Source organism: Bos javanicus, chromosome 29 (genome assembly GCF_032452875.1).
Source record: "Bos javanicus breed banteng chromosome 29, ARS-OSU_banteng_1.0, whole genome shotgun sequence".
NCBI classification, from domain to species: Eukaryota; Metazoa; Chordata; class Mammalia; order Artiodactyla; family Bovidae; genus Bos; species Bos javanicus.
Window position 1 is genome coordinate 46,045,888 of NC_083896.1, and position 126,429 is coordinate 46,172,316.

General features: G+C 48.1%; 2 protein-coding genes across 10 annotated transcripts; both read right to left on the bottom strand.

The window, feature by feature from the left end:
- Positions 1-9,773: 9,773 nt before the first annotated feature.
- Positions 9,774-63,687, bottom strand: KMT5B (lysine methyltransferase 5B). Of its 8 annotated transcripts, none has more exons than XM_061407224.1 (12): positions 63,371-63,685; positions 43,279-43,514; positions 36,948-37,095; positions 33,560-33,628; positions 33,288-33,371; positions 29,090-29,255; positions 28,605-28,714; positions 26,989-27,155; positions 26,694-26,713; positions 26,476-26,612; positions 21,574-21,770; positions 9,774-14,098 (listed from the first exon to the last, which is right to left on the bottom strand). In XM_061407224.1, exons 2-12 carry the CDS (start codon positions 43,436-43,438, stop codon positions 12,621-12,623), a joined length of 2,736 nt encoding a protein of 911 aa, XP_061263208.1. In that variant the 5' UTR covers positions 43,439-43,514; positions 63,371-63,685; the 3' UTR covers positions 9,774-12,620. The 8 variants fall into 8 exon arrangements, with proteins under 8 accessions (XP_061263208.1, XP_061263206.1, XP_061263207.1 ...); XM_061407222.1 differs by having other exon boundaries at positions 63,260-63,685; XM_061407223.1 differs by lacking the exon at positions 63,371-63,685 and adding an exon at positions 62,980-63,184.
- A 40,248-nt stretch (positions 63,688-103,935) lies between these two features.
- On the bottom strand, positions 103,936-113,668 carry C29H11orf24 (chromosome 29 C11orf24 homolog). Of its 2 annotated transcripts, none has more exons than XM_061407232.1 (4): positions 113,526-113,668; positions 109,922-110,103; positions 106,008-106,181; positions 103,936-105,343 (listed from the first exon to the last, which is right to left on the bottom strand). In XM_061407232.1, exons 3-4 carry the CDS (start codon positions 106,081-106,083, stop codon positions 104,253-104,255), a joined length of 1,167 nt encoding a protein of 388 aa, XP_061263216.1. In that variant the 5' UTR covers positions 106,084-106,181; positions 109,922-110,103; positions 113,526-113,668; the 3' UTR covers positions 103,936-104,252. The 2 variants fall into 2 exon arrangements, with proteins under 2 accessions (XP_061263216.1, XP_061263215.1); XM_061407231.1 differs by having other exon boundaries at positions 109,922-110,119.
- Positions 113,669-126,429: the final 12,761 nt, after the last annotated feature.

Consider the following 126,429-nt stretch of genomic DNA (forward strand, 5'->3'; position numbering starts at 1 on the left):
TAAGGAAGGTGTTAAAGGAAATAGTTGGGTGAAACGAACACAATCTACTTCAATTAAAAAGAAGGAAGTAGTTGGCGACACACTTGCTTTAGAACAAAAAAATCAGGGTTCAAAAACCAGCTCTGTCAGTTCTGTGGGTCGGTGGTATTTTGTGCATATGTGTAATTTGACCCAATCACTAAAGGCATCTTCCTCATTCAGAACATACCAGTGGGGAGGTCCACTGTACAGGGGTGTGGGAGAAACCAAGATAAGATAACAAATGGAAAATGCAAGCCCAGCGCCAACATTTAAGTGACAGCAGACAATTAACTGTGATGATGATGATGATGATTGCCATTTGGCAGATGAAACAAGTGAGGCTCAGAGAAGTGACATCATGTATCCCAAACCACACAACCAGGAGATGGCAGGGTGTGGATTCAAACCCAGGAGTGGCAAAAGCCCTTCCTGCCGCTGTGCGTGCCCAGGCCTGCTGGGGGCAGCGTCCCATGGGAGGTGCAGCAGCTGCCAGCTGTCCTCTGTTCTACCCTGGGGCCACCGAGTGGAGCCGGGCAGCCCTGGCCCAGGCCTGTGAGCTTCACAAGGCAGGGGAGGGAGTTGGCCATTGGCAGAAGCTTGGAGCGGTCACTGAAGGAAGTAGTTGGGGACACTGGCTTCAGAATGGAAAAGCCAGGGTTCAAACCCCGGCTCTGTTTGTCTTGTGGGTCTGTGGGTTTGGGGCCCAGTGCTTGGCCCTGGGTCACTCAGCAGTTCAGTGACCTGACCTCCAACCCCATCACCAAGCCTGGCTTGCCCAGCACGGTAGTGAGGTGTTGAAGGGCTGGAGGACCTGGGCCCAGGTCCCTGGGGTTGCAAAGCCGGCTGAATCCAACCTCCCCCCCACCCCCCACCATGGTGACAAGAACGTGGGCGGCAGCTCCCGCTCCCCTCCTGCTGATGAAGCAACCCCAGTGGAGAGAGAGTGCCCCTTGCCTCAGGGTCCCGGCCAAAGTCCTACAGTTGTGTCTCCTTGCCCTAACTTGGTCATAGTTCCCGGGGACAGGTGCTCTGATTGGCCAGCCCCGGAGTCAGACGGGGATGTGTGGTCCACCCCGAGTCACATGAACTCAGAATGTTCCAAAGAAGGGGAATGGCCTCACAAAGGGGCAGGTAGCAAGTGACCCTGACAAGGGAACCAGGGCCCCTGCCGGTCCTGTCCCAGCCCTGCTGACAGTGGCTTCTTTACCCCCTGGGCAGCAGGGGCTGGTGGACTTTGGAGGAGGCGGCCGAGACGTGCCGGAGCAGCTGACTGTCAGCTCAGGTCCAGGAAGCCGTGAGCAAAGGCACGTCCTCTCGGGGGAGGGGAGCGTTTGGTCCTCTCCCTGCACACAAGCACTGAGTGCCCCGGCCAGCCTTCATTGCAGGGCCCTCCATCTCGGGGGAGGGGGACCTCTTCTAGCAGCCAAGATCTGGGGCTTATCAAGAGCTGAGCAAATGCCAGGCACCAGGCTAAGTGCGAGTCCCTCGTGGCTCTGACGGTAAAGAAACTGCCTGCAATGCAGGAGATGCAAGTTCAATCCCTTAGTCGGGAAGATCCCCTGGAGAAGGGAATGGCAACCCACTCCAGTATTCTAGAGGAGCCTGGCCGGCTACAGTCATGGGGTCGCATAGAGTCAGACACGACTGAGCGACTAACACTTTCACCTTCATGCCAAGTGCATGAAGCCAGTCCTCTTATTTAACCCTCCCCCAAGCTCCGCAAGCATCCGTTTTACAGATAAGGAAACTGAGGCTCAGAAAGATGAAGGTTGCAGCTGGCACGTGACTGAGCCCAGGCTCAGAGCCAGGTCTCTCTGACCCCAGAGCCTGGCTCTATGACCCCCTCCCTCAGGGCCTCCCCTCTTAATATTTTTGAACATATCATCCATATGTCATAAAAGCAGAGGTCGGGGGCCGTGCCTGAGGCCTCCGCTCTTCGCCCCGGGAGGGGGCTGCTGTGGGGGTGCTGTGAGACAGTGGGAGGGGTCTTTCCTCCTGGGACAGCTGAGAACCTTCCCAGCGCCTCCCCTAAAGGACACTTCCTCTGAGAAGCCTTCCCTGCTGCATTCTCCACTGTCCCGTGTGTATCTTGGCCCCTGGGCTGCCCTCATCAGAGCCCTAACCACAGAGTGTCCGTGTGTGTGTGTCTGTCTGTCTCTCTGTCTGTCTGTCTGTGGACGAGGACTTCTCTGGGAAAGGGTGGGGACCAGTGATTCCCAGGTGCCCAGGGTGGCTCAGCAAACACCCCACGAATGTAGGAATGTCGGTGGGAGGAGGCATCGCATCACGGAGTGAGGGCCTGGCTGGTGGTCCAGGGGTGGCCAGGGCTGGTCCTCCGCCGCTTCCCTTGGCCAGAGTCCAAGATGAGGCCCTTCTCAACCCAGCTGACGCCAAGGCCTTTGGAAGCCACGTGGCCCATAGCTCACTGCCTCCCAGGCTGCAGTTTGACCCAGGGCCTGACCTGGAGCTGCCCACACTCCCGCTCAGCGCAGGGCAGCCCGGCCTTCCTCTTCTCGGGCTGAGGGCCAGATGCCAGCCCCGCCGCCCCCCTGTCCTCAGTCCGCCCACTGTCCGGGGGCCAGGCAGCTGGCAGGTGGGGCGGGACTACCCCAAGGGCCTCTGGGCAACCCGCCACCTCGGCCCCTCGTATTCCTTATCTCTGGGTTGGGCAGCCGAGGTGGCCCGTCCTCTCGAGCCTCCAGCTTGGCTCCGTGGTCAGGATGCACTTTCTGCCCCGTGGGGAGGGCGCTTGGCCCGAAGAGAGAGAGTCAGGCCCTCCTGCCTGCCCCGCCCCTGCCCCGGGCAGACCCTGGCCCACAGGAGGCCCGTTTCCCTCCCTGAGCTTCCTGGCTGCCCCTAGGCCAATCTGGAAGGTTCCCTGAAGCTGGGTGAGGCTGGGTTTGTGCGCTCAGGGCTCGCAGGGCCGCGTGGGAAGCCCTGGGAAGCAGGCGTTTCTGTCCCCAGAGCTGGGGGTGGGTGCGGCTGGAGGATGGCTTGTGCCCTGCTCTCCCACTGGCCCCATCTGGCGGTGCCGGCTGCAGCATGTGGAAGCGGAGAGGCTGCAGCCCCCGCCCATGTCCCCCTTGGCCAGCAGCCCCCCACCCCAGACCTGGGGGGGTGCCCAGGCTCTGCTCCCCACCTCCTTCCCCCCAGGAGCTCCTGTGTGGAGTCAAGTGTCCTGGGGTCACGTCTGCTTCGGCCCCTCCTCGCCAGCGGCCCCTGTGTGTCCAGCTTCGCCTGGGGGAGAGGCTGGCCCAGGGGTCTCATGGCTGGAGGCAGCCTGAGGCTTTGGCTTTTTGTGTGTGTGTGTAGGGGTAACCTGACCCCTGCCAGCCCTCCTATGAGGACAGGAAGTGGGAGTAGGTGGGGGGTGGTGGAAGCCCCTCCCATCACCTGTGACCCCTTGCCCAGGCCTTCTTGGGGTTGATACGTGTCCAGCCACAGGGACCCCTTAGGGTACCAGGGCTCGGGCTGAGCAGAGAGGAAATCGGGATGGGGTGGAGAGCAGAGAGGGGTCCAGGCCAAGGGAAAAGCAAGCAAAGACCACCAAGGGAGCCCCAGGTGGGACTGATGGAGCCCCACCCCGTCCCCATACTTCAGGCCACCAGGGCCTGCTAGGAGCCCCCAGGGCCCCCAACATCAGCCCCATCCAGACTCCTGTGGGCTTTTGTGAAGCTGATCCACTCAGCAACCCAGGCTCCTCCTCCTCCAGGAGGGCAAGAGGGTCCCACCTGCTGCTTTTGTGTGTCTCTCCCAGAGATCCAGGAGACCCTGGGAGGCCTCACCTCCCCAAGGCCAAGGCCCACTCCTGCCTGGGGAAAGGGCAGAAGGCTGTGGGCCCAGCACTGGCCTGGGGTCTCACTACCCAGCGCCCCCTCCTGCAGCTCCAGGGTTGGAGGGAGTTGAACATTAACCCCCTTGGCAAGTGGCCCCGGCTAAACAAACACCTGTTATCACATGTCAACAGGAGCCGACTCGATGGCTGGGCTGGCCGCTGACTGAGGCCGCAGGGCAGACCTGCCTGGGCACTGCCTACCGCGGCCAGCGTCAGGGGCTGAGCTGCCTGTACCACTGCAAGTCCAGGTCCCGCCTCTGCCTCCTGCTTGCTGTGTGACCCCCGGCAAGGCATGGTCCCTCCCAGGGGGCAGTGTTCCTCTCTATATTGATGGCCTCCTGGGATGCGGGGCCACAGGTGGGGCTGGGGTCTGGAGGAAGACTGAGGAGGTCTGGACTGGACCTGGGTCTGACCAGCTCCCTTATTCAGAGTAACTGTATCTTGTTTGGCGGACGTACAGGTATCCACTCTACTAGTCTCGCGACTTTCTGTTTGAAGTTTTTCAAAACAGACATTTGGAACCACAGGGTCCTGGCTCTGCTCCTGCATGACCTTGATCAAAATGCAGCTTCTATTGTATCCCCTCAATTATAAAACAGGGAGAATTGGACTCCAAGGAACCAAAGCATCTGTTACTTACCGATCACCATGTGTCTTTCTGATCCATGAGTTGGACACAACTCCCGTCTCCATTTTACAGAACAGGAGACAAAGGCTGGGAAATTAGGAGGCAATAGAGACAGAATTCGGCCCAAGGATGCCTGACCAGAACACTGCCCACTCACCCCACAGGTGGCCTGTCTCCCTCCCACCCCCACGCAGGCTCCTCGGGGCTGAGGGCTGGGCCCACCTCTAGTATTTCCTTGAAAGCTTCTACATTTGGCCACACTGAACTGCTCATCTTCCTTCCCGGAGGACACCCTGTCCCCTCCCATCTCCAGGACTTTGCACGCGTTGGCTGCCTCTCTGCTCTTTGAGTTTACGAACTCCTATTCGCCCCTCAGAGTCCTTCTTAATCTTGAGTTCTCCTTGAAGCCTGCCTTGATTCCCCAGTAGAAGTGGGGGTCCCCTCCTCTGTACTCCATCAGACAGCTCACACAGCAGTCAGGCACTTCTCATGCTGAGTTGCTGTTTGTGAGGGGAGGGCTGGGGCCCCATCACTCCTGTGCCTTTGGAGTTGGTGGGGGGTCGGTTTTCATGTCTTTGGTGCTCAAGAAGGGAAGGGCGTCAAGGGAGCAGGTGGACCTGAGATCCCTGCGGAAGCAGGAGAGGAAGGGGGATGGAACAGCATCCTTTGATGAGTGGAGGGAGAAAGGACTGAAATCACCTGGTGCCACGGTAACAGCGGAGACCAGTGGAGACCAGCTCCGGCCGCTGGTGTTCTGAGGTTGGGATGGAGGGGGTTGTGATTTAGGCCCTTTGAGCAGGGGTCAGCTGGCGAGATGGCTTCTCCCGTGGCTCAGCGGTAAAGCATCTGTCTGCAATGCAGGAGATGTGGCAAGAGCTGCGGGTTCCATCTCTTGGTCGAGAAGATTCCCCTGGAGAAGGAATTGGCAACCCACTCCAGTATTCCTGCCTGGGAAATCCCGTGGATAGAGGAGCCTGGCGGCCTATGGTCCATGGGGTCACAAAGAATCGGACACGGCTGAGAGAGTAAATAACCACCACAGCTGGCGAGGGCAGAGGTCAGAGGACATTGAGGACAGGGAGTGCCATGCAGGCTGTTGAGCTGGCACTGCTGGCCAGGCGCCACATGAAGGCCCAAGCGGTGTTCTCACTTAACCCTCAAGCCAAGTGGCAGTGTTACCCCCTGGTACAGGGAGGACAGAGAGAGCAGAGGGCTCACGTAGCCAGGAAACGTGCTGCCTCGGAGTCATGTGGGCAGCCTGGGCAGTGGGCAGGGAGTGGGAGGTCAGCTGCGAACCCAGCTGTGACCCCAGACCGGGTCATTTCTAGGGCCAGCTTTAGTCCACCTGGAGGCTAGCAAGTCATCCGTCCCTCACCCTTGTACCCCAAGAGGAAAAATGTGGTTTAACTGGCGAGAGCAGGAAATCATCTTCTGTTTGATTTTCTAGGAGAGCGACTGCGAAGGGCCTCCTCCACCTGCCAGAAGAGGGGAGGGAAGGTAACAGCCTTGGGCTCGAGCCCGGGGACCTCTGCCAGCGGCCACGTCCAGCCCACAGCCCCAGGGAGGGCCAGGAGGAACCACAGAGCCCGATCTCCCCAGGCTGGGGGCCGAGCCCAGGCGAACCCGCCTCCCCAGGGGGCTTCAGATGCAGAAATCAGCTTTCTGTCCTAGAATGGAGCCCAGCCGCCCGGGCCTGTCGTCACAGCGTCCGAAGTCTGTCCCATCAGAGGCCAGCTGCCCGGAGGGTAACGCAGGTGTGTTTCAGGGAATAACACAGAAACCACCTGGTCGGCTCTGGTCCCTCCTCCCCACCTGGACATTTGTGTGAGGTCACTGTCACCACTGCAATCACAGGCTCACCAGGCTGTAGGAAACCCTGGACTTTTTCTTCCGCTGTCTAGAGGCGTGTTTGATTCACTTTTTCACATACAGACAAACCTGCACCCCTTGGGGCCCAGCAAACACGGGTGGGGGCCTCACCCACTCTGGGCAAAGTGGGCGGTCACCCCACATATCTGCACGATAACCTTTGGACAAAGTGCTCCCGGCCCCATGGAACCGCATGGAAATGAGGGTAAAAAGCAGTGATCGCTATTTGTCAGCAGACAGGGGAATTCTTAGGAGACGGACGCTTGCAGAATTAACCCGGGGAAGGTGGGGCCTCCAGACTCAGGCTGGAGTGACCCTTGGCTCTGTGAGCCTCACCGGCCAGCGCGGTCCTGGCTGGACTCCACCTGGAGTGGTGTTCTGGGGCCACAGCGGCCACTTGCCACCAGCCACGTGGCCTTGGGCAGACTGATTCAGCCTTTCTCTGAACTGTAGTTACTGAGCATGTACTATCCCAGCTCTGGAGGTGGGCAGGGAGAGTCCATGAGACGCCCCTACCTGAACACAGTGCCCCCTACCCGAGTTTGTCCCCCCCCAGGCTCAGCTCTCTCTGGCTTTGGGAGTGCTTGCTTGCTTCCCAGGGCTCACAGACGAGGCCATCTGCTGCCATCCTGGCTCCCTTGGTTCTGTTCAATGTCCTGGCGACTCAGGACCATGACAGTCTTCCCCAAACCCCATTGAAAATGCAACTCTTCTAGCCTTGAGAGCCTGCCTTCCAACCTCAGGTGCTTGTCCAGCTACTGCTGAGCTATTGACTGCAGGAGTACCTCCAGGCCTTGGGCAACTCTACTTTCCCTGGCCAGGGGCCCACTCTTGCTGCAGACTCTTCTTCCCTAACCCGAGTGCATGCCAGCCATCTTCATTCAAGCCCTTTCCCGCCCCCCTAAAGCCTCCAGCCCTGCTGCCTTCTGAGGTCCCCCACCTGGCTGAGAGCCTCCTCCCTGTGCTGAGAAGTGCCGCCACCAGTCTTCGCTCCCATGCGTTCCTACAACCCTGACTGGTACCTAGACTTCTGTGATGCTTCACAGTGGGTTTCTGCAGTCAGCTCCCTTCCCCTTTCTTGATTTCAAATCTTCTCCATGCTCCTGAAGCTTTGGGCCCCTCATCTCCTCCCAATCAGATGACCTCACCTCCTGTGCTGTGCTGTGCTTAATACTCAGTCGGATCTGACTCTTGGAGTCCCCGTGAACTGTAGCCTGCCAGGATCCTCTGTCCATGGGGATTCTCCAAGCAGGAATACTGGAGTGGGTAGCTATGTCCTCCTCCAGGGTGATCTTCCCAACCCAGGTCTTCTGCATTGCAGGCAAATTCTTTACCAGCTGAGTTACCAGGAGGTCCGACCTCACCTCCTCAGTTCAGTTCAGTAGCTCAGTTGTCTCCAACTCTTTGTGACCCCATGGACTACAGCACACCAGGCTTCTCTGTCCATCACCAAGTGCTGGAGCTTGCTCAAACTCATGTCCATAGAGTCACTGATGCCATCCGACCATCTCATTCTCTCTTGTCCCATTCTCCTCCTGCCTTGAATCTTTCCCAGCATCAGGGTCTTTTCAAATGAGTCAGCTCTTCGCCTCAGGTGGCCAAAGTATTGGAGTTTCAGCTTCAGCATCAGTCCTTCCAATGAATCAGACCTCACCTCCGACTTTAGACCGAATAGAAACCTAGTGCTGGAACTGGCTCCCCGTTACATGTACCATCTCTTTTCCTCTTGTTGCCAAGACAGACCTGTAATCCTAAGACGACCCCTCCTCACTGGCTCTGAGGAAATCACGCCCCACCGCCAGCCCCACCCTGTGGAAGTTTTGTCTCCATGGTCAGACCTGCTTGTTTGCACCGCCTTCCTATCTTCATCATTTCTACCTTCAAACGTCCTCTTCGCCTGCTCTCTCCTCAACCTGCCTGGCTCCTCCTGCAAGGGCCTCCCCAGACAGGGCTCCTGCAGGTCATGAGAACCACAGAGAGACTGCACCTGCCATTCTGGTCGGAGCCTGCTCAGGGGCTCAGACCAGGGCAGCCCTCCTGCACGCCTGAGCAGACCCAGCAGTACTCTGCTTCCCCTTAGCAGGACAGGGTAGGTGACCCCCAAAAGACAGAAGCCACTGTCCACTGCAACTGAGCAGGAAAACTCACAAATATGACAAGGAGAAAACAGGGTCTGGTAAAATAAAAACTTTACTGTCCACTGCAACTGAGCAGGAAAACTCACAAATATGACAAGGAGAAAACAGGGTCTGGTAAAATAAAAACTTTACCAAAGTTATTTTGATGAGGCTGTAGGCTTTTTACTGTCTTCCAGGATAACAGCTTTCCAACTGCTTCCAAGAACAAAAGCTTAACACCCTGGGAGAGTGCAAGGGGCAACATGCAAGAAGGCAGGTGGAGGGAGCTCGAGCAGGAGACTGCGCCCCCTTCCCAATTCTGCCCATGTAGCCTGCCCCTTCTGGAAGAGTCAAAACCCACTCTCCCTCTGGGCCCGTCACTAGCAAACACAAGCGATGCCCAAGCTCTGACATCGGGGGAGGAGGCTGGAGACCTTTTCGTCCTCCCTTGCAAGAGGGGACACACTTCCCAGTTCTGGGGTTTAGCTGGGGTCAGAGGCAGGCTTGCACCTCGCTCCAAACACCATGGGTGCACATTCACAGTCGGCACTGGAGAAACAACTCACGTGAGGACTCTGGGCGGCAGGCCCACTGGTTATGGAGAAGGAGCAACTTGCTTCAGGGCAGACAGCAGACTCGAGCTTCTGAGAGTGGCTGTGGATTTACCAGGCCACCTCTTAGCTTTTTTTTGCACTGGGAACCCAAGTTCATGTGGGTATTTCAATTATTCAGGAAGTCTTTCCAGCCTGGTTGCGCCTCTCACGCTGACTGCCCTGAGAGTGGACGCGGCTCACCCTGCAGCTTAACTGGCAACAGGACCAGGTGTCCACACTGACCTACAGGTGCTGCGAAGAGGCGGTCTGGGGGTGAACAGCTTGCTCAGGGTCACCCACATGTTGCAGAGTTGGGCAAACTCAGGTTTCCTGATTCCTAAGTCAGTCTTTTCTCAACTAGGTTTTGCTACAGTAACTGGGAGAGAAAGAGGGACCCACACCAGTCCTGGATGCACCAGTTCTGTCCAGTTCAATGTGGGAAGAAGTCAGGAACCATTAGTTAACTTTCTTAGGTTCAGGAATGGGAAGGTATGCAATTTACAAGTGGTCTCCCTACTGGGAGGAACGTATGCTCACCCTGATCTGAACCAAATGGCCCCAGAGCAGGAGACCAGGGCTCGGAAAACTCAACATGCAGAGACATTGAAAAGTTTCAGAAAGTGTGATTTTTACAAATTCTACTGCAAATGAAAACCTTGTGGACAAAGTCACCACTTTGATCTTCTCAGATACAGTGAACACCGGCCAAACTGTTTTAATTTCCGAATTTATTAAAATGATTAACCTCAATACTGCAAGTGCATGTACAAAATATTTGTAAAAAATGTTTTTTTAATGAAACGTTAAAGAACTTACCTCAAATGCTGAAAAAGTCCTTTTTTTTTTTTCATTCTTTCAGTACAAGGAATACATTTTATCTCAAAAGTATTACAACTCAGCAAAACAATTTAAAACAGTAATTTGAAAAATGATTGAAAATTGAATACTTTACATATATTTCTACGATCGTTTCCTAATTCTTACAATGCCACAATCTTTACCAATCATTGCATAAGCTCAGGCTAGAAGTTTTATTGATTGCAACCTCTTCCAAGTGGTCGGCATTGTGTGGACCTGGCCGTTCCACACAGAGTCCTACAGCACAGGCAGGCCAACTCTGAGGCCCCTCACTGTAAAAACGGAAGTCAGGTTTCCCTGGAAGGCGTCGGCCATGGCTGCCGAGCGCTTGTGCACACCACCTCCCGAGGCAGTGACCGCCGGGCATCACTGCTCCGGACCCACGGGAAGGTCGGCCCCCAAAGACGGGGCCTCAGTAAAGTTAAATGTCATAAATAAGTTACTAAAGTTAAGCTTAAAAAATGGAGAAAAGTGGGAAATGTAGTATTGTTACTTTTTCCTTTAAGACTGAAAATTCCTGAAGTGGCTATCGTTGGTATTCCAAAAGAATGGTTCAAGATGTGGTCTCTGAACCTCTTCCAGACTGCAAACTAGGTGGGGTTCCCACCAATCAAGGTGACCCACTGTGCTCCGGTGCTTCCCGGACGCAGGGTCTAAGCGTGACCTTGGCGCGTGAGCCCCCCTGCCACCCCCCACGGCCACCCAGAGACTCGGGAGTGCTGGGTGAGTCTGTAAAGTGCTCTGAGTGCTCGGGGACAGACCTGCAGGGCCGCCCGACTTCGAGAGGTGAAGATTCTAGATGGAGTGAGCCAAGGGGGTGTGAGTGGGCGAGGAGGTGGGCCACCTGACCCCACGTTAATACCTGAGGGGTGTAACTGCACCGTACAAACAGGGACGAGACGAGAGGAGACCACGGAAGTAATTCCTTCAAGGACGGAAGGAGGGGAACATTTTAAATTCAGAGAACCTTTACGAATATTACCAGTTTCTATTTGGAATCTACCAGCAATAGTTTTAAGGAACTTAACTTAAATTATGTCCCCAAGAACCCAGAAGCTGGCAGGAATCATGAAGTCCTAACAGTAAGCATTGAGGTTTTCCCATTGGACTGCTCATTACCTGCAGAGGCCTTTCAGTATCTCAAGATATGGGCTACTCTTCTAGACACTACACGAATTCCCTAAATTGATTTTACTCAGGAACACTGTATATCCGAAAGCACATGTACACATTTCCCAGAAATAGAGACCCACTGGTATCAAACACCTGCTACAGATTTATATTCTCAAATTCTTTGTCCAATGATTTGTAAAATAATTCAGAGAAATGGAAGGTTGGTATTGAACATAAAGTAGTAATCAAAAATTTGCTCATTAAGTTACTTAAAAATTAATTTCTCTTTTCAAAGTGCTTCAAAAACAAATTAAATCTGACTCCTCTTTTTTGTTTAACTGATAATATAGTAAAAAAAAAAAATCTTTGATATTTTCAAACATAAACTAACATAAGCCAAGAACTCCCACTGATGCAGTGCTTAAAACTATATATTTATAATTTCCTATTTTATTGGCATGAATATTTCTAAACTTAAAAACCTTCCTGGTAAGTTCTTTTAATTTCTTATGACAAAAATTTCTCACAACACAAATATTTACAACATATACACTGTTTTCAGTTCTTTACACTGAATTTCAAAGACGAACATTTTTATAGGTTACCACAGAACAAAAGCTGTGACTCATGTTTTTATTTCATAAACTATTATAAGTTAAAGTGAATAGTTTTTTTTTTAATATTCCTTGTAGCATTTTACAAGTGCAACAGAAAACTCGAAGACCCAAATTAAGAGAGCTGTAGTTCATTAGATAAATGTTGCTTGTTGTAGTCACATTGTTCACAGCAAATTTTTTGAAAAAATAAGCACCAATCATTCTTGCAAAGAACAATTTTATCTAAAAGGATTGAAAAGTGTTAAATACAAGGTCTTAATTTACATGACAAGCAATAAATACGCTGCATCGAAACTCACCCTGCGCACTGCTATCCTTGTACATGTAATGCACTGAAAATTAGCTGTCACGCATGTAACTGTACTTTTTTTTTTAAAGAAACCAATTTGACTCCCACCCAATGGTCTGCTATTTAACCAAGGTCACAAACAGTACACCTGGGCCAGCAAACAGTGTGAAACTGACAAAACTCCAAGGGGGAAACACCTAGCAAATAAATCAAAAAGCCAAAGATCATTGCTGGTGATATTAGCATATACTAGAAAACCTTAATATGCTGCCGCTATGATTTGTTTTAAATTATTGTTTAGTCATATATTAAAGAGCCAGTTGATGCTTTTAAAGTTAAAAAAAAAGAAACTGTGTAGCCACATTATTGGTTTCAATGTCCTGTGTGGAAAGTTGCTACCACTGTACAATTTTGCTTGAGCCTTTATTTTACAACAGGGCTTTACCTCTAACTTAGAATTGCACATAAGAAGGCTATTTAAAAAGTACAATAAAAATTTGCACAAATCAGACTTTTTTAAGAAGAGTCAGTACGCTGTACACTTTCTACAGTATTATGCTGATAAGTGAAGAGACGATAGAAGTGCTGCCACTAAAACGTTTTCAGTTGAGGAATAATTGACTGGAATTTTTTATTTCTTTAAAGTAGTTATCCCGGGTCAAGTTAAGACCAAGAGCTTATTACGCGTTAAGCCTCAAAGACTGATCTTCTCTCCTCCTGGAAGAAATGTCAATATCTATAGAGTCTTTCCCAACTATGAGCCTCAACCGCTTGGCCGGAGGCAGAGGGATAAAATCGTCTTCAAAGTCATCGTCATACTCCTCGTCCTCGTCCTCTCCCTCCGAGGAGGAGGAGTCGTCTGTGCTCTCCTCCTCGTACTGACTGTAGTCATCCACTTCCATACGCGACTCCAGGAGGGACAGGGGGTCACTACAGCACACGCCGTTTTCGTGAAGCCCCTCTGCGTACGGCCCCCTACTTTCCTCGTCCCGCTTTAGCTGGATTTTTAATTTTGTTGAACTACTGCCTGATCCTGAGTTAAATCCATTGTTAAGCTTTGCTACATAGAGGTTATTATCATTTTCATGGTCTTTACTCAACTTGATGCTGATTTTTGAAGAATTCATCCCATCACTCTCTTGGTCATTTGCCTTGCTGCTGCTGTCATGACGTCTGCGAAGAGTCAACTTGGGAATCCCGGAGTTATTTTCCAGGATTAACTGTGCGTCATACCTCGTGATCCGCCTCTTTTTTTTACTTTTCGCAGTTCGGAAGCCGTCTTTTGTTTTGAAGCTCTCTGACGTCACCATGGAAGCACTGACGGGCGAAGGGGCCCAGTCCGCGTAGCCCCCGGGCACGCCCTCCACGCCGCTGTGCTCGCCCGAGTCGGGGTGGGCCCCAGCCGCCTCTGGCCCCGCGCCGGCCCTGCCCGGGGACTCGTGTACGGGACTGGCTTCCTCTGCCTTTGCCAGCTGCCGCACCAGCTTCCCCGGCTGTGACTTCTTTTTGGACGTGCTGCTGTCGCTCTTAGGACACCTGGCTTCCCCCTTCTGTGCAGCTTCGTGGGCCAGCTCTTCGTCCGGCGCCCCGGGAGCGGGCTGCTCGCCGCCATCTGGGCAAGGTTCTGTCAAGTCACTTCTGTAGCCCTCCAGCGTATTTGGTTCAAGCTTGATGTCGGAGGTCTCCTTCAAGGTCATCCTCGTCCTCATGGACCGCCTGGTTGTGTAGGCGCAGGGGGCGCCCTCCGCGTGCGAAGGGGCGCCTCGCTCCGAGTTCTGTCTGTGCTCTCTCGCAGCGTGTCTGGTTAAGCACCCACTGGCCACCGTGGCCTCCACTGGTCCCTCTGGCTCCTTCTCTTTTTTAATGGGCAGATTTTTGTACAGAACGACTTTAGGCTCTTTCAGTACCAAGTTTCCCATTTCGAGTTTTCTAGAAGCACTCTTCGGCTCCAGCCGTTTGCAATGATTTCTTAATTTTATCTTTGATAGTAAAGGCTTTGCAGGTTTTTTCAGTTTCTTTGGTACCCTGGAATTATTTATAGGAGTTAGCTTAGATGAGGTAGAGTTGGGAGGAGCTGGAATTCTTGACATAGACTGCCTTGTTAATGTTCTGCTCTTGCTGTTCTTTTTTACACCAACTGAAGATTTTCGGTTAGAAGCTGTAAAGTTAAAAGAAAAAATAAGGGTGAAAACCAGTCTGGGTAACCCAGTAACGTTCAACAAAACAATGCCAACACCCAGACACTTAGTTGTGAAGTGTTTCAATTCCACACACAGGTGGTACACAGGCCCCAAGTAAGCTTCTGTCTGCACACAAGAGATTCCTGTAGTTTTTCTTTACATTATCCCTCTAATTTCTGCCTCTAACTTAAGAAACATCGATTCACGTTCCAGGTAAGTAAACTCAGGGTTAAAGAGTTCTTAGCACAGCAAGGACCTAGATTTCACTCTAAGCTTGTCAGGACACTAGTCCAAACTGAGGATTTCTTTTCCTGGTTTAATATTTTACTGCAGAAAATACTTGAAGTAAAGCTAAGCAAAACTAGTATTTTTTTCGTTCATAAATTCTTCTTAAACTCATCATTTAAAATGTTTCCAGAATCCATTATTCATTAACTCAAAGCATAGTACTGGACCAGTAATCCAGAACAGCAACACTAACTAAAGGGCTCCAGGAGACAAATTCCATCACGATGTCTTCAACTGAGAAAGAGATCCTAAGAACCATATACAGAATGCCAGGCTGGATGAATCCCAGGCTGGAATCAAAAGACTGCCAGGAGAAATACCAACAACCGCAGATACACAGATGACACCCCTCTAATAGCAGAAAGAGGAACTATAGCGCCTCTTGTGAGGGTGAACAGGAGCGTGTAAACACTGGCTTAAGACTCAACATTCAAAAAACTAAGAACATGGCATTCGGTCCCATCACTTCACGGCAAACAGAAAGGAAAAAAGTGGACACGGTGCCAGATTTTCTTTTCTTGGGCTCCGAAAGCACTGTGGACAGCAGCTGCAGCCATGAAATTAAAAGACTCTTGCTCCTTGGAAGGAAAGCTATGACAAACCTAGACAGCATATTAAAAAGCAGAGACATCACTTTGCTGACAAGCTATGGTTTTTCCAGTAGTCATGTACCGATGTGAGAGTTGGGACTATAAAGAGTGAATGCTGAAGGATTGATGCTTTCGAATTGTGGTGTTGGAGAAGACTCTTGAGAGTCCCTTGGACAGCAAGGAAATCAACCTGGAACATTCACTGGAAGGACTGGTGCTGAAGCTGAAGCTCTAATACTTTGGCCACCTGATGCAGAGAGCTGACTCTGGAAAAGACCCTGATGCTGGGAAAGATTGAAAGCAAAAGGAGAAGGGGATGACAGAGGATGATGGTTAGATAGTATCATCGACTCAATGGACATGAAGATGAGCAAATCATGGAGGACAGAGGAGCCTGGTGTGCTGTAGCCCATGGGGTCTCAAAGAGTTGGACACAACTTAGCAACTGAACAAGAACCACATACTGTCACTCCCAGTAGCTATTTACCCCAAATATCGCACTGTTGAAACTGTTCTCTTCAGGGCTGTGAGCACCTGCAGACTCTGAGGCTGCAGGGTTTAGTTCACCCCATCCCTCCAGTGACTGCCCGCTGCCGACTAGACTGAGAGAAGGAAGAGTGCACAGCTGGAGTCACATTCTGGGGATGGGGGGGGGGAACCCAAATTCCTTCTTCTGGACAAGGATCCCAAAAGGCTATAACAATCCCTGTGGGGACAAAACCTGGGAACTAATATGACAGCTGAAGGGCTTCTCAAAAGGCTTACATGTGACTCAAGGCTAAGTTCCCTCCATGGTGAACCTCTTACCCTGCCTTCTGTTTTTCTACTTACACATTGGATCTGTTATAGTGTTTTACAGGAGCCCTTTTCTCCATGACTTCGTCTGCTTCCCATCCCCCACCTGAAGACCTCTTCCCATCAAAATACCTCTTTAAATCATTCACTAGGGATGTTGAGGTGACCAAACTAATACTCACCACCTCTTAGGAGAAAACAGAGAATGAAAACTAGTTTACTATGGCTAAGCCCAGTACACTTCCCAACAAAACTATCATTCATTCCATGCTGGGGGTCACCCAGGGCAACTGCTGTTCCTTCTGCATGGCTGAGCAAGTTAGGTTACCATTAGGTCATTTTTATTGAGAGAGGAGCAAGAATGTCTAACAGAATTCCAAAAGTATCAGGCCACCAAGAACAGAAGTCTCTGTACTAAGGAACTGGTTCATAAGTGGCTTTGGGATCTCCAAACCAGCAGAATCCCAGGAACAATATCCCCTGACTGAACTAAGAACACACTTCTCCCTGCAGGCTGCCACCAGTGAGGCAACTTATTCTTGGAATAGTAGTAGCAGTAAAGTTTGGCGCCACTCAACTTGAGAACCATCATATCATGAATTGGAATTACCCAGAACTTGCCAGAAATTATTTTTAAAGTATAAGGATATCCAGGGAATCCTTTTGCTAAAGGATTTCTTTATGCTTACAAGGCTTCCTACAAGGTGAGTGGAGGTGTGTTTATTGATGGAAATGCACCAGTGTTCTGGTGTTGGTCCTTTTCAATGTGGTTGCTGGGTGACCTCTCCATGGCTCTTCCAGCACCATTCTATGACCAAGCTTCACAGTTCTTGTTTCAGACCTGCAATCACCCCTCTGCAATGATTACATACTTCTTGTATCCTTGACAGCAATCCCCCTGAAGTTTGGATCCAGTTTATTGCCCTCAAGAGCGAGCTCTGGCCATCTCTCTCACAGCCTCCTTGCCATGAAAACCCATGAAGACTTTTCAGTTGGGACCTTTGCTGTTTCTCTGCAGGAGACACTGCTAGCCACTCTTCTTCCTGAGCGGCCCCTCTCCTTGGCTGTTCACGATAGCCGTCCCCTGGCTGTCTCTCTGTCCCTGGCAGTCTTCCTCCATCTGCCCTGTGGCCTGCACTCCGCAGGCCTCTGTGTCCTAAGCCCCTTCAAAACTCAGTCTCCCAGGGATAAGCGGCCCCTCTGTCCAGGCTGTCCACACTGACATGCTGGCAGTCCCCATACAGCGTTCTCTAGCCCAAATCCCTCCTTAATTAGAGATTCACCTCACCAGATGGCCCCGGGACCTTGGTCTCCCTCTAAGGTGGTCTCCCAAGCCCCTCGAAAGCCAACATGCCCAAAGGGGGCTCGCCACCAAGCCTCACGCTCCTCCTCCTGTTCTCCATCTGGTTCACCGCCGGCACCAGGCAGTCAGCTGCCTGAGCAGCAACGGGGAGATCACCCCTGATGCCGGCCGCCACATCTCCAAGAGTCCACTTCTGCACTGCTGCCGGACCCACCTCCCCCTCCATTCCCAATGCCACCGTCTCCTGCCGTGACTCTGGCGCCGGCTCCCACCTGTCCCTGCCCCTACTGCTTCCCCAGCATTCCACTCCCCACCACATAGCCCAGGGTGATTTTCCTAGGACTTTCAGTCACTTCTGGGCTTGAAACCTTCCCATAACCTAAGACCTAAGAATAAAGTCCAAAATTTTCAATTCCGGTCACATCCCTTCTATTCCAGCTTTGATGACTATTGACTCAAATCCTACACTGCTCTTCACGTCCTCATCTGGGATGTTCCCTCTGCTCTGAGTACGGTCCACTTGGCCAACTTCTCATCCCATTTCAAGACTCAGCTCAGCAAACACCTCTCTCAGGAAGCCTTTCATGACTTTCTTGACAGGTTACCCTCCTATGACTCCTCATGGCAGCTGAGGTTCTCCACACTCGGCACTTCCTTATAAGCCCTGGATGAACCTCACTTGTGTGGTGATTCTGAATCTGGGCTCTTCCCGTTGCACTCCTCCTTCCAGGAGGCTGTTAGCTGACTGCAGTGAACCACTTACAAAGCCCTTTAGTACGTTTGTGTTCTAAAGAGCACAACAGAGACTGTAGGCGATGCTATATCTTACTGCAGTAGAGTTCACTTACCTATTTATGTATTTATCGGTGTATTCTCATTTTGCTTGAAAAGCATTATCTTATCAAAAGCCCAGCTCAAAGGTGTGCTCAAGTCAAAGGACAGAAATAGCACAGCTGGTGAGACAACTGTGAGCAACGGGACTAAGTGCCCAGGGCTCTTCACCGTCCCACAGAGGTGCTGCTACCCTCTCTTGCACAGGGAGTGCCAGCAACAGCAGGCTGAAGGCGAGGCGCTGAACTAAGAAAAGTCTATCAAGAGACTGAAGATCCCGATATAGCGGAGGCGGGCAGGGTGGCGCTCCCCTGGCTTCAGCACTCACACACTGGGTGGTACCCTTCCCTTGTGGGGGCAAACCCCAACCGCATTAACCTGGACAGTGATTTGAGGTGGAGACACACACCCTTAGCTGTTAGTATATACTAGGTACAGTGCAAGATGGCCAAATTAGTATGACCTGAATCCTAATAAGCATTCTTTGAAGAGCTATTACCCCAAATGAAAACCAGGTGCACGTGGACTCACGTGCCTGTCAGGAGTGTCCATTTGGTAAGCGGCAGAGATGGGATTTGAACTGAGGTTTGTGGCTCGATGTTGACCACAGTCACGTGGCCTCTAAGGCACACCACAGAGCCATTATGGGGCCAGTGCCAGCTCCTGGTAAAGGACCCACGGTATGGCTATCGTGGTGACTTCAGGATGTCCTCAAAATCATCAGGCAGCTCTGCGTGGGGTTCAAGAATGACAGCCAGAAACAAGCGCAGTGAAAAAATGCCAAAGCACCCCAAAGGTTTGGGCTGGATCCATGCTCTGCCCTGGAAGAGCCTCAAACACACACACAGTGGGACCAAAGGAACATGAGGCCACACACAGCTCGAGATGTTCACAACATGGGTCTAAGGACTTGAGTTCCAGGAATTTGTCAGGCACCACAAGCAGGCTCCACTTCATGGGACCACCACGGGCATGTCTGCCTGAACAGGGTACTGGAAGCATTAGGAAGCAGCCTGTAGGCTCAGCAGAACGGAGCATTCAGACTCACTAGAGATGTCTGTGGCGGGAGAGAGAGACAAGTGGTGGCCCAGTCCATCTCCAGGATGGGTGCTCCTTAGTCAAGCTGAATGAGATGATTCCGCTGGGGGGAGTCCTCTGGGACTTGCACTCACACCCTGAGGCAGCACTGTGGGGAGTGGCCCAGCCACTGAGGCACAAGAACCAAAAAACCCTGAATCGTCTATTAAGAGTGTATAGTTCAGGTCTGTGGACTCATTCTGTGAACATGGCTCTCTTGTCTCCTCTCTGGATGCGAAAGCAAACAGTCAACTTGTGGTTCTTGAGAAGATTCCACAACAGGAGCTGCATGGAAGGAAGAATTTTTCTTCCAACTAGGCAAAAATGTTTCTTTAAGAAGAACATGTATGTTGTTCAAAGAAAGCAGTTCCTCTCCAGCTGTGAGCTGCTGAATTCTAAGCAAACCGCAGGATAAGATGGGTACCTCCTATTTGTACACTTGAGGTTCACCCATGCTGCCCAGGAGAAAGGCTGGACAGCTCTGGCCTTGCACCCACTGCAGACTCAAAAGGTCATCCTTTCAACAGGTAGAGGAGCATGGTCAAGACACAAACACCAAAAGAAATACAGCCTAAAAGAACACTTGGAAGAGCCTTAGAAATATTGCTACAAATATACTTAGTGAACAAGGTTCTCAGAGACGGCTGGAGTGAGCCTCGAGCTCCTTCAGAGCCCCTGGCCACATCCAGTAACTGTCTCATGGCCCTCACAGTTACTTACGCCAACCCTTGATTAACTCAAGACAGCCATTCTGTAGAAAGGTAATCTGAATACAGGAAGCGCCCTAATATGAGCAGCCACAGTAAAGTGCTAGTTCTAGTCTGTAATGCTGAGACCACTGCTCAAAGGATCACCTGCCCCCTCCAGCCTTTAGGAAGTGGCAGTCAGCTCCTCAGTTACTGTGCGCTGGCTGGGTTCTGGAGCTGAGGCCTGAAGTCCCTGACAGAAGGGCCTGAGCTCTCTCTTTAACAACAGCAGACTTTGAACACATACTTGCTTTATTAACAAATATTCCTGAGATGGTCACATAATAGAACACTCAGCACCTTCCAAAATTTTTTTTTTCCATTTTGATCTTTTAAACTAAGTGGTGTACTGAGTTCAGCATCTGTACATCAGTAATAGAGTTAATGCATCAGAACACAAAACACCCCCACCAACGTCACGAGCCATGTGGACAGTGTCGGGGCCATCTCTACTTGCGGATGGCGGCTCACTCCTAAGTGTTATCATGTAGACACTTATTAAAAGGGGCTTCAGAAGTCTCCAGTTTCACCAAGGAACCAGACTCAGAAAACAAAATGTTGATTATGCTGCATTTATTATTAAAACCAACAGTCAACAGTGAATGACAAACTAACTGCTCTTTTTGTTTCACTTTGGACGTTAAAGACTGAAGAGGAACAGCACTGCCTTCCACTCTACAGAGGTCAGCCCTGGCCTCCGACTCCAGCAGCAGGCTGATTCGGAAACTCATGGCAGTGACGTTCACCATCATGGGAGACACCATCCCTTCTCTCTGGGACTTTCTGTAGTGGAGAGCACCCAGAGGTGGGCTGAAAACATCAGAAGACAGGAAAGAGAGTCTAAAATAGTCAGACCTCAGAGGGTACTTACTGCTCAGAAGTATGTACAGACATTTATAGTGCTAAAATAGGCATATTCTGGGGACTATCAAGTTAAAACTTTGAAATTTTATTCCTATCAGAGACAAGAAAGACTGAAGAGCCTACTGCTTTAGTGGCCACTAGAGCAAACTGGTGTCACCCAGATGAAGATCAGCAGCGATCAGAATGGTTCCAGGATGTCAAAGCTCCACAAACATGACGTGTTTTCTTATGCTCACTGGGGATTTCTTCTTTCTTTTCTCTTTATTCTTCATTCTCTTTTTCCAGTTTCCATTAGGTCTTGCCCCCACAAGCCACTGGGATCTTAAAGCTTGTCCCTTTCTCCTTTCCATCTCTCTTCCCACTTTCGGCAGTGGCTAGGACAACTCATCACAGTACAGTGACATTCAAACTGCTGCTCTACCACAACTCTGAGTCTGGGGACTGGTGGCTTGGCGAACTGGGTCAGTTCATTCTGAAAACGGCAAGTGGGCAGTAAAAAGGTGGAAGCCTTGAGGCCAGAAGCTACGAGCCCCCAAGTCCACCATCCCTGCTAGCAGACTGGCCAGCGCAGAACACGCAAGCGCCTGTGTGCTGCTGCCCCGTCCTCTGGCTTCTCGCAGACCTAACAACACCGTTACAGAGAAACTCACACCGTGAAAGCTTTCTGTCAAACATATGATGACCCTGGAACACATGACGAAGAAATTTAATGTCCTGTTACCAAGTATATTCAAGAAAAGTAGACAATTGAGTACCATCTGGAATCTGGAGGCATGATACAGACTGCTTTGTGCTTGAATCACTTCTAGAACCTTGCAGTGCTGGTGAAGTGCATGAATCCCAGGGCTGCTCTCAATGTTCAAAAGATCAAAACTACTAAAGCATGCTTTAGAAAGCAAACTCTGTGAAAATACTTAAAAAATAAAAAAAGACACGCTTATGGAACCTCCCCTACTTACTTGCGTCGTTTCTTCCCTGAGTGGTGTCTGCGTCAGTGTTGGAGCTGACAGACTGACTGTCTGAGTTTTTGCTGCTGTCACCTAACTTTTTAAGCCTATTTAAACGTTTATCTGTTTCTCTGAGTCCGTATTTGCTATTGATAACAGGAGCAGGCGCAGGCAGTCCCACTCTGGATTTAAAAGCACCAGTTCCCCGTCTGAAAAAGAAACAGCACAGGTTACACAAACAGCATACTCACTGCCGTCAGCCTGGTTGCTGAGAGCACCTGTCCACATCACATCAGCAGGTGAGATGAACGGATGAGGTTTAATTACTGCAAGCTGCCAAGTCTAGGACTCTCGAAATAAATATGGAGATAAAATTAATGCCCCAAAGACTTAAAACACTTTGTTATGACTATTGTCAATCACTTGAGAAGGTATTGGACCTGCAGAATTTCAAGTGTAGGTAAAAATAACCCACCCGTTAATTATATCCTAGCTTTGTTCTACATAATTGAACGCTCCATTGCTGAATATTGAGAATGAAGAAATTAAAAGAGAAACTAGAGAATTTCCATAAACTAAGTCATTACTTAGAAGATAACGTTAGATACAAATAAATTCTAACTGAAATTGTGTATTAGGAAGGCTAGGCTATCTTAGTGAAAATCTCATTTCTGGAGTAATGAAAACTGTAAAATTCCTCCTTTAAAGTTACTGGATGAACATCATTAACAAAATGTTACTAAATAACAGACATTAGAAGACCTGTTTTTACCACTAGCTAAGATGATGTGTAACCTGCTTTGATTATTCCTATTGTTGTTTAGTCGCTAAGCCACGTCCGACACTTTTGTGACCCCATGGACTGTAGCCCTCCAGGCTCCTGTCCATGTGATTTCTCAGGCAAGAATACTGGAGTGGGTTGTCATTTCCTTCTCCAGGGGATCTGCCTGGCCCAGGGATCAAACCTACCATCTCCTGCATAGGCAGGTGGGTTCTTAACTGCTGAGCTGAAGAGAAGCCCAAGATGGGCCATACTTACTTACAAAACAAATGATCATGGGTGGAATTATCTGGAAATTGATTTTTTTTTTTTTGATTTTTTAAAGTAAAATGACTATTCATCTGCTTCTCTGCTTCCTTGATTTCTTCTTTTTAACTTATGACAGTGATATGTGCTTGCTGCAACAGGTGAGACCATCCCTGGCTCTGCCTCCCCAAAGCGGAAGTTCCCCGAGCTTCCCAGCTGTCTCCATGTGCATAGCTCCGGCACCTGTGTTAACCACCTGCCAGCACCTCATCTGCTGCTCTGCCGCGAGCTGCACACCTAGACCCACTGCTGTTTCTCCTTAAGCAAAAAGAAACCCCAAATCGGTAACACCGCACACTCCACTCAGCAGGCAGCTCTCCTCCTTTCCTCCCACCCCAGCTCTCTTATCGCTTTATTGTGCACAAGCACTTCTGAACGCAACATGTTTTGAAAGCTGTACCTTTTACACAGACTAAACATATCACCATCTACTCAAGCACTAGATGTGATGACTGAAACCTGTAGTGTTTTGGTGTCTGCCTGCCACCATGAACACTGCTGCTACACTGCTCTTGAAACCAAATCCATACTAGCCAGTGTGCTATTTCCACAGGACAGATTCTTCCATATGGAACTGACTGCCAGATAAGAGGGTGCTATTATTTTGAACAAATATTGCCAGAATAAGTTCCCAAAAGGCTAAAGCACTTTACAGCCCTACTGACATTGTGTGAGGGCCGGTCTCTCCATATCCTCACCCGCAGCACGGGGTGTACTTGTCAATGTTACCGATTTGACGGTGAAAACGAGTATCTCGCTATTGTTTTACTTACCTCGTTCACAGCTATCATTTTCTGTGTGGCATCCTCCATACCCCTCTTTTCTCCAGTGGAGTCTATCTTTTCTTTATGAGCTCTAGGAGCTTTGTGTCCCTGGGTTATTAACGTGGCCGTATGTGTGCTTTTTCCTCCCTTCCAGTTTATCATTTATCTAACTTTTGCTTTTGGCTATTCAAAAATGTTCATACTCACCATTTCTTATACTAACTTCTTTCAGAAAATTCCACTACTAAGTTTAGACATATAAGTCTAAAATTTTTCTAATCATTTTACCTGATTTTTAAATTTAAGATTTTAATCTATTTGGAATTTATCTTGTATATGATATGAGATGGGAGGTACGCTTGGTTTTCTTCCAGACCCATGATGAATTATACCACCACCTTTTGTTAAAGAAATCGTCATTTCCCTACACATGGTATTAAGATCTCATACACACCGAGCTCTGCTTCATGTCCTCTTATCTATTTGTTCATATCTGAGCCAGTATCATTAGGTTTTGAACACAATTATTTCACAGAAATTTTTAATACCTATTAAAGCAAAGTGGCCCTAGTATACTGCAAAATGTGGTCACCATCAGACATACTCTCATACACTTTAAAATACTTCAGTCCTTCATATCCTTATCATACTTTAAAATACTTTGGTACTTCATATTCTTCAATCCCTCACTAGATTTTATTCTTCAAATTCTCGAGAGTTACATTTGCACTATTTACTGATGAAAAGTATTACTACTGTGTCAGGATGGTTACTGCCCAGAAGCATGCATCAAATATCTTTTGGACACTGCACCCATGATGTCAGGGCCTTGTAAACACTGCACTCTCCCATCTTCACCGGGCCCCTGTCTTTACCCTTCAGCAGCCAGCACACCACGTGTCCCTTCACAGCACTGCTCTCACAGCTGGCACTGTGCTAGCCTCGTTTACCCTGCCTGGACGAGGTTTAACATGAGAACTATTCAGTAACTAGATGATGAGTAACTGAACGAGTTCCTTTGACTGGTCTCATTCTCTCACCTAATTTCTGGAAAGGCAGAAACAATTTGTTCCTGAGGATTTCAAGAATATTCCCAGACAACCTTTAAATCAAACTCTCCAATAGTCTGATAAAAGCCGTGCCTACTGCTCCATATGAGCCTTTCCATTTAAAAGCGATTTGCACGTTTCTATTTATTCCTTGTACTAACCCTGTCGAGTAGGCAGGATCAGCCCACCTGACCTGCAAGAAACAGTCTCAGGGAGAGCTAAGCTGCCCAAGGAACATGATGGCACGTGCAGTCCTGAACCAGTGGCAGAGCTGTCTCACGGCTGGTGTGGACTCCTGTGTATGCAGTTACATTGTAGGAAGACTCCTAAACATATTCAGCGTATCATTTGCTCCATTCATTCATTCACCAAATAGTTATCAAGCACGTAGTCATTACTACATGTGAGGTACTGTTTTGGATGCTAGCAACATAGCAATAAATGAAAAAGATAAAAATCTTTGCCTTCATGGAACTTACATTCTAATAGGAAAATGACCAGAAACCACAAAATACCTTTACACCTAACACCTGAATATTAACTGTGTGTTTTATGTACTTCTTGTGAGATAAATGTGATCCTCACAGCAACCCTGTGATACCCTAGTGTTATCTCCATTTCATAGATGGTATAATTAAGGCACCAAAGCAGCTAAGCTGCCCAAGACCACACAGCTAGTAAACTGCAGAGTCCCAGGATCCCAACGTAGGGCGCTGATGTCAGGCCTCAGGTCGGGCTATGCCATGCTGTCTCTGCACAGTGGCTTAAAGCGTTATTCGACTGTAATTAAACGACTTTGTGGGTTAAAGGGTCTTTTTGTGGACTGGTCTACGATTCAACCAATGTCTGAACCATTTTTTTAATTTATAAAAAGATAAATTGTATCCCCCCACACTCCCAACCCCTCCTTTCCTGCCATCCTTTCAAGTCAAGGGCCTGGGAGCTGGGAGAGAAACTGCTGGGGCTGTGCCACGGCTCCATGCCTCTGCTCTCACGACACAAGAGACCTCTGGCTGCCCAGAAAGGAGAGAAAGCCGAGCTCTGGGGAATCAGCATGTTTCCCAAGGCCAGGAGGCTGGCAGCTGGGTGTCCACAATGAGAGAAACAGCACCGCCCCCTATCTGCTCCCGTGTGCAAAAAACATGAAGCGGCGAGAGTGCAGGCTCTGAGTCAGGGTGAGGTGGGTCTCTGCACCCGCCATGTCCCACTCTACTATCCTCTCCCAGGACGGCCGAGGACTGAATCCAGGAGAGTAAAGCACCCGGTACCTCACACAGCACGTAAAACGGGTTCAGTGGATCTACGTGTGCTCACTGAAGAAGAATGTATATATGTATACACACACGTATAACTGAATCCCTGTGCTGTACAGCTGAAACTAACATGATACTGAGAATCAACTATATTTCAATTAAGAAACTAAAACAATAACAAAACCGAATCCAGGAGTGCTCCCCCTGTGGCTATGCCAACCCAGACAAGCCAGTGAAGCTGCCTCTGCGAGCTCTACAAACACGTTGCCACCAGATGAGCAGTGTGGACAAGGAGTCCCGCTCAGTCAGACTTGGGGGGTTTCCACAGGAGCCGTCCTGATGTGTCACAAAAGGAAGTTCCTCATCAAGCAGTAGGACTCAGAAATCGCGAAGAGCACGAACATCAAAACACAGGACTTCCAGAAGACACAGCCTTGGGTCTTTAAATGAGTATCAGTGGCGACTCTCACCTGCCGCTTTGGAGCAACCCCGCCCTGGAACTGTGTGTGCGTGTCTCCCACTCTCTCCTGAGCATATCTGTATTCTGACTCACTCAACAGGGTAACAGCTGGGAACGACTGTAACATATTAAAAGGCCAGGCACTGGTGCCCCTACATAGTTCTGTCTTCTTTGGTTTTGCTCCTGTCTGCTGTCCTGGGTGTGACGCTACGGGACACAGAAGACTATCCCTGCCATCTAAACGATGAGAAGACGGCGTACACTCATTCTCACAATCATCAGGCATCAATCGATACTTTACCTTTCACAAGTGTAACACTCGCAGAACTCATTGTTTTCTCCAAAAAACCCATCTCCATAATAACAAGAAATTTCTTCTCCAGGTTCAATATCTCTTAGGGCCTTCACACATGCTGTATCTCGACCAGTTGACACAAACTGAAATAAAATGAACTCATTAAGAAACGCATACCTGAAGCAAAGACAAAATACTTGAGATAAAGTATTTTTTATGCTTACCTTACAGTTAGGTCTGCAATCTGAAAAATGTCCAAAAGATAAAGTCAATTAACTGTAGATAAGATCTGAAACACGAACAATTATAGAAATCTGAAATAAGCTTTCCACATAATTTTCCCAACTTTTGATAGAAGTTTTTGATCTCGAGTTAAACTACAAGAAGACTTATTTTCATAAGTTTGTGCAAAAACAATTTCCATTTCCAACCCTCTTTTAAAGGAAGACAGTTAAGGTTACTCTCAGTTATAGCAGCGCTACCCAACACTAGAGCTAACACCTCAGAAACAGAGCTTACCATGGTTTATAAATGCAGCAGGACCAAGCCAGAGCTGAGCACAGTTTTTCCTTGTGGAATACATGACACTGAAGTCGTTTTCTCCATGTCTAAGCAGCATGTTCTCCTCAATTTCTGAAAGTTCGGCAATACAACCCACCAGTAATTCTATTTTGTCATTTCGTTTCCTATTTAAAATATGTGATGGTAAAAATTACTAGTAATTATAAATAATAAGGCTTCTTTTAATAAAATAAGCCTGTCCAATAAATACCAGGAATTGAGAAGACCTAGCTGTGCGTGTTTTAACTGACTCACGCTGACCACACCTGGATAACCTCTCCTCTTCCCTGGAAGCCCCCCAGCCTCGCGCAGCTGCCTGATCCCTACAGGAGACCAGGAAGGCCTGCAGGCACCGTGCTACCTACACCTCGGAAGCCCCTGTGCTCTGCAGGCAGGGAGGACTCAGAAAGCCGCTGCACTGAGCTCAGCTTGCTGACCCTGGAGAAGGACACAGATGAGCAGCAGCAAAGGGTCAGGAGCACCCAGAACTGGGGTGCCGCCCCCTGGAGCACCACCAGCCAAATGCAGTGCGAGCCCGACACGCACCAATCTAGACGCTGTGGGAAGAAAGGCAAGTGGAACTGGTCAAAGTACTTTCAGCAGCATGTTTTAACCCAATACAACCCAAATGCTATTTCAGCAGGTCAGCAGTGTGAAATACGAGTGAGAAACGCAATATAAAATCTGACATGTTTATCACAGCTGCAGCACTTCTCAACTCATTAAGACCAGCCACATTTCAGAAGTCCCAACAGCCACGCATGACTGGGGCCACTGTCCTAGATGGTGCAGTCAGAACCCAAGACCTCAAACCTCACACCCACCTGCCAGGCAGGGAGCCACGAGAGCCCAGCAGCAGGCTGGGTACCATCCCATGGCAGACAGACACGCTCACTCACGTACATACACATTTTTCCCAAGAGGCCAGGAGTCAGGCTCTTTAACATTCCATTTTCAGGTAACTGACCCTAACATTTTTGCTATAAAAAATGTCGGGGGTCATATAAGAGAGAGGCTACAGGTTTCTTCTGGGGGGTAAGGCAGGGAATAGGCATTCTTCTTTCTAAGAAGAAAGATATAACCACATACTCTCTTTCCTGTATGGCTCTCACCCCTCCTACCTGGGGTCACCTTCACTGCATGTGTTTGAGCTGGCACACACACGTATTTTCAGCAGGCAATGTGCTAATCAGTTTTTACACATGAAAGTCCTTGGACCATTAGAACTTCATATGTGACCGTTCTTACAGGCCAGTGAAAGACTGATTCTGGAAGCTAGGTCATCTAACCCCACAACCCCTAACCTTTCAGCAGTCCCTGAGCAGGCATCCGGACTTGTTAAGAGGAAAACACAAACCACTTGGCTTAGAGGTAGGACCTGGTTCAACTCAGGCTTCCAACTTCACCACCGTCCCAACCCCAAGTCACTGGGCTGAGGCGCTGGCCCTGCACTGGCTCCTTTAGGGCGAGCTCCGGTTTTAGCCCTTCCCACGCTTTCTTAGCACAGGAATGGTAATTTGAGACAGAACTTTAAACAAGATTATTTTATGGGTTTACACTAGTATAATAGTTACCACTCTTTCGTTGCAACTATTTTGGCTCCATTTTGTTCTGAAGAGTATCTATTACAAGGCAATATTTCAAATCCACTGTCAGTTGCAAACATTCGCAAATAAATAAATACCTAAAACAGAAAAAAATTTTGATACTTACTTCACACTAAATTATTTACCTTGCTAGACTCTCAGAATTATAAAAGCAAACCACCACCATCAATGAAAAAATTTAAGATTAAGTAACAAATATTGTTATTTCAAAATTTCACGTATTTGTATACTTGGTGACTTGGCTATGTTACTCTAAAAGTTCACAGAAAGTTTCACTTCTAGACAACGAAGTCTTCTCTATGGATAGTCATAAATTAAGGTATTATTAGACCTTCATATTAATTAGTTTTATGAAAACTGGATTTAAAATGTCAGTGTTCACTAAAATTTACATTTTAGTTTCCTTTAATCTTATCCAAACAGAGAAACATTAATTTTTTCAATAAACTCACATGTTCCTTGAATAATTTCTCCTGCATTTTGTTCTTGTTGAGAAAATAGTGCCGTGCCCATTCTCCTGAAGTCAGACATTTGAAGGCTTTCTCCAAGTGCTCATCTTTCTTAAAACGTTCAATTACTTCTTTGAGTTCTTCCTGCCTTCCTTTAATAGGCCGAAATCTGAAAGAAATAAAAACAACAACTTTAGTTATCTTCCATCATCCCTGGGCCACTGTTAAAAGATCTTGAGAAAAAAGTAACCTAAAAATAACAGCCAGACCTAACAAGAGAACAGTAAGTAGTCTGGATAACGAGTACTAAAGTAATACTGATCACCAAGAAATACAACTTCCCTTCCTCAAACTGCACTTTAGTATTTTTATTTCAGTGTTATCTCATTAACCAAGAGGTGACCAGGTGATTCAAATGAAAGCTAATTCAGACTTTTAACTGTCACCCAACTTGGGAGGTACAAAACGAGAGATCTAGGATAGAGTTCATCTAACCGAGTTGGAAGGACAAGAATTTTTTAAAACATGCAAAATCAAGCCAGAAGAGTGCAGGGCACTGAGCTTTAGAAGGAGGATGAAGTAAGAAAAATTATGCCATAAACAAAAACACCCTCCATGTACAGTTAGAAGAACCCCGAACTAAGTCTCCTGACAGGCCCTGAAACACACCTGGATGGATGTTCTACCAGCCACGTCAAAGGAGTCTGTGATAACTGCATTCCAAGAACAAAAAGCGTGCAAGAGTACAACTTGAGGGGTGGTGCTGTTGTGGTGGTGATGAAGGAAAAACTGCTGGGGTAAAATTTCAGAAGGCATCTTCGTAAAATCAGCTATGACGACTTCAGAACACTACATGGCCAGGCATGTCAAACACAGGATACAATCCTGGCCCAAGTAAAACTTAAGTTTTACTCATTTTAAAGCCATTTTCTCAATGAAATGTGCACTACGATTAAAAGTTCTTGGAGCTTGACTTCAAAATTTCTTCTCAAGTTAATGTAGTTTATTTTAAAGCTTTTTAAAAAATTAACAGCCAACAAAAAAAAGGAATTACAGACTGCTCTTCAAGTAAAATACATTAAGATTCAGTACGATTTTAAGCCACAATATTTCACCAAGGATTATTTTTAGGTGCTGTGCATACAGGTGCTATGGTGAAAAATACAAGCTAGACGACGTGGCTACTGTTCTACGGAAAACTTTGCTGGGATTGAAAGACGTATTCGTGCATCAAACAGAGAAGCAAGGATCAGTGTGCAAATACATATTCATGTGGTGCAAACAACACTGCTGCAGCACTTCACAGTGCGGAGGTTATAACTAAAGCATGGTTTGGGGTTGACACTGGTATGGACAAGGAAGAAAGTGGTGAATTTAGATTTCTAAAGAAAAAACAGACTATTGCTAGAGGCAGGAAGGAACCAGGAGGAGGAAGGCAAAAGAGAGAAATTCTAAGCCGAGGACCTTAGCAGAAATTCTAAGGCTTGATTCAAAGAGATGACCAGGGCTGAGGGAGTCAGCTGGCGAGCAACAGGACAAGGAATGTTACAGAACAAGGAAGGGCAAAGATGCGAGGAAGAGAATAGGTATAATACAATTTACTGGGCAGGATCTTCAGAGGCCTTCAGGTGGGTGAGCACACTGACACCTCTAGAAACTCACGAGCCCCAGACTCCAGGGTTAGGAAGCTCTCGCGACTCCTAACAGAAGGATCCAAAGGAGCACTAGAGATAGTACATGAAGAAACAGTGCCCTATTTTATTTCCCATTTCAATCAGTTAGCACACCAGCCCTCACAGACAGATGGGTGCAAGTCCTCTGGACAATTCAGAATGTCTTTAACTAGACTGTCAGACTATGATGTCAGGGAATGACTAAAATGCAGATCTGCAGAACTGTGATAGTATTCAAACTTCCACACAGTTACAGTATTAAACTACTTTTGAATTGCGGCCATCACAAGTGATTTTGTCAACACTGGGTTTCACTAAGAAACCCAAACTCAACCCTTCCGGCTGCAACCCTGCACTATGGGGTTACGTGCATAGGAAGGACAGATAAGACCACTCAGCAGCTGTTAGCTGAGGCACACCACTCCAGGCAATACCAAATGATGGGAAACAGAAACTCACATTCTGCACAGTAAAGAGAAAAGCAAAAGTTCCCTCTGAGCAATAATACATGATGTTAAGTGATGGGGCCACAGCAATCGTTACATGTTCAATGTAGGACTGACCAATGGCGATACCTGTAAAGTACCTGCATGGCTGCACACATCCGAGTCAGGACTATATTCACCCCAAAATCTTAAGAATGACAAAAAATAAGTCACAGACCTGGAACAGACACCAGCAACTCCTGACAGGCTTCATGTGCGCTCTCCACGTTCTGAAACCTGCTATCTGAAGACACCTTTCAGCTATCCTTTTGTTTACTCTTTGCTTGTGATGGAAACCCTGAATGCTTATTGGAAGGACTGATGCTGAAGCTGAAACTCCAGCATTTTGGTCATCTGATGAGAACAGCTGACCCACTGGAAAAGTCCCTGATGCTGGGAAAGATTGAGGGCAGAGGAGAAGAGGGCATCAGAGGATGAGATGGCTGGATGGCATCACCAACGCAATGGACATGAACTTGGGCAAACTTCAGGAGATGGTGAGGGACAGCGAGCACTGGCGTGCTGCAGTCCATGGGGTCACAAAGAGTTGGGCACAACTGGGCAACTAAACAACAAAAACAACACGATGCCAGACAATTAATATGCTAAAAGCAACACACAACCACCACCTCTTGAGTTACTAATATATCGTACCTTCCACACAACCTGTGACTTTCTTTTCCGCTTTCCTGACTTCTACTGCCTCAAACACAAACAAACCCCCTAACTAACCCCTTGCTGCCCACTGGACAAGAATCTCCATTTTACTTAAAATGTAATTTGCAGTCCAAACTTACTGTCATATTTGGCTGCTATAGGCATGAAATGACAGTGATGAAAAGGAGGAAGAAAACAGTACTGGGTGCAGACAGGAAGGGGAAGAGACAGCTGTTTTCAATAACCAGATAGAACATGAAAATCACCTGGCTGACAGTTCAAGTCAAATCCCATTATACTAAAAACTGTGAGGAATAAAAATTATTTAGTAACAAGGCTGTTACAACTATCAGGTCCAGAGCAAAAGGCATGGGGGATCTTGGAAAAAATTAACTTTCTATTATTGAATAGAAAAATATGCTCTGTCTTCTCCTTAATACAGTCACGCTAAATCTCCCATACAAACTGGCTCCTAAAGGTAGAAGAAAATTCAGATGATTTAAAAAATTATGTCTGGCTCCATAAATGAGAAAAATAAGGCCCAATGAGGGCCAGCTGCTGGAAGGAGGGGACTGTTAACCAAGGCGGTCTTGGCCCTGCTCTCATCTGAAGCCTGAGCGCCCTCTTGTGTCCCTTGAGCATAAGAACGGGATCTGACTTACAGCTGAGCACCAGCACCAAGCCCCACCTGAGCCGGCCTGCCTGGTGCCCTGACAGCACAGCCAGAGGAGTGCAAACAAACTGCGTATGGGGTGGCGGGGCAGGCAAGAGAAACAGGCCTTTGGCATTTCCAAATCAACACGCCCCTCCTCCCTCTTAACAGGTCATTTGCAACTTTAAATAAACCAAACATTTATTTTTCTCTTCCCACACTTCTCTGATCCCATGGCCGGTAAGGAAATTTAAAAATACGGCATTTACAATTATTTACTATTAAAAGGGGCAGGGAAAAAAACATATGAATTCACACTCCCACACACCTGTTCCCCACTCTTTCCAGAGACTGACTTCCCAGGTTTTCTTGCTATTTGGTTTTTCTGTTTCCAAACCCAAGAGACCACTGTGGCCATGAAGAAAAGCTGCAGGTGTGCATTAGCTGCACTACTGTGCCCCTCCATGAGCATGTAAACCAAGAGCCGACTGGAGGGAGGGGAAAGAGGAGGGGACAGAAAAAGGGAGCGAGGGGGAGGGGGAGGGAGAGAGAGAGACATGCTCAAATATTTAAGATATGAAATAAAACCGTGAGGCAACATCGTGAACACATTCCCCCTCTCAACAAAGTTTAACTGCAAGCTGACATTCCGAGACGCTGGGGGGGCGGAGGTTCCGCCAGGACAGCTCTTCGCTCCTTCTTGACCTGAAAGTAAACAACAACCGGAAACATACCTGGCTGAGTCCTGCAACCAGTGCTCAGCTAATCCCATGCAGTGCCGCCTGATCTTTGGATGAATGATTTCTCTTAAAATTACCCTGTTATGGAGTACAAGTGGTTTTTTAAATATAGCTAATACTAAGGACCAAATCTTCAAAAGGTTTGCAAAATGTTCTACAAGTCTTGTTTACACTGACACCTCCAATTACTTAACATAGAAGAACATTGTAATGGCTGAAACAAGTTAGTTTGTATCTTATTACTGTTTGTAATGCTCTCTACCTACCTTACAGGGTTGTTGTGAGAAAAACTGTCAGATTTTGAAAAATGCCTTGAGCTCCTCGGAGGAAAGGCGCTATATAAATGCAAAAAAAAACAACAATAAAAAACTATACAATATTAGATGTATCAGAAATCCCTAACATGCTGTGATATCTAACAACTTTAAGAAGCCACAGGTTGGCTCGAAATGATAAAAAAGGCCAGGAAGCTAAAATTCTTTCCTTCCCACAAAACATTTTATCCTTGATTATACTAAGTTAAAAGTTCAAAAACTTTCTTTATGCTTTCCAGTCAAACACTTGATATTAAAGTGACATTTAAAGTGATTTATAAGTTCACATTCAACAGTGGATACAAATGATAAAACAGTGGATATCAAATATATAAATAATGAAAAAAAATTAGATGGTTAGTGTAGTGGAATTAGGTAAGTGAGGACTGCACAGGCGGAAGTCTGTGCCCTGAGAGGACTCTTCCCATTTCTGCACAGTGTGATGTCCCCCCAGCTCCTCAGGATACTGTGAAATCACTGGTCACATGGCCTGAAAAACGGGGCATCACTGACAACACCTATTTCTGTTTCACGACCTTCATCTCTCCACTAGCTTTTTAAAAATCATTATAGAGGTATTACTAACAACTCTATTTTCTGGTTAAAAGGATGAATTTAAGTTTTATAACTGACAAAAATCAACTAAATCAAAACATTTCCTGACAAATTGAAATTACTATTTTGCTTATGCCATTTCTAGGCATTCATGCCACAATTCTGATTGCCTTGTTAGTAAATACAGGGATATGCTAAGGTTAAAATATAACCAATTCATAACATATCCAGTTTGGGAATATCTCAAATAATTAAACATCCACTGTTTCTGAACAGTATCCCTGAAGGTACAACTGAAGTAAGTAGAAGAGAAGAAGAGGGCATAAAAAAAAAGAAAAACTAAGATCAAATCACAGATCAATAAACATGAGAACAAAGAAGCCACTTATTGTAAGTAACAGAGAACCTGGAGAGTTAAAATCCAGTTCCAGTCACATCCTCCAGTCACTTCTTTGCACGCCAAAGAAAGAGAAGTCCACAAAAAAATAATAATTTCAAAAGTATGTATGACTATTCAAAGAGAACCCTGCAAAGTTTCCTTACTGTCTATAAAATAACTTTGAAAATCGTTTAAGTGGCATTCTGGCAAATTCTCACTCAGAAGATAAAGAACTATAAGTGACAGCTTTATTTTCAAACAGACCCACCAAGGATGAATGAAGGCCTCTACTGAGGCGGCAGCACGCCGTGCTTGCCGCAGCGGCACTGACCGCTCGCCGCACTGTAAGCAGTAACCCTGTCACTAGGCCAACGGAGTCTAACCGGGGGCAGCAGCACTAGCTGCAGCATCAGTGGCTATTTTAGGAGCTGTTTGAGTAGAACCAAATGAAGCACTGGAAAATATGAACCTGGGGTACTTGGGTATAGTAAGATTTAAAGTTTTAATAATAATATCTGTGTGGTAATCCTAAACTCTACATTTTAGGACTACATGTCTTAAGATGAGTCCCAGAACTACTGATAAGGGAGTTTCTACCCACTTACCACATGGCGACAAGGCTCAGCAGGCTCCATGGTTTGGGACTTTGCTTCCCAAGTGTAACTGGGAGTTTGTGACAAACGGAGACTCTCAGGCCCCACCTCAAAGCTACTGAATCAGAACCTGTACCTTATCAAGGTTCCCAAGTGACTCATATGTAAGCTGATTATAAGCAGCAGCTCTCCAGGAGGACTTTTACAGAAAACATGAGTTATTTACTGTTACAGAAACCAGTAACAGGTAACTCTTCAGCCTCAGGGACAGTCAAAGCATGAGGGCTTCAGAATACGTGGAGTTCTTTCCCAAGCCATTAAAACTTTTGTTGTAATTCTGATGGAAAACTTTCTAAAAGTGGTTTATATGCTTCCATATTTCAGGATACAAGGCATAATAAACATAATCTGTTTCTTGATGACTCCAGGCCATAATTACAGGCCTTTGAAGTAATATTCTGAATGCCACTAGACTACTAGGTCAAACAGTGAGTGTATCACTTTTTCTTCCAGGCTAACCAGTGAGTTAACTACTACTAGGACTCTAATAGTAGGAGAATGAGCCCTGGCCTCTTATGTTCACTGGGAAATAGGTGATTCGGACTCAGAATAATACAAGCTAGATTTCAGTCAGGCACTAGGGCATCCAAACCTGCTGATTTTAGAATATCTATGTGCCCCTCTGACGGCAGGGAACCAGTTAAATAATCTCAAGTTCATTCCAAATTTCACTTCGTTTTAGTAAGTAAAGATATATGATGGCAGGAAATTACATGAAAATACCAAAGGCATGTTTTAACTGGAATTACTTCTTTGGGAATTTAGAATATAATTGATAAATGAATTATCTTGTTTTAATTCTAACAAGGGACAGAATTAAAGAGGAAGAAATGAACACATGACTTTCCTCTAAGCACCTGTCCCCAGCTAGTTACTGGTGACCATCCGCCTGGTGATCCAGTCCCTCCAGGGCCGTGCCTGACATGGCAGCTACAAAGCCTCAGCGCTGGTATGACGCAGCCCAGAGTGAACAGAGGCCCAGAATTCGCTCCACATTCTGAATGAACCCCCACTGTCCTGCTTTTCCACCAGATTTCAAAACCCTCTGGACATTAAGAGGCAACAAAAAGTTGTAAAGGTCTGACTTCAGTGCTTGGCAGCAGTTAATTATGAAATTATCAAAGGGTCTTTTTGGGAGCAAGGTGATATTTAAGACAATTAAAGAAATTTAAAGGGTGACAGATGTAAAGAGTTATGTAGTATTTTATATATGTGGCATGCAATATTCAATAAAGCAGTTACAGATTTATTAACATTTTTTATCTGCATACTGAATATAAGCACATCTTTATTTCTAATGACTGAGTCTCAAAGATAAAACATAATGGTAAAATTCCCTATATATAGTAGCAATTATTTAAAAGATGAAAAATTTGTAATAAAATCATGAAAAAAACTGATGCCACCTAATTTAAGTAGGAAAAAAATCATCCACATTTTCAAGATTGTACAGGATGCATATAAGCTATTTCTTTCAGCTAAGATAATTCTCATCAAATCTAAAACAGAATATAAAGATATGCCTCCAACTTTATATTTTAATAGAACCATCTCAAGATAAAATAAGAACACAGAATTAAAACACACAGCTCTTGGAAGCTTTTGTTGCTTTTCTTGGCTCACACTTGGAAAATTCTTCTGCAACAAAAACTTTCCTTTAACGTCACTTTAAATTTTGACTTAAAATTAACCATCTATTTTCTCAAGTTCAACGACATCATCTGTTCCACTCAGAATAAAGACTTAAAATTACCTAGTATTCATTTTGTGTGTTTGAAAACCTAAATAGGGATCAAGAACCAAACTGGTCGCTAGGTCATCATTTTCACAGAGTTCCTTGGCAGACATTCCAGAAGATGGTACATATCGACTCTGTCCTTCAAAGCCTGAGTTCCCATTACCTGTGAGAAGAGAAGAGAGAAAGTAACTCGCACTGAATACTACTTAAATCTACCTTAAAAACCTTCAGCTGCACTGCCCATTCAAGTTAGTAATTAAGAATTAAAACTGCTACTTCAATTTTACCAATTAAAAACTGAGTACCCTTTGCAAAAATAGAAAAACCAAATCCAGTAAATTAACTCAATTATTGAGAGCATTTTCGTTAGATAATATTATCAAGTTCCCCAAGAACAGGATCTAGATAGCTGTGATACCCTGGCTGAGATGCCTTACTTGCCCATCCAAGGAAGAGCTGACACAGGAGACGGGCAGATGTTCGTCAGAGTAGCAAGACAGCATCAAGGGCCACTGCAGACGGGGCTGGGGTGAGAAGGAAACAAGAGGAGCACGAGACCCCTCTGCAAGCAGTGCCAGAAGGGCAGATCTCAAAGGCGCCAAAAAGGAACATTCAGGTGTTACACCTTCAGCTCTCTGCTTTTGGGCAGATGTGTGATTATCATCCCCACTATGTGGGAAATTGAGGCCCAGAGGTTAAGAAACTTGCCTATGGTTACAGAGCTAGGTAGCAGAAGAGGGGAGAGAGGTAGAGAGAGACTAACAGGCCTATTTCTAACTAACCCGCTTGAAACAGATTTTGAAGGAACGGATAAAAATAGGGAAGTGACTGAAAAAGGTAACTAAAGTAAATGGGTTTAACTGTGTAAGAAAAACACAATGTAAAGAGAGGAAAGGAAGACTAAATTTGTACGGATGAAGCTTCATCAGTGCTGATTTAAGTTTGACGTACATGTCATTGAGTCTCCATGGAGCCAGCACATGTAATTACAGAGGATACCAGCAGTGTAACTTTAAGCCTCTCAAAATTAAAAGGTGGAAGAATGAGAGACAAAGCGAGAGATCTAACCATGTCATCCACTCTCCCAATAAGTAAATAAACAAACACTTACATGTAAGTCCCTGGCAAAGGGTCAGTATTTGTTTTCAAGTCAAACTTCTGCATGTAGGTATGTGTACAACTGTCAAAGTTATATTTTCTATAACAGCTTTATTAAAATTTAATTCACATACAAGTCACCCATTTACAGTATACAATTCAGAATATGGTTTTAAACATATTTACAGAATTGTATAACCATCACCACAAACAATTCTGGAACATTTTCATCACCCCTAAAAGAAACTCCATACCTACTAGAAGTTACTGTCCATTTTTCCCTCCCACACAGCCTCCGGCAACCACTAATCTACCGTTTGCCTAGCTCTGAAAATTTCACATAGATGGAATCATATGACGTGGTTTTCTGTGACTGACTTCTTTCAATTAGCATGTTTCCAAGGCTCATCCACGTTGTACCACGCATCAGTACTTCATTCCTTATTAAGGCCAAAGAATATTTCATTGTATGAATAGATCACATTTTGTTTTTGATTCATCAGCTGATGGAAACACAGGGGCTGTATCCATTTCTGGCTATGATGAATAAGGTTTCCATGAACACTCAAGTAAAGTTTTTGTGAGTACATGTTTTTCAACTCTCTTAGGTACATATCCAGGAGTGGAAACTGCTGGGTCATGTGGTAACTCTATGCTGAACCTTTTGAGAAACTGCCAGACTGTTTTCCAAGTGGCTGCACCATTTTAGGTTCCCAAAAACAGTGTATGAGGACTCTAACTTCACCACACCATCACCAGCACTCGTTACTATTTGTCCTTTTGATTTCAGACATCCTGCTGATTGTGAAGGGGTACCCTATGGTTTTGATTTGAATATCCCTGATGACTAATGATTTTGAATATCTTTTCATGTACTGGCCATTTGTATATCTTTGAAGAAATGTCTGTCTATTCAGATCCCTTGCCCATTTAAAAATTTAAATTGTTTTTTATTATTTACTTGTAAGAATTCTTTTTAAAATTGATTTGGCTGTGCTGGGTCGCTGTTGCTGTGTGAGCTTTTTCTCCAGCTGCAGGGTGCGGGCTTCTCAGCGACGGCTTCTCTTGTGGAGCACCCAGGCTTCGGTAGTCGCACACATGGGCTCGAGAGCTGCAGTTCCTGGGCTCCTGAGCGCAGGCTCAGTACTGTGGCACACCACCGTAGCTGCCGCCCCATGGCCTGTGGAGACTTCCCAGGCCAGGGATCCAACTGGGCCTCCTGCAATGACAGGTGGACTCTTTACCACCGAGCCACCAGGGAAGCCCACAGGAGTGATTTCTTCTGGATGCTAGTCCTTTATCAGATGTGTGATTTGAAAACATTTTCTCCTATTCTGTAAGATGTCTTTCCACGTTCTTGATGGTATTCCTTAAAGTCTGCAACTTCAGTGAATTTCATGTTATCCTTTTTCTTTTGATCCCTGTGCTTTTAGTGTCATATCCAAGAAACCACCGCCTAATCCAAAGTCATGAAAATTTACCCATATGTTTTCTTCTGGGGGTTTTATAGTTTAAGCATTTAATTTCGGTCTTTGGTCCATTTTAAGTTAATTTTTCACATATGGTCTGAGGTTCGGTCTAACTTCATTCTTTTGCATGTGAGTATACAGTTGAGCCAGAACCAACTGCTAAAAGGACTATTCTTTCCTGACTTAATTTCATTTTCACTTCTGTCAAAAATCAATTGACTACAAACATGAGGGTCTTCTGTGGATTCTCAAATCTATTTCATGAATATATGTCTATCCACATGCTAGTATAATACTGTCTTCATTACTGCAGCTTTGTAGCAAGCTCTGAAACTGAAAGGTATGAATCTTCCAAGTTTGAGTCTTTTTCAAGACTCTTTAAGCTATTATAGGTCCCTTGAATTTTCTTAAGAGTTCTAGGATCAGCCTGTCAATTTCTACAGAGAAGCCAGTTGAGGTTTTGATAGAGATTACATTCAATCTGTGGGGCTTCCCTGGTAGCTCAGCTGGTAAAGAATCTGCCTGTAATGCAGGAGACTCTGGTTCGATTTCTGAGTTGGGAAGATCCCCTGGAGAAGGGATAGGCTACCCACTCCAGTATTCTTGGGCTTCCCTGGTGGATCAGATGGTAAAGAATCCACCTACAATGCAGAAGACAGAGGACCTGGGTTCGATCCCTGGGTTGAGAAGACCCCCTAGAGGAAGGCATGGAAACCCACTCCAGTATTCTTGCCTGGAGAATCCCATGGACAGAGGAGCCCGATGGGCTACAGTCCATGGGGACACAAAAGAGTCGGACATGACTGAGCAACTAAGTACAGCATACATTCAATCTGTAGATCATTACCATCTTAACAATATTAAGTCATCTAATCAATGAATATGGGATGTCTTTCCATTTATTTAGATCTTTAATTTCTTTTCAATAATGTTTTATAGTTGTCAGAGTGTAAGTTTTACACTTTATATTAAATTTATTGCTCTTTCTTTCTGATGCCATTCTAAACGAAACTGTTACTTTTACTTTTGGATTCTTTATTGAAAGTGTATAGATATACAATTGATTTTTGTATACTTGCATCCTGCAATTTTGCTGAACTCATTTATTCTAATATTTTAGAGGATTCCTTAGGACTTTGTATATACAGAATCATGTCATCTTCAAATAGAGATTGTTTTACTTCTTTTCCAATTTAGATGCCTTTAAGTTCATTTTCTTGCTTAACTGCTGTAGTCAGAACTTCTAGTACAATGCTAAACAGAAGTGATGAGAACGGATAAATTTCTGTCTTGTTCCTGATCTCAGGAGAAACCATCCACCATTATACATGACATTAAGCATTATCAGGTTGAAGAATTCCTTTCTATTCCTAGTTTGCTGAGAGTTTTTATCCTGAAAGGATGTTGGATTTTGTCAAACACTTCTTCTGCATCTACTGGGATGATAGTACGGTTTTTGTCCTTGATTCTATTGATATGATATCACATCAGTTGATTCTCAGACATTAAACCAACTTTGCATTCCTGGGATAAATCCCACTTGGGCATGCTACAGAATTCTTTTCATCTGTTGCTGGATCTGGTTGACTAGTATTTTACTGAGGATTTCTGCATCCACATTTATTAGAGATACTGGTCGGTAGGTCTCCTTTTCTTATGATGGCTTTGGTACAAGGATAATACTGGCCTTTTCTTTGTAGGTAGTGTTTTCTATTTTTGATTTTAAACTTACTGATTCAATCTTCTTTACTTGCTATATAGGTTTATTCAGATTTTGTATAAATTTCTTTCTAATTCAGTTTCAGTAATTTATTACTTTCTAGAAATTTGTGCACTTAATCTAAGCTATTTTAGTTCTTGGTATACAGCTGTTCATAGTATTCTAATTCTTTACATTTTTCTAAAGTCCTTCAATCCCACAGCCTCCAGAAGAACTGTTCCTTTCAAATTGTTGTGTTAGAGAAGACTCTTGAGAGTCCCTTGGACTGTAGGGAGAGCAAACCAGTCAATTCTAAAGGAAATCAACTCTGAATATTCATTGGAAGGATTGATGCTGAAGCTGAAGCTCCAATACTTTGGCCACTTGATGAAAAGAGCTGACTCATTGGAAAAGACCCTGACCCTGGGAAAGGTTGAGGGCAGGAGGAGAGTGTGGCAGAGGATGAGATGGTTGGATGGCATCACTGACTCAATGGACATGAGTTTGAGCAAAATCCATGAGACACCGAAGGACAGGGAAGGCTGCTGTGCTACAGTCCATGGAGTAGCAAAGAGCTGAACATGACTTAATAACGGAACAACAACAGTAATGTCCCTTCTGCTGTTGATTCTTCGTCTTCTCTTTTTCTTAATCAATCCTGCTTAAAGGTTTGCCAATTCTTCTTTTCAAAGAAGGAACTTCTTGAGCTTTGCCCATTTTCTCTGTTTTCTATTTTGTTAATTTCTACTCTATTTCCTTCCTTCTTCCTGCTTAGGGTTTAGTTTTGCTCTTTTTCTGGTGTTTTAAGGTAAAAGGTTAGATTATCGATTGAAATCTTCCTTCTTTTTAAAATACAGGTGTTCACAACTATAATTTCCCTCCAGGCACTGCTTTAGCTGCATTCCGTAAGTTTTTGGTATGTTGTATCTTCATTTTCAATCGTCTCAAACTATTTACTTATTTCCCTTCTGATTTCTTCTCTAATCCACTGGTTATTTAGGAGTGAGTTAATTTCCACATATTTGTGTACTTCCCAAGTCTCTGTTATTCATTTCTAATCTTACTCCACTGTGGTCAGAACATATATTGTATGATTTCAATCCTTTTAATTTACTGAGGCTTAAAGTATGGCCTAGTCTATGGTCTATGCTGAATGCTTCATGTGCACTTGAAAAGAATGTGTGTTCTGCTCCTGTTAAGTGGAGTGTTCTACAGAGGTCTGTCAGGAATAGCTGGTTTAGAGTACTGTTTGAGTCTTCTGTCCTTCATCTTCTGCTTATCTATCCATTATTGAAAGTGGGGAACTGAAGTCCCACATTATTGCTGAATCGTCTATTCCTTCCTTCAGTTTTGTGAGTGTTTGCTCCGTGTATTCTATGGGTCTGGTGTTAGATGAAGTCACTAAAGTCTTTTATCTAAGATGATGCATCTCCTCATCATTGACACTCTTTTTGCACCATTCTTGCCCAATAACATCCAACGTAATGCTGTCCATCTTCACAGGTTTACATTTATCCTGGGGCAATTTACTACTCTTAAAAGAGCTATGAAATATGGATCAAATCTACACTTTCTTGAACTCTCAATATGTAGCCTCATTATCAACCAAAAGATATTGAGGTAAAAAAGTAATTCATTGTCAACAGTCCTTTTCTGTTAGGATAAACTATTCACTCTGAATAAATAGAAGAAACGGTGACAATTTTAAAAGCTGCCTTAACTTCCACTTAACATGTAAATGAAGGCTGACTTTATCATTCATATTACTCTACAAGTTTTCAAATACATACTTACATTTACATCAAACATAAAAAAACACAATTTAAACTTAAAAGAAATTTAATAGCAGTCCTTTAATATTTTTAAAAGAACAAAGCAACCATTCAGGTATAAATTCTACAAAATATAAAGTTATGGATATAAAAACACTGTATTAAGAACTGAGTTGTACACAATGTTTGATGAGAATAAGAGTAAAAGAACCATACTGTTAACTGAGAAGAGAACACACATGACAAACCGGGGAGAATGCCTGCCCCGAATCACAATCGAGAGAGCGACAGTTGAAGCGTGTACATACATCTGCTCGACCTCCTCTCGCCTGCGTTTCTGCCAGCCTTCACGTTGTCCTTTCCCGAGTGCTGTAACTTTGATTGATTCTGCTGATGGTCATTAGACAACTTGCCTCCATGTCTCCTGCCATTCACCACCATGTTCTTGGATTCTCCCAACCACTTCATACCCACAGACAGCCTGACCCAGGTGCATTTAGTCACTCTCTTCAAATAGCTTAGAGAATAATTTCAACGTTCTCTCCTAACAGAAACAAAACATGAAAAACAGAATAAAATGGGGAGATAAATACATAAAAGACCATGCTACCCAGACCCCTGAGCAATTTTCAGAGTATTAAAAGTAATTGCACAATTTGTGTTTTCACTCTTCACAGACTGTCCTGGCCGCCCCCCTCCCACACTGAGGCCTACAGAGCCCCCAGACTCGCTCCGCCCTGCTCACTGCTTGTGCTAACAGCGACCGGTAACTAGTAAGTGTTCAATAAGTAGGTATCTCTCAGTTACCAATAAGAATCATCTTTGCTTTCTATTACCGTGATATCTAGGTATAGCTAGATAGCAACAACTTGCTCAAACTACAAGTTTTGGAAAACTGTATTAACTCTGTGAATAAACTAAAAGAAAAATTGCTTCTTCTCTTCTTGAGGAGCTGAAGAAAAGGCATCTAAGTTATGCTTTCTCCACAAGAGTTTTGTTAGTCTGAAATCAGCATTAAGGGTATTTAAGAGACCAACATTCAAATATCAAAATACTGCTCATTATGAAATACCTGCCTTAGCTTTCTTTACATTGGCAACAAAAATTGAAATTATTATATTTGCTAGTACAGTGGTTTCCCTATCTGAATTTTTTTTTTTTTTTTTTCCCTATCTGAATTTTAACTAGCTAAATTTAGGGGCAAAATGACTAGGACAGTAAGCGATGCTTATCACATGTAAGGACCTTTGGAAAAGAAGGTATAGATGGCATTTGCTGGTAGTGAAATGAGAGGATGTCCACGTCACCACCTCATTACAAATGACGCTTTAATATAAATCAGGCTAAAAAGGCTCAAGGAAAGGAAAGTACAACAACAGAGCTAAGGGAATTTTAGGATTTCAGCACAACTCTTTCAACATGCAGAGGGAACTGAGGCAGCACACCCAACGAGCACAGCCAGTCTGCAGCAGCGTCCAGAGAGGAGCCCAGCGCTGCTGCCCAAGGCTCTCTCACTGCAGCAAAGGGCATCTTCCCTCACCTTCCCCAAACACACAGAAAAGTACACGATAAATTATGCTGAACGACTCCCAGAAATGCAGAGCCGGAGATAATTATTGATACCCAACACAAATACGAAATATTACTTTTTACTTGACCTCCAGTCTCTCTGAAATCACAGGAATTCTGTGTGAATTCAGCGAGGTAGAATGTGTGTTAGAGCAACATGCTTAGCTATAAGAAGGTAAAAACCAGCTGATCCATATCAAGAATACTTTTAAATTGTTCTCAAAGATGTATTTTCTCTTAGTTCCTTCACTATTTAAATTCAGTTAGTCTACAGCTCTTATTGTACCAATCTTTTGATTTTTCCTGTGGGCTTCACTAAACCCAGAAAAATGTCGCAGCTTAAATAGGTAACGGCAAGTAAAATACTGAGGCATCAGTTACAGGCTAAATGTTTGTGAACTAATATACTTTATTAAATAAAACAGTATCTCCTAACAATGATAGAATATCTTACATTTACACTTAGACAACTGGTCTTTTTGTCTAATTCCTACACGTTCCAGGAACTCTTCCTTGACCCTCATTCCCAAATCCAGGTAGACACCCCACTATAAAACTGGGTGAAAGCCCTTACGTCACCTTAGAGTGGAGGCCTGTCTGCCACCTCGAAAGCCAGTGGAGATGATGGAATTCCAGCTGAGTTACTTCAAATCCTAAAAGATGATGCTGTTAAAGAGCTGTACTCAATGTGCCAGCAGATTTAGAAAACTCAGCAGTGACCACAGGACTGGAAAAAGTCAGTTTTCACTCCAATCCCAAAGAAAGGCAATGCCACAGAAAGTTCAAACCACCTTAAAATCATGCTCATCTCACATGCTGGCAAGGTAATGCTCAAAACCCTTCAAGCTAGGCTTTACCAGTAAGCGAGCCAAGAACTTCCAGATGTACAAGCTGGATTTAGAAAAGGAAGAAGAAACAGAGATCAAATTGCCAACATCCGCTGGATCACAGAAAAAGCAAGGGAATTGCAAAAAACATCTACTTCTGCATCACTGACATCCTAAAGCCTCTGACTGAATGGATCGCAACAAACTGGAAAATTCTTAAAAAAATGGGAATATCAGACCACCTTACCTACCTATTTCCTGAGAAACCAGTATGCAGGTCAAGAAGCAATAATTAGAACCAGACATGGAATGATGGACTGGTTTCAAAACTGGGAAAGGAATATGTCAAGGCTAAACATGGTCTCCCTGCTTATTTAACTTCAATGCAGAGTACACTGTGTGAAATGCTGGGCTGGATGAATTACAAGCTGGAATCAAGACTGCCAGGAGAAATATCAACAATATTTGATATCAAATATCTCAGATACACACAGATGATAACACTCTAATGGCAGAAAGCAAAGAGGAATTAAAGAGCTTCTTGATGAGGGTGAAAGAGGAGAGTGAAAATACAGGCTTAAAGCTCAACATTCAAAAAACTAAGATCATGGCATCCGGTCGTATCACCTCATGGCAAAGAGAAGGGGAACAAGTGGAAGCAACGACAGATTTTATTTTCTTGGAATCCAAAATCACTGAGGACAGTGACTACAGCTGTGAAAATAAAAGACGCTTGCTCCTGGGAAGAAAAGCTACGACAAACCCACACACCATATTAGACCTTTGCCGACAAAGGTCTGTATAGTCAAAGTATGCTTTTTCCACTAGTCATGTACAAATGTGAGAGTTCACGAATGTGAACTATCAAGAAGGCTGAGCACTGAAGAATTGATGCTTTCGAATTGTGGTGCTGGAGAAGACTCTTAAGAGTCCCCTGGACTGCAAGGAGATCAAACCAGTCAAGCCTAAAGGAAATCAACCCTGAATATCCATTGGAGGGACTGATGCTGAAGCTAAAGCTCCAACACTCAGACCACCTGATGCGAAGAGCCAACTCATCGGAAAAGATTCTGATGCTGGGAAAGATTGAGGGCAGGGGGAGAAAGGGCCAACAGAGGATGATGGTTGGATGGCATTGCCGACTCAATGGACATTAATCTGAGCAAATTCCAGGAGATAGTGAAGGACAGGGAAGCCTGGCGTGCTGCAGTCCATGGGGTTGCAAAGAGCCAGACATGACAGAGAATGAACAACAACAGTCTTCCTCCTCAAGGGACTGAGAGTTCCTGAGGTCAAGAACCTACTTTTCTTTTCCTTAGCATAGCACAAAGTAGATCAAAGGCACTCAACTGATGAAAGAATAAATAAATCAGAATGTGATCTAAACTGCCTCACAGGAGCTGCCGCATCCGTGTTTTTTGGACTATAAATTATAACCTGACCTCCAGTTCTCTTCTTCCTCAAGGTGCCTGTGCTGGCACTGGCAGCCGGGGCAGGGCTGGCACAGGCGGCACAGCTCTCACAACCAGCAACCACCCATGCACCTACCACAGTGCTTTCGGGTCCACCCGACTCTGTACCTCCAGAGAAAACATTAAGAAGGAAGTTCATCTCAAGGATGTCTACGTATACTGATAACACACGACCTACAGACAATGATGAAAGAACGTGTTTTGAAGCCTCTTTTAGGAGTCCTAATACTCCTCAGTGATACAAAAGGAAAAGAGGAATGCGGCTTTAGACAGAATCAAGAGACAAAAGAGCGAGCAAATCACCTCCCCAGAGAGCCCTTCAGCCCCAGCCAAGCTCCCAGTCAGAGGAAAAAGGCAGAAAACCTGGGACAACGCCCAGCAGTCCGTGCTTTAGTCAGCCCTCCAGGTGATTCTGATGCAACTCCAGGGTCTGAACCTGTTCTAAGTTACTTGTTTATCTACTAGGGCAAAGAAGAGATGTCAAATTTTTAAGGAAAATTAAAGAATAAAAATTTTAATTTGAGGAAATTATACCTGTCAACCCAATTTCTCCCAAGAATTCAGAAAGTTCACCAATAAATCATTTTAGTAGTACACGCTAACTCAGTTCATGGAGAACAGACTGAGATCCACTCTAACTTACACATAATTTCAATTAAATGTAAGTTAATGACCAAAAAAAGGAGCAAATGCATAACCCGGGGTGTCTCAATTATATTACAGTCAACTGATACTATTTTATTTGAACTTAAGGAACCAAAGCATAACGAGCACTCTGTCAATCAGAAGACGTGGCTGAATTCCACTAGAATGAACACACTGCACGTATGTCTGGGTGTATTCCATATTCTAGCAGAGGCGCCAATACTCTCCACTCGTCTGGATAACAGCAGCTATCATTACAGCAAAAGACTTCAGCTCACAATGAATATTCTGTGAAAGCAGTTTTAGTAAAGCTAGCAGAGATTGGGAGCTATGCATAACTTCTTAGCTCAAAATAAACATAGCCTCTACTAACCATCAGGTCATCGTCTGCTCTGCCCTCATGAGTACAGGATCTGCTCTTGTTGGCATGATCATTCCCACAAAACGATGAGCTAGAAGAACACTTTCATATTAAAGGTGGAGATGGAATTTGAAAAGCTAACACAGGTAGGTATTTTCATAGGAGAAACAGGAGCTCAAGACACGGGGTGGCTCCCCCTCCCAACAGAGGAGGGGTGCAGTCTCTCTGGCCTGGAACCCAGCAGGCTCACATGGAAATACTACCATGGTCTTGACGTGGTTGACAGTATCTGAGCTGTATTTAGAAATTAAAATCACCTCAAATTCATCCCAAAATTGGCAGAAAAAAAAATTTAAGAAAGGAGTACTGGCTATTCCTTCAATGGCCTAACAACTTACAAATCACTCTCTGTTCTGATTTCCCAATTAAAAATTCATGAAAATTATTACATCTACTACACTCCAGTCACTGAGGATGCAGCAAACAAGGCTTCTGCCCTCATCTGTGCTTAAATTCTAATGAAGAAAGCTCCAGAAAATGACAAATTAGCAAATAAACGCCAACACCCTGAAGAAAATAAAACCATTTCTAAGTGGCAGGGGGTGTTTTAGGTGGAACCCAGGCGGGGCCGGGAGAAGCACCGGGAGCACTGAAGAGCGAGCACAGGCAAAGGGCAGGTACAAAGCTGGGGGAGGAAGGACCAGCAGAGCCCTGAGGCACAGGAGGGGGTCAGAGGGCAGGAGGCAGGCCAGGGAGGGTCCCAGAAAAAACAACTGACGGGGGCCTCCAAACCCTGGCTGAGACCTAGGCATTAACTCTCAGTGAGAAAACAGTAGGGATGGGAGCTGAGTGGTAAAGGCCTCTGCTGGCTGCTCTTATGAAGAAGAGCTTGAATGCATTCGGAAGAGCAGCACTAATTAAGCAACTAACAATTTGGGAGGACGAGAGAAAAAGCAGTTAAGAGACCACAGCAGTAAATGAGAGGAGAGATGGATACTGGTGGCCCGCAGTAGCAGAGCGGGGGAGGAGTGTGAGTTCAGGGATCCTTTCAGAAGGTTTTGCTGACAAACAGGATTTGCTAACACTGTGCGGAAGAAAGAGGTCTCAGATATGCTTGCAAATGGAAGAAGGGACTCAGAAGTTATACAGGTGACTAGGACCACAGGAAGGTCAGGTTTTGGTAGGGGCCGGGGTGGGGCGGGGGGGAGGAGTTTGGTTTGGTCGTGTTTGAGGTATCTGTTAAAAAAAGACCAAGCAGAGATGTCTAGGCAGCCGGACACAAGGCCCTGGAGGTCAGGTCCAGGCTGGATGTACACACCTGGGAGCTGGGGACTAGTGAGAGGTCAAACCACAGGAGCAAGTGAAATCTCCCAGGGAGAAGTATAGAGGAAAGATGTCAAGGGCCAAGGGGGCCCAGGTATATAGAACTCCAGATGATGGAACAGCAGCTGAGGACACCCGGAGGAGCAAAGAGTGAGGAAGGAGTCGAAGCAAGAGTAAATCAGGGCCCCGCGTTTCAGGAAGGAGGCCCGGCTGGGCACTGGCTGCGGGGCTCATCAGGCAGATCTCTGAGGGTCTGGGCCGCTGTGAGCCTCTCTTGGAAAGGACAAAGAACTTCTGAAATGGACATAATGTCTTGAAACATGAGCTCATGGGGAAAGAACTAGATGGCAGAAAGGAATCATGAGTAAAGAGAGTCCTAAGTTCTTTTCATTTGCTTCAAATAAGAGAAAAAGAGTCTAAATTTCAGTTGTCAGAAAAGATATCTGTAACATTCAGAGGGTGGGGATAGGTCAACTTGAGACCAGCATGCTTTGAGAGTTTCTCAGGATCTTTGTTTTGTTAAGTTTTTAAATGAACAGATTTACTAGTTATCAGGAAGGGACTAAAATCACCCAAGTATGCTGATGGACGGAATTCCAAAGTGTCTGTATAAGGCTTTGCCCCGTTTTTATAGGTGTCACAAAAGTGACACAACCGGGCTTTAGGGAAACGCAGTTGTCACTGTGCTCTGGGATGGGACACCTTCCCTCACCCCTACACGCCCCTGGGGTTTCTTCTTGTCGTTATTCAGGCTCCTGCATCCATGGGATTTCCCAGCAAGAATAACGGAGTGGCTTGCTGTTTCCTCCTCCAGGGGATCTTCCCCACCCAGGGACTGAACTTGTGTCTCCTGCACTGGCAGGTGGGTTCTTTACCACCAAGTCACCAGGGAAGCGCACCTGGGAGTTTATCTGACACTGAAGCACAAGGAAGGGTCTCACTGGAGCAGTACAGGTGGGGAAGGCCGCCCGTGCTTGAGACTCTACTGTCAAATGTAAAGGGCTTCCCTTGTGGCTCAGCTGGTCAAGAATCCGCCCGCAATGAGGAGCTGCTGCTGCTGCTAAGTCGCTTCAGTAGTGTCCAACTCTGTGCGACCCCAGAGATGGAAGCCCACCAGGCTCCCCCGTCCCTGGGATTCTCCAGGCAAGAGTACTGGAGTGGGGTGCCATTGCCTTCTCCGCAGTGCAGGAGACCGGGGTTCAATCCCTGGGTTGGGAAGAGCCCCTGGAGAAGGGAAAGGCTATCCACTCCAGTATTGTGACCTGGAGAATTCAAATGTAAAGAAAAGGGGACACCACTCATGATGATACAAAATGCACCAGAAAACTGCTAAAACAAGAGATGCATTTAAAGAGGAAAGCATTTAAAGAATTCTTTATAGAGTTGTGCTTAAAGAGGAAAGTTTGACCACATTTTAATACCACTAAGGTAAAAAGCACACACACACACACCCCATCATGAATTCCAAATCACCAACAGACAGCAATGGCTGTTTTGGGGGAACAGAATTAATATCAAAAAGACTTTTCCCCAAAACATTTACAGTGAACCTATTTCTTTATAATTGGAAAAAAACAAACAGCCCGGTCCCCCTAATACTTGAATTTCAAGTTTCCAAAGAAAGCACCGAGTTGCTTCATAGACGGTGTGCCCACTCTATCTCCAGTGAGGGACCCTCAGCAAATGCCAGCAGGCTCCCGACTCCCACTGTGCGAGTGTCCTTTATGCGCGCTCACAAGGACCACAACTGCCGTGCCTTTGAGCTCATCGGCTCGCCTCCAATTTGAGAGCTCTACTCTCAGTTCTTTTTCACTTAAAACTTGTGCACAGGAAGTTTCATTGAGTATCCTAAGCACAAATCGGGATTTAAAAAAATCTGTTATAAAAATGAAAACATCAATTCTGAAAGAGTACCAAAAATTTTGACACAATTCTGGTAACATCACCAAGAACTCTCTAACCAGTTTCCAACTGAACTTGTCTGAAGGTAGTTTATCTTAGAGAAATTATCCATTGACAAGGAAACAATTTCCCAAGTGGCTGAAATGAAAAAGTTAACATGTTTTTAAAAGCAGGCTCTAGCTTGCTAGAGGGCTTTTGAAAATCTTTATTGAGAAAAAGCAGAACAAACCTTTTTCAAGTGATTCAGTTACAATTTGCTAAGAAAACAATTCAGTACACCAAACAGCAGTTTGTGGAGAAGGAGATTACAAGCAATTTTTTAACTGTTACATGACATGTTCTTCAAAAGGTTTGACTTTTCAAAATAAGCATATACTACTCTTGTAATAAAGAATAAGTATAAAAAGGAAAATAAAACAGATTTCACAAAAATCCTTCTGCATCATCCATATGTATGTGAGTTAAAGCCAATTTCTAAAACTTTACTCACAGCAATTAAAACCAGACTTCTAGGCAGATGGAAGTGAAAAAATGTCATTGAAATCCTTCTACAAGTTTTCAATGCTTGTGGACTCTGATGCTCACACTGTCACAACGCCAGACTCCCAGGAGCTTTATATTTAAAATAAGCACAAGAAGACAAACACAAATAAAAGGCATTGTCCAGAGAGGAAACCGCAGACAGACACGTGCCCCAGAAGAGCAAAGAGCACACCCCGGGCTCTGCCCGTCGGCGCGCCCACCGGCCAGTCCTCAGCCCAGCAGGCTGTCCTGATACGCGCTTTAATATTTCTCCTTCACGGTGCTTATCACAACTGCACTCGCTTCCTCGTGTATTACTTGATGATGCCTGCCTTTCCCACACAGCACGATCAAGGTAAGGTACACTTTCATATCACTGGAACCCATCACAAGCCCCAACACGGCACAGGTCCACTCCCCTTTCCAGTCGCAAACCTCACTGCCACATACAGGTTATCCGTTCTTTCAAGTCTAAAATGACAACAGGACTCTATAACATACGTACCAAAGAATTCCTGTCAGTCTTTGTCAACGGCTATTCCAAACTCACTTGCATCCAACATACAGCTGAGGTTCCACAGAATCCTCCAGTATAATTCACGCAATGAGACCAGCTGAAGCCTCGCAAAGCCACCAGAAGCATCTGGGATCATTACTGCTCCATTAAGACTCTAACTGACAGGGTAACTGTGCATTGCCGATTTGTTAGAAAACTACCATGAAAGCTACCACACCTGTAACCTTAAAACTTGCTCCTGTAAACACTGCCAGAAAACAAATCTCATTCAAGAATTCAGATGACCTGTCAGAGTTCACCAGTGGTAGTGCTGGAAGTCTCAGGGATGATTCTTCTCCGTAATTTGGCAGAAAACCCTCACCTAGGGCAGGGCGCTGCTCCAAATCTGGAGTTGTCACGCAGATTCTGTGCTCACCGGGCATCTAGCACTAAACTCTAGAGCAAAGAACGGGTCTTTACACTTGTAAAAGAGCGACTAAAAAAGTATCATTTCTGCTTTTCTCTTCCAGCTTTTGTACAAACTCATATGCATCTTGCTTCAGTCAATTCAACAGCTTTCTCAAGCAGTCTCAGGAGGCAAAGCCCCACTCAGACCAGCAAGAGGATGGTGCCTGAAGACAGCAGTTCCCCACCAATGCACAATAATACTCCAGCCACCCCGTGAGGATAAAAGGATAGCTAGAGATGGCGTCACTAATCCTGCCAGTGGAGTCAAAGTCGCTCAGTCGTGTTCAACTCTTTGTGACCCCACAGACTGTAGCCCGTCAGGCTCCTCTGTCCATGGGATGCTCTGGGCAAAAACATTGGAGTGGGTAGCCGTTCCCTTCTCCAGGGGATCTTCCCGACCCAGGGATGGAACCAGGTTACTAGTTGCAATAACTTCTCAAAAGGAGGCTGGAAAATGGTTACCAAAGACAGCTATCATATCTTAATCTGGAATGTGTGAATGTTAGTTTACAAGGAAAGAAGTCTTTGGAGATATGATTAAATCAGATTTTTGAGATGAAAGAGATTATCCAGGTGGGCCGTAAATGTCATCACAAATGATCTTAAAAGAGAAGAGCAGAGGGAGATTTGACACCACATACACTTTGAGAAGAAGACCACAAGAGTGGAGAGGCAGCCACAAGCAAAGGAACGCACGGACACCAGACACTGGGGGAGGCCAAGAACAAGACTCTGAGAGCTTCTGGAGGGAGCCCCGCCCAGCCCCTGCCTCCGGCCCACCGCAGCTGCGAAAGAAGACGAGTCTGCCGTTACAGGCCACCACCTCTGTGGTATTTTACAGCACACACAGGAAAGCAATACGGAGACCGTGAAAAACTAAACCAAAGCATAAATACATTCCAGTTAGACTCCAGAAATGCATAAAATTCCAACACATTACAGGAGATGTTAAGCACCTTTAAACAGTTGTTAAAATACATTTTTAAGGTCATTTCCCCCTTCAACTGCAGGTATCAACACGGCTACAGACAGCTGTATGGATTGTGAGGATACAACTGGTGTCTCAACTAAACATCGAATTACTCATGCACTGTGCTTAAGCACAGTTAACCAAGACCTTCCTTAGAAGCATCGTACTGAACATTATATATTCATATATGTTTACAACAAAAGATGAGAATTAAAACTGTTAAATTTTTCACTTAGCAGACCATTTTAAACAGCAAAAGAGCCACCACTGGTAGGTCTACAATCAGATGTTTACAACACTTACACTTATTCGGCCACTGATCGACAACTGAGCATGTAAAACTCCTCACTACAGAAAATACTGCTTCAAATCACCTTATTTACGTACACCGTACGTACACCAGTTATGTATCACAACAAAGGATTCTACGCAAGAAAGATTTGTGTCTCCAACTGTCTCAGCAGCTATCTCTAAAATAAAGGTTTTAGCTGATGTGGTTGCCGAGGGAAATTCTGCCCCCAATCTCCTTCCCTATTTCTCCACATTCACTCCACATGCTCACCTAGGAGTGCCCATAAACAAAATCAAGGAGGCTTCCTTTGTTACCCTCCTCTCTGGGACCCAAAGAGCATTTCACTCTTCTATCAACAGATGACACCTAGTGGCAAGACCCTGTAAGTACAGTCCACAGTTCCCGAGAAGCTCTGACGGAAGTAGAACAAAGAATCATCGATTCTTACGGGCAAAGACAAGGGGGAGAAGAATACAAAACGTGAATCCTGGTCTGAGTCCGAGTCTTGGGCCGAGACTGAGTCTGCCGGGTGGCAGACTGGGCAGAGGGCAGCGCACACCCTGGGGTGGGCTGTGGCTCGGAGGGCGCAGAGCGCCCGGGGCCCACCCTGGCTCCATTCATTACTCTCCAGCAACATGACCATGGACAAGTCACTCACCCTCACTAATGTCTCATTAGGAAAAGGAAGAGAAGCCCGGCACAAGGATTAGATGAGCAGAAACCGCTACTACAATAAAGGTCTCCAAGTGCCCCCTCTTTGCGTGTAACTACGGAAGAAACAAAGAAGACCGCACTCTGGTGTGTCACTCACACAACTTCCAAGAGTCAAACAGAAAGTCCCCGTTCCTCGTCCTACCGTAATCCCCGCAAGAAAAAGAAACACCACACCACCTCATCCACTAGAAAAAGTACGGAGTTTCAAGAAAATGAAAAGGAGCAAGGCGCTCATTTATGACAGAGTTGAGATCAGCTCTGCTTTTCCTACTGCTCCTGAAGAGAAGGAGGGTGACTTCCAGCACCAATGTATAATTAAACATCACTGAATACATCTCACATGTTAACTTAACAGTCAGAGGAACTCTAGATTTTGATACAACAGAATAAATATACTTTGTTGTGTATCTGATAAAACATCATCTTTCTTACCATAACTCCATTTCTTAAAACAACAATAGTTCCTCCATTCACTTGCTCTTGTTTAGTCACTAAGTTGTGTCCAACTCTTTGTGACCCCACAGACTGCAGCCCACCAGGTCCTCTGTCCATGGGATTTCCTAGGCAAGAATACTGGAGTGGGTTGCCATTTTCTTCTCCAGGGGATCTTCCCAACCCAGGGATCGAACCCTTGTCTCCTATGTTGGCAGGTAGATTCTTTACCACTGAGCCACCAGGGAAGCCCTCCCTTTCACCTGCTACTGCTGCTAAGTCACTTCAGTCGTGTCCGACTCTGTGCGACCCCATAGACGGCAGCCCACCAGGCTCCCCGTCCCTGGGATTCTCCAGGCAAGAACACTGGAGTGGGTTGCCATTTCCTTCTCCAATGCGTGAAAGTGAAAAGTGAAATCGAAGTCGCTCAGTCGTGTCCGACCCTCAGCGATTCCATGGACTGCAGCCTACCAGGCTCCCCCATCCATGGGATTTTCCAGGCAGGAGTACTGGAGTGGAGTGCCATTGCCTAGTGCTTCCTAAATTAACTTTATCATGTAACTGTCATGCCCCGTAAAGGAGGCACTTCATTTCCCCCCAGTTATACAGATGAAAGACTAGAGAATATGCTCAACTCTACTCACAGAAAGTATCCCACTAGTGGAAAAGCATGTGACCAGAGGGAGAGACCACTTAAAAGAAGTAAATGCAACGAAGAGTAGCAACAGACGGGGAGAGAGGAAAGGCTTCATGTTTCAAACACAAGCTGGGCAAGACGTAGTGACAAACCAGATGCAGGTGCTGAGGGATAGAAAGGACTCACGTCAGAGGCCTCCAGTTGGGACACAAGTTTCAGCTGGGGACACTGCAAGGTGGCCATTAACTGCATTAGGGACTGGAGAAGGAACACATTTGCAGGAAAGATGAGAAAGTCTGGATTTGCTAAATTTGAGGAAGGGGCAGTACCCAGTGTTCTAAGATGTTGAAACTCAGGAGAGAAGTGACTGTGGATAGAGCAATAAATGGCACCCCACTCCAGTTTTCTGGCCTGAAGGAATCCCATGGACACAGAAGCCTGGCAGGCCACAGTCTCTGGGGCCGCGGAGAGCTGGATGCGACTGGGCGGCAGCAGCGCGACAGGAGCCTGCAGCTCAGCGAGCAAGTCAGCACTGTCTAAGCCACAGACTTGCCACTTCTTGACAAAGTAATACGCTACCAACGCATGATACCAAAAAGACGACTTTCTGAGCTTTATCACGGTCACTGAAATAAAAACGGAGTGAAGAGAAAAGAAAAGAAGCCAGAAACACACACTGGCATCTTGAGAGCCAGACAGGCCTTGCACAGGAGCACCCCACCTCATAGTGTTTGGGGATATGTGCTGCTCAGCGCCTACCAGTGCCCAACACATGGCTGAGCAAGCGTCCGCTCAGACACGAACGGAGAGCTGAGCGCCACAGGGGCCACCTGGCTGCTTGCACTATGATCCAGCAACTGTGCTAATAACTTCATATACGTCGTATCGTTTATCCCTATCACAGTACCTTAAATATACAAGGTTTTTAATATTCATAAACATACAATAGCAAATTACACAATTTGTAACATAAAACATTAAAAAATACAATAATTTATACGACTATTATCACCCTCATTTCACAAATAAGAGGAAGCCTTAAGAGAATGAGAAAAAACTAAAGGCCACGTTGAAAGACTACATATACACTCTTGACCATACAAGAAAGCAATATAAGCCTGACTCAAACGAAATTTTAAACATATTTTGCCTCATAGGTGAAAAGCAAGACCCTAAAACAAAACAGACATTGCTCCTGGTTTCACAGAGCTCAGGGTGCAGTGTGAGATGAGACAAGCGTGAAACCTAAGTTCTGGTAAGAGCTATAAACGAGACAAGTAGGCTACAGGAGGGACTAACGTGGGACAGAGTTCCCACTGGATGATCACGAAGAAGAAACCAAAAGGCGTGAATAGAGACCCAGTCACCTTTCTGATCAAAAACACTCCGGCATCTATCTACACCCACCAAATGAATACTTTCTGAGGCAACTGGCTTGGTCTAAATCCTCCACTGAATGAGGTGTCTTTTTGTCTCTTTTGAGGGGAAGGGAGAAGCGGGTTTGTACTGGCTCACTGGCTGAAGGATCAGCCCCCTTTACTCTTCAGCAGGTGAGTGGAGGGAGGGGGTTCCATCTTCCTAACAGTAAGTTGGTTTTCTTGCCAAAAATACATATCCCTTCACAACATGCAACATAAGGGCTTTTCTTGAAAATACTCTTCAGAGGTTAAACTGTATCAGATATTTCAACCTTGTTAAAAATGAGACAGACAAAATGACTCATTCTGCAGACTGAGAATCAACTCAATCCAGGATTTATCAACAAACTCCTGGGAGCCACCAGGCACTGTTCGTGGTGCTGGAATACCGTCTGCATCCAGGAAACACTAGAGGGCACACGAGAGTTTCAGCTTTCGGGAAACCGCACAAGACAACTACGGAGCGGGGGGGTGGGGGTGGGGGGGACCTTTGCAAAACCAAAGGGAAGCCTGAGAAAGCCAGGAATCTGATGAGCAGAGCAGGAGTGCAGAACAGCAGAACGACCTTCTCCTGAAGGGCTCTTCTGCCTTAGACCTGAGAGGCAATCCTAGCGTCACAAGAGATCTACAGACCTGGTGCTCCTATACAGACGCCCAGGTCAGCTGTTTGTTTCATCCTAACACACATACCGAGGGTTCCCCAGATTGGCAACACTATGAGCTAGGTGAGACAGGTACTGTCACCACACGTGAGATGGCTGAACCTCAGAATGAAGCTGCCTTCCTGAAGTCAAGCTGCCTTAAACAGATAGCCTGGGTCTAGAACTCGAGAGTCCTGCTGAAGTCTGGGAGGACTACCTCAAGACTGGAGCCACGTGCATCACCCACAGAGGCCTCTCACTTGCTTTTCCTTTGTGTGCTCTCCTAATACAGAGAATAGGGCATCCTGCAGAAATGCAACTGACAACAGGAGCCACAGAGAGGTGTGAGCCAGACAGACCTGAGGAATCCAACTTCTGGGATCCCCGTCTCCAAAATCTGAAACCCGACTGACTGTAAGCTGTGCGTCTGTCCTCGCTTAGCCATGTCTGACTCTTTGCAACCCCATGGACTGTGGCTCACCAGGCTCCTCATGGGATTTTCCTGGCAAGAATACTGCAACGGGTTGCCACTTCCTTGTCTAGATCTTCCTGACCCAGGAACTGAACCTGCATCTCCTGCATTGCAGGAGGATTCTTTACCACTGGGTCACCAGGGAAGCCTGATTGTAAGCTGTACCATCTACTTAATATTTCAAAACAAGGAGGCGAGACTATGTGAAATACACAGGTGAACTATGTAAACCAACTGGAGAGATGGCAAAGTGATTAGGTTGGCTCTTAGAAGTGAGAAAATGGGTGTGACTAAGTGTAAAAGAGTATACTTTAGAACTGCAAGTGATGTCAGAGGTTAACGTTTAGCTGTTTTACAGATGAAGAAACTAAGGCTTGGCCCCATCAATGCTTTAAACAAATAAGGAGGGGCAGACTGGAACACGGGTATCGATTCTTACTCCAGTGGCCCTTCATCCAGCCCTGGAACTGTCTGTATAGCTATACTATGAAATTATGCACATCCTCAGAGAAGACCGTGCAGTGCTCGCGTCTGCGTCCGTCTCACGCAGACGCTGCCAGCCCCCAATCTGGCTGGCACGGGAGACAGAGGCAGTGAGCGACCAAAGTGCTCCAGCGGTCCCAGGAGCCCTTCAACCCAATGGGAGGAAAATCATGAAGCAAAACATAATTCAGAGCATCAATGACTATGGAAATCAGTGACTTTTTTTCCCACTCTGTGAGAATATTTTAGAATTAATGCAAACAGTTCTGCTTCCATCACCAACTATATAAAGACAATATATCCACTGCCTCTGAGCAACATGGGGATCAAAAGAAAAGTGTTTTTATTTTTAAACTAGACATTAATGTGGGTTTAGAAAAACAAAATAATGAGTCTTTCCTGCACAGATGGATTCTCTCTATTCCACACCTTTAAAATAGTAAAGTCCTGTAAAGCAAGTTAAATAAGATGTGCGTGACTAAAATTTGAGGACGTGTCTGTTGAATAAAACAAGATACATTTGTAAGTGAAAAGTTACTCAGACTTTCTGTAATCTGATTTGGACAAAGACAAACTCTAGTCACATTAGTAGAAAAATACAGAATTAAGATATTGGTTAAACATGACCATTTTCTCCCAACCAACACTTCTAATCTTCTGGGAAACACCAAATTATGGGGAAGGGGCTTATAGTAAGAACTAAAGTAAAACCAGATTTGTAAAGGGTTTTTTGGGGGGAGGGGGAGGGGGGACGGAATGTAGAGTTGATAGAATTTAAAGAAAGTTGTGAAACTTGCCTAAGCCCAGTGGAACTCCTGACTTGTTCACTAGGACCCTTCCTTGTACAGCTTGTTCCGTGGAGCTCGGTCATGACACAACAGGGTTCAATTCACATTTCATACTTAAGAGCTTCAGAGTATGTTTTTTAAGATTTCAAAGTTGACAGTCTATCCAAGAAAAAAGTTACTTTTCAAATCACTGTTTTAATGGTTAGAACTCCTAATACTTGCAATTTAAAGTGCACTGGCTAGTTTTACACAGTAGTAAACTTAAGTGTGTGCTTTTAATTGCAATTAAAACCATTTCCTACACCAAGACACATCAGCAAATACATTTTCCCTCCAAATAAAAAGTAACTAAAAATCAGGCCGAAAAACTGAGTTACATCTTTACACATGAAACTTCTACTGCACAGAGCTCCACCTGAGACACAGCTATCCACGCTCTATTATTTCCTCAGTGTATCTGTGGAACTAAGATACACACTGGAACAAAGACACACGGTCCCCATCTTTAACAACGTGTGGAAAACTTAGCAATTAGAGTGTTCCAGGGCTGACAGAGACCTGTAACTCCTGCCCACCAAAGACGGATTTTATGAGAGGAGAGAAAGTAAAGCTCATCCATGGCAGGCAGCACAGGATAACGGAATCGACAGCATTTGTCTGAACAGATTTGCTTTCCTAAGCCGTGTGAAGGGCATCCCTGTGGACAGGGAGCTGCTACCACGCTACACACACAAATGACTCTGCAACACAATCAGGCCACATGCTCATGTCCTACAAGGCCACAAACTGATACTCAAACTAAGAGAAACCAGATTCAATCCCAGATATGTAGGACCCAAGGGAAAACTTGTAAACCAGCATGCCCCACCCACAAAACTCAAAGCTCAAAGACACAAACAACCTGCAGCCACTTCCTTTACAGGCATATTCCACCAGACCCCCAAGCTGCCCACTGCTATTTGCTTCCGGTGTGGAGAGTTAGAACAGAAGCACTTCAGCGTGCACAAGACGACAAATGAAAACACAGGCAGGACAGCACTTGGAAATGACTTTGAGTTTAGTTTCAAAGTTTATGGGTAAAAAATTAAGCCCTACTCTCTTCTCCCCTTGAAGGGTAAATATCCCCATTACTCCTTTCGCTCTCAAACTAAGTGGTTTTGTTGACAAAAACAATGTTGTAATAATAGAATGCACGTATTTTGAAGAACTACATATAAATCACCAAGCTCTATTAATAAGTTAGTATTTTTCATCAAGTGTCTATTGAGCACCTGCTCTGAGCAGAGAAGATAACTCAATAAGCTACCAAAAAGACGAGGGGATGGGCAGGTAAATAACCAAATTCAATTTAACAACTGCTCAGGGAACACACAGGTGTGCCTTCTAACCTGAGGGCTCAGTCTCTGCACGTGTGTAAGAGCTCTGTGTGGTGTGGAAGAGTTACCCAGAAGGTCACACTCTCATGAGGCCCTTCTGAAGAGTGTCATTCCAGGGTCAGGAATGCAAGAGTGCTGGGCAAGACATCAAAAGATGGCAGAAGGGGAAACTGCTGGGGCCGGAGCTTGGACATTTGAAGAGAATGCTGAGTGATTAGAAACTGGAAAAGGGGCCTGAGTTCCCACACGGGCTGGGATCAGAGCGTTTGTGGACTTTAATCCTGGAATCTAGGGAGCCCCACAGTGACAGGACCACACCTGTGGTGAAGGCCCTAAACATTTGGCTACAAAGTAAATTTGTGTCTATACTAAGTAACTCTTCGATTTCCCCCATAGGTATAAATTATCTGTGATGATTTCAGGCAAAACTGATATTCCCTTCCTTCTTCAAAATGCTTCAGTTCAGTTCAGTTGCTCAGTCCTGTCGGACTCTTTGCGACCCCATGAATCGCAGCACACCAGGCCTCCCTGTCCATCACCAACTCCCGGAGTTCACTCAAACTCACGTCCATCGAGTCCGTGATGCCATCCAGCCATTTCATCCTCTGTCGTCCCCTTCTCCTGCCCACAATCCCTCCCAGCATCATCAGGGTCTTTTCCAATGAGTCAACTCTTCGCATGAGGTGGCCAAAGTACTGGAGTTTCAGCTTTAGCATCAGTCCTTCCAATGAACACCCAGGACTGAATTTCTTTAGGATGGACTGGTTGGATCTCCTTGCAGTCCAGGGGACTCTCAAGAGTCTTCTCCAACACCACAGTTCAAAAGCATCAATTCTTCGGTGCTCAGCTTTCTTCACAGTCCAACTCTCACATCCATACAACACCAGTGGAAAACCATAGCCTTGACTAGACGGACCTTTGTTGGTAAAGTAATGTCTCTGCTTTTTAATATGCTATCTAGGTTGGTCATAACTTTCCTTCCAAGGAGTAAACGTCTTTTAATTTCATGGCTGCAATCACCATTTGCAGTGATTTTGGAGCCCCCAAAAATAAAGTCAATGCTTGGACAATTAATCACCAAAAGTTATAGGCGTGTTCTTACTATTAAAGACCAAAAGGGGAAGGAAAAAAAAGCTTCAGCTGGCAACTGTTTCCACTAATGATCTTATTAAGCCATGCTCCACTGTAGTTTATATCCAAACGCTTTACATCTGAAAAAGATCCTGATGAAAAGTAGCACAATCACAACCAATCAATTCCTCTGCGTCCTACTCTAAATAAAGATCCCCACCACCCCCCTTCCCCCCCGCCGCCGGAGAGAATTTCGTTTGGTAAGTTCTGAAAAACTTAATTTCAAAAAACACACGTTCGCCTCCTCAGTATTCTTAAAAAAAGTTTCCCCTACTCAATGGGTCGGAAGCCAGAGCTCCAAAACCGGGTCAACGGAACCCAAACCGACAAAGAGTGACTTTCTCTGGGTCCCAAGTGCTTTTCTATACCGTTCCAGCAAGTCAGGTCCAGTTGTCACCTTCTTCACGTTTCCCCCACTCTCACAGTTGGGGGTGACGCGGATCATCATCTCCGGGGATGCAGGGGACCGTGTCACTCTGGGAGGACCAGCGCGTGTCCTCGGGACCCGAGACGCCGACAGACCGAGGGGGACCGGGCCGAAGCGCAGGGGGCGGGGGGAGCCAGGGGCCAGGGAGGCCAGCCCGGGCCAAGGTGCCGGGGCCGCCGTCAGAAGGCACGGAGCGGGGCGGAGGACGGGCCCGGGAGGAGACCAGGAATGAGGCTCGAGCCCAAACAAAAACAACCCAAAGTTGAGCGCGGCGAAGACAGCAGATTGGGCGAGACCGTTCACGGCTGCCCATTGGAGAAGAGGGAAAACAGAGTCCCCCAATCGCGAGCGGCGGGGCTGCTCCCCTCGTGCGGCCGCGGGCCGGCCCGGCGCTGCCCGGCGGCCGCTACCGCTCCCTTCCGGCCGCGGCGCCCACTGCAGGGCCCGCGCCCCCCGCTCGCCGCCGCCGCCGCGCCCCTCCCCCCGCCGTCCCCACCGCCCCCGCGGCCCCGGCTCCGGCCCCCCCACCCCGGCCCGGCCCGGCGCCCCCCGCGCTCCTGCCGGCCCGCCCCCAGCCCGCCGCCCGCGGCCGGTGCCCCGCCGCCCCCCGCACGCCCGCGCCGGCGTCCGCCCCCCTGCTCACCGGGCGCTACCCGTTCCTCCTCGGGGCGCGTCGAGGCCCCGCCGCCGCGCCGCTGGGGGGGGGGGCCCCCGCTCTGCCCGGCGACACTTTCTCGTCCCCCAAGAAAATTAATCACCAAAAAAAATTCCACAGAAAAATGGGAAGAGTAAAATCCAAGATGGCGGCCCCCGCCGCAGCACCGCCCGCTCCATCCGCTGTCGGGAAATGAGTCCCAGCCGCGGCCGGAGCCCCCCGCCCCCACCGCGCCGCGCCCCCCGCGCCCCCGCGCCGCGGGCCTCACCTCGCCTCGCGCGCGGCCTCAGGGGATCCCGGAGGCAGCCGCTGGCCTGGCGACTCCGCGCCCCGGGTCCTGGCGCCGCGCGTGCCGTCTCCGGTGCCCGGGCGCCCTCACCTCATAGCCCCGGAGCCTCGCCGTCCGCGCCGCAGACGCGTCGCCGCCCCCGGTGAGCCGCTCGGACGCCGCCCGGGAACGGTGGAAGGACACGAAAAGGAGTACCCTCGGCCGGGCGGAGGGACACCACTTCAGCTCGCGCTTCTTCGGCCGCCTCTGTTGCTTTTACGGGACTGGGGGTTGGGTGGGGGTGGGGGAGGCGGAGAAACCCGAGAAAGAAATGAGTTCCCCCGCCGGCTGCTTCCCGCGGCGGAGGAACAAAAAAGCGAATTTCGAGAGGACGGGGCCAGTCGTCGCTTCGCTTCGCTCGCAGCGGAGGGATTCGTATTGAGCGGTCGGAAAGGATCCCTCCGCCTCTCGCTGCCCTTTAAATCGCGGCTGGAGGCGGCGTCGCCGCGCGCCCCTCGGGCGCTACCTGGGCCTTAGGTCTCTACTTGCGCTCGGGGTCTCTCGAGGCTGCCTTCCAATCCTCAGTCCCTGGCGTAGCAGCACCCACCGGGGACCGCTTCTGAGTCAGGACGGGGGTCAGCCGTGGGGGACGGGCAGGCTTCTCGCCCTCTGCGCCTCCCGGGTGCGCCGAGACTGGGTGGCCCCCGTGGAGGCGAGCCTCTTTGTTGTGGGAGTGGGTGTCGTTGGGAGCAGATAACACCCTTCAAGACCGTGTGGGCAGCCCGAGTTCCACCGCCTGGTGTGGGAGGGAGCGGGACGTGAGCCTGCATTATCCCGGCCACTAGCTTCCTAACGTCAGCCGGCCATTTCTTGAGCACCTACTGTGCGTCGGGTTTTCGGAGAAACGGGTTTTGCCGATTCACTCCCTCGTTGGGCAGTGCCGGTACCCAAGGATGGGGGCCCCCCTCCTGGGTCTCAGGCTAGTCGGGAAGTTGTTGAGAGGCTCCCACGGGCCGGGCGCGCTGCCTCGCCCTCTGGTTCTGCCTGCGGGGTTGATGATAATGGCTGCAAAATAACAATCCTGAGAGAAACATCCTTTTCTGGATACCAGGCACCATTCTCAAGCTTTGGTGCCCTGTCTGGTTTACAACGACTCCCAGGAGGTGGGGACCGTTTTTTCCCACTTTATACGTAGGGAGACTGAGGCATCGAGAGGTGAGGCGACCTCCACAGTCAGGGCTTGAAGCAGAGCCCTTATCCTGATAAAAAGCGCAGAGGCCAAGAAGTTGAGGTTGCCACAAGCGGCAGATGGCACGGTATTGGTGCCTAAACGTCTCCGCCACCCGGAAGAGTGGATGTGGGTATGGAAGGAAAAGGGAGTGGTTGAGAAAGGTGAGCCCGAGAAGTGCAGAAGCCCTGGGGCCGGAGTGGGGGAGGAGGTGGTAAAGAGCCCAGCTCGGTCCTACAGAGAGGAGGCAGGCTAGACAGGCGGGTCCTTCTATTCCAGGAAGAACCCCGGGCCTTCCTTGGTTTCCTGCCATTACCAGGGCCTGGCACAGAGTAGACATGCCAGAAAAGCGGCTTCCGTGGGCCGTGTCGATGACCACAAGGTCTGTGGTCCACCAAACCACCACCACCAACACGACTGCTTACTTTATTTTCTCTCCCTTTTGACCTTGAGTGGCAGACGTAGCGCTTATTATCCCCTTTCACAGATGCGAAATTGAGGAACAGTGATTGGCTGAGGACAGGAATTAACAGAGGTGGAGGCGGGACTAGACCTTAAACACCAGCGCTCCTCCCACTGCCCTCACCTTGCCTCCTGGGGAAGCCCACTGGGCGGGGATGGGGCTGTGTGGGGTCTCCCCACCCCTCAGGTGAAGCCTATCGGCTCAGGACCCTGCACGTTCTGCTCTTTAACTCTGAGAGCCTTCGGGCGTCTCTGACATCAGAAGCTGCCTTGCCACGTTCCTCTCTGCTAGCACAACTAATGTTTCACTAGCTTCTGATTTATGGCTAAACTTTCCAATTATTTTCATAGTGCTTGGCTCCAAATCCTCAAATCGCACCCCACTGAGACTGCTGTTGCCACCCTATCTCCTCCCTGGAGGAAGAAGCCCAGGGGGCACCACAGTCCTGTGTGGGTTCCCCTGGGTCTCGGTGCCCAGGCCCCAAGTCCGGCCATGCCCAGGCAGCCCTTCACAGCCCCGAACATCTCTCTTTTCCCCACTCGAAGCTTTCCAGAGTCCATCCCGACAGCGCCCCCTGCGGCTGACACCCAAATCCGGACCCTGACAAGTCCCCAGACTCCCAAGACGCTGGCTCCATTCGCTTCCGGCTCAGCGCCAGCCCAAGTATTCCGGGCGGTGACTTGCAGGGAGCAGGGGAGGCAGATGGGTGACCCCAGACACAAGTCCCTCCGGCTCCCCACTTCTGAGCCTGTCTCCACCCCTCACCCCCTCCCCGTCCCCCCTGTGCTGCTGGCTGCTCTTCCAGCCTCCGCTGAGAGGCCCTCAGGGTGGGCCGGAGCTCTCTGAGCTGGCCAGAGGCCACAGCCCAGAGCAGCTTTGCTTGGGGGAGACTGGAAATTCGACTTCCCCACAGTGAGCGTGGCCAGCTGGAGGCTGCCTCCTGCCAGCTGGCAGAGGAGGGGGGTGGGGGACAGGAAGTAGTGTGGCCAGGCACCTGCCCAGCCCCCCACGTGACAGGAGCCACCGGCATTTACACCGTGAAGCCGCTGGATGCCCCGAGTGGAGGTGCTAAGCCACAGAGGCGGTGGGGCCCCACCAGCCCTGGACAGACGGAAAGATATTAACAACTCTAAAGAAAGACTGAGTTGGCGGAAGGAGCCTGGGCCAGCCCCGGAAGCCCAGGAGTGCCAGCCAAGCCCACAGCTGACCTGGGCGCCGCACCCCTGCCACGGGATCTGTTCCAGTCCCCCCAGAAGGACCCAGGGGGCACTGCAGAGACCCACCTGGGTCCCACCAAACCTGCATCCCTCTCCCACGCCCCTTCTTCAAATACCAGGTTCACGCAGCCACTGGCTGGAAGGGATTTGCTTGCTGGGATCCTGTGCCCACAGGGAGGGCCCACAGGTCCTGCTGAGCCCAGAATACCAGTCTGGGTGGCAGGTGGCTTCTCAATGTAAAGCGATACCTTGGCTTTCAGACTCTGCTCTCCTGTCTTCCCTTTACCCCTGCCGACCCCACCCCTGCCCGGAAGGCAGGGCCGCTTTGATGGGAGCAGGTGCCAGAGTGGGCGGCGGGAAGAGGGTGGGGACATACCCAGGGTGAGTCCAATGATCCGTCTGGGTGACTGAGGGCTCCTCAGCCACCTGCCTGAGCATCGCAGCGCCCCGTGCATCGTGCTTGCCCCTCCACTGCCCAGTCCTGCTTTGGTAGAGAAGAAAAGGTCAAGTGACCTGCCCAAGGCCAAGTCAACAGCAGCAAGACTCCAAGGCAGCTGTGATTAGGGCCATGGCATGAGTCTGACCTGGGTTTGAATCTAAGTTCCACAACCTAGCAGCCATGTGATTTGGGCCCAATGAGGCAGCCTGTCTACACGCCTGTTCTCTCACCTGTGCAAAGGTGCCAGTCCTGATCCTGCCCAAGGAGTCCCCTCTATAGCTTCAAAACCACTTATGTACCAAAGATGCCCATCTTCCCATCCCCACCTGCACGTCTCTAAACTTCTGACACCGCCACTTAGGTGTTTCATAGGCATTTCACATAAAACGAGGTTAAAATTGAAAACACACATGCACGCCAAATTCCATTTCCCAGAAAGAGACCTTTCCCACTTGCTCAGGTCCAGTACCTAGCTTTTATTTTCTCTTAATGGCCTTTGTGTTCGGTTTGGTTGGTTTCCTCCTTAGCACATATCACCATCTATCATCCTGTGTGTGTGCGTTAGTCGCTCCGTCGTGTCTGGCTCTTTATGACCCCATGGATTGTAGCCTGTCTATGGAATTTCCCAGGCAAGAATACTGGAGTGGGTTGCCATTTCCTCCTCCAAAGGGATCTTCCTGACCCAGGGATCGAACCCAAGTTTCCCTTGCAGACAGGTTCCTTACCGTCTGAGCCAAGGAATCCCCCTGGCGTCCGTATCTTTCACTTACTCATTGCATCTACCGACTGCATCTTTCTTCCCAGCTGTGAGTTATTTAAAGATGGGGGGCTTTGCCTTTTTCACTGCTCTGTCCTCAACGTCTAGAACAGCGCCCGGGGCCCTGGTGCAGAGGCTTAATTCACGAAAGGTAATGCTAACCTTCCGGTGTTACTACAGGGATAAAAGGATTTGTAAGCGAGTTTCTAACCACTCTCCTGTTTCCAAGGCTCAAGCGCCAGTCGAGGAAGTTTCTCCACCACCCACCCCTACACGTGCACAGACTTCCCTGCCTTTCAAGCTCAGGAGTGCCCTGGGTTTCGTGTCTGCCTAAGACAACCCATAGGGTCCCAGAAACAGCCCCGTGCTGAGGGCTGGTACTCCTTCCAGTTCTCACCAGCACCAGAAAGGAACCCAGACATAAAACAGCCACTCCTGTCCTCTCAGACACACCTGGGATGAACACAGAGGATCAGTGGCTGCTGAAAAACTGGTTTCCTTAAGGGCAGGGAAAGTGTCCTCTTATTATTAGTCAATAATTTCAAACTTACAAGGAGGTTTCAAGCATAGCACAAAAACTTCACTTTCCTAAACTGTAAGTTGCTCCCATAATGCTCCAAGACGTCTGAGCAGAGTTGGGTGTGTTTTCCAGCTAGAGGGCCCCCACAAAACCAGGTGATAACGATTGAGACATTTCCACAGGTGGGTGGATGCTGTTTCGTCACCACACCGGACTCAAGTTTTCCCAGTGACCCTAGTAATGTCCTTTATAGCAAGGGAGCTTGCCCAGAGCCCCCAGTTGCCTTGGTGGTGCTGCTTCAGCTTCCTCCACGTGGAGCAGCTCCTCGCCCTTCCCTCTAATTGCGTGGTTTGGGCAATCATGAAGGCTGGATTACTGTGTAGTCTGTCCCTCACTTTAGCTTTTTTCTGCCAGCTCTCCGTGATTAGATAAAGGTCAGGTACCTTGGGCGGGAACGTCAGAGTGAGGCTGTTTCTGTCACTGTATCCTTCCAGGTGGCAAGGCGTTTCAATTTGACCCGTAACTGATGATGCTCACTTGGGTCCCTTGATTAAGGGGTGTGTGCCGGGCTTCTCCACAGGAAAGTCACTTGTGGAGAGCCTGAAGATTCTTTGTAATAAGTACTCTGTAGAGATGAACTTTGGGAGGATATAAACATCTGATTCTCATCAAACTTTCAATGTATTAATATATATTGTATCAGTATGGATTGATGGGCTCCTGTTTAGTTCAGTTCAGTTGCTCAGTCGTGTCTAACTCTTTGTGACCCCTTGGACTGCAGCACGCCAGGCCTCCCTGTCCATCACCAACTCCCGGAGTTTACCCAAACTCATGTCCATTGAGTTGGTGATGCCATCCAACCCTCTCATCCTCCGTCGTCCCCTTCTCCTTTTGCCGTCAATCTTTCCCAGCCTCAGGGTCTTTTCAAATGAGTCAGCTCTTCCCATCAGGTGGCCAAAGTATTGGAGCCTCAGCTTCAACATCAGTCCTTCCAATGAAAACCCAGGACTGATCTCCTTTAGGATGGACTGGTTGGATCTCCTTGCAGTCCAAGGGACTCTCAAGAGTCTTCTCCAACATATAGTTATAACCTAACAAGAATCTTCTCCAACACATAATTATAATCTATGTTCCCATTTCTTCCCCTGTCTCTCTTCTCTCTCCCTCCAAAGATATTTATGGCAGCTTTATTTATAAAAGCCCCGAACTGGAAACAATGCAAATGCTAACCAACAAAAGAATGGATAAAGTGTGGTCTAGCTACATGATGAAATACTAATCAGAAATAAAAATGAATGAGCCACAACAAGGATGAATTTCAAAACCATTATGTTGAGATAAAAGAAGCTAGAAACCAATTTGTAAATTGCTTAGTTTTAAACAAGTGATGTCCTAGAAGAGAAAGAAACTCATCTATGGGGATAGAAATCTGAAGCATAGTTTGCCTCCTGGCAGGTGGCAATACCTACTAGTCAATACTAGGTAGGGACACAGAGAACTTTCTGATGTCATGGAAACATCCTATATCCAAGGCTGGCTACCTGGGTATGTACAGTTTAAGTGTGATTTCTGTACAAATTACTGAAGGTCAGTTATACCCTCAAACAAGAGAGGAACAATCTGGGAAAAGAGTGAACTGAACTGGCCTACTGCTCAATGAAGACCTCTCCAGTTTTTCCAAGACTTGTAGTTGAGCAAACTTTGCAAAACAGCTGTTCCTTGGCTCTTCCACAACCGTTGCTTCTAGGAATGACCCAGGTTCAAAGTGCACAACCCAGGTTCCAGGTGCAGTGAGGAACCTGAAGATTCTTGCTCTGCCATCTGCCCCGTTAGAGCTGGCTCTTGCTGAATGATGCTTAAAGGGGTGGGGGGTGGGCCTGCTCTTTCTTCCACCACCAGGTGAGTTTCCAGGCTGCCGGCCCTCGGGCCATCCCCAGATGCTGTCAGACCTGCCCAGAACTGGGAACCTCCAGCCAGTTTTAAGTCAACCCTGGTCTTCTCTGGCCAGGACATATGAGCTGCACACAGAGTCAGTTCTCTGCTCCATCACAACACTGGAGATTCCCTTGTCATATCCCATATGTCTACTTTGGGCTGTTGGCTTGTCCCCTGGTGAATCCCTGGGGGTGGTGTTTCCTGGGTCAAAAGTAGAGTTGATTTCCAGCCTGGGTGGTCAGGCAGACAAGGTGACTGGGTCCCTGGCCCTGGCATTCGGTGTGGAGACCCTGGCTTCAGAGTTGGGGGCCCCAACGTGTTCAAGAAGGCCTTAGGATGGCGGAGGAAACACTCACCAAGGGGGAAATGAAGGGCTTCAACTGTCTCTCTCTGTGGGGTCGTTCCTGCTGTTTAATCAAAGAGTAGAAACATGACAATCTACCCCCACACCTCTGTGAGCAACATAAAGCGTGGGCCACAAAGACTCAGAGTCTTCATTTCCTTTGTCCCTACTGTCCACAGACACACATCCGCACGCAGGACCCCAGGCCTTGCCCCTGCATGCCCAGGCCTCGGGGGGGACCTTCAGGAGACTGGACATTCTGGCAACCTTGGGCTATGGTGGAGCCCAGTTTGGGACAGCGAGTTTCAGAGACTGGTAAGAATTTGCTGGAAAGATGGAAATTTCCAGGAGAAGGCCCAGTGGACCTATAGATGCCGCCAAGACTGGAGAAGGCAAAGGAGCCCCCCCGATCGCAGGAGCAGGACAGGCATGGTCCCTCCCACGCATGGGAGGCCACGCCCCCACGATCCAAGCCCCCTGCACCCTGCATCTGGCCTCTGGAGGGAGACCTGGATATGGGGATCTCCCTCTAGCCTGACCCCAGCTCAAGCTCTTCACAGGGTGTGTCTCTTTACAAAGGGCTTTAAATCAAGCAGAGAAGAGTCATTCAACCTGGAAAGGGCTCGGCCCGGAGGCAGGGGACCATCTTCCCATTTGTGTAAGTTTCCTGTGGCTAAGACAACAGAAAATTATTCTCTCCCAGTTTGGAGGTCAGAAGTTCCAAATCAAGGTGTGGGCAGGGCTGCGATCCCTTTGGGGGTTCCAGGAAGGATCCTTCCTGCCCCTTCCAACTCTGGGGGCTCCAGGCGTCCCTGGGCTCGTGGTCTTGTCCCTCCAGCCTCTGCCCTCGTCTTCCTGTGGCCTCTCCTCTGTGTCAAATCCCCCTGTCCTTTCTCTTAAGATACTTTTTGCTGGATTTAGACCCATCCAGGTAATCCATTGGAAAGGGGGCGACAAAGGATGAGATGGTTGGATGGTATCACTAACTCAATGGACATGAGTTTGAGCAAGCTCCGGAAGATAGTGAAGGACAGGGAAGCCTGGCATGCTGCAATCCATGGGGTTTCAAGTAGTTGGACATAACTTAGCAGCTGAACAACAATGAAGTCAGCCCAGGTGGGGACCAAGCTCTGATCCTTCCTGGTTGTTCCAGAGTCTGCCTGGCTTTGTTTAACCGGTTCTAACTTGAGCAGGGAAGACGTTGTCCTGCACCTGCCCTCCCTGCCCAGGACGTGGGGCTCCCAGCTCACCACAGTCCTCGGTTCCTCCAGGCGTGAAGCAAGCCTAGCACCATTTTCTGGTTTCTCCATTCCCTTGCTGGGGGCAGGCGGCCAAACTAGAGTTTCTCCCTTTGGCAAATGGAATGGATTCTCACACCCAGCACAAGAGCAGCCCCAGCAGAGGGTCAGTGGTGGCGGAAGCAGGGGCCCCTCCCCTGAATCCCACGATGGGTACCCAAAGCTACGAGGCTGGCCCTAGCATCTGATCCAACATTCCTTGAGCATCCCTTCTACACACCAAAACCTGAGCCCTTGTCTATGGCCTTGTCTACAGTGGGAGACAAACCACGCAGAAGTCTGAACAGGGGAGGTTTATATGGAGCTTTTATACAAATCGAAGATGTCTGGCAACCCTGCGTCCAGCAACCCTCCTGGTGCCATTGCTCCAACAGCTTCTGCTCACTCTGTCCCTGTGTCACATTTTGGCATCTATAGCCGTACTTCAAAACTTCTGGTACATTTGTTAATGGTAATCTGTGATCAGTGGCCTTTGATATGACTATGGTCATCATTTCAGCATTGTTTAGCAATAAAGCATTTTTTAAAATCAAGGTATGTACAGTCTTTTAAAATAATGATGTTTCATACTTAGAAGAGTACAGAATCATGTAAATATAAATTTTACATGCACCAGGAAGGCAAAAACTCATGTGAGTTGCTTTGTTGTGGTACAGTAAGTCCCCTACACACGAGCCTTTAAGTTGCGAACTTTGAAAGATGCGCACACGCGTTCCATCCACGCCAGGCGTGCAGCTCCCCCTCTGTCTCCTGTCGCCGACCATCCTTCAGCTCTGCCATCTCCCGCCTCCTCTCCCTCCCCCAGTCAGTCAGTCTTCTGGCCTCTTCACCCGATGCCAGCCCCTGTATGCCAGCTGTTGTACTGTGCTACTGTGCTTTTCAAGGTGCTATACTGTAAGATTAGAAATGTTTTATTTTTAGTGTTTTTTATATATGAATTATTTGTGTATTATAAACTTATCACAGCACAGTACGATATGGACTTCCCTGGCGGCTCAGACAGTAAAGAATCTGTCTGCAATGCAGGACACCTGGGTTGGATCCCTGGGTCGGGAAGATCCTCTGGAGGAGGGTATGGCAACTCATTCCAGTAGTCTTGCCTGGAGAATACTATGGACGGAGGAGCCTGGTGGGCTACAGTCCAGGGGGTCGCAAAGAGTCGGACACGACTGAAGTGACTCAGAGCACACGCACACGTCCCAGAGATGATGCAGTTAAAGCCATGGGCACAGGGCGGTGACTGGGACACTGGCGGTTACACCATCCTGTCTGGGCGCTGAGGCCGCTGGCAGCAGTCACAGCTGGTGTCAGGTGAGGCAGGAGCCCCCGGCCCCCACCATGCCTCCTGACCCCTGCCTCTCCATTCCACCTGGGAACAGAGCTGCTTCCAACGATAGACTACAACTTAAGGGCAAGGGCGCTCCATCAAGCAAGGCACCAGTATTTGGTCCAGGTCTTCATTCAGCAAATGCTTGCTTGTTCAATTAAAATAATAAAGCCATTCATCCGTGTTCATAGCAGTATTATTCACAACAGCCAAAACGTGGAAACAACCCAAGTGTCCACGGATGGATGGATCAATGGGGAAAACGTGGTCCCTGCATGCAGTGGCGTGTTCTCCAGCCTTGGCAAGGAAGGGAATTCTTTTTTTAGAGCTAATATTTTATTATAACTCTAAAGGACCGTAAGCCTTAAAAATTGTGGATCACTATGTTGTACACCTGTAACTTACATAACATGGGACATGAAGTATACCTGTAACTTACATAACATGGGACATGAAGTATACCTGTAACTTACATAATATGGGACATGAAGTACATCTGTAACTTACATAATATGGGACATGAAGTATACCTGTAACTTACATAACATGGGACATGAAGTACACCTGTAACTTACATAACATGGGACATGAAGTACACCTGTAACTTACATAACATGGGACATGAAGTATACCTTGATAAAAATAATTAAAAAGATGACAAGCGGAACACTGTCCTTTCAGATACAGTGGAGATTATCTGACCTTCCCAGAAAACACTCCCAGGTACCTGACTCGTGTTCAGTTGGAGTTAGGCACAGTACGAGGTCTACACTGAGCTCATGTAATCTCATCAGCAACTGGTGACTGCCGAAGAAAAAAGCTCCTTATAAGACCAGGTTTTGATTAATTCAACTGTGTATTGTATACCTTGTTGTTTAGTCGCCAAGCCCTGTCTGACTCTTCTGTGACCCCGTGGACCCCTGCCAGGGTCCTCTGCCCATGGTTTTCCCAGACAAGAATACTGGAGTGGGTTGCCACTTGCTTCTCCTACCAAAGGGAACTCTGACACTGGATACAATGTGGATGAAGCTTGAGTTATGCTAAGTAAAATAAGCCAGTCACCAAAGGACTAATACTGCGTGATTCCACTTACAAGAGGTACCTAGAGTAGTCAAAAGCCTAAGGACAGGAAGTTTTAACAGGATGGTGGTTACCAGGGGTTGGAGGTGGGGGAGAGGGGAGTGAGTGTTTAGTGGGGACAGAGTTCCAGTTTGGGAGGATGAAGAGTTTCGGAGATGGATGGTGGTGATGGTGGCATGACAATGTGAATGCACTTGGTGCCAGTGAATTGTGCGCTACGTTCTGTTCCCTGTATTTCACTTTGGTTAAAGAAACACCACCACCCACAGGGAACTCTGCTCAATGTTGTGTGGCAGCCTGGATGGCAGGGGAGTTTGGGGGAGAAGGAATACATGTATATGTGTGGCTGAGTCCCTTCACTGTCTGCCTGAAACTGTCACATTGTCAATCGGTTATACTCTGATATAAAATATAAACTTTCAGTTCAGTTCAGTCGCTCAGTCATGTCCGACTCTTTGTGACCCCATGGACTGCAGCACGCCAGGCCTCTCTGTCCATCACCAACTCCTGGAGCCTACTCAAACTGATTTCCATCGCATCGGTGATGCCATCCAACCAACTCATCCTCTATCGTCCCCTTCTCCTCTTGCCTTCAATCTTTCCCAGCATCAGGGTCTTTTCCAATGAGTTGGTTCTTCACATTAGGTGGCCAAAGTATTGGAGTTTCAGCTTCAACGTCAGTCCTTCCAATGAATATTCAGGACTGATTTCCTTTAGGGTGGACTGGATGGATCTCCTTGCAGTCCAAGGGACTCTCAAGAGTTTTCCCCAACACCACGGTTCCAAAGCATCAATTCTTCAGTGCTCAGCTTTCTTTATAGTCCAACTCTCACATCTGTACATGATTACTGGAAAAACCATAGCTTTGACTAGACAGACCTTTGTTGGTAAAGTAATGTCTCTGTTTTTTAATATGCTTTCTAGGTTGCTCATAGCTTTTTTCCAAGGAGCAATTAATTTAACTGTTTAAATTTAAAAAACACACACCAGAGCCCTGTTCACCGAATTTCTGTTTTGTGCTCCGTACTGGGCAAGGCTCTAGTAGTGACCACTGTGACCCTAGCTTACAGATGAGGAAACTGAGGGGCTCAGAGAGATCTGCCTGAGGTCACATAGTCTTAGTGGCAGAGCTGTGACCCCAAGTGTGCCCTGATCTGGAGCGTGGCACCGTCCCTTGTCATGCGGGTCATTCCAAGTCCCGGCGCTGCAGTCAGTGTGGGGACTGTGAGTTCCACCTCCTCTGGCAGAAGGACACTCTGACCACCAGATCCGGGGCCTCAGTTTTTGGCACGTTCTGCCCTCTGGCCATAGAAGACGGGGTGCTCTACAGCTTGTGTGGGGCCTCCTGGCTCGTGCGTGCCCCGAGGTCGGTCCACGGCTGCAGGGCTGACCGTCCCCTCCTCCAGGGCTCTGCCTCGGCCAGCCCCACCGATCGCTTCTGCTGTCCTGGGAGTTCTTTTGGCGTCCGCGTCACTCAGCTGCTCAGGCCGGTGCCCCCTTCCACCTGGGCCTGGTCCCCCCACCACGTGAGTCTCAGCCTGAGGGCTTACAGTGGGCCCGAGACACCACCAGCCCACGCCCCTCAGCAGTGGGCACCTGGGGACCCTCTGGTTGGCAAAGGATCCCATCCTGAGGGGCCACTTTCTAGGACCGTGTCTGGTACCAGCTGTCTCAGGCTTGGTCCCCCAGAGACAGCCTCAGAGAGAAACACGTGGAAGCATGCAGTTTATTGGTAGTGGCTGTTCAGTTGCTGAGTCGTGTGTCTTTGCAGCCCCATGGACTGCAGCACGCCAGGCTTCCCCGTCCATCATCATCTCCTGGGGTTTGCTCAAACCCATGTCCATTGCGTCGGTGATGCCATCCAACCATCTCATCCTCTGTCGTCCCCTTCTCCTCCTGCCCCCAATCTCTCCCAGCATCAGGGTCTTTACCAATGAGTTGGCTCCTTGCATCATGTGGCCAAAGGACTGGAGCTTTAGCATCAGTCCTTCCAGTGAATATTCAGGGTTGGTTTCTGTTTAAAGAGACCTTATTTAATAGATATTGTTAATTCATTAACACCAGCCCCACGGCCAGCAGCACGGCAGTGCGCACGTGAAGGAAGCTTGTGTAACATGTGTGATTTCTCTGTGACGCACAGACAGCTCTTCAGCACTATGACTGGCCGTCATTTTAAACAGCCAAGTCACCAAGAAAAAGCACAAAAATGACAGCATCGGGCACTAAATAGACTGTGAAAAGGACACTTATTTACAGTATGAGAGCAGGAACAAGGAGGAGGGGCATCACCAAGTCTGACTTCAGCTCTAGCAACTCAATATTGTCACCTCTCTGCATGTGTGTCCATGAATGACCACAAAAGCACCCCAAGTATCAATTTTAGGGTTGCAAATACGTTGTAGCCTGAGGTGAATTTGCAAGTACAGAATCCACTAATACTGAATATCAACTGCACGAACATATTGTGGACGTTTCAAAATGAGGTAGCCAGTTATTTTACCAGCAAACAAGTTTATGTGGGAACAGCAGAGGAATTGCAATTTGGGGTGTGCAAGTGATGGCAAAGCCATAGGCCAGTCTGGGAACAAAGAGGAGGAGCATTACTCTGTAGAGAAAAAGGAGGACAGTGGGAGGGGCCGCCATGAATGAAAGACCCATTGATGAGAGCAGGAGTCTGGGTGGCGACAGTTTCTTATTGGCTGAGTGGTGGTGGCTACTCCTTAATGGGGCTGTGGCTGGGCAAGAAGGAAATCTTCCTGCCTCCTGCTGAGGTCCTGAAGCAAGCTTCTTCCTACCCAGAATTAAGCTGCCGCTGGTGTCCTGTGGGTGAGAGCGCCCTCTTGTGGCTCCGCATTCTGAATGCGATTTCCTGTATTTGGGCTTCCCTGGTGCCTCAGAGGAAGCCTGTGGCTTCCCCGTGGCTCCGCTTGCAGTGCAGGAGACCCAGGTTCATTCCCTGGGTCGAGAAGATCCCCTGGAGAAGGGAATGGCTATCCACACCAGTATTCTTCCCTGGAGAAATCCATGGAACGAGGAGACTGGCAGGCTACAGTCCATGGGGTCACAAAGAGACACAAGTGAGCAACTAACACTTTGGCTTTATTTATTTTTGCAATATATACAGGTAAACATTACTTTGGGAGAAGACAATGGCACCCCACTCCAGTACTCTTGCCTGGAAAATCCCATGGACGGAGGAGCCTGGTAGGCTGCAGTCCATGGGGTCGCTAAGAGTCGGACACGACTGAGCGACCTCACTTTCACTTTTCACTTTCATGCATTGGAGGAGGAAATGGCAACCCACTCCAGTGCTCTTGCCTAGAGAATCCCAGGGACGGTGGGGCCTGGTGGGCTGCGGTCTATGGGGTCGCACAGAGTCGGACACGACTGAAGCGACTTAGCAGCAGCAGCAGCAGCAAACATTACTTTTGAATTCTTTGGTCATCTGTTGGAAACATGGGACTCCTGAGTAATTCAGTGTGTTTCTAAGAGAGTCATTCTCTTGCATGATCACAATACAATTATCAAAATCAAGAAATTCACCAGTGGCCCTGGAGAGGGGTTTGATTCATAGTAAATCAGTCAATCAATTATATTTCAATAAGAACAGAAACTTACCAGTGATAGAATACTCTTATGTAACAGCTTCTCCTCCAAGCCCAGCACCAGTCCAAAACCACACATTCCATGGCCCTGTTGTCACGTCGTATCTTTTAGTTCTTCCGTCTTTCTTTGCTTTTTGGTCTGGTTTTATACAATGTCCTTCCATTTGGATTTTCTGTTGTTTGCTTGGCTTCCCAGGTGGTGTTAATGGTAAAGAGCCCACCTGCCAATGCAAGAGACGTGAGAGCTGCAGGTTCACTCCTTAGGTCAGGAAGACCCCCTGGAGGAGGAAATGGTAGCCCACTCCAGGATTCTTGCCTGGACAATCTCATGGACAGAGGAGCCTGACGGGCTACGGTCCATAGGGTTGCAGAGTTGGACATGACTGAAGCAACAAAGGTCCGTCTAGTCAAGGCTATGGTTTTTCCTGTGGTCATGTATGGATGTGAGAGTTGGACTGTGAAGAAGGCTGAGCGCCGAAGAATTGATGCTCTGAACTGTGGTGTTGGAGAAGATTCTTGAGAGTCCCTTGGACTGCAAGGAGATCCAGCCAGTCCATTCTGAAGGAGATCAGCCCTGGGATTTCTTTGGAAGGAATGATGCTAAAGCTGAAACTCCAGTACTTTGGCCACCTCATTCGAAGAGTTGACTCACTGGAAAAGACTCTGATGCTGGGAGGGATTGGGGGCAGGAGGAGAAGGGGACGACAGAGGATGAGATGGCTGGATGGCATCACTGACTCGATGGACGTGAGTCTGGGTGAACTCCGGGAGTTGGTGATGGACAGGGAGGCCTGGCGTGCTGCGATTCATGGGGTCGCAAGGAGTCGGACACGACTGAGCGACTGAACTGAACTGAATCGACTTAACACATAAGCATGCAGTTTCCTCATGATTAGGTTTAAGTTGTGCATTTAGGGCAAGAATATACAGAAGTGATGCTGCTTTCTTCTTGGTGCATCAAATCAACAAAATGAAAGGGCAGCCAACCGAGTGGGAGAAGATATTTATAAATGACACATCCAGTAAGGTGTTAATGTCCAAAGTATACAAAGAACTCATACAACTCAACATCGAAACAAAACAAAACACACCACCTGGTTAAAAAAGTAGCAGAGGACCTGAAAAGACATTTTTCCAAAGAAGAAAACGGTGACTGACAGGTGACTGACAGACACGTGAAAAGACACTCATCACTGACCATCAAAGAGACGCACATTGAAAGCACAACGTGGCATCGCCTCACACTGGTCAGAATGACTGTCACCAAAGAGACAGCACACAAGTGCTGGGCGAGGATTTGGAGAACACGGACCCCCACGCACTGTTGGTGGGATTGTGCATTGGGGCAGCCACTGTGGAAAACAGTATGGAATTTCCTCCAAAAATGAAAAATACAGCAACCACATCATCCAGCAATTTCACTTCTGAGTATTTTTCTGGAGAAAACAAAAACACTAATTCAAAAAGATGTATGTTCACCAACGTTCATTGCAACATTAGTTAACATAGCCTAGAAATGGAAGCAATCTAAGTGTCCACTGGTAGATGAATGGATAAAGAAGATGTGGTAGATACATGTACAAAGAGTATTATTCAGCCATAAAAAAAAATCTGGCCATTTGTGACAACACGAATTGATCTAAAGGTTATTATACTAAGTGAAATAAGTCAGAAGTGGAAGTGAAGGTCATTTAGTCGTGTCCGACTCTGTGGGACCCCATGGATGGACTGTAGCCCACCAGGCTCCTCTGTCCATGGAATTCTCCAAGCAAGAATACTGGAATGGGTTGCCATTTCCTTCTCCAGGGGATCTTCCCCATCCAGGGATTGAACCCACGTCTCCTTTGTCGTCTGCATTGCAGGTGGATTCTTTACCATCTGAGCCGCCAGGGAAGCACCAATAAGTCAGAAAGATACAGGTAAATTCCATATGATCTCACTTATATGTGGAATCTAAACTTCAAAACCAACAAGACAAAATGAAAACAGACTCATAGATACATAGAACAAATCTCACGTGCTGTGCTTAGTCGCTCGGTCATGTCCGACTCTTTGGGACCCTATGGACTGTAGCCCACCAAGCTCCTCTGTCCGTGGGGCTTCTCCAGGCAAGAATACTGGAGTGGGTCGCCATGACCTCCTCCAGGGGATCTTCCCGACCCAGGAATCGAACCGGAGTCTCCTGCATTGTAGGCAGATTCTTTACCATCTGAACCACCAGGGAAGCCCCATAGAACCAATAGATAGTTTCAAGTTTTGGGTTATGAATAGAACTACTATGAACATTTGCATACAAGTCTTTTTGTGGACAAATATTTTCCTATCTTCTGGGTAAATCTCTGGGAGTAGAATGGTGGGGTCAAGTGCAGGTGTATGTTTAACTACAAGACCCTGCCAGATAACTCTTTTCCAAAGTGGCTGCACCGTTTCACGTTTCCACCAGGAAAGTGTGACGGGTCTGTTTACTCCGCAGCCTCACCAACATTTGACCTGTGGGTCTTCTTCGGTCGAGGCCTTCCGAGGAGTGTGTACTGGTGCTCTACTGCGGCTGTAATTTGCATTTCCCTCATGACCAATGATGCCGAGTGTTTTTTCACATGCTTATTGTCCACTTGTATATCTTCCTTTAGCAAAGTGTCTTTTCCAATCTTTTGCCAATTTTTAAACTGATTTTTTTGTCTTATTATTGAATTATAAGCATTTTAAGTTTATTTGGGATGCAAGTCATATACATATATATTATGAAAAACTTAATTTCAATAAATTCGATAAGTGATGGAAAATGGGCATATTTCTTTATTATTATTTTTAAAATGTATTTTTTTAAATTGAAGGATAATTGCTTTACAATATTGTGTTGGTTTCTGCCAGACATCAACATGAGTCAGCCATAGGTATACATATGTCCCCTCCCTCTTAAACCTCCCTCCCACCTCCCACCCCATAAAATGAGCATATTTCTTAAAAAAACAAAAATACTAGCACTGATTAAAGAAGAAATTACGTTTTGATCTGCCCATTATCTGAGTAAAAGAATTCATTACGAAAACCCTTCACAGACACATAAACACACACAAACACACCGTCTCCAGGTCCAGATGGTTTCACCGGACAGTTCTAGTGACAGTTAAGGAAGAAATCGTATGAGTCCTACACGTCTTACTCAGAAAATAGAAGAGGCAAGTTCCCAACATCCTGTGGCATTAGGGAATTGCAAGCTAAAACAATTAACAAGATATTGCGTACACTGACCAGAATGGCTAAAATCTGAAACATCGATGATGCCAAATTCTACACGAATACGAAGCAGCAAGAACTCTCGGCCGTTGCTGGTGGGGATGCGCAGGGGCACAGCCACCTCGTAAGACACATCGCTGGCCTCTGACAAAGCTAGACACCGTCTCACCACACGGTCCGGCGTCTGTGCTCCCTGGTTTTTACCCAAGTTGAGAATGTCTGTCCACATGAAAACCTGCACATAAATGTTTATAGGAGCATTATTCATAATCGCCTCAAAAGGAAGTGACCAAGATGTCCCTCATGAGATGAAAGGATAAGGAAACTACGGTACATCCACACAGTGGAATATTATTCAGTCATAAAAACGAGGCATGATGGACCGCGAATTATTATACTAAGTGAAATAAATCAGACGGAGAAAGACAAACATCCTATGACATTGCTTATATGTGAAAGCTAAAATATGATACAAATGAGCTTAATAACGAAACAGAAATAGACTCACAGACAGAAAACAAACAAATACATGTATGCTTGTCAAGGGGATAAACTAGGACTTCAGGATTAGCAGATACAAACTACTATATATTAAATAAACAAACAACAAGGTCCTACTGTATAGCACAGGCAAGTACATTCAGTATCTTATAGTAAGCTGCAATGCAACAGTATATGAAAAAGAATATATATATACACATATAGGTACATATATACACATATGTGTACATCACTTTGCTGTATGCCAGAAACTAACACAACATTGTCAATCAACTATACTTCAATAAAAAGAAATTTAAAGTACAAAAAATGAGCAATCCAGCCACAGAAAGATATGGAAGAAACTTAAACGCATATTACTAAGTGAGAGAAGCCAGTGAGAAAAGGCTACATACCAAACAACTCCAACTATGCTGCTGCTGCTGCTGCTGCTAAGTCACTTCAGTCGTGTCTGACTCTGTGTGACCCCATAGAGGGCAGCCCACCAGGCTCCCCGTCCCTGGGATTCTCCAGGCAAGAACACTGGAGTGGGCTGCCATTTCCTTCTCCAATGCGCGAAAGTGAAAAGTGAAAGCGAAGTCGCTCAGTCGTGTCCGACTCTTCGCGACCCCATGGACTGCAGCCCACCAGGCTCCTCCATCCATGGGATTTTCCAGGCAAGAGTACTGGGGTGGGGTGCCATTGCATTCTCCAGACTCCAACTATATGACCCTCTATATGATGAGATGGTTGGATGGCATCATCAACTCAATGGACATGAGTTTGAGAAAGCTCTGGGAGATACTGAAGGACAGGGAAGCCTGGCGTGCTGCAGTCCATGGGGTGGCAAAGATTCAGACACGACTGACTGAACAACAACATATGACTCTTTGGAAAAGAAAAAATTATAACCACAGTGAAAAGATCAGTGGGGACAGGGATTTAGGGCTGGGGTGGAAAATGATGAATAGGCAGAACCCAGAGGACTTCCAGGGCAGTGAAACTGTTGGGTGTTACACCATGTTGGTGGCTACATAGAACCATGCAGCATAAAGAGTGAGCCTTGTTATAAATGATGCGCTTCAATTAATAATGTATCAATACTGGCTCATGGAGTGTGACAACTGTATGACAGCAACACATGATGCTAATAATAAGGGAACCTAGAGAGGAAGGGGTAGGGGCGTGTATGGGAACCCTACACATATGCTTAATTTTTCTGTAGACCTAAATCTGTCCTAAAAAAATACAGATTTAATTTAAAAAGACAACTGAACAGAGGATAGGAATCTGCCAACTGGAAATGTCATTTGCATTCCGCTGGTCTCCCGGAATTTAGGGTCATGTAAGTTTGGGAGCCCCGGCTGGCTGCCCAATGCCATGTTACAGGGCAAATGGAACAAGCCGGTTTGCAGAGAGGAGCAAGCAACTCTTCGGAGAAAGATGGAGCGTCCAAGACAAAAGGCAGAGCTGGGAGAACAGCCACTGTGTTGAGTGTCTTTCTGGTTTCCTGTTCCAAGCTCTGGGGCAGCCAAGCATCCCTTCCCACCTGTGGGTTCCATCCGGCCTCTGTGAAATGGGAGAGTGGGTACCCACCTCCAAGGGGGACTGCGAAGGCTTGGAGGGAGTCCATATAAGTGCTCAGTGAACGTTAGTCCTAATTCAGCCACCATCGCTTTACCTTTCCACCCTGCTGCCTCACACACACACACACACGCGCGCGCACACACCACAGCACGTGGGATCTTAGTTCCCTGACCCGTGCTCCACGCGTTGGAAGGGTAGAGTCTTAACTGCTGGACCGCCAGGGAAGTCCCTCATCATTTTACCTTTGAGTTGTTCAGTAAAGTCCCCTCTCGGCCCTACCTGTTTTGATTTGTCTTGTATTCTCTTTGTAAATAGTTCTATTATTACCTATTTTTGGCAGCGCTGGGTCTTCGTTGCTGCGCGGGCTTTTCTCTCCTTGTGAGTGGGGGCCGCTGTCTGGCCGTGGTGTGCCGGCTTCTCACGGAGGCGGCTTCCAGCGCTGTGGGGCTCCGTCGCTAGGGCGTGCGCGCTTCCGTACTTGCGACCCCGGGCTCCAGAGCACAGGTCCCCTGGTGGTGCGCGGGCTTAGTTGTTTCACGGCTTGTGGGATCTTCCCAGGGCAGGGCTCGAACCTGTGGCTCCTGAGGATTCTTTACTGCTGGGCCGCCAGGGAAGCCCAGTCTTGTATTCGTATACTAGAAGAGTCTTGACTAAGATGAGTATATTCCGCACTGGAAAAGAGAAGTGGGTGGTCTGGGTGGGCTGGAGTGGAGGTGTGAGAGGGAAGAAGGACAGTCTTGGGCAGGGCGTCCGACTTGCCTCTCACAACATCTACAGCCAAACAATTCTCAGTCGTAGGGGCTGTCCTGAGCATTGTAGGATGTTGAGCAACATCCTTCCTGCCCCAACCCCAGTCCTGATGAACAAAAATGTCTCCAGATATTGCTCTGCGGACAGAGAGGGGAAACATCACCCCTGTTGAAGAACTACTGGCTTAGCGAGGGATTTGTCTGAGTTATGGCATATTTCGGAGGAAGGGTGGTTCCTGGTGGCAGTAAGACCCACGCTGTGGACACGGGAGTGGACGGCTGGACTGGAGAGGAGGGGGCCCAGGAGATAGAGAATCCAAAGCTTCAGGAAGTTGCCCAGCTCTGGCAAGAAGGTGGAATTCGATAATCTGAAAACCTTGCTGCTTACTAGCACCTGGAAATGCTAGATAAAATGCATCAAAAACCATTTCTAATGTATAGCAGGTTTTTTTTTAATGTTAGAAGCAGGCTTGTTTTTTGTTGGTATACAGGTCAGTGAGGTGTAGCCTATGCGTAGTTTGGGTGACCACCGCAGAAGACTGCAGTGCAGCCCCATCGTCCCCCAGGCCCCCTCACACTGCCTGCTTGAAGTCAAAGCATCCTCCAGCCTCTGGCCAGCACTGATGTATTCTCCATCCCTTTCTAGAATGCCATGGAAACGGGAATTCTCCACTAAGCACCCTTCTGAGACTGGCTTCTTTCACTGGGGTAATCCTTTGGGGAGCCTTGCAAGTTGCTCGTGCACCACTAGCTGGTTTCTTGTTGCCGAGCACCAGTCCATTGCAGACGTACTTCGGTCTGTCCGTTCTCCCATTGAAGGCTATTTGGATTGTTTCCAGTTTTTCACCACTGTGCTGCTATAAACATTTGTGTCCAGGTTTTGGTGTGATAAATCATTAGAAGTAGGATTGCTGGACCATGTGGTATGTGTTTGTGTTTGTAAGAAGCTTCCAAACCACTTTCCAGATGCTGTGACATTCTGCATCCAGAAGCCTGTGAGAAAGCAGCTCCTCAGGATCTTTGTCAGAACCTGGTACCATCAGTTTTCTTTTATTTTAGCTGATCAACAGGTCTACAAGGCGTATCATGTACTTTTAGCTTGCACTTCCCTACTGATTGATGACAAACATTTTTTTCATGGGCTTATTTGACATGCTTACATCTCCTCTGTTGAAGTGTCTGCCCAGATCTTTTGCCCATTTTAACATGGGATTGCTTTTCTTATTGTTTGGTTTTGAGGGTTCTTTATGTATTCTGAATACATACGTAGGATATTTGTACATTTTTTCCAGTCTGTGTCATGTCTCATCCTCTTAACAGTGTCATTTGCAAAACAAGCTTTTTATTTTTGATAAAGTCCAATTTATCAATTTTTTTCTTTTAAGGATCATGATTTTGATGTTATAACTAAGAACTCTTTGCCTAACCCAAGATCATAAAGATTTTCTCCTATATTTTCTTTTAAGAATTTTATAGTTGGGTGTTTTGCATTGAATTCTCTGGACCGCGTTTGCTTAATGTTTATGTAAGGTGTGAGGAACAGGTTGAGGAATTTTTTCTCTTCCTTATCTCTCTGTCTCTCTTTGTAATACAGATGTGCAGTTGTGCCATTCGTTGAAAGACTAATCTTTAATTTACTCACATTTTCATCTTTGTTAAAAATCTGGAACTATTGTGAATTTCTCAACTTTGTTCTTTTTCAAATTCGTTTTGACAATTCTAATTCCTTTGTCTTTCCATATAAACTTTAAAATCAGATTTTGATTGTGACTGAATGCAATCTATAGATCAATTTGTACAGAATTGCCATCTTAACTACATATATATCTGTTCAGTCAGTCAGTTCAGTTGCTCAGTCATGTTCAACTCTTTGCAACCCCATGGACTGCAGCATGCCAGGCTTCCCTGTTCATCACCAACTCCTACAGCTTGCCCAAACTCATCTCCATCAAGTCGGTGATGCCATCCAACCATCTCATCCTCTCGTCTCCTTCTCCTCCTGCCTTCAGTCTTTCCCAGCATCAGGCTCTTTTCCAGTGAGTCAGCTCTTCGCCTCAGGTGGCCAAAGTATTGGAGTTTCAGCTTCAGCATCAGTCCGTCCAATTAATATTCAGGACTGATTTCCTTTAGGATTGACTGGTTGGATCTCCTTGCAGTCCAAGGGACTCTCAAGAGTCTTCTCCAACACCACAGTTCAAAAGCATCAATTCTTCAGCACTCAGCTTTCTTTATAATCCAACTTTCACATCTGTACATGACTACTGGAAAAACCATAGCTTTGACTAGATGGACCTTTGTTGGCAAAGTAATGTCTCTGCTTTTCAATATGCTGTTTAGGTAGGGTGGTCATAGCTTTTCTTCCAAGGAGCAAGCGTCTGAATTTCATGGCTGCAGTCACCATCTGCAGTGATTTTGGACCCCCCCAAAATAAAGTCAGCCACTGTTTCCACTGTTTCCCCATCTATTTGCCATGAAGTGATGGGACCGGATGCCATGATCTTAGTTTTATGAATGTTGAGTTTTACGTCAACTTTTTCACTTTCCTCTTTTACCTTCATCAAGAAGCTCTTGAGTTCCTCTTCACTTTTTGCCATAAGGGTGGTATCATCTACGTATCTGAGGTTATTGATATTTCTCCCAGAAACCTTGATTCCAGCTTCTGCTTCATCCAGCCTGGCATTTCACATGATGTACACTGCATATAAGTTAAATAAACAGGGTGACAATATACAGCCTTGATGTACTCCTTTTCCAGTTTGGAACCAGTCTGTTGTTCCATGTCTATTTCTACTGGTTGCTTCTTGACCTGCATACAGATTTCTCAGGAGGCAGGTCAGGTGGTCTGCTATTCCCATCTCTTGAAGAACTTTCCACAGTTTGTTGTGATCCACACAGTCAAAGGCTTTGGCATAATCAATAAAGCAGAAATAGATGTTTTTCTGGAACTCTCTTGCTTTTTCTATGATCCAACGGATGTTGGCAATTTGATCTCTGGTTGCTCTGCCTTTTCTAAATCCATCTTGAACATCTGGAAGTTCACGGTTCATGTACTATTGAAGCCTGGCTTGGAAAATTTTGAGCATTACTTTGCTAGCGTGTGCAGTTGTGCACTAAACATTCTTTGGTATTGCCTTTTTTGGGATTGGGATGAAAACTGACCTTTTCCAGTCCTGTGGCCACTGCTAAGTTTCCCAAATTTTCTGGCCTAATGAGTGCAGCACTTTCACAGCATCATCTTTTAGGATTTGAAATAGCTCAGCTGGAATTCCATCACCTCCACTAGCTTTGTTCGTAGTGATGCTTCCTAAGGCCCACTTGACTTGGGACTCCAGGATGTCTGGCTCTAGGTGAGTGATGCACCATAGTGATTATCTAGGTCGTGAAGATCTTTTCAGTATAGTTCTTCCGTGTATTCTTGCCACCTCTTAATATCTTCTGCTTCTGTTAGGTTCATACCATTTCTGTCCTTTATTGTGCCCGTCTTTGCAATTTACAGGGGGATATAGAAGGATGTACACTCATCTTCTCCTGCGAGAACTCCAAAATTACAAGTCTCTTCTGAACAACCATCGACAAGAGAATGTTGGATCCCACCAGAAAAAGATAGCCCACCTCCAAGGGCAAAAGAGAAGCCAGAAAGATGGTAGAAGGGGCAAAACCCCATTTATAATCAAACCCCATACCCACCAGGGATGCTCGGAGGGCTCAAACCAAACCTTGTGCACATCAGGCCCCAGAGACCCCACAGAGACTGAGCCAGCCCTGTGTTTGAGTCTCCTGCGGAGGTACAGGTCAGCAGCGGTCTGCTGCAGGGGCAGGGGCTTTGGGTGCAGTTACCTGAGTCACACAGCCTGTGGCATAAGCCCTCTTGGAGGAGGTTGCTATTAACCCCACCATAGAGCTGCTGAGCAGACGACCCACAAACTGCAGAACAATTACACCAAAGAAATTCTCGCACTGTTAAGAAAGTTCTAGGACTCCCAGCAGATTTCCCAACCTGGGGATCTGGCAAAGGGACTGAGAACCCCCAGGGAATTTGCCTTTGGAGGCCAGTGGAATTTGAATACAGAACTTACACAGGACTGGGGAAAACAGACTCTTGGAGGGGACAGACAAAACCTTGTGTGCACCGGAACCCAGGAGAAAGGAGCAGTGGCCCCATGAGAGACTGACCCAGAGTGTTCAGGAGTCTCCGGTGGAGGCCTGGGTCAGCAGTGGCTTGCTGCAGGGTCAGAGACACTGAGTGGAGCAATGCATGATGGGACTTTTTGAAGGAGGTCACCATTATCTTCATTACCTCCACCATAGTTTGGTCTCAGGCCAAACAGCAAGGAAATGAACAGAGCTCCACCCATCAACAGAAAATCGGATTAAAGATTTACTGAGCATGGCCCTGCCCATCAGAACAAGACCCAGTTTCCCATGTATCTGTTACTTAGGTCTTATTTGATTTCCTTCATCAGTATTTTGTAGTTTGCAGCTTATAGATTCGATGCATTTTTAAATTTACATTTGAGTATTTAAGGGACTTCCCTGGTGGTCCGGTGGTTAAAACTCTGTGCTTCCGGTGCAGAGACCAAGGGTTTGATCCCTGGTTGAGAAGTTAAGATCCCACATGTGGTTTGGCAAAAAAAAAAAAAAACAAGACCACAAAATTTAAGTGCTTAAAACTTTGGGGAGCTGTTTTAAGCGGTAGAGTTTTATTGTTCTTACCTGTTAGTTGTGATCCATGAGGAAGAAGAAACAAAGATGGTGAGCCCTGAAGATGACCCTCTTGTTGCCGGAAGAGAGTTTCTGTGTGTGGTGTTAAGGAGAACTGAGGCCTAGTCTGGCGGCCTCCTGAGTTGAGACGGAGCTGGCTACAGTTCACGGGCAGATACTGAGAAGGAGGAGACAGAGACAGGCTGACTGTGGGCTGGAGATCTGCTAAGTCCTCGAGACACCACTCACTGAGCACCAGTCAGTGCTGGCTCTGCAGAAGATGCTAAGGCCAGAGAAAGAAACACCCAGAGGATCAGAGGGGACAGTCACAGGAGCTCGCACAGGGCCAGGAAGGTAGTCCTTGCCCCCACTGGCCAGGGTGGAAATGTCACGGAACTTCAGGTCAAGTACTCGCAAGGGTCCCATCTCACTGTGGGGAAAAGTAGCCCCCGCGAAACCCTGCTCTGATCCTGCCTAAAAAAGCAAGGCTTGTTGTTGTTCAGTCGCTAACTCCTGTCTGACGCTTTGCGACCCCACGGACTGCAGCACACCAGGCTTCTCTGTCATCCACTGTCTCCTGGAGTTCGCTCAAATTCATGTGAGTTGGTGATCCTATCTAACCATCTCATCCTCGGTCGCCCCCTTCTCCTCCTGCCCTCAGTCTTTCCCAGGATCTTTCCCAGTGAGTCGGTTCTTCCCATCCGGTGGCCCCAAAGTATTGGAGCTTCAGCACCAGTCCTTCCAATGAATATTCAGGACTGATTTCCTTTAGGATTGACTGGTTTGATCTCCTTGCTGTCCAAGAGGCTCTCAGGAGTCTTCTTCAACACCACAATTCGAAAGCACCAATTTTTCAGGGCTCAACTCTCACAATCATACATAACCACTAGAAAAACCATAGCTTTGACTATACAAACCTTTATCAGTAAATTGATGTCTCTGCTTTTTAACATGCTGTCTAGGTTTGTCATAGCTTTCCTTCCAAGGAGCTTTCCTTCCTTTCAGTCACTGTCTGCAGTGATTTTGGAGCCTAAGAAAACAAAATCTGCCACTGCTTCCACTGTCCCCCTTCTATTTGCCATGAAGTGATGGGACTGGATGCCATGATCTTAGTTGTTTTTTTTTTTTTTTTTAATGTTGAGTTTAAAGCAAGAGTGGAAATAATCAAACTGCTCTCATGGAGGGCCTTCCCTGGAAGTCTAGGAGTTAGGACTCCGGGCTTCCAATGCAGGTGACACAGGTTTGATCCCTGGTGGGGAAACTAAGCTCCCACGAAGCCCACTTGCCGTAACAAAGAGCCCATGCAACGAAGACCTGGTGCAGCTAAAACCAAAACCTAAACCGGAAAACCCAAACCATCTCCTGGGAACTTAACCAAGTCCCAGAACAAAGTTCAAGAATACATGTGTGAATACAAAAATGGCACATGACAATGTATAATTATTTTTAAAAATGTTGAAAATCGTATATGGCATGTAAAAGAGGTTTCCAAGTATCCTAAGGAACAAGCAACTACGAGCCGTAATGGGGAGAAAATGCAATCAACTGAAACTAACCCAGAAATAATACAGATAATAGAATTCGTAGGCAAGCCATTAAAATAGTTATGACGCTAATATTTACATCCCATATACTAAGAAAACCAAAGGGAAGACTAAGCAAAGTCATGGAAACTATTTGTTAAAATACCCAAACTGAACTCCAAGATATTAAAAGTACAATGTCTGAGATGAAACATGCAATTCTGAGGATTAACAGCAGATTAAACAGATAAATAGAGGAAAACAATAGAATGGGAAAGACTAGAGATCTCTTTGAGAAAATTAGAGGTATCAAGGGAACATTTCATGCAAAGATGGGCACAATAAAGGACAGAAAGGTATGGACCTAACAGAAGCAGAAGATATTAAGAAGAGGTGGCAAGAATACACTGCTGCTGCTGCTGCTAAGTTGCTTCAGTCGTGTCCGACTCTGTGCAACCCCATAGACGGCAACCCACCAGGCTCCGCTGTCCCTGGGATTCTCCAGGCAAGAACACTGGAGTGGGTTGCCATTTCCTTCTCCAATGGCAAGAATACACAGAACTATACAAAAAAGATCTTCACGACCCAGATAATCACAATGGTGTAATCATTCACCTAGAGCCAGACATCCTGGAGTGTGAAGTCAAGTGGGCCTTAGGAAGCATCACTACAAACAAAGCTAGTGGAGGTAATGGAATTCCAGCTGAGCTATTTCAAATACTAAAAGATAATGCTGTGAAAGTGCTGCACTCACTAGGCCAGCAAATTTGGAAAACTCAGCAGTGGCCACAGGACTGGAAAAGGTCAGTTTTCATTCCAATCCCAAAGAAAGGCAACGCCAAAGAATGCTCAAACTACCGCACAATTGCACTCATCTCACACACGCTAGCAAAGTAGTGCTCAAAATTCTCCAAGCCAGGCTTCAACAGTACATGAACCATGAACTTCCAGATGTTCAAGATGGATTTAGAAAAGGCAGAGGAATCAGAGATCAAATTGCCAACATCCATTGGATCATAGAAAAAGCAAGAGTTCCAGAGAAACATCTACTGCTTTATTGACTATGTCAAAGCCTTTGACTGTGTGGATCACAACTGTGGAAAATTGTTCAAGAGATGGGAATACCAGACCACCTGACCTGCCTCCTGAGAAATCGGTATGCAGGTCAGGAAGCAACAGTTTGAACTGGACATGAAACAACAGACTGGCTCCAAATCAGGAAAGGAGTACGTCAAGGCTGTATATTGTCACCCTGCTTATTTAACTTATATGCAGAGTACCTCATGAGAAACGCTGGGCTGGATGAAGCACAAGCTGGAATCAAGATTTCTGGGAGAAATATCAATAACCTCAGATATGCAGATGACACCACCCTTATGGCAGAAAGCAAAGAATAAAGAGTCTCTTGATGAAGGTGAAAGAAGAGAGTGAAAAAGTTGACATAAAACTCAATATTCAGAAAACTAAGATCATGGCATCTGGTCCCATCACTTCATGGCAAATAGATGGGGAAGCAATGGAAACAGTGACAGACTTTATTTTGGGGGGCTCCAAAATCACTGCAGATGGTGACTGCAGCCATGAAATTAAAAGATGCTTGCTCCTTGGAAGAAAAACTATGACCAACCTAGACAGCATATTCAAAAGCAGAGACATTACTTTGCCAACAAAGGTCCATCTAGTCAAAGCTATGGTTTTTCCAGTAGTCATGTACAGATGTGAGAGTTGGATTATAAAGAAAACTGAGTGCTGAAGAATTGATGCTTTTGAACTGTGGTGTTGGAGAAGACTCTTGAGAGTCCCTTGGACTGCAAGGAGATCCAACCAGTCAATCCTAAAGGAAATCAGTCCTGAATATTAATTGGACGGACTGATGCTGAAGCTGAAACTCCAATACTTTGGCCACCTGATTTGAAAAACTGACTCAATTGAAAAGACCGTGATGCTGGGAAGGATTAAAGGCAGGAGGAGAAGGGGACGAGATGGTTGGATGGCATCACTGACACTATGGACATGTTTGAGTAAAGTCTGGGAGTTGGTGATGGACAGGGAAGCCTGGCGTGCTGCAGTCCATGGAGTCACAAAGAGTTGGACAATGACCTAGTAACTGAACTGACTGTCTGACTGAGACAGAGTAGAAGAAAAGATTAAGGAAGTAACATGTCAAAGGAAGTGCTCCAGGCAGAGGGAAATTGGTATCGGAGAGAAACTGTGCAACGAATGAAGAACACTGGAAACGGTAACTATGAGGGTTTTTTTATTACTTAAATTTCTCTAAAAGGTAATTAAGTGTTTAAACAAAAATATTTAACATTTGGAAACACACTGTTGTAAGTTTCTTACAGGGGAACTGGTAAAAATAGCACTTGAGGGTAGACCATGATAAATTAAAGATACATACTACAAGGCAACCATTAAAATATAAAGCCAAAGAGTTTTAGCTAATAAGCCAACAGAGGAGATAAATAGAATCCTAAAAATTCTCAATTATATGAAAGAAGACAAAAGTAAAAAGGGAACAAAGAAGAGATGGAACAAATAGAATATAATAGCAAGATGATAGATTTAAGTCTAAGCATACCACGTTGTTATTGTTCAGTTGTTAAGTCATGTCCGACTCTTTGGAACCCCTTGGACTGCAGAAGACAGGTTTCCCTGTCCTTAATTACCTCCTGGAGTTTGCTGAAACCCATGTCCATTGAGTTGGTGATGCCATCCAACCATCTCATCCTCTATCATCCCTTCTCCTCCTGCCCTCGATCTTTCCCAGCATCAGGGTCTTTTCCACTGAGTAAGTTCTTTGCATCAGGTGGCCAAAGTACTGGAGCTTTTAGCATTGGCCCAGTGAATATTCAGGGTCAATTGCCTTTAGGATTGACTGGTTTGATCTCCCTGTAGTCCAGGGGACTCTCAAGCGTGTTCTCCAATACCACAGTTCAAAAGCATCAATTCTTTGGCATTCAGCCTTCTTTATGGTCCAACTTCCACATCCATACATGACTACTGGAAAAACCATAGCTTTGACTACACAGACCTTTGTTGGCAAAGTCATGTCTCTGCTTTTTAATATGCTGTCTAGGTTGGTCATAGCTTTTCTTTCAAGGAGCAAGCATCTTTTGATTTCATGGCTGCAATCACCCTCCACCGTGATCTTGGAGCCCAAGAAAATAAAGTCTGTCACTGTTTCCATTTTTTCTCCATCTATTTGCCATGAAGGGATAGGACTGGATGCCACTTTAGTTTTCTTCTTTTTTGAAATGTGTACCTCCCTTCTGCAACTATGAGAAACATGTCTCCCTAAACCCTCGATCTATTTACTTACTTGATCAATTGCCTTCAATGTAACCGACTCTGTCTCTACTGCTCCCCACCACAAGTGTCCTCCTCAGACTCTAACGACTTGCCTTGGGAGGCACACGGCCCACCCGGAAGCTGTTCTCAACCCCTGTTGGCTCCAGCTATCCGTGTCAGTCTTCCCTCCTGCACAAACACCCTGCTTTCCTTTCCCAGACGCCAGTCCCTACACCTGGCCACTACGGTGTGACTGTCCTCTGACCCTCCTGGGGCTCTGACCGTCCACACCAGGTGCCTCCTGTGTGAACAGGCTCCTCACTCAGGCTCTGCAACCCCACGCTGAGCACCTCAGGGACCCTAGTCAGGCTCTGACACCCCACATCAGTCCATACCCCCATATGAAGGACAAGTAAGAGTTTCATGGTGAGTCATATGGAGCTTGAGGCAACATAAAAAAATATCAATGATTCTGATCCTGAGTTAAACATTTTGATATTTTGCTCACTACAGATTTTTCTGCATTCATTTTGATTTAAAAAAAAAACAGTGTATCAAAATGTCATTTATCTTAATTACTGGTTTTGGGGAACCAGCTTACATTTCCTACCCGAGGTAAGTGCCTCCCCTGCCTTGCCCTAGTCCTTGCCCTGTCTCTGCATGTTGCTGTAAGGTACTACGTGCTTAGTCACTCAGTCGTGTCCGACTCTTTGCAACCCCATGGACTGTAACCCGCCGGGCTCCTCTGCCCATGGGGATTCTCCAGGCAAGTATACTGGAGTGGGTTGCCATTTCCTCCTCCAAGCTGTTATAGCTCTTCTTGAACATCTACTTGAACATCTTCTATTTTGTGCCCTACCTAATGGCTTTTGGACCACATTGTTTATAATGGGAATGGAAAGAACAGGAAATCAAAGAGATTTCTAATTGTCCATGGACTTCTCCAGGCCAGAACATTGGAGTAGGTAGCCATTCCCTTCTCCAGTGATCTTCCCAACCCAGGGACTGAACGTGGGTCTCCTGCATTTCTGGCAGACTCTTCACCATCTGAGCCACCAGGGAAGACCCAAGTGTTTCCTAGTTTAGCCATATGTTTTCTGTGCTTCCAGTTGTACTCTTGGGGCTGGGCTCTGCAAAGGTTTGGGAATCACCGGAAATTCTTAGGGCTTTCCTTTTGGCTCAGCTGGTAAAGACTCCTCCTGCAATGCGAGAGATCTGGGTTTGATTCCTGGGTTGGGAAGATCCCCTGGAGAAGGGAAAGCCTACCCACTCCAGTATTCTAGCCTGGGGAAATTCTTAAGCTAATGGATCTTTCCTTCCTTGAGGAACTCTAGACTCAGCTCAAATATTAATCTATACTGCCTCTCTGAAGGAGATGCTTACAGTTCTTTAGTCATATTATGTTAATATTTGAATGTGTTTTCTTTCCAAAAATTAAAGCTTTATCTCCTTACTTCTCTCCATCCTCTATAAACAATTCTTGTCCCTCTCCTAGTATTAAGAGTTCAGTGCATCTTCTTCCAGAACTTTTCCCATTCTTTCATACATATATGTATGCTAGCTTATTTAGAAATAACATATTCTGTAAGCAGTATGGTGGAGAAATTAAGGCATCGCTTTTCTTTTAGGGAGCAAGCACCTTTTGATTTCATGGCTGCAGTCACCGTCCACTGTGATTTGGGAGCCCAAGAAGATAAAGTCTGTCACTGTTTCCATTTTTCCTCCATCTATTTGCCCCATGTTCTCAGCCGCCCTGGCTTTCATAACCTTGTGTATTTCCCTCCCCTTGAGGATGGGCAGGACCCAGGACCTGCTTCTTCTAACCAGTAGGATGCAGCAAAGGTGACGGGATGTAAGTGATTATGTGTATGTGATTGCATTTTGCACAGTTGTGATGTCACACAAAATCGCAGAGGAGGAAGCTCTGTGAGTTGACCTTCCACTGAAGCATAGATCAGTTCAGTTCAGTTCAGTTGCTCAGTTGTGCCTGACTCTTTGCGACCCCATGGACTGCAGCACGCCAGGCTTCCCTGTCCATCACCAACTCCCGGAGCCCACTCAAACTCATGTCCATCACGTCGGTGATGCCATCCAACCATCTCATTCTCTGTTGTCCCCTTCTCCTCCCACCTTCAATCTTTCCCATGGAGAAGGAAATAATGACTTGAACCAACCATTTTAGAATTCTGGAACTTGATTGGACAACTCATCAAACTGATTAATCAGTGGATCAATTCAGAGGAATGTTTAACAGAGAGAGAAACTGCTCTTCTTTGGTGAGAGAAACGTGTGTGCTAACCAGCTACCACTTCCTGTTCCTTGGTTCTGGCCCAGCTCTGGGGGCTCATGTTTCTGGAGTGGCTGGTTGGTGGCAGAGTGGACAGTAGGGTTCTTGTTCTCCAAAAATGTGAGGTTGTGCATTTCAGTTGGTCTGCCAATGCTTTGAGGGGCCAATGCAGATACCTGCCTTGGTTTTAACCCTCTCAGCTGCAGCAGCTTCCCCTGGCAGGATCTATGGAGAGATTCAAAGAGACGGAACCTTTATTTATTTTGGAGGAAGCCAAACATTTAAGGAAAGCTTTGTCAGGTCACTTGCTGACCACCAATTTAATAGAACAGAAGCTTCCATGACCATGCATGAGGGACATAAAGTTTGCAATAATAGTTGGAAAAGTCACAAATGGATTGTTCCAGCCTCACCAAACAAAACGCAGCAATTCCCGAGGAGCAGAAGAATCAGAGGGCTTCCCAGGTGGCGCTTGTGGTAAAGAACCCACCTGCCAATGCAGGAGATGTGAGAGATGTGGGCTCGATCCCTGGGTCGGGAAGATCACCTGGAGGAGGGCATGAAGGTCCACTTTAGTGTTCTTACCTGGGAAATCCCATGGACAGAGGAGCCTTGTGGGCTACAGTCCATAAGGTTGCAAAGAGTCAGACATGGCTGAAGTGACTTAGCACACACACACATGCAGGAGAATCAGATGTATAGAGTTACTACGATAAAATATTCCTAATGTCTAGTTCTCATCTAAAACTACAGAACATAAAAATAAACAACAAAGTATGTAAACAGCAAAGTATGGCCCATTCACTTTGAAAAAAAAAATTTTGACTCAGTACAACCCTTAGGAAGCCCATACATTGGAACTGACAGCCAAGAACATTAAGTCAATTGTCCCAAATATGCTCAATGAACTAAAGGGAACCATGGACAAAGAACCAAAGGAAATCAGGAAAATGATCTTTGAAGAAAAGGATACCATCAATAAAGAGATGGAAGATATAAATAAGGAGAACTAAACAGAAATTCTGAAGCTGAAAAGTATAATAATGAAAAGATTCACTAGCGTGGTTCTATAGAACCACTCAGCTTTTGTTGACCTGCGTGCTTCCGTCGTGTTTGACTCTGTGACCCTATGACCATAGCCAGCAAGGCTCCCCTGCCATTGGGATTCTCCAGGCGAGAATACTGGAGTGGGTGCCATTTCCTTCTCCAGGGGATCTTCCTGATCCAGAGATTGAGCCTGCTTCTCTCACACTGTCTGCACTGGCAGGCGGGTTCTTTACCACTAGTGCCACCCGGGAAGTACCTTAATTTCTCCTTCATTCTTGAAGGAGAGTTGGTGCCATAGCTGACTTGAGCAGGCAAAAAAAAGGATCAATGAGACAATTGAAATTATCCAGTCTGAGAGGCTGCTGCTGCTGCTGCTGCTGCTGCCAAATTGCTTCAGTCGTGTCTGACTCTGTGCGACCCCATAGACGGCAGCCCACCAGGCTCCCCGTCCCTGGGATTCTCCAGGCAAGAACACTGGAGTGGGCTGCCATTGCCTTCTCCAGTGCATGAAAGTGAAAAGTCAAAGTGAAGTCGCTCAGTCATGTCTGACTCCTAGCGACCCCATGGACTGCAGCCTACCAGGCTCCCCCGTCCATGGGATTTTCCAGGCAAGAGTACTGGAGTGGGTTGCCATCGCCTTCTCCAAGTCTGAGGGGCAGAAAGAAAAAAGAATGAGTAAAAATGAGCAGAACTTAAGAGATCTATAGGACACCATCAAACATACTAACATATGCATTATAGGAGTCTGAGAAGGATAAGAGAGAGAGAAAGAGGCAGGAAAGTATTTGAAAATAAAATGGCTGAAAAATATCTCAAGTCTGAAGAAAGCATGAATATGCATATCCAAGAAGCTCAACAAACCCCCAATAGGATAAATTCGAAGAGATCCACACCAAGGCATATTATAGTGAAAGTGTCAAAAGCTAAGGACAAGACCAGATTTTTGAAAGCAGCAAGATCAAAGCAGCTCATCACATACCAGCGTCCTCAATGAGATTAACACCTGATTTATCTTCAATAACCAAGGAGGCCAGAAGGTAGTGGAATAATATATATATAGTTCTGAACCAAGGATTCTATATCAGCAAAACTCTCCTTCAAGAATGAAGGAGAAATTAAGGTATTTCCCCGGTGGCGCTAGCAGTAAAGAACCCATCAGCCAGTGCAGATGATGTAAGAGAAGCAGGTTTGATCCCTGGGTCAGGAAGATCCCCTGGAGAAGGAAATGGCACCCACTCCAGTATTCTCGCCTGGAGAATCCCATGGACAGAGGAGCCTTGCTGGCTATGGTCATAGGGTCACAGAGTCAAACACGACTGAAGCATGCAGATCAACAAAAGCTGAGGGAATTTACTCCCAGCAGACCTTCCCGACAAGAAATGCTGAAAGGAGTCCTCCAGGGTGAAATGCAAGGATATGAGAACAAAAAGCCACTGTTGTTCAGTCGCTAAGTCGTGTCTGACTATCTGCGACCCCATGGACTGCAGCACGCCAGGCTTCCCTGTCCTTCACCATCTCCTGAAGTTCGCTCAAACTCACGTCCATTGATTCAGAGATGCCATCCAACCATCTCATCCTCTGTCATCCCCTTCTCTTCCTGCCCTGATCTTTCCCAGCACCAGGGTCTTTTCCAATGAGTCGGCCCCCCAACCTGGAAATGGGCGTAAGATGAACTCCTATGGGGGTGGGAGGCGGGGAAGCTGTTCTGGGTGTTGAACCCCTTCTCGGTCTCCCTTTTAAGGAGTCAGCTCCTCCATTCTCTCCCATTTACCCTTTCATCATCATCTCTCACACGGGGATTCTCATCAACAAATGAACACGCTCTAGATGGCTAGCATAAAAAGGATCCCCCCTGGTGCCCTACCCACCTGTGCCCACTGCCTGGCCCGACCTGCTCCCCAGCAAACCTCCTGAGAAGGCGGCCATCGTCTCTGCCCACCTTGCTCACCTGCCTGCCTTCCTCCTCCCCCCCTCACGAGGCCAGTGGGGACGTCCTGGGAGGAGCAGCCACCCAGGACCTTCACCCCTTCACCCCTTCCTTGCCTGGCCGACAGGGCCGTCCATGGCCTCTTTCTGGGACCCTCTTGGTGGAGGAAGACGCGCTTTTTTTCTCCTCCCCGTGGCCAGGTTGGTCTCCTCCTCCCCTCCCGCCCCTGACCCTAACCCTAACTATGACCCTAACCCCGGACTGTCTCTGCTCTGAAGGCTCCTGAGTTCTCTCTCCTGTTGGGACCTTCCTGAACTTCAGACTCATACCCCCTGTCCTCCTGACACCGAACAGACCTCTCAGCCTCAGCCTATCCACAGAACTCTTGGTGGGGTGCCCATCCCACCCCCCAAGTCCTCCCACGAGGAGCTGGGGGGGGTCTCTGGTAAGTGTGTGGAAACCGGGGTGGCGTCCTTGGGTGTGAATCGGGCTCTGTTGCCCCCATCCCGTGACACGGGGAAGTTTCACCAATCCCCCGGGGCCTCAGCATCCCCTCTGTGATGGGGCAGGGGAGGATGATCAGGAGTCAGAATGGAACAAACTAACATATAAAGCTCTGGAAACGACACCGCCAGCATCCCAGGTCATCGAGCCAAAGACACCGGGGTCAACCCGGCTTCTGCTTTGTGCGTGTGGGACGTGTGTAAAGAAACAGTGGCAGTCCCGCTGACTCAGCTTCCAAAACGTGTGCCAAGCTCACGGGCGTCTCTCCGTCTGTGAGCACACCCTGGGCCATCTCCCCCGGGGGCAGAGGAGCAACCTTTCCCGCCGCCAAGCCACCCTCCCCCACCATGGGGTGAACCCAGAAGGATTTCACTTGGAGTTAAATCGAACTCTATCCCCCTCCTTTCTCTTCTTCTAACTTTTTATCACAGAAACTGCCAGACATACAGACACAGACAAGTAGGATGACCAGTGACAAGCCCACCAACCATCGTCTGTGTTCAGCACCTTGATGATGTGGCCCCGCCGACACACCACCACACTCCCCTCCTGCACCCCAGACAGCACGGCACCTCATCTGTAAGAAGCACTACACTCAGCAAAGTAATTTTTTTTCAACCTACACTGTGCTGGTTTGTGGGAATTAAGTTCCCCACCAAGGACTGAACCAGGGCTGTGTCAGTAAAAGTGCCAAGTCCTAACCTCTGGGTCACTAGGGAATTCCCAACAAAGTAACTTTTGGGATTCTGGACATCCCCCAAGTTGGATGACGTTATTCCTCAGCTGAAAACCCTCCTGGGACCCTACCTCCTCACCCTGGCCTTGACCCTGACCTGTCTGTCCCCTCCCTCCTCCGGCTGGCCAGTCTGTTCCCTGTCCTGGGGCTTTGCGTTCACGGTCTCTCTGCCTGGGTCCCCCATTTCCCTTGCTTTTCATGAATGCCTCCCGCTGGCCACCTGTGTTCTCAGTTCCCTTGTTTGGATTTTTGTCCTAATGGCAGTAAGAAGTCAGTGGCAGGGTTTAGGCAGGAGCACATGGTGATCAGGCTTCTGTGTGGAGGATGTTGTGGGTGGGGGAGCAGGCCGCCGGGATCTGAGATGATTCAGTGAGATGAAAGCTGGAAGCCATGCCAGCCTGAGACATAGTGAGTGCTCAAAAAATACCAGCTATCGTCAGTACCTGCTGGATAAACCTCGGCCTCCCTTTTAAAGTAGAGTTGCAGGAATAAAAAGTGTCTGAGTGTGAATTGTCTGCCCCAAGTAACCCAGCTGGTGGGGCTACGGGACAGAAGCCCCGGGGCCCGAGTGTGAGTTTACTGCATGTTCCTGAACCCTGGCCTGGCTTCGTCCCGCGGGGAGACAGTTACAGGCACATATGATGCAATTTCACCAAGAGCATTGCGTCTACCACAAGGGGGATCCGGTCTAGCAGTGAGTGGGCGAGTCCTTCCAGTGTGGGGTGACCGGGAAGGCGTCCCCAGTGCCAGGCTGGAGGGATTCCCCCACCCCCAGTGAGGCTGGGAGGGAGGTGGGTGCAGTCTGGCGGAGGGGGACCCAGTGCCTCCGGCCAGGGCCAGCACCCAGGGTGAAGGAGGAAGGCTCGGCCACCAGGGGGAGCCCGGGGACTTCGCCGGTTTGCGGACTCCGGGCTCCGCCAAGAGGAACGCGACAGCCGCCGCGTGGTGGCCGGTATTCGCAGATGAACAGACCAACCCAGAGTGAACCCTGTCCCTCCACTGCTTGGAGGGTGAGCAGCGGCCTTGGGCAAGCCACTCGGCCTTCATGTGCCTCACTTTCCGCACTGTGACGAGGAGAAATCGCTTTCGGGGGCCAAGCCCCGAATTTGACACATCTCACCTTGACCTTCCGGCACCTCATCCGTGGAAGCAGGAGCCTGCTCCTCCCCGAAGCAGCCACGGCCCCTGCCGCTGGAGCAAAGAGCCAGGGAAGAGGCTCCGAGCCCCTCTGTCAGGCAGCCCCCGGCCCGAGCATCCCCAGCGGGTCGGGAACCCCGTGTGTCTCCTCTTTCCTTCTCACGATCACCCTTCAGATCTCAGGCTGGGGGGTCAGTGTGTGGCAGCTGCACCCCTGAACCCCAGTTGGCTGGCAAACAGCGGGCGCTGAATAGGTCTGAAGGGACTTTCCGCCTGGCCTCCTGCAGGCAGGTGGCCTCCGGGCAGGGGACAGTCTGGGCTCAGACGCACAGCCCCTAGAGCGGAAGGCCTGCGTGCAGGCGCCCGTGTGCTCTCCCTCTCCTGCGAGGCTTCCTGAGACTCGCCCCTCCCCTCAGGCTCTGCTGGGGGCCAGGACCCCCTGGAAGGTTTGCTCTGGCCTGGAAGGCCCAGCCTGGCAGTTTGGTCTTCATCCCGGGAAAGACTTGGCAGGGACAGCTGTGATCAGGTTTGTATTTTGAGGGTGCCCTGGCTGCAGGTGGAGGACAGCTGGGGAGAAGCGGGCAGGTGGCAGTGGGCCCCCAGGTAGGGCAGGAGGTAGGACTCAGGCCGGGAGAGGCCGGCTCACAGGAAAGCTCGGATGGCCAGCTGGACTCAAGGGTGAAGCCTGGGCATCCAGCTCAGGTAAGTGGCGATGCTGTTGGCTTTAGGAAGAACCCTGGGGGCCACTCACGTTCCTGGGGGCCACTGCTGAGCTTGGCCTTGCATGTTAAGGGTTTGCGGTCCGCCAGCAGGAGCCCCAGACTCAGTGGATGTGAATCTGAGCAAACTCCGGGAGACAGCGGAGGCCAGGGAAAGCTGGCGTGCTGCAGTCCATGGGGTTGCAAAGAGTCAGACAGGACTCAGCAACCTAACAACAAAAAACAGGAGCCAAGATGATGGGAACGGGACCCTAGGAGGGAGGAGTAGAAAGCACAGTGGATTCTTAGGGGGAAAAGACTTGGAGTCCTGGCTGGGGCAGGGGGACTGGAGAGCCCTGTGACACTCCACGCCCCCATTCCTTGGAGGCAGAGGCCCCTGGTCACAAGCTAAGGATGAAAGCCAGCCCTGAGGGTTGCCCCTTGTCCTACATCCCTGCAAAGGAACACAGCACCCAGTGTGGTTCACAGAGGGGTTTGGGCTGTGTCCATTGAGTGGCAACCAGACAGGGTGTGGAGCCTGCCCTTGACGGGCCAGTACCAGCATGTTGCTGGGGTGATGCTGGCAGAGAAAGGTCATTCCCTAAATCCCCCAGTTGTCCACCCTGATGTGCAGAGGTGACTTCTCAGACCTGAGGATGGAGCTGCAGGCTGGCCTGGAGCTCCGGTCAGTGAGGCTGACACCTTCTCAGCCACAGTTGGAGCGCCAGCACCTGGGATCAAAGAGCAGACGGGCTCAAGCGTACGATGGGTCTGTTGGGGCAGGGAGAAACAGAGGCGTGTAGGCCAGTAGGTTGCAGGATCGATCCCTGGGTCTGGAAGATCCCCTGAAATAGGAACTGGCCACCCACTCCAGTATTCTTGCTGGAGAATCCCATGGACAGAGCAGCCTGGCGGGCTACAGCCCACGGGGTCGCAGAGCTGGACACGGCTGAGAATGCATGCACGGCAGAGGCTGGTGGGAGTCCAGCTGTTGGAGGCACATCTTGGCTGTTGGGGAAGGAAAAGGGGCTGCTGGACCAACCAGTGAGACAGGGGCTGGGGAACCCACAGATGGAGCTGGAAGACAGGGGAGGACTGTTCGGATCCCCACCTCCCTGCTCTGTATACCCTCCACTCATGGCGCTTACGTTATTTCAGATGGTTTCACTGCCTTTGTGTTTTGTGTGTGTGTTCACTCAGTCGTGTCTGACTCTTTGCGACCCCATGGACTGTACCCTGCCAGGCTCCTCCGTCCGTGGGATTCTCCAGACAAGAATGCTGGAGTGGGTGGCCATTTCCTCCTCCAGGGGATCTTCTCAACCCATAGATGGAACACCCGTATCCTGCCTTGGCAGGTGGATTCTTGGCCCACTGAGCTAACAGAGAAGCCCCTGTCATTGTCTCTTATTATGTGCCATTTGAAATTCTTTTTGGAGGCAGAACTTAAAATAGGAGGATCAGACATGCAGGTCTGGCTCAGGAGACCCCTGTGATGGGGAACCTGGCGTCTCCAGGTAAAGTCTCCTCCTCAGGGCTCAGAGTAGTTGAGAAGCAAAGAGTCAACTCCGCTCCTGGAATCTTGCCAGGCAGCATGGCCCTAGGGCCACGACAGACGTGACTGTCTTCCCATTTCACACTGAGTCCCCACCAGTGCCCCGTGCTACAAGTCACACAGCTCAGAGACGTGGCTTGGAAGCCGGTCTCACGTGCTGTGGGCCAGCTCTCGCTGCCTCGGGCAGGTAGGCAGTGAGGCCTGAAAGCCAAGTGCGGTCTGGACAGCATATAAAACAAAGCTGTTAAGCAAAGACCCGGCCTCTGGAACTGGTGGAACTCTGACTCTGGCCCTCTGCGGATGAGTGAGGCCTCCTCTGTGTCTCGGTGGTCCCGCCTTTAAAATGGGGCTCAGAGCACTGGTGTCCTAGGGTGCGGGTGGGCGCTGAGTCACGTGCGCTGAGCACCAAGACAGTGTGTGGCCTGTGACAAGCACGCAGTGTGGGCTCTGACGGCTGCTGGGAACGTGGGGCCTGGCCTCGGGCTCGCTCGGGCCTGGGGCTCCCCTGGGTTCCGGGGTGACCTGGGGTGCATTGCTGGTAAACGACAGCCCAAGGCACCACCTGACCAGGCTCCCATGTGGCCAGAGCACACGGTGAGCTGTGTGGGGTCCCCGGAAGCCGGGTCTGGGCAGATCCTGCCCACCTGGTTACACGGTGTAGCTCACACGTGGTGCACGTTTTGTTACTCGGGTCTCGTATCCAAAGCAGGCTCCATGCGTCCACCACATCACAGTCCCGAGAAAGGAGGATTCGAGGAAAGGACTCACGTCCACGTGGTGCCAGGGACCCTCAGAGGCAAAGGCTCGTCCCGCCCAGGCTCAGACAGGGTCAGGCCTAAGAGCGAAGCCCAGGAGAGCAGCAGATGCGGCCCACGTCCAGGGCCTCGCAGAACTTTCAATGTCGACAACATCGCATCCCATCACACAATCTTGAACAGGCTCCCCGGGGCGTGACGGGAGCAGGGGCGGGGGGCAGGATGCAGCCCACACAAACAGAGGGACGCGGTCTGAGTGGAAAGGGGTCATTGCTTTAATTCAGGTCAGGACCCACCCCGGGGGGCCCACCCACCCCATCCCGAGGCAGAACCACTGGCCCTGTGTCAACATGATCGTTACAAAAATAAATATGAAAAAAGCAGCCGCTCTTTAGTGATCATGGAATTAATCTTGACAGCAATTAAATGTGTTTAGCATCTGGCATGTCTCCTAAATTGCACCAAAAGAATCTGGAAGCACTTGGTTTGGCCTCAGAGGCAACCCGGAAGGGAGGGCACAGGGGGCCTGGCCCAGGCCCGGCTAAGCGCGGTGCCCGCCTGGCCCGCAGGTCACATCTCGGAGTCGGCATACATGCCGTTGATGAGATAGTCCACCTGCGTGTAGTCCTTCTTCCTGTAGCTCTCGTAGGCCTGCAGGGCGAACAGGATCAGGACGGTGATGAAGAGGGTGACCCCCAGCAAGAGTACCGCCAGGAGGAAACTTCTGTTCACTGAGGACAGGGCCAGGGGCTCGCTGGAGACCACCAGGTACCGGCCCTGGGTGCTCGGCTGGCACGAGTCTGTGGGTGGCACCTTGGAGTCCCCGGGGGTCGGCCCTGGGGAAGTAGTACCAGGCGTGGCCGCAGGCTCGGTCTGCTCCGGCGTCTGAGTCGTGCCTGGCCCTGCGGCCCCCGGCGTGGATGTGGCAGGGCTGGGCCGTGTCGTGGGGGTCGTGGCCTCCACTGTGGGGGCCGGGCTGGTGTGAGGTGTGGAGGCTGCCGCTGTGCTGACGGTCGGCTCAGGGGCCTTGGTTGTAATGCCCATGGTCGTGGACATGGAAGCCACAGCTGGGGAGGCGGGCTCCGGGGTTGTGTTTAAGAGGGTGGGTGTGGGCCTCTGTGCCGTGTCATCCACAGTCCGGGGCGTCGGCGTTGGCGCCTGGATGGTGCGGCCCTGCGTGGACTCACTGAGTGCTTGGGGACTCGAGGGCGTCAGGCTGGCGGTGGGCCCGGGAAGACCGTGTGAGCCTGCGGGGCCGCTGACATTTGTGGGGGTCCCGGCAGCAGGCTGGGCACCTGTGGCCGGTGTGCGTGTGGTGGGCGGCATGGCCGTCGTTGGCCTAGATGACGTGCCGTTGCCGGGCGCTCGCGTGCCAGGTACGGACGGGGTCCTCCAGGCAGATGCCGGGGTGGGCGGCACGGGCGGCCTGGAGGCGGCTCCGGCCCGGGTCCCTCCAGCCGTCGCAGAAGTGCCCACGTCTGTCCTGTGTGTTGCCCCTGCTGTGACTGCAAGAGAGGTGTGGTCGCCTCCCCAAGTCCCTCTGGTCAGCGTGACAGGAGACGGTGTCGCCGGGGTCATTCTCTCAGCTGTTGTGTTCAAGACTTCGGTCGCTGTTTCCATGGATGAGTTTTTCTCCAAATGGTCCCACGTTTGGTTGAGGACTGCATACCGTTAAAAGTCGGAAAAGGAGAAAGACAAATGATCATCTTCTCATTAGAGAAGTGGATTACTCGGGTGGATTATTCAGAGCCGGGCTGAGTTTCTGGGCCGTGGGTCTGGCCGGGGAGGACGATGGTGACATGGGGCCAGGTTTCCCTCTTATCTCACCGCGCACCTCTAGCCTGCAGCCCGGGTGCTCGGCGCTGTGGTTAAAAAACTCCTTTCCTCTCTGAACCCCAAATGCACGGGAAGACTTCGGAGCTTCACCTTTTGATCCAAGTTCCAAAATAGTGAAGTCTCACATCACAGGTGTGATTCACCATTAAAAAAAAACTATCCAACACACACCCAGGTTTTCAAAGCAGCTAAATCCCTGCCCAGATATTCACACCGTGCCACAGCTCTCAGCTTTATGGAAGGACTTACAGAGTTCTGGGGACGCACGGTGCCTGGCGCAGACGAGAAGCGCAACTAAACGTGATGTCTGGGTCGACCGACTCCCCAGTAAACACTGGGTTTACGGAACAATTGAAATTTTGCAGGACCCAGTGAGTAACCCTTGCAGGGCTCAGAAGCCGAGTCCCACGTCAGCTGGACGAGCCTTCCCAGCCCAGCCCCCGGAGCCCCGGCAGGCCTGTCCAGCGGACACACAGCTTTCTCACTTACGTGGATGCTTGGATGTGTGCAGGCTTTCGGATAAGGACCAGGAGGAAACCCAAACGAGCACGAGGGCTGTCCACATCTTGCAGGTGGGCCGGGAGCGAGGCTGTGTGGTCCCCGAGGCTCCCAGCTGGCCACGCCTCAGGCTGCTAAGGGCTCCCTGTTGCTTGGCCGAGGGACCTACGGTCAAGACAGCAGGCGTCTGGTCAGGAATGCAGGGGCAAGGGCTCCCGTCACGGGTGAGGGAGGGCTCTGGCGGGCCGCAGGGTGCAAACCCAGCCAGATGTTCCCTGGGGCCTGGCACGCGGGAAGGGCATGCCAGTTCTCAGCCACGTGTCCGGGGATCAGCCCGGTGCTTGCTTTCATGGGCTTACAGCACTTCTTGACCCACTTTCACAAGTCCCACCATCCCACCCCAGAGTTCAGAATATGAAAGAGCAGCAGAGAGAAGGTATAAAGACTTCCAGTTACCGAGATCACCCAAGTCCTCCTCCTGAACATCTGCGGCCTGCAGGACCTGTGATGGCTGACCGCATGGGGACATGCCACGAGCAGCCAGCCTTCACCCATCCGTCATCCGGCCACCCATCCATCCAACCAGCGCACCCCAAGCCGAGTGCCCGCTAACGTGCCAGGCAGCGGACTCAGGACAGAAAGACGAGAGCCACACGACTCTCTCCTCCAGAGGGAGGCACAGAAGAGTGGTCACCGCAAGCTGCTGCCAGTGCAGAGCGGAGCGTGACTCAGGGTCGGGAAGCGGCAAGGGGATGGCGCCTGGGCCGGCCGAGAAGGGGTAGGAGGAGGCTGGCCCTCCGTGCGGAGGCCCCAGAGGCGGGTGGGAGGGGACTGGGTGCCTCGGGCCCCAGAGAGGGCATAGAATTCAGCTGGGGGGGGCTGGAGCAGGGTGCCAGCTGGGCCATATTCTGAAAGACGGATGGGATCCACCTGTCGGAAAAGGGGTGGGGGGGATGAGTAGGGGGTAGTGGCCGGTAATGACAGCAGGGACCAGGGGACGGCACGGTGAGACCGGGGGCTAAACTAGAGAGGGGCGGGCACGGTTTGGGTTTGGGGGTGCGGGGATGGGAGCCCCTGTGGGTCCGACTGAGGCGGGTGTGACAAGTACACACGGGGGTTCCAGGCGACGGGCATCTGGGAGCGGGGAGGGTAATGCAGGCGGGAGGGGATGAGGCCCAAGGAGGCCGAGAGACTTGGCCCAGGGGTTCCACGGTGAGGGACAGAGGGCAGGCTGAGCGGGCCCGCTCGCAGAAGCCCCGGTCTCCGAGGCTGATGGTGCAGCTGCAGAGACTCAGAGTCCCCACCGCGGCTGAGCGTCAGCAGAACGAGAACTGGCACAGCCAGGACAGGCTTCCTGGGTGCACAGGGAACTCCCCATGCTCACACCGGTCTCTCCCATGTGCCAGCACTCTCCCGTCCCTCGCTGCAGGGCAACCAAGGGGCCTGGTAGCCTTGAGGGGCCCGTCACTTCATGCCCTGCTGGTCCTGGGTGGGCCCTGAGCCTGTCCTCGGCCCCACCCAACCGCCGGAGTCCCACATGGTCGCCTACGAGGCCTGGGCCCTCCCTGGACAGGGGCCCAGCTGTGTGCACCTTGGGTTAGTCCCGCAACCCGGCACTCCACGGCCCAGGGCAGGCAGAGCACAGGCTGCTGGAGTCTGGGGGCAAGTGAGGGGACTGGGGCCCCTGAGGGCGCCCCCCACAAGCAGTCCTGCCCGCAGGTACCCTAGGCCATCAGCGCAAAGCTCTGGAGTTCCATAGAAATCTTGGAAGGGAGCCTTCAAGTTGCCCTGAAGGAAACGTACTGACCGACTCCTCGCCCGGCATGACGCTAAGTGCTGCTCTCCACGGACCAGAGGCCGGGCTGGCTCCCTGGCCTCCCAGCAGCCCCAAGAGTCACCTTCAAGCGTCCCTATCCTGGCCCTGTGCCATCTGCCACTCCACAGCTGCCAGAGAGATTTCTGTAACCCACAAAGCCCACCCTGCCTCAGCTGCTTAAACCCCTACTCTCCCAGGATAATTCCAAAGCTTACTGACCAGGGATTTTGGCAGGAACTAACGCCTGTGGCTGGCGATTTGTCAGGGAAGTGATACTGAAATGTACCCCTGAATATTCATTGGAAGGACTGATGCTGAAACTGAAGCCCCAACACTTTGGCCACTTGATGCAAAGAGCCAACTCATTGGAAAAGACCCTGAGGCTGAGAAAGATGGAGGGCAGGAGGAGAAGGGGACGACAGAGGATGAGATGGTTGGATGGCATCATCGACTCAATTGATATGAGTTTTAAGCAAACTCCAGGAGATGGTGAAGGACAGGGAAGCCTGGCGTGCTGCAGTCCACAGGGTCACAAAGAGGTGGAGACGGCTGAGCGACTGAACAGCAACGTTTAGGTAACAGAAGACGCATTAATACTTCTCTGGTCAGTAAGCTGTCAGCATGGCGAGGCAGCATGGCGAGGCAGCCTTCCATGTCTGACCCTCGGCCCCTCCTGGATGAACCCACTTCCACCAGATTCGTGAAAGACATGCAGTTTCCCGCCCGCCCCCGTGCAGCTTAAAGGGGCCCCTCGGGGTGGCTTTCTGCCTCCTGTGAGCAGCGGGGACGTTGCAGGTTGGCCCCAGGACTGGAAAAGTCCCCTTGGAACACAAACTCTGCTGGAAGGCTGTGCTCCGCACCCCCACCCCCATCCCTGGCTTCTGACCAATTGTCACTAACTTCAGTTTAGCCTCATGGTGCGCTTTCCCGCCAAAACCGTCCCGTCAGGGTTCCTGGGGTCTCACAGGTGTCAAAAGGTCCCTGGGCCCTACCAACTAGAGTCGCATCTGCTCTCGAAAGGCATCCTTTGTTCCGACAGAAACACGTGGGGGGTGGGGGGGGTGGGCGGAGAAGAAACAGACCAGTGTCCTGAGTGAGGACTGAACCAGGGAGGTTTCAGGCACAAAGAGTTCACACAGCACCACCACCCCCACCCGTCCGTGGCTGAAGCAGACGCAGCTGGACTCTCCATAAATAAATGTATTGAAACGGCTCTCTCTTCAGCCAGTCACACCCAGCGAGTGCATTGACAACACCCCCACCACCGAGCCCCACATGCTCCCGTCTGAACCCTGGATCCCAGGGCTTCCAGAATGCACCCCGGGCCTTAGGCCCTTCCGCTGCCCCCTCACTACAAATCTCGAGAGCAGGGTTAGCAAGCTTTTTCCTGTGAGAAGCTCAACTGCAAATATTTCAGACTCTGTGGGCCATGCAGTCTATCTTGGCTACTCAAGTCTGCAAAAGCAGGCATGGACCCTAGGCAGGTGATGGGTGTGGCTGTGTCCCAATAAAACTTTATTTACAAAGACACGCAGTGGGTGGGCCATGGCCACCCCTGGCTCTGGGACTTCACTGAGCTTCAGCTGACGTTCCAGCTAAGGCAGGAGGAACCGATTCAGGGGGCTAAACGGATTTCCTCCTTCTGTCCAGCTCCTCACCCTGGAACAGACGTGGACTGTCCCATTCTTGGTCCAGGGACGGCCTCCAAGCGGTCTCTTCCCGGGGCCCCTTCTGCTATGAGAGGCCCCCTCTGCCCCCCACATTGCTGAGATGCAGCACCCCAAGGGGCTCCCACAGTCTCGTGGTGTCACGAGGCCTAGAGGGAACCTTCCAGCAACAGAAGATGGCCAGAGGACCACATGGCTCCCATGCCCACCTGGGGAGCCCTGTCCAGGGCCACCAAAGAAGGCAGAGGCTCTGACGGTGCAGCACCACCGGCCAGGCGTCCCGGTCACTGGATGGCTCGGCCCGCTGACGTTTGCACTTTCTTTTGCCCACTCTGACCCTGCAAAGCCCCCACAGGGCCGTTTCTGGGCTCCCTGTCCTGTCACCGAGCAGGTGGCCCTGCCCGCGGGCCTTGGACACTCACAAGAGGCAGCTGTTCAGGGCGCGCTCCCAAGCTGGGCCATCTTCCTTGGAGAGCTGAGGGCTTGGCACTGAGGGCTCGCAGGGTGAGGTCTGGCTTTGCGGGAGGCGAGGGCAGCTTTGCAGGGCACTCCCAGGCCATGGCATGCTCTACGGCGCAGGTGGGATCCAGGCAGATGCTCCACTCTGGTAAAAGATGCATCTAGGGTTTGAAAAAGAGCACGTGCTCCTGAGGAAAAGCAGGGGGTAGTATCCAGTGAGAAGGGAGGTGTTTTCCTAGGAGCCAACCAAAACTGCAGAGGAGTCCAGGATACAGTTGTAAAGATATGAACCGGCAGGCATGATTCCGTCATTGGTGAGTATCTGATACACACTCAGGAAGAGATGCAAGACACTCACCACTTTCAAGAGTGGCAGACACAGGAGGTGGTGATGCCTGAGGACCACCACTGGCTGGCTCACGATCACAGACACCCACGTGCACATGTGCCAACCAGAACCCTGTGAGGCTCCTGGGCACACAGATCTTTTTGTCCCCCCATTTCTTATAGGCAAGACTCCAGACTCCATGACCTTCTCTCAGTTCCAAATGGCCTGCTATTGCTGCTAACTCGCTTCAGTCATGTCTGACTCTGTGCGACCCCATAGACGGCAGCCCACCAGGCTCTGCCGTCCCTGGGATTCTCCAGGCAAGAACACTGGAGTAGGTTGCCACTTCCTTCTCCAATGCATGGAAGTGAGAAGTGAAAGTGAAGTTGCTCAGTCGTGTCAGATTCTTAGCGACCTCATGGACTGCAGCCCACCAGGCTCCTCCGTCCATGGGGTTTTCCAGGCAAGAGGACTGGAGTGGGGCGCCATCGCCTTCCAGTTGCTAATCACAGGAGGAACAGCGATGAAACCCAAGGCAAGACTAACAGACCTGGCAGATGGCTCATCAAGATTAGAAGGCCCACCCTGCACACACCCTAGTCTTGTCAGCAACCTCACCCTTTTGAAACTTTGCAGAAGTTACTGCCTGGTTCCTTATCACATCCCCTGACTGTAACCTCTTCCTACTCACCAGGGAAGGGGGCACAGTTCTTGAGGCCCTCGCCTACTGTGCTCCCCCTTTGCATGGCAAGGTAAGAAAGCCACTCTTTCCTTGAGTGGCTCTGTCCTCCATGACTCTGTCTCCATATCTCTGGTCTTGATGCACAGAGTCAAGGTTTTGGCAACATACATACACACACGCACAGGCAGTCACACTCATGCACATAGCTACACATGCAGTCATATCCATGTGACAAGGCAACCCATGCATGCACACTGCCCCGTGTGTACACGTGCAATCATACCTGTGCATGTGTGCAACCACACACACAATTACATACACGAGGTGTGTGTGCTCATGGAGCATATCTCGAGCTATCTCAGGGAACTCGATGGGTCTCTCAGGAAACCTCTGACGGCTCCCATCACTGTCTCTTCCCCCAACCAGTGCGGCTGGTGATCACTGCTACAGAGACAGGAATTGGCCGCTGTGTAGAGTCAAGAGCAGGCCCTTGTGCCATGACTTCATCCCTCTGGTATGGTACAGCCCCCACCTTCCAATCCTGTATTTTAAATGTCAAGATTCCCCTGTCGGGACCTGTGCTAATCGAAGTTGACTCACGATGGAAAGTGAAAGTGAAGTAGCTCAGTCATGTCCAACTCTTTGTGACCCCCATGGACTGTAGCCCACGAGGCACCTCCATCCATGGGATTTTCTAGGCAAGAATACTGGAGTGGGTTGCCATTTCCTTCTCTGGGGGGATCTTCCCAATCCGGGGATTGAACCCAGGTCTCCTGCATTGCGGGTAGACACTTTATCGTCTAAGCCACCAGGGAAGCATCATGGAGAAACCATCACCAAAACTTAGTATCTGGTTTCCCCTGCAGAGGTTTTTGATATTGTTCAGTAGCTCAGTTGTGTCCGACTCTTTGTGACCCCATGGACTACATCACACTAGGCTTCCCTGTCTTTCACCATCTCCCAGAGTTTGCTCAAACTCATGTCCATTGGGTCAGTGATGCTTCAGTGAGCCTTAAAGGAGAGTCTGGCCAATTATTCTCATTATCTGGTGTAGAAAGACTGGGCAGGTCAAGGTCTCAGAAAGAGACCCTTGGAGCAGGAAGGAAATGGTGTTAAGTAGGAGAGCAGGCCAGGAGGAAAGACAGGAGGTTAGGCTGGTGCTGAGAGTTCTCATTTTCAGGGCTCAGCTCCTCATGAGCTGTGCAGGGAAGGGACAGGAGCCAGACAACGCTCCATGAGAAAGGCACCCTCAGACGTGGCCCTGGGCGCCTCCTTCTCTGATCCTTGACTTCGTGCTGCCTCTCAACATCTCCCACTTCCGATTTTTGCGCTCTCAATCTTGGCTTGATTTTAAATTTTTTTGAAACTGTGATATACAGGGTGCTGCATGCACATTACCTAAAAATCAGACTCCAAATTGCTTAATTCCTTTTTCTGGTTTACACAGGTTCCTGGGCCCAACGCAAGTGTTACCTGCCACAGTCCATCACACTAGTAACATATTTATCAGCAGCAGCGGCAATGTGACTCCAAGCTGGAGAAACGACACATACCAAGAAATAGGGATTGCAGAAACAAACACAGGGAAAACCACAGACATCTGTCCTGACACGTCACCTGGCTGAACTTTGGTATCAGAACGCAAGGAACACAGGCGTGTGGGTTTGTGTCTTTAGACATTGTCCTGGGTTCCAAAGGATGTGTCTGTGGCAGATGGGAACCTGGAGTGCTGGAGAGCATCTTAATTATATTGCTTCCTTCCAGGCTTCTGGAGTTTTGGGTATGATGCTAATTGCTGATCAAGAGCCTAATTTTTGCTGGCCACGTGGGCAAATTCCACATTCCTTTGTCCATCAGGCAAGTCTGGCCTATAAGCTGAACATCTGTATTGAAATTTTAGAGATGATTCCTCCAGGTAGGGGGGAAAAAAAACAATATTATTAAAGGCAGATTTCTAAGTAGGTATTTATGTCTTATGGCAAACCATGTGGATGCTGGCCCCTCATACTAGCTTAACAACTAATGGCAGAGACTAAGCGGCTACCCAGACTCACGTGGAGGAGGCAGGCAGGTTAAGTGGAAATGCATAAGCCCCTTCCAGGTAGAGAGGGCTTAGGGGAGGCCTGGATCACCTGAAAGGGCCAACTCTGTCGTTGAGGGCAACACTTCCTGGGGCCCAGCCTTGGGCCGGGTAGGACCTTTTAAGCTCCCCACCCATCCAGGTGTGTCCCAACTTTTCCTCCTTCACTCCCAAACTGGATCGACCGCGTCTCTTCTTCTCCGGTTCGGGGTCCTCTTAAGGCCCCTTTTTGCCTCCTGCCTCTTGGGCTTCCCCATCCCCGCTCCTTGCCCCAGCTGACTCCTCCTTACGATCCTTCCTCTCCTTCCTCACCTCCAATCGTCACCAGTGTGCACTCCGTATCCCCATTCATCGTGTCGCTGCCTCCCTCCTCCGCCCCTCGAGTCCCCCATGCACCCCACCTCCCCCTCTCCGCCCCCAAGCCGGTACAGGCAGCAGTGACAACAGCTCCCCGGGACAGCAGGGAGGCCCGCTTACCCGGGCGCGGCAGGCCTTGCGGCGGCCCGGCGGCCCTCGGGAGGGGTGAAAGCGCCCGCGGTCCGGCGTGGGGACGTGGCCGGCGGCAGAGCCGCGGGACCCGAAGCCAAGACCGCTCAGGGCAGCCGCCCCAGCTCGGCCCCACCCCTCCCCGCCCCGGAGGTGACGTCACGGGAGGGCGGGCCTGGGTGGGTGGGGCAGCCTTGGACGACCCCGGAGCCCCATCCCCGAAACGAGTGGCGCTGCCGGAGGCGAGCCGGAAGTGAGGGGCGTGGCCGCACCCAGGGCCACGCCCACCGCGGAGCGGCTCAGGTTACACCTCGAGGGCGGCCGGAAGTGGCTATTTTGGACGGGTCTCTGCCGGAAGTGGTGGTTCCTGGGGCTTTGCCACCTGGCTGCGAATACCGCCCTGTCCGGCCGAGGGTCTCGGAGAGGGTCATCTCACACCTACCTCGGCGACGTGGCTATGCCACGTGCCCGCTCCCATCCCACAGACTTTATCCAGGCCCAGGGGCCAGCGCTGGGACTAATAGAGATGGCCATCCGTGAGTCTTGAGCGCTTGCACGCGCCAAGCCCTGAGCTTGGTTCAGTGATTTTACTCTGCAGTAACCCTGTGACACGCTTCGCACCCGTTTTACAGACGCTGAAACTGAGGCTCACAAACTGTTCTTTAATTGTGAGCCGTGAATAACAGTGGGGCAGAATGAAGTATAGAGTAAAGCTGACGGGACTTGACCTTCATTAGAAATAGGCTTTAAGGGGTGAGACAGAAGCTCAAGAGGTATTGGTGGTGGTGGTTTAGTCGCCAAGTCATGTCCGACTCTTGCGACCGCATGGACTGTAGCCTGCTAGGCTCCTGTCCATGGGATTCTCCAGGCAAGAATACTGGAATTAAGTTGTTGTGCCCTCCTCCAGGGGATCTTCTTTACCCAGGGATGGAACCTGGGTCTCCTGCATTGCAGGCAGATGGTTCACCGACTGAGCTATGAGGGAAGAGGTGTTGGGTGTATGTACATACTTATGGCTGATGTATGTATATTCTTGGGCTTCCCTGGTGGCTCAGATGGTAAAGAATCTGCCTGCAGTGCAGGAGACCTGGCTTCAGTCTCTGTGTCAGGAAGATCCCCTGAAGTAGGAAATGGCAACCCATTCCAGTGTTCTTGCCTGGAAAATCCCATGGACAGAGGAGCCTGGTGGGCTACAGTCCATAGGGTCTCAAAGAGTTGAACATGACTGAGCGACTAAGCACAGCACACAAATACATGGAAAAGCACTAAATCATTGACTTGAGATGTCTGGTTTTCTTTAACAGTAATCTTTGGATGTTCCAACTCCCTGGTTTTTGTTGCTGAAACTCCTATATGTCCTGGCTCCTCCCTTACCTCTTCGGGGCAGTATCTCAGAATTTTCTGAGATGCTGTATCCTTGGCTTAAGTCTTCAGTTTTGTCGGCCAAATAAAACATAATTCTCAACTTGTAGGTTGTAAGTTTTTTTCAGTCAGCAGGGCCCTGGGCTGAGAAACTAAATGGGCCACAGAAAACTGGGGGTATGTGATGACAAGGTCAGCTAGCCGGCTGTGAGCCCTGGGAGCACCCGAAACTCAAGTTAGTGGTGGCACCTCCCAGTACCGCACGGTTTCAGGTTGTGGAGAACTTGCTCTGAAAGACATAGGTTTGCTGAGATGTAGACCAGATGAGAGGATTCATGAAGACAAGCGCCTTTGATTTGTGTTTGCTTTAATTTTCCCAACTGCTGCTGCTGCTGCTAAGTCGCTTCAGTTGTGTCTGACTCTGTGCGACCCCATAGACGGTAGCCCACCAGGCTCCCCCGTCCCTGGGATTCTCCAGGCAAGAACACTGGAGTGGGTTGCCATTGCCTTCTCCAATGCATGAAAGTGAAAAGTGAAAGTGAAGTTGCTCAGTCGTGTCCAACTCTAGCGACCCAATGGACTGCAGCCTACCAGGCTCCTCCGTCCATGGAGTTTTCCAGACAAGAGTACTGGAGTGGGGTGCCATTGCCTTCTCCAAATTTCCCCAACTAGCTCTGATCTAACATGAAAAGTGCAGCATCTCTGTTCAATTCACAAGTGAAAATACACTCAAGCAACCGGTTATAGTTCTGTGCTTTCCTTCCTCAAAGTCAGCTTCTGTGATCCTGTGTTTTATTTCCTCTTTGCCAAAACTGGAACAATTTTTACCTCTAGGGCTGAAATTACAAAGATAAGACAAATTACAAAGATAAGAAGCTCCTTCCTTCTTAAGGAGCTCATGGTCTAGAGCAGGGTCTGCCGGCCCTCTGTCTGCTTTTATAATTTTATTTATTTGTTTGCTTGTTTTTAGCTGTGCTGGGTCTTTGTTGCAGCAGGCAGGGACTACTCTCTAGTTGCGGCGCGCAGACGTCTCATCTCAGTGGCCTCTTCTGTTTTGGAGCACAGGCTTTATGGCACATGGGCTTCAGTAGTTGCTGCATGTGGGCTCAGCGGCTGTGGTTCTTGGACTCTAGAGCACAGGCTCAATAGTTATAGTGCATGGGCTTAGCCACTCTGTTGCTCTGAGGCAGGTGGGATCTTCTCGGATCAGGAATTGAACCCGTGTATCCTGCATTGGCAGGCAGGTTCTTTAGCACTGAGCCACTAGGGAAGCCTGTGTTTGCTTTTGCAATAAACTTTAATTGGAATATCATTACACCACTTTGTTATGTATTATCTGGCTGCTTTTGCACCGCAAGGGCAGAGTTGAGTTGTTGCCGCAGAGACTGTATGGCCTACCCAAACCTAACATGTTTACTGCCTGGCCCTTCAGAATATGCTTGCAAACCCCCAGTCTAGAATGTTGCAAGGAAATGGATTCAGACAGCAGGGGAAATACCTTGTTGAGGTGGTCCAGAATATAGGGAAACTCATTCTCTCATAGGGGGATTTGGTAACTTTCAGTGGATGGGGTCACCTGGCACCTCGAGTCCACTGAGCACAGTTCTGGGAACCATGTTACTGCTTGTGCAGAGTATTATGAGCAATAAAGCAGGCCAGGCGAGCTGATTCTGATGGCAGCGAACGAATTAAAGACAAAGAAGGAAGGATAAGCTTAAATTCTCACGCTGTGACTCAGGGCACAGATGCCCTCGGGTTCTTTCTATGTAGAAATGGCTAAATAACAAACTCAGCTGGGTCCTTTTAGCTGTTGATTTATAATGTCACTTGAATGTAAGGCCATGCGAGATCCCCCACGTAAATGTTAAGGCCATGGAGTAGCACTGCTAGGCTTCAAATCCTGGCTGCTTTACTTTTTAGCTAAGTGACGGCGGGCAAGAGGCTTAGCCACTCTGTGCCTCAGTTTATCCTACAGTCGATTCTCATGACTTGTGGTTGTTATGCTTAATAAAGTTGCCGTGAATGCGGACTTAGTGAATGCCAAACCGTTGCTCCCAGGGAAGAAAACAAGACCAATACTTCCCTCACGCTCTGCACTTTACAGTCATTTTTACACTCCAAACACAAAATTGAGGACATTGAAATTGTGAGAATTTTTAGAATAAAAATAGATGATTCATGAGGATAGGAATATAATTATATACACATTATTGGATTGATCCTGCTGACCTGTCAGTTGCAATGTTCAGAAATATTAATTTGCCTTTCAGATATTTACTATGGATAGCTGGAAAAATTTTTTTAGAGATTACAAAAGCAGTTTGCTACAGATTTACACTGACTTTTTCAGTTTTTAAAAAAGCACATTTTAAATTTCAACACATCACTAATTTAGTGAAATTATTCAAAGCTATCTTGTATAGTTCAAAATCTTTTTATTGAGGATTATTATACGTACAGAAAAGAATATGTACAGATTTATAGCTTGATGAATTTTGACTAACAGCCCCCTGTGTAGCCACTCCGATAAGAAAGTCAGTACCAGCACCCTGGGGACCCCCTTGTCCTCCTTCCCAGTCCCTCCAAAACTACCAAGTATCTGCAAAGATTTAGAGCAATTTGAACTCTTACACATTGGTGATGGGAATGCAAAATGGCAGAGCCTTTTGGAAAACAGTTTGACAGTCTCTCATAAAGTTAAATATACACTTACTATATGACCCAGCAATCCCACTCACTTTGGGTATTCACCCAAGGGAAATGAAAACTTATGTTCACACAAAGACCTGTATGAAAAAGTCGATAGCAACTTTATTCATAATTGCCAAAGGCTGGAAACACCCAAGTGAGTCAGTGGGTGAATGGATAGACCAAATGTGGTGTGTCTGTACCATGGGTTACTGCACGCACCAGCGCGGAAGAGTCTCAGAAGCTCGTGCTAAGCGGAAGAAACCAGACGTAAGAGGCTACAGTATGAGCCCATTCACATCATTTTCATGAAAAAACCGAAGTATAGAGACAGAAGCCAGAGGTCACCAGGGCATGGGATGAGGAAAAGGACTGGTTCAGGGTCACCAGATAAAATGCACGTTGCCCAGCTAAAGTTGCTGAAACTGACTGTCCCAGCATAAGAACATGAGGGAACTTCTTGATGGAAATATTCTATATCTTGCTTATGGTGATGGTTACACAACTATATACATTTGTCCCAACGCATGGAATTGTGAACTTTACTGAATGTAAATTCTGCCTCAATGAATTTCACTAAAACACTAAACACAGGGTTGTAAAGAAAGGTGAGGGTGAAAACAGGATTGTGATGACAGTTAGGAGTGTGTGCATATGTGTGTGCGTGCGTGCGTGTGTGTGGTAAGTGGAAACAAACACAAATGAATGCATGTGGTCGTATGTAAATCCAATAAAATTGATTTTTTTGCAGAGTTTTACTGGGGATAAAGAGACCCACTTCCTTGGGAATTCGCTGGCTGTTTAGTGGTTAAGACTCTGCACTTCTACCACAGGACTTCCATCCCAGGATCCCTGGTCGAGCAGGGAACTAAGATCCTGCATGCCTTGCAGCATAGCAAAACAAACAAAAAGAGACACACTTCCTAGTTATACAAAATTCAACACACCAGGAAGATGTATAATTCCTAATATTCGAAATTGGAATAGCCCCAGTTACAAGACCTCAAAATATGTAGAGCAAAACTGGCAGAGAAGAAACAGAAAAATTCCCAACATAGGGAGAGATTTTAATATGCTTCTTTTAGTAGTGTGCACAACAAGCAGAACTTGCCTCCCCACTTCAAAAAAAACCAGTAAGATTGTTAAAGACTTCGATGACATTGCTAAGAAATCCTGGCTTCGTGAACATGCATAGATCATTCCATCTAATAACTGAATGATTGCTAGCTTAATTGCATGTCCTGGGGAAGAGGATTAAGAGTGTGCTTATCAAATCTGCAGATAACACTAGCGTTTCAACCTTTGGCCCCTGGGTTGGTCCCGCAGGGCCACCTTGTCCAGGGCTCTGTGGAGAGCATCAGCACAGAGAAATGTCTGGTGACCAACCCAGGGGACCGCAGCAGCAGACACTGAGCCAGTCTGAGGGTTTGTCACACGGCATCGCTTTCAGCAGGCAGCCGTGGAGTCAGCCGTCCCTTCACCGAAAAGAGTAGTGGTGCAGCCAGGGGTGTTCATGTTCCAGGGAATCAGGAAACGGGGCTCAGAGTCCAAGAAATGGAAAATCGAAGGTGGAGGGACTTTGTGACAGAGCAGGGACTCTGGTCAGAAATGGTTGTTTAAAAAAAATGGTTTTAAATGTTTATCTCCTACTTACACGAAGAACATATCTTGTATATCGTGATTACCAGAATTCTGAAGAGAGAGGGAAAAAAAATCCCAATGAGGAATTCTGTGTGGTCATCACAAGCGTATATTCACTACATATGATGTGTGTTAGGAGGAAGTGATAGGAATTTATGTTACAAATTTATCTTTTAATTTTTAGTTTTTATTTGGCCCTGCAGGCATATGGGATTTCAGTTCCCCAACCAGGAATCAAACCTGTGTTGCATTGGAATCAAACCTCTGCATTGGAAGCACAGAGTCTTAACCACTGGACCACCAGGGAAGTCCCTAGTTTTTAAAAGGGCTAATGTAGCTGAGTTAAAACTCAGTTAACTAGAAACAGAAGAATATTGACTTGATATGATAAAGAATAATTATTTCAGATTATTATCCTACGTCATGTGCTGTGCGTGTGTGCTAAGTCGCTTCAGTCGTGTTCAACTCTTTGCGACCCTTGGACTGTACTCCGCCAGGTTCCTCTGTCCATGGGGATTCTCCAGGTGAGAATATTGAGTGCGTTGCCATGCCCTTCTCCAGGTGATCTTCCTGACTTAAGGACTGAACCCAAGTTCCTTACATCTCCTGCATTGGCAGGCAGGTTCTTCGCCACTAGCTCTACCTGGGAAACCCCATCCTACATCATACATAATGATTTTTTAAAAATTAGAGCTGTTCCTAGAGAGATCATGGATGAGGTCTTAATGAACATTATTCTAGTCAAAGGAATGAGAGAAGAGCAATGAATAGAGTGTATTTTTTAAAGACAAATTTTCATTATTTGCATAGAAAGTGAAAGTGAAGTCACTCAGTCGTGTCCGACTCTTTGCGACCCCATGGGCTGTACTCCGCCAGGCTCCTCCATCCATGGGGTTCTCCAGGCAAGAATACTGCAGTGGGTTGCCATTTCCTTCTCCAGGGGATCTTCCCGACCCAGGGATTGAACCCATGTCTCCTGCATTGCAGGCAGACGCTTTAACCTCTGAGCCACCAGGGAAGCATAAGATATGATCAATTACCTAGAATGTCTCAGAGAGTCACCTTAAAGTCAACTAAAAGGTATAAGTTAATAATTTGCCCCAGTGCAAAATAAGTTTATGTCAGTGGATTTACTGTATACCAACAATGAAAAACAGGATTTCCCTGCGGTCCTGTGGTTAAGACTCCGTGTTTCCATTGCAGGGGACTCAGGTTCAATCCCTGCTCTGGGAACTAAAATCCCAATGTGACATGGCGCCATCAAAAAGACAAAAAAAAAGCTTTAAAAATGTCAGTTACTCTGGTAACAAAAATATAAAATAGCCAGTGATACATTAATGAGAAATATTCAGGACTGACAAGTTTTAGGATGTTCTTCCTATGGAGGAGTCAAAAATATACTTGAGGACTTCCCTGGTGGCACAGTGGATTGGAATCCATCCGTCTACCAATGCAGGGGACATGGGTTCGATCCCTGGTCCAGGAAGATCCCACATACCTTGGAGAAACTAAGTCTGTGCTCCACAACTACTGCTCTGGAGCCTGAACTCTGCAAAAGAGCAGCCACTGCAAGGAGAAGCCCACATATGAAACTACAGTGTACCCCCTGCTCTCGGCAACTAGAGAAAGTCCATGCAGCAAAGACGACCCAGCGCAACCAAAAATAAATATGTAAATAAATGTTATTTTAAAAATAAAAATATACTTGAAAACAATGGAGAGCTATATCATGTTGATGGGAAAGTAAACCCTTGTAGAGAGGTATATTTCCCCAAATTAATTTATAGTTTTGTTGTTGTTCAGTCTGACCCTTCTCGATCCCATGGACTGCAGCACGCCAGGCTTCCCTGTCCTTCACTATCTCCTGGAGTTTGCTCAAACTCATGTCTACTGCGTTAGTGATGCCATGCAACCATCTCATCCTCTATCACCCCCTTCTCCTCCTTCACCCTCAATCTTTCCCAGCCTCAAATCAATGGTTTTAATACAATTCTAATCAAAACCTCGTTTTGGATTATTTTGGAACTTGAGAAAATAATTCTAACATTCATCTGTAGCACTAAACGGTAAAAATAGCAAAGAAGCTGTAATACAGAAGCTTTCTGTATTTTGCAAAATTTCTGTAAAATGTGTATTATTTTTATAGTAAAGAAAGTCTTCCATTTTAGCAACAACAAAAGACAACTTAATCCCAGTACACATTTAAAAATAGTATAATATGTAATCACCGAGATGCAAACCTTTCTCTATTCTCTGAATCTATTCATTCCTTACTAGATTATTGTTAGAAGTTCAAGTTAATGGCCTGACAAAGGAACGGAAAAATAGTTCTTTGAGAAGGTGTGATATGATTTGATTCAGTTTTGCTTCGAGGAAAAAACAAAGAAACAAATCAGTTACAGTCTTGCAGAACCTGAATGGTTTTTCCAAGAATTATGTTGATCAGCTGTCAGTATAACAGAGCAAATGAGCAACAACTCACTCATTTGAATAGTAGTGTACATGGGTCGCACAGAGTCGGACACGACTGAAGTGACTTAGCAGCAGCAGCAGCAGCAGTACTTGGGAAATGAAGAAAGGCTGCTTTGTGGGCTTGAGATTTTCACCATAAATCCTATTGTCATCTGTGTTCCATGCGGTCATCTGTTTATTTCCAGCCAAATGGATCGAAATGTCCAGGTACATCTGACGGATTTGAAACACTGAACCTCACCCAGTGTTCCCGATTATAAGCCGTCACGAGGGCATCACAGGGAACCCTAAGTAAGACCCCAGAGGGAAATACCGCATTCTGCCTCTCCTTTAAATTTCTGATTTAAGTTTTGCTGCAGCACTTACAGTTTCACAGACCATTTACATACACACACACATGCACACACCCACACACATACAGATACTCCTTTCCTCAAGATTTTTGTCTTTTGTGGATTTCATGTGTTTGGGAGATGTCTGACTGTCGTAAAAGCTGGTTTAGAATTTCCATTGCATGTTTCCAGAACGGCAATCTGGAAGAAGCTCTAGGGAAAACCTTTCCATGCCTCAAAAATTACTCAAGGAGGTCTTCTCTGCCTCCGCTCAGAGCCTAAGCCATCCTCTACTGCTCCTGGGCACCGCCTTCTCCCAGCCCCCACATCCCACCTCCGATGACCACGGTCTTCCCCACCCCTACTTTGATGTCATCACGGGGACTCCCTCCTTTGCATGCTCCGTCTTTGTCCCCGTCCCAGGGGGCTTCGTGGAGGTCAAGTTCCAACAGGTCTCCGTGTTTAAGGGGGCCAAGTCTAAGCTGAAGGTACCAGAGGGTGAAGAGGACAGAAAAACCAACTTCAGCTTCAAGGTCCCCTTCTTCCTGGGAACCAAGAGGAAGTCTTTCAAAACTAGATGGGAAAGGCATTCCCCTCAGCAGTTCAACTTTGGGGACATTCTATTAAATGGCAGGTACCCTTCCACCCAAAAACAACAATGAAGTATTCAGTGTGCTAACAACATAGCTTAAAAAAAAAGTAAACCAAAATTCTGCATTTTTATAAAACTTGATTAAAAAAAAATAGTATCTCAAACTGGACAGTCACCAGAAGGACCCAGTTATCGGAAAAGCACACACGTCAGTGGGCACGTGCAGCACCTCCAGGGCTCTGTGCCTGGCCCGTCTCAGCATCTCCCTTTTCTGCAGGGTTAGCCCCACACTTGCCAGCATCAGACTGCCCCTCCTTTTCCCTTTGGGTACGTTCTCCCCCTTCTTTGCAGGGGGCCTTTTGAGGCTTGGGCTCTGGCACCGGAGGGACCCTTGCAGATCTTCGCTACAGTTGGTCCTTCACCTCGAATTTGTCTCCTTTAACATCCCCTTCAGCCTTTCTCTCTGGCATGGTGGTGATGGAGGCAGGACATGGGATGCCGTGGCCCAAGGGCTTTGGTTGACTCATGGGTTACTCTTGCCTCTTCATACTGCTTCTCTCCTTCACTCTTTTTTTTGGAAATGTGTGTGTGTTTTTCGTATATTAAAGTTTTTATTGAATTTGTCACCATACTGCTTCTGTTTTCTGGGAGTTTTGGGATTTTTTTTTTTTTTTGGCCACACAGCATGTGAAATTTTAGTTCCCCAACCAGAGGTCAAAGCCACATCCCCTGCATTGGAAGACAAACTCTTAACCACTTGGAATGCCAGATAAGTCCCTCTCCTTCACTCTTGAAATGTGTTTTCCTTAGGCGTAAAACTCAAGATTGATGGTTATTTTCTGTTTGCACTCTGAGGACATCTTTCCACAGTCTCTCTTCCTTCCACTGATGCTACTGCCACGTCAGCGAGATGTTACTGCCCATCTTACTGCTCCTCTTCGAAAGGCCATGAGCCTTTTCTTCTTGCAGCTTTTAGGAATGTTCTCACTGTTTTCGACTGTATGCTGTATCTCAGAGTGAATTTCTTTTTCTTGTTCTGCAGTTCCTTGGCCTGCCTCCTCTAATTCACCACGGCGCAGCAGGACTAGTATATTGTGGGGAAGAGCTCCATTCAGAGAAGAAACAATGAACGCTAGATACCCAGGAGCTGGTGGTCCATCATAGTGATGCAATCCTGCCAGGCAGGCCATGTGAGGTCCTTCTGCCCTAGGCCAGATCCTGATTTTGCTCTAAAGGAGGAGCCCCTTGTACAGGATCTCTTACACAGAGACAATGAGCAAACCATATATGCAAATAAATTTCTGACCCACCATCTGCATGAGCTGTCCAGAAAACCAATGCCTTTATCCATGATAAATGCCCTGGAAGCCAGCCTGCTGTCAGGCTCAGAAGAAACCACATTCCTATCTCTAGCAACAGTGCAGGAAGCGAAACAATCACTTTTGTAACCATCAGCCCAATATGGCCAGGACCTGATGATGAACTGCCAGCTTCCCAAATTTTTGTCCCTCTTTCCAATTTAGGACCAATGAGAGAAAGTCAAATATGCCCCGCTAACTGATCACATGGGCTACCCCACTTTTAGTGAGCCCCCTTCCAGCTCCCCAGGTCAACAGTCTCCAGCCAGGGCATACCTGACGGGTCTCCCGCACACCCATGAAGCTTCCCCACTCCTCTGAGTGTCTGCCAGATGGAAATGATGCTGACTGACCTCTTTGCTACACCCAGCTGTGAATCAGTAGCCTCTGCTTGCTCGCTCCTTGTTTATTTCCTCACATTCCATTCACCTCTGACCACAACAGAAGCAACCCTCCTTGGGAGTGGCAGAATCTTCCCACACCCTTGCTCGCAACCTGAACAAAGACAGCCCTGCCTGCACACCTGTGTGGAGGCCTAGCTTGCTGAATGCCTTCCTGCAGTCTAGAACAAAGAAGCCTTCATCTTCCACTACCTGTGGGTTTTCTTCTGGCCAAGAGACTCATCTGCAGGCTATGTTTTCTGGAAGTCAGACTCTGAGATGCTGGATTCGTGCGCAGGTGGTTGACTGAGGAGCGTTCCTGGGATCAACACGTATGGGGAAGTGGAGGGGGCACAGCTGGACGAAGGAAGAAGCTGAAATGAGATGCAGTCACAGCAAGGCCGCAGTTGATTTTGCAGGGAACTGGGTGACCTGTTGTTGACCTTGGCTGCCCCAGGAAGGGGTCACGACCCTGAAGAGGCAGCTTTCATTGTCCAGGAGAGGAAGTCCCCGGAGAGTGACCAGCCGCCCACACTCTAAGCAGGGCTGGGGGTCGGGGGTGCTTACGTCCCCGAGGAGGGGTGTGGGGATCTGACCAGCCTGGCAGTGACCACCACAGAATCCCAGAGCCCAGTCGATCCAGAAGCCAAAGGAGATCAGCAGAGAAAACAGCCTCCATGGAGTGAGAGGAGGTCCCTGCCAAGTCATAACTCAAGAGGCTTTGAAAGAGAATAAGGGGAACCCAAAGGAGGTACAGAGAGACAAAGACAGCCTCCTGAAACGAACAAGACATAGCTTCCAAAATTGAAAGTTCAGGGACTTCCCTGGTGGCCCAGGGGTTAAGAATCTGCCTTCCATTGCAGGGGACGAGAATTCAATCCCTGGACTGGGAACTAAGATCCCACCTGGGGCTACAGGGCGACTAGAGAACTAGAGTTGTTTTCACAACTACAGAAGCCTGTGTGCCCCAACAAAGACCCAGTGCAGCCAAGAAAACAAAGAAACCGAAAAGTTCAAAAGAGGAAGTGAAAAAAAAAAAGAGGGAGTCTCTTCTGAGAACCTTCTGGAAGATCAGGTGATAAAACTGACGATGTAGCACAAGATGACTGTGCACATGGAAACCCAGACGAGAGACAGGAGAGCTGGAAGATGGGTCCAGAGGACTGAGCCCTGACAACCGGACCTCCAGAGAAGACAGGGAGGAGGGTGCATGCCCAGTTGCTTCAGACGTGTCCGACTCTTTGACCCCATGGACTGTGGCCAGCCAGGCTCTGCTGTCCATGGGATTCTCCAGGCAAGAATACTGGAGTGGGTAGCCATTCCCCTCTCCAGGGCATCTTCCCAACCCAGGGATGTATGGACTGTAGCCCGTCAGGCTCTCTTGTCCATGGAATTCTCCAGGCAAGAATACTGGAGTGGGTAGCCATTCCCTTCTCCATGGGATCTTCCCCACCCAGGGATGGAACCCAGGTCACCAGCATTGGAAGCAGATTCTTTACCGTCTGAGCCACCAGGGAAGTCCTCTTTTCCCTTATAGGTTATTACAAAACATTGAGTATGGTTCCCTGTGCTATACAGTACGTGCTTGTTGGTTATCTATTTTATATATAGTAGTGTGTATATCCGGAGAAGGCAATGGCACCCCACTCCAGTACTTTTGCCTAGAAAATCCCGTGGACGGAGGAGCCTGGTGTGCTGCGATCCATGGGGTCGATAAGAGTCGTACACGACTGAGCGACTTCACTTTCACTTCTCACTTTCATGCATTGGAGAAGGAAATGGCAACCCACTCCAGTGTTCTTGCCTGGAGAATCCCAGGGACGGGGAGCCTGGCGGGCTGCCGTCTATGGGGTCACACAGGGTCGGACACGACTGAAGCGACTTAGCAGCAGCAGCAGCAGCAGCAGTGTGTATATGTTCATCTCAGTCTCCTAATTTACCACTTCTCCCCTTTCCCTTTGGTAACTATAAGTTTATTTGCCATGACACTGAGCATGGGTTGTTTTTTTTGGGGGCGGGGTGTAGTATATAGCTTCTTTACAATGTGGTGCTAGTTTCTGCTGTGAACAA

What these genes read in the sequence shown, in the direction of transcription:
- KMT5B (XM_061407224.1), bottom strand. Translation starts at nt 43,438, where the DNA reads ATGAAGTGGTTGGGAGAATCCAAGAACATGGTGGTGAATGGCAGGAGA. An exon ending in TCTCACAACAACCCTGTAAG is followed by an intron (nt 33,372 to 33,559) that starts GTAGGTAGAGAG and finishes ACTCCATAACAG; the next exon opens with GGTAATTTTAAGAGAAATCA. An exon ending in ATTGCAGACCTAACTGTAAG is followed by an intron (nt 26,613 to 26,693) that starts GTAAGCATAAAA and finishes ATTTTATTTCAG; the next exon opens with TTTGTGTCAACTGGTCGAGA.
- C29H11orf24 (XM_061407232.1), bottom strand. Translation starts at nt 106,083, where the DNA reads ATGTGGACAGCCCTCGTGCTCGTTTGGGTTTCCTCCTGGTCCTTATCC. An exon ending in GCACACATCCAAGCATCCAC is followed by an intron (nt 105,344 to 106,007) that starts GTAAGTGAGAAA and finishes AACGGTATGCAG; the next exon opens with TCCTCAACCAAACGTGGGAC.